Genomic DNA, 144179 nt, shown 5'->3' with positions numbered 1-144179 from the left:
TAGCCGAATATGTAGCTTTCGGACGGCACTGTCGAGTGTCACTTGAACAACTTGACAACTTGAAGAAAAGGGGAAGGACGTAAATAACAATAAAGGGAAAAAAATTGGTGGTGGCTCAGCTTGGTTAAGCCTGGATATCAGAAGCGAAAAGGTTCGGCGATGCCATGGCTTGGTTCCTTGGCGTAGTTGGCCCACTACACACACTTTCAAATGAATTGTCTGGGAAGCGAGGCTGATACTCACGAGTAGCATAGCCAAGCTCACTCACCCGAATGTCAAGGTCCCCTTTTTGTAAACGGTTAACTTCATCGTCACATCCAGTGTTCTTCTCAGCAGTAAAACGCGCCCGTCTTGCTGTGTCACTCATATGTCTCTTTTCTAACCGCTCGGCACGCTGTTCTTCACTTTCCTCGGCCCGCCGCCTCCTCTTGTTTTCATTCCGCCGTGCAGCAGTGGCTTCGGCCTGAGCAGCAGCACCCGGCGCCTCGTCTCCTGTCATTTTTTTTTTTTTCTTCTCTTTCCCGGCATACGGTGTCACGGTACCACGCCGACGGCTTGAAAACCTAGCGCAGTGCATCATTCTTCTTCTCCTGTGACGTAACGTGGTTTGCGCATGCGCAGCTGTGGCTTTTTCTAACGATGGAGCACACGCGAGACTCGGAGTTGACGAGCCTAGTGAAGACTTTCGCTTCAAAACAAAAAATCTAGCACTTGTACCGAACTGCACTAACTGTTAGGCACACTCTCGGCATGCCTGCAAGTACGAGAATGCGGGTCAAGGACCGGCAACGTTCATGCTCGCGCCTTAAGTCCCACAGCAAAAGAAAGCTATTAATGCGCAGTGTAAGTTGTGTAACACATGTAGTACTGAGTCTGCGTATATAGCACACACGCAGGTAGAACGCTGCGCCAGTGTCCTGTTTAAGCAGCGTCAAAAGTTAAGCAAACAGCACACGGAAAATCAATGATGTACGCATGAATCTGCATATTCGCATATACATATCAAAACGAAATTAGCGCACGCTCTCGAATTTAAACGGTCTCGAAGAATATATATCCGTGCGCCTATTAATCTGTCCTGAAATACCGTTGCCTGTTGTCAAGCTGAAGGTATCTCTGATCAGACAAGTTTTTATTTATTAAAAAACAAACCGCTAATATAGCGCATCTTTGGTATGTTAGAGAGAAGCATGAAGGCCAAGCAGGCTGTAACGGATGTCTTGTGTAATAGCCATTCTCAATGCCTGCGACGCGAACACGATGACTCCATACATCTTGCAGCGCCTATCCATTTGTCTTGCTCCTTTCTGCTGCCCCATTTCTCTCTGATGTCCCTCCCTCATTACCGTGCACCGCGGTTCTTTACGCCACAGAGGTTCTTACTAACATGTTTACCGCAAACCGTTGAAACATCCATTTCCACTGCGCTCAACGTAAATCCGAACTCTGCAACACAAAGAGGCAGTCCACAACGCCGCAAAGCATACGCTGCCTGTCGGTCGGTCGCATCGGAGACAGGAATCGGCGAAAACAACGATTAACTGAGCTGGTTCACCGTGAGGCCATCTCATTCATCCTTGCCGCGCGAATCCATTTGTTCTATTTTTTCTTCAAAGTACACACATCCTTGCATAACACGTCAAAATATCATGAGCAATCTATGAATCAAATAGCCACAACCTTAACTTCTTGGTCATCGCCCGCGCCCGTTGAGTGTGGGACCTCGGACCATCATCCGTACACTCACTCGTTTTACAAAGGCTGCGTTATACGTGGGCTGGCTGCCCGTTCCAAGAGGAACCGTGCCTTTGGAAGCATCGGCAACAGACTAGAAGAGCAGCACAGACGTTTCGTGGACGCAGAGGAGAAAGGCTGGAAGAGGGTAGGGCAGGGGGCATTGGTTTCTTCGGGGGTGTCGGACCCATCATGGTTCTCAGGCCCGCCTGACTGCTTCCTCTCATAGTGGCGTTGACCGCCAGCCGTGTATGCGGCGACGAACCGGCGCTGCGAAGGATTCGACGTCGTTTTCATGGACCACCACTGCAGCACGTCCGTGGGCCCGGCACGAAAAGACTATTACACACACGCGGTATGGACACCGCGAAGCCAGCGACGGCGAGCTCTTTTCTGCACCCCCCTTCGTGAACATTCGTCGCTCTCTCGGCGGCAGTACGCGAAACAAAACTTTACTTTCATGGATGCCGGTTCCGACCGAAACTGAACTGACCGGCTTGCTTATGCTCGTGCTCTTTAGACGCCGGATACGCCGCGGAAAGTTACTGGGAATCCTGTGAGCAGCTGAATAGACCGCTGAAGATTCATGTGGGTTTGGGTGTTATTTCGAATTGACTGTGAGCGCTGCGTGGTCGTCTTCCTGCATGGTTGTTTTGCGTGTGAAGCAAGCTTGAGCTGGTTTTCGGTTAACCCTGGTAGGCGCTGCCCGTAGCAAGACTGCTTCAGGATACTAGCAAATGCACAAAGGTCTCGCCGGTCGCGGTGGCCTAAACGCAAGACGCTCGTGTACTGTGCGATGGCAGTGCGCGCCAATGAATCCCAAGGAGTCTAAATCATACGGAGCCCTCCACTACGGCTCTCCTAGCAGCTTTATTTGCTTGCACTTTAGATCATACCATTTTATATGAAGCAATTTAGAAAAATCAAAGATAAACAGAAATAAAACACTTCGACCAAGCGGAAAAAAATAGAGCTGAAGGAAATGTGAGATACAACTCTAAGCTGGCACGCTATAATAAAATGCCTGAACAGGACAAGCTGTACCTGCTACATAATATTGAGAATGTTTAAAATGTTGGCAATGTGAGGGTTCGATATGACACACAAGCAGCCAACAATCAGCGATCCCAAGAAAAGCACTGTGGAAATTTATTTATTTCTGCTACTGACACGAATTTGTACTGTAATATTTTTAAGGTGAAATATAATTACATACAAAGTGGAAGAAAAACAAAACGCCGTTAGTGGGATCCTATCCCACGATCCCAGAATATCGTGTTCACAGTTCTTCTTATGTGCGACAGATGTTCAATGTTCTACTTTCTTGGGTATTAATGTCGCTTGTTACCGAACATTAAGGATGTTCTTTAGCGCCACCCTAACTCATAGCGGCTTTCGTAGTAACCCTGTCCTACCGCAAGTGTCATGTGGTGTCATGTGCACGTGATAGAGAGAGAGAGCGAGAGCTGCGTGATAGCCCTCTTGCGTACCATCTAGCCTCGACTGCAAGACCCGACACCGTCGTAGGCTATTAGGCATACAAACGTAAGAAAAGTAAGGGGTTCATCAGAATACATAAATGAAGGCCTCGCTGAATGCTGGCTTCTTTCATTTCAATACATATATTAGCGCACGTTCTTAAGCTCTAGAAACACGTGACGCAAAAAAAGTTATATGTGCCGTGCAGGAACAGCTGATGTTATAGTTTGGTTTGGTTTTGTGGGGTTTAACGTCCCAAAGCGACTCAGGCTATGAGAGACGCCGTAGTGGATGACTTCGGAAATTTCGACCACCTGGGGTTCTTCAACGTGCGCTGACATCGCTAAGCGCACCGGCACCTTGCTTTTCGCCTTCATCGAAAAGCGGCTGCCGAGGCCGGGATTTTATCCAGCGTCCTTGGGCACAGTAGTCGAGCGCCGTAACCACTGGACCACCCCGGCGGGGCGTTCATCGATTAGAACCAAGATTTCCAATAATCACGATGTGTTTAGAAAAAATTTTGTTAGAAATTAGACGTTCACATTAGACAGTCACATGAGCGGTGACAAATGACCAAAACAGAAAATGCACATGATCAACAACAAAGGAAAGTGGACATAAAATACATCCTTACGAACAAATGCATCACAAATCAGTATTTACATGCAGAATAAAATTTGGCACTTTGTCATGATGATATATACAATTTTGAATGGCAATGTACATGAAGGTATAGACAGTGTAGAATAATTTGCCAAATAAAATAGATATAAACATGTACAGCAATCGCATGCACAGTATGTATTGCACATGTGGGTTGCAATGTGGACAGCTGTGAGTGGACATATATATTTGCATTATATTGCAGGTACCAAGGTGTGTTAAAAGCCACTCAATACACGTCCATTCAACATGTTTGGATGCGCATGTGTGTTGCGATGTATGCAGAAGTGAGCTGACATAAATATTTACATTATATTACAGGTACCAAGGTGGGTTAAAAACCACCCGGACACGGAAACAAAAGGGCAAGACCATTGGCGAAGGAACTCCCGCTCTCCAAAGTAGAAAGGTTCATCAGCCAGAAAGTCGTATGTCCATGGTTCTTGTAAATTTACTACTGCTGCCATACATCGTCGCATTACTGTGAATCCCAGAAGGCTTTATTCGAGACACGGAATGTATACCACTTGCTTAGGATTACTGAGGTAATTTAGTGGTGGTGTTTAGATTATTATGTACGGGAACTCCATGTTATAGCAATTACTTCGGCCTTCTGCAGCAATTGTTTTTAGTCCGAATTGTTCCTTAATTAACGCTGCACCCATTTATCAATGGTTAGCGCGCTTGGCCACTAAGTCGAAGAACTCAGGCTTTGCTCCCTATCATGCACGCGCATTTTGATGGAGTAAAATTGTAAACTGGTTCATAAATTATACGAAAAGAAAGGCGCGGTATCTGTCACACACCACAATGAATACATGATCCGCGCCGTAACGAAAGGGAGTAAGGTGGGAGTGAAACATTATTTGACTGCGGATTTGACATGATTTTTTGCGGAGGTCTGCGGATTAATTTCGACCACCTGTGCACTGGCACGGCACAAACAAGGGGGAGGGGGGCCTTGTGGTAGAGCGCGCGCTGCAGCAAGAGAAAGACGCGCGCTGCAACAACGACCATCGTCCACCACCTAAGCGGTGGCGGGTGCAGTGACAGCCTACAACAGATAAAAATTAGGTGGCAGGCTAGCCCCACGCCGCAAGCGGCGGTGACCGACCTGTCCCAGCCCCATCAGGGGTGTCCGAGACAGCGGAGGTGGTTCAGCTACAGAGCCAATAGCTGACCCGTGCGTTTTCTTTTCCTTCTTCCTACAGCCACAACAATAACAACACAAACAAGGGGGAGGGTGAGGTGGTGAAGGGTGGCAGTTCCTGGCCCTACGGGGCTGGGGCTGGGACTGGTAGGTCACGGCCGCTTGCGGCAGGGGCTAGCCTGCCACCAAATTTGTTTTTGTTGTAGGCCGTCATTGCACCCACCATCGCTTCGATGGTGGACGACGGCTGTTGCTACATGCATCTTTCTCTACCTGTGCTTTTTCTTTCTTCTCTATTTTTTCTTATGTTCACACGAGTCAGCGGAATGAATGAATGAAAAAATTAGCTGTGGCTTAGCTCTGGTTAAGACTGAGTGATTGCGAAAGCAATACCTCCCTGGCTGCGCTTGGCTCTGCTGGTGGTTTGGCATGGCTTCGCCTTTTGTGCAACTAAAGGATTTACTCTGCACACAACATGGTTTATACTGTTTGTTCATTCCAATGAACATGCTTTGGTGGTCCGTAAAGTAGTGAGTCTTGGTCTGAACACTGGTAATTACAGTCGTCCAAATGTCTATACGTCACCAAGTCTAGACTGCTACCCCATTGGGTAGTACTCTTTGGTTGGAGAGGACATAGCTGAAGGTAGTACTTTTCGTTGAGAGCTCGTATGAATTCTGGGTTTCTCGTTGGGTCTTTGTTGTAGTCTCCGGTGCATACGTCTATCTTCTTTTAGCAAGCCGTTCTTCTCTCCGGTCCGGTGGCTCTTCTACACCGCGCTTTCTTCTGTGGTAATTATATCGCTCTGCACTACTCATACACGATTCTTCGGCCTTCAGAGAGACCATGAAACTACTCTCGCTCACTGAACTTGTAGAACGCCGCCGGGCTCGCCATTCTGCGGCATAGGCGCGTTGCTTAGCCAACCGCTCTTGCCTTTCTTGATCTGTCTCCTCGGCACGGCGCCGGCGTTTGCGCGCAGCACGTCGCTCCAGCGACGCCTTGTACAACTACTCAGACATGACTAAGCGGAGTGCGTCTGCGGCGCCCCGTTTATCCTCTCCTAGCGAGCGCCCTCATGCGGCGGGCCGAGGAGGCCGTCACGTGGTAGCCGCCGCGCCGAGCGAAGGAACGAGTACGGCCGAAGAGACGAGTTGGGGCTCCTGCTCTCCTCTGGTCGTGACGTCACGCTGTCACGTGGTCGTGCGCCGCAGCTGCGCCGGAGCTAAGGAACGACCTCCACCGACGGCAGAAAAGTGCTAGTAGTATTGCTTTCGCAATAAAACCTAATTTAGCGAAAGGGAATTCTCCCGGCTTAGGTTGGACCCTCAGTCCGGGGCCCCAGTGGCCTTTGCCGTCTTGCGCGCTCTGTCGATCAGTTTGAGCTGGTCATCAAGCGTCGAGCAGGACAGCGCAGCCTCCCACTGCTCCGATGTTGGTGTGGTGTTTATTGGTGCAAGGTGGCTCAGCTACAGAGCCAGTAGCAGCGCCGTGCATTTTCTTTTCCTTCTTCCCACAGTCGCAACAACAACACAAACAAACAAGTTTCATGCGTAAAAACGAATTTCCCATAATTAATTAACACTGTATTTTTACTGAATACTGTTAATTTTTTAAATAGGTTACATTTTCTTGTGACGGTATCCAAGCGCAATCTACCTGAAACCCCCCAGACTCCAGCGATGAAATACGAAACTTTCAACAATACCACGCGGCCGGCGGGAAGGAAGTTTTCCCACGGCGGCCAGTGCCGAATCGCGATACGTATTTGCCGGCTCTTCTCCGTACGACAAGAGCTCACGAATGGGGCTTTGACAGTTCTGAGCGGCACCAGCTCCCGGCCACTACACGCGGCCAAGAGCCTATATCCATTCATATTTTGTAGATGTACGTTAAGGGCCAACTAGCGTAACAATTTAAGTTTTCAAGACCGCCGCAACCAATGGATGCAACGAATTGTGGCGTGGAAGCTGAGAAATGAATGACAACCGCCCCATACTTTATGCGTGCCATTGTTTTTAGGCCAACCAGCTAAGCATTTGGGAGATATATAATACAATTCGGTAACTCAGCGGCTGAACGGAATTTGCAAACCTAATTTGAATATCCAATAGAGAAACCCAATTGGGAGATGATTTCCAATTGGAAGTTTGAGCACCATTTAGAAAATCCGATGGGAATTTCACACCCTATTGTAACCATTTGGAATGCCCAATTGTTATTTTCAGAACCATTTGTTTAATCCAATTGGACTACCCCATTGTAGAGCGATGTCCAATAGGCCTCACTGAATGTGCCCAATTGGATCCAAATGGAACCATTTGCAGATCCCATTTCGAGACAAGCATTCAAGACAAGTGTGATCATCTAGCTGTCTGTACATATTGAAACAGAATTTTGTCAGCGAGAAAATATGTCGTGGAAGCATACTCGTCCGTACGTACCTACATCGGACGTACGCCTCGTCTTTCATGCGGATATATAAAAACGGACGTAGTCCGTACCTCCGACGGACGAACGAATACGGATGTCTGAAAGCGGATGTCATACATATGTCCGACGTACGTCCGATTTCGATGAAGGACGTTCGGCTTTAGCTCGGACGTCCAACGGACGTTGGTGGTTGCTTGGAATGGAACTAGATGCAGTACAACAGCCATTAGCGGCGTTTAAAATTGGCTGACAGCAAAGAAAACGCACAGCATCTGTCACAGTTCTAGTCGATCAAAAACGGTCTCGCATTCAACGCCTAAGCACCGTGGCGGGGAAGGCTTCCGCCTTGAAGCACTTTATTGAGCCAAAGTTACCCCTGAATATTATTTTTTGCGCATGCACTTTCCCATGTCAGGATAATTGACAACTATAGGGGACCGAAAGAACGACGACAGTATGAGCCATTAAAGGCTTTCGCCTTAATACAGATTCATGCTCCGCCGTACACATCCGACGTCTTGAAATACAAAAGCTGCGGTTCTATGATGACTAACATAAACCGACGAGAGACAAGAAGATAACCTACACAGGTAAAATGCAGCCTTCAAACTCTGCGGTGAGCAGCATTACGCAAAAGCGGCTTTAAATATACAATGTACTACATTCCATTTTCTATTGAAATCAGCTGATGTGGAGGCTGGCTTATTCGTCGTTATGAAATTTTTCTTAGCCCCCTTGCAGTAGAAAACCTTCTGAAACATAATTTCGTTTTATTTAATTGCTTCACAAAGGCGCAGTATCTGTCACACGTGTTCTGTGGACACCTGAACGGCACCCTAGAGGGAGGAAGGAAGGTGGGAGTGGAAGTGGAAAAAGAGAAAGGGGAGCCACAGTGGAGGGCTGCGGAGTAATTTAGACCACGTGGAGATTCTTAACGAGCGCCGACATCGGGAGGGGAGGTGGTGAAGGGTGGCCGTTCCTGACCATACGGGGCTGGGACAGGTAGGTCAACGCCGCTGGCGGCGGGGGCTAGCCTGCCACTGAATATTTATTTGTTATAAGCCATCATTGCACCCGCCACCGCTTAGGTGGCGGACGACGGCCGTTGCGGCGCGCGTCGTTCTCTCCCTCTTCTTTTTCTTTCTTCTCTACTTTCTCTCTTTTGTTCCCACGAGGCCACGGAGGTGCCTCAGCTACAGAGCCAGTACAGGCCAGTGCATTTTCTTTTCCTTCATCCTACAGACACAACACCAGCAACGCCGACATCGCGCAGTACATGGACGCCTCTCCATGGTGGTGGTGACAAACTTCAATAAGGTGAGTCTTAGCTTAAAATCCTAGTGATAGGATTGCTCTTGGATGCGTTTCGTGGCCGGAATGTGATGCTTCCTGGCGACCTCAAAAGGCCAATCCACCAGCTGCCGTTGGGCACCCGGGTCAGAACTGGACAGCGCAGCCTCGCATCGCTTGAGGTCCGCGTGCTGCCATTCGGCTGGTGGAAAATGCTCAGAGCAAGAATAAAAAAGGTGAACAAAGTCCACTTTGGGAGCACCACAGAGGAAACATTCCGGCGTGAACAGTCCTGGTTAAACACGGGCTAAGTAGGTAGGGGCGAGGATTGGTTTGGTTTGGTTTGTGGGATTTAACGTCCCAAAGCAGCAGGGGAGAGGAAAATGCGGGATTGTAGCTGGCGGAACATTCCGGCGGGAACAGTCTGATTTATTTAGAGGAAGAGAAAGGCGCGGTAACTGTCTTGTTTTCCTCAGACACCGCAACCGCGCCGTAAGGGAAGGGAGGAAGATGGGAGTGAAAGTGGAAAGGGAGAAAGAGGAGCCGTAGTGGAGGGCTGCGGAGTAATTTCGACCACCTGGGGATCTTTATCGTGCGCTGATATCGCACAGCACACGGACGCCTCTTCGTTTCGCCTCCATTGAAACGCAGCCGCCGAGGTCGGGTTCGAACCCGGGTACTCCGGCACAGTAGTCGGGCGTCTTACCACTGCACCACCCCGGCGGGGCGGCGGGAACAGTCCTGGGTAGACAAGGAACAGTCCTGGGTAGACAAGGGCTAAGTAGAAAGGGGGGAGAAAGATGCGGGATTGTAGCTGGCGGCACGTCACCTGCTGCAATTTAGTGAGAGACTTGTGTTGGATAACGGTAGTGCATAGTGATTTCGTGGTAAGCGACCATACGATCTCGAGCGTCTCCCTAGGTGTCGGTGGCTTCTGCTTGGTTGACGAAACCTCAAGCTAAAGAATTAGCCGCCTCGTTACCTGGGTGGCCTGCATGGGCCGGAACCCAGAGAAGCTGAATAGGTCGGTTAGGGACGGGAGACCGGCTAAGAAGCCGGAACGTGGGTTCGGAGACACGGCCTTTGGCAAAGTTTCGGACCGCTGTCTTTGAATCAGTGAAAATGAGGGTCACAGATGTAGTAGCAATTGTTAAGGCTACTGCCGCCTCCTCCGCATCCGCGGAAGTGGAAGTGATGACAGTACCTGCCGTAAGAGGGGTGGAGGAGGTTGACGCTAGCGCCAAGGCAGAGGCGGAAGAAGAAGTGTAAGAGGCAGCATCTACGTAGACGGTCTCCGGCTGTGTGCCATAGTGTTTGCGTAGGGCTGCAGCCATAGCAGCACGATGAGCCGCCTCTCCATTTCGCCTCCCTTGAAACACAGCCGCCGGCGGTCGAGATCGAACCCGATTTCTCCGGCACAGTAGTCGGGCGTCTTACGACTGCACCCCCCCGGAGGTCGTTTATATTTTCGGTCACGTAACTGGCTGCCAAGTTACAAAATTGAAAAAAAAAAAACCTGCATTTAGGATTCAAAATAATACAACCAAGGAAGAAGCGAAGGCACTTTATTATATGCGCCCTCTAGGCATCACGATGCTTGTCAAGACGAAATTGCTGTCACATGACTCGAGCTCTTCATCTTGGCAAAACTCCACACCGGAAGTGCGTGTCAGTTGACAAAAGCGTTAAGTTTCTGTAATACTAGCCAAGCTTAAAGCGGAAGTGTGTCGTCGCTTCAGCATCGCCTGATTCCAGCCAATCACAGAGCGTTAAGAACTGAGCGCAAACTGAACGAAGTTTTGGAATACGGCCCCTGTAGGAGAGGGAGACAAATAACATTTATTTCCCCCGTCAAAAAGTTGGCGAGGATCCGAAGAGCAGCTTAGTCCCAGCAGTGTCCTTCCGCTCGGCCGTCGACCGGGATCTGCTGGATCTGAGCAGCGGCCAGGGCGAGACGAATGACTTCACATTGTCTTTTGTCGTCCTGTTTGAGTAGTAGTGCCTCCCAGGACTCATTCTCCTGTCAGGTTATCCAAATGTAGGGTAATTTCATATCATGTGGATCATATCCGCTATGTCCTCGCAACGTTTGCACCTGGAGCTGAAAATTTCCGGGTGCCACTTACTGTAAATGAGAGGTCAGGAATACTCCGGTCTGTAGCTTACGCCCCACAACCTCCTCTCTTTTGGTGAGTTGCTTGCACGCATTGCAAGTAATGATCTGCCTAATTTATACAATTTATAATATCTTGGTATGTATTAAGGTCCTCATCGAATTGTAAGGCCTCCTCACCGCGCTAGAGGTACGGGGTAGCGTGTGGTACATCACTGGGATCCCGGAAGTTAGCTAATCCTCGGACCAGTAAGTGCACTTTCTCGCTCCCCCTCAACCCCTGGTGCGCCGGTGTCCAAATGAGGGCGACCTGCTCTGGCGGTGGTGGGCCACTGGTCAACACTCTTGCTGCTATGGCCGAAATGTGGCCCACGTCAAAGTTTCTAATCGCTGACTTTGAGCTCATTAACAATCATTTTGACGTGTTGCTGGGTTAGAGCTAGCTTGCGCAATGGCCACCTCATCGGCCTCCATAGCGGTCGAGTTTCGGGAGCTGCAGCACACTACCGAGCCCTCATTGTCTCTAGCTGTTATCGAAACGCGCCCCATACCGTCCGCGTATTGTGCGGCATCTGTATATAAGACTTCATGTCTGCCCTAAACACGGCCTTGCAGCGCTGCTGCTCTATCACTCCTACGGCTATCGTAGTAGACGGGGTGCATGTTTTTGGGGAGTGGAAGTATCTAATTTGTTCCCAACCTAATTAGGAACCTTGCTGCACGTCTGGAGCATGCTCGCGGCTCGTGGCCCAGTTTCTCCAAAATGCTGCGACCACTACACTGCGCAACCGTCTGGTATTGTGAGCTCGTTGCAGCCTCAGTGAGCTCTTCGAGGGTATGGACACTCCTAGTCTCAAACTCTTGTTCGTCGATGTATTGAATGGTACACCTAGGGCCATTTTGATTCCTTTACGAACGAGAACGTCAAGTTTGTCTTTTCCTGCCTTGTGAAGCCGCAAGTACGCCGCCACATGGACTATCCTGCTGATAATGAAAGACTGGACTAGCCTAAGGAGGTTAGCTTCTTTTTTTATGCCCGCGTGTTTGTTTGCGATCTGCTTCAGGAGCCTACAAGTTTGACTGGTGTTAGCGTCTAGCTTCTTTATTGTTTCCGAGCTCCTGCTGTTCGTCTGAATTCGTAATACCAGAACGCTAATGCTTGCCATTGTTGGTAGAAAGTTCCCGTTGACCTTGAGTGTTATTTCCGGGTTAAAATGTCTGTCCTGCTTTATACGTCGATGATGGGGCGATCGCGTTGGCGCGAGATAGGGCGCTTTCGATTTCTAGGGCGAACATCCCAACTCGATTAGTCCTAATTATGTTTCTATAACATTGGTTGCTCGCTGCAGTGCCTGTTCAATTTCACCGCCAATGCCCCTGCACATCGACAGTGTCAGGTCACCTTCGTATAATGTATGGTTTAACACCGGGATTTCATCCAGTTTTACGAGGAGCCCAAGCATGGCGATATTAAACAGGGTCAGGGACAACACCGATTCCTGCGATGTGGCCTTGTTTCCCAGTCGAATACCTCAACTGTGTGTTCCCTCATACTGACGATTGCCGTTCTGTCATTGAGGAAGTCGCGTAATGGAAAAGCATGATCGGAGTTACACCGCATTTGGCCACATGCGATGACATGTTGCAGCTAGAAAAAAAAAAGAACAGATCTTATACAATTCAACAGTAGCCACCAAGGTGATAGTTGGTCTAGACGTGTCAAAAGCATTTGATAACGTGAAGCACTCGGCTATTCTGCAGAATCTCAGTGCGTTAGACCTAGGAGTTCGCACGTACAACCACATACGCGATTTACGCCCCTGTAAACGAGTTATAGAATGCCAGTGAACTTCTGATGCGTTCGATGGAACGCTGGTTGTATTCGAAGAGGGGCGCACGATGTACCGTGCGCAGAAGCAACTCTCAGGCACCGGTGGCTCAGAGAGGCACCCGTGTAGTGTGCAATGCCAGTGCACATTAAAGATTCCCAAAGGGTCAAAATCGCTCTGCAGCCCTCCACTGCGGCACCTATTTCTTTTTTTCCACTTTCACTCCCACCTTCCTTCCTTCCCATACCGTGTGTTTCAGGTGTTGACAGAACAAGTGTAACAAATGCTGTGTCTTTCGTTTCCTGTGAACCGATTATGGTTATACACGGTTATATACGCTGTGAGGATGCCTCTGGCTGGTTGTTGTTATTGTTGCGACTGTAGGAAGAAGGAAAAGAAAATGCACGGGCCCACCACTGGCTCTGTAGCTGAGCCACCTCCGCTGCCTCGCGCGGACACAAAAGAAAATAGAGAAGAAAAAGAAGAGGGAGAGAAAGACGCACTTTGCAACAGCCGTCGTTTACCGCCGAAGCAGTGGCGGGTGCAATGACGGCCTACCAGAGATAAAAATTTAGTGGCAGGCTAGCCCCCGCCGCAGGCGGCGTTCACCAACCCGTCCCGGCCCCATAGGACCAGGAACTGCCACCCTTCACCACCTCTGGCTGGTGGCCGGTGGCATCTGACATGGCCTGGTCGGTCGGCAGTCTCTGTGACGTCACAAGACACATTTATGGCCGGAGTGGCAGACGTTGCTGACGTGGGCTTCGCCATTGAGTTTGGAGGGTAATATCGGTATGCAGCCTTCCAGGACCCTTAGATGCCAAGTTAGTAAGGATCAGTTAAACATTAATAATAATAATAATAATAATAATAATAATAATAATAATAATAATAATAATAATAATAATAATAATAATAATAATAATAATAATAATAATAATAATAATGTCATTATTATTATTATCATTAATATTATTAATATTATTATTATTATTACTTTTGTACAGTGCTCTTGAAACTTTTACTCCCTTATAACGAACCTACTCCTCCTCCTGAGTTTCCCTTAAACATTTGGCCAATACATTTTATTCCTGCTTGGCGGCTCTCCTTCTAGAAATTAGAATAAAAAGTTAGCGCAGCTCATGGAATGTCACGCCATTGCTTAGTTGAACTATTATCGTCACGACAATTGAAGTGCTGCTTGGTAGACCTCGCGTGCATCGCTAGTGCATCAATGGCTGTTTTATATCAAGGCACGAATAAAGGGCGTTTAGCACGATAGTTTCTATATTCAGTTTAGATGATGATCTGAGCATTGAAGTTTAATGGAAGCCGATGACGTCCGCTATTTCATTTGGTTTAAGGAATGCATGCTCGGGGCGTAGCACCGTCCGTCGCATGCCCGCAGTGCGGTCAAACAGAAACTTTGAACCATACTTTGAATCTAGTTTTGCATGACTGTTGGGTAGCATGTACGTTCTGGCACCTAGTGACGGGAATATTTCATGCCAGAATGTAGTGGCAGGGTCGCCACAGGGACAGTTTCATGGAGCTCGTCATATGCATGTATGTACTTTGGAAGAGGATCGGGCCTGACTGTTTAGCGGGGACGCCCGCAGAAAGCCATGTTTCCAATGTTGTATAAGATTGTATAATAAGATGTATAATGTTGTATAAGTTGTATACGATATTGTCTCCTCAGGAACCTGTATGAAGGGCAAGAGGCCACAGTCAGAACTGGGCATGGTCTTACTGATTGGTTTCCGATTGAGAAAGGAGTGAGGTAAGGCTGCAAACTGTCACCCTGCCTATTTAACCTATATGCAGAGTTCATCATGAGGAAGACCGGTCTGGACGAGTCTTCAGCTGGAGTGAAGATTGCCGGAAAACATATCAACAACCTTAGATATGCGGATGATACCACTTTCAAGGCAGAAAGTGAAGTGGAACTCAAGAGACTTCTGATGCGCGTACAAGAAGAGAGTGAGAAGTTTGGGCTTACACTGAACATTAAAAAGACAAAGATCATGGCGTCTTGCCCTATCAAGTCCTGGAGCATCAAGGGACAAGAAGCGGAAGCTGTGACAGATTTTTCCTTCTTGGGCTCCAAGATTACCTCGGAAGGAGACTGCAGCCATGAATTTAGGAGACGCCTGCTTCTGGGAAAGAGAGCAATGGTTAGCCTTGACCGCCTAGTAAAGAGCAGAGACATTAGTCTGCCAACCAAGATCCGTATAACCCGTGCTATGGTCTTTCCAGTTGTGATGTATGGATGCGAGAGTTGGACTGTGAAAAAGGCTGACCGCCGAAGAATTGACGCGTTTGAATTGTGGTGCTGGCGAAGACTCTTGAGAGTTCCTTGGACTGCCAGAAGATCAAATCAGTCGATATTGTCAACCATAAACCCTGACTGCTCATTGGAGGGTCAAATTCGAAAGTTAAAGCTCAGCTACCTTGGTCATCTCATGAGAAGAGAGGAGTCGCTGGAGAAAGATTTGATGTTGGGAAAGGTTGAGGGTCGCCGGAGAAGGGGTAGGCAGCGAACGCGATGGTTATATGGCATCCTCGAGGCGCTGCAGATGAAGTTATGTGATGTTAGGAAGATAGTGAGAGCCCGGAAAGCGTGGCGTGACATGGTCCATAGGGTCACGAAGAGTCGGACAAGACTGAACGACTGAACTGAACTGATAAGATAAGAGCAATGCTCTACACACATTTAAAAGAAGAACTGGCAATACTGGGGGAGGAAGAATTCCTCCGACGATTTTCTACAAAATTTATCGTTGTGAACGGCAGAGTGACCGCGCCTATCCTTCCATACTAGGAACGTAGGCAAGTGCTTTGACTTGAGTGATGTCCCAATCCATAGAGTAAGAAGGCTACACTATTGTTACTGTTGCAAAGCCCCTGTATTAAATATATATTCGGTGTATGTACATGATGGAGTGCTTGTCAGACCACTAAGTGTCCCAGAAAAATTGTCTTGTAGATTGGTAGGGAAAATGAAATTATCCTAAAAGGTTCTGCAGCTTGTATTGCATTGTTTAAAATAGTGTTGGAACGTGTGTATATCGGGATGTATCCTCAGTTTTGGAGTTACAATAAACTTCTCTTAACTGCCCTGGAAAGATATCAGTATGATCACCCCGACACTCCCTGCCCGCCTATAAGGCTACGTGCAGAAAGATCCAGTTTGCAGTACATCACCACCCACTTCCTCGATGCACGCCGACCCTTCCTGATGTGGCGGTTCGCAAGAGACATCTTACCAATCAGACGGCGTGCCCGATCGTCTCTGCGACATCGCGGCATATTGAGCTGTGTCCCTTCTGCTTGGCTTGGCAGACAGCGGAGCACATCTTCCTGGACAGTTTCATTCCCGCAGCGCTCCTAGAGCGTCTGAGAGATATATTCGGCCTTCCCAGGATTCCATACCCTACCGTGCGCTACTTCAACCCGCTTCCAGAAGAAGGGCGCAAGCAGTTTGTGTTCCTACAGCCACAACAACATGATCACATTCTGTACTCTTGTCCGGCGCACTTTTCCCACTCTCCTGGCAAATAAACAGTCCGCAGCTGTAGGAGGCTGCTTTGGCCAGCTCGAAGCCGCATATTCAACAGTGGCTTACGACCCGGGCAGCGGAAGTCGACGCCAGGCGTGAGCTTGAGGCCACGACCAGTAGCCGGAAGGTCACCCACGGAACGGCGGCAATATAATTTTATTTTGGCCTTCACTAAATAAAGTTTTATTGCGAAAGCAATACTGCTCTAGGTTTCGAGCCTTCAGCGTAGCGCGGCCGGTGGCCACGTCTTACCCACGTGACGCTGTGACGTCACGCCCCACGTGACACTAGGGTGTGGGCTGGCAGGAGCTGCCAACTTGGGTCTCTCGTTTCACATGGGACGGTTATGTCAGAATCAGCCTGCTACGACTCTGGCATTCACGTTACCCCTAAGGCACGTTCATACGGCTTGGTTAAAGCGAGGCTTTATATATGGGCTGAGTAAGAAGAAAAAGAGGAGAAGAAGAACGCTCGGTCGACCCGCAGCTAATGCTTTCGCTCAATATTTGTGAGCTTGGTCCTTTACGGCAACTGTCGAAGACTGACACTTCGACAAGCGGTGCGAACAACAGCGGGCAAGACAAGCCGAGATCGTCATCGACATCTGCCATCTACCAAAATAAAGCACGTTCGTAATGATGATGATGATCATGATATTACATAGGCCGAAAGTGCACTGTGAAAAGCGGTAACTGAAATGCTCAATGATTGCCCCACTAATATGAGACCCCAGGTCCTTCGACACGCGCCTTCTCATGGTGTAATCAGTCCATGAACCCGGATCGCAGTCAAGCTTCCGCGAATCGACGTCTCGATTTCGTGTCTGTAGCATTTGATTAAGCACTTAGCTTGGTTTCGGCTGGCTGTCTTGGACTGTTCTATCACTCCGCCCCCACTGTTGAAGGCAAGTCAAAAACGTTCGGAGCCCTGCACGCCGCAAGCAGTTCCGTGTTCAAGGCCCCTAAAACTGTGCAAGCCCGCACAATGCACATGCAGTGCTGTATCCCAGTCGATGGAGCATATTCGTGGCTAAACTCATCGATTGGCGCGCTTTCTATGCGAGGTGTAGAATGAAACAAAGACGTCTAAAGACATCGCAACCTGCCCACAAACGAAGTTGGATCAATTGTGGAGGAATCGGCACTGCCATCATTGGTAGCGTGCACCGACAGAGCCGACAGATTAAAAAAAATGACGTAATCTTTAGATATGATGCATGTCGCCGACCAATGAAAATCTGGTGTTAAAACTGCAACGTAATGCGGCTTCCATGTTTTCTGCCACATATTTAAGACTTGTTGCTTTTACATCACAGGGGACCGAGATGGTGTAGATCATTGTGCGGTCGTCCTGGTCATATTCTCAGGCTATCTTGACAAATCAGCAGAAGCGTGGCCACTGGCGCTAATTATCGCCCGTATGCCTCCTTGTGTACTACGCTGTTGTGTTGAAGGTGTTCATTCCTATAATATTAATGAGCTCGCCGAAGGCATTAACTTCTCGACACATAGGACTTCCCCCGCCGTGGTAGCTGAGAGGTTAAGGCCCTCGACTGCTGCACCCAAGGACGTGAGGTCAAATCCCGTCCGCAGCAGCCGCTTTTCGATGGAGGTGAAAAGCTAAGGCACCCGTGTACTGCGCGATGTCGTTGCACGCTAAAGAAGCTCTGATGGCCGAAATTTCCGGATCCCTTCACTAAACCGCTCCGCACAGCACGAGTCGCTTTGGGACATTAAACGTGTTAAACCAAACAGGGGGCTTCCCCGCAGATGTTTTGACCGTATATACGGAAATTTCTCGCCATGTTCTGAGCATGAAGGGAGGTTGTTGCGTCTCTCACTACAACGTTACGCGGCACACTGTCTATTCATTTGAGATCACGAAACGGCAACTTTGGGGGGCTGAGCTTGGGGCGAACCGGTAAGTCATTTCATATGGGTATGAGGGCATTCACAGCGTCCTTTTACATACGCACATAAGCGAACTCTCCAAGTGTGACAATTAAAAAACTGCTGTAAACAAGACTGCTCAATCTAGTGATTTCGCACGTTGCAGAGTTGCACTCGGAGGCGCTGTGAGCCACACACACACACACACACACACACACACACACACACACACACACACACACACACACACACACACACACACACACACACACACACACACACACACACACACACACACACACACACACACACACACACACACACACACACACACACACACACACACACACACACACACACACACACACACACACACACACACACACACACACACACACACACACACACACACACACACACACACACACACACACACACACACACACACACACACACACACACACACACACACACACACACACACACACACACACACACACACACACACACACACACACACACACACACACACACACACACACACACACACACACACACACACACACACACACACACACACACACACACACACACACACACACACACACACACACACACACACACACACACACACACACACACACACACACACACACACACACACACACACACACACACACACACACACACACACACACACACACACACACACACACGCACACACACACACACACACACACACACACACACACACACACACACACACACACACACACACATATATATATATATATATATATATATATTTTTTTTTTGAGGGCCCTCAAAGCGACGCTGTCCGAGTTCTTTCTCCCTTGGAAAAGCCTGACGCCAAAGGCTCACCGCGATTGTATGCACCACTCTATCGTAATGCAACGAGGTCAGTCGGACATTTTATTGCTACTTTATAGAAATTTTATTTCAAACTCGAAGCAGAGGATTGTGAGCGACATTGAGCGCAGTCGAGAGAGCCCTTCGCGAAAACGCCCGTTTAAGGCGTTGCTTTAACCAAGTCGTACCGACGTACATGCCCGCACGTAAACTGTTACAAATAACTTTCGAGTATTGTGGGGCTTCCAGTATCTAGCATGAGCGAAATTATGACCGTATAATACTGTCTGATTTTATGGCATGCAAGCGTGCACACAGGCCTTCTATACTCTGCGAGCTCCGTCGTTCGTGGCTTTCTATGATGTGATATACCCTTAGCAGGCGCTCTATCAACTTGTGTTTCTCCGAATCGCACAAGCTTCCCTAGGAATCCGACATACTGCCACGTGCCGCATACTCGCTCACTAGTACGGCCGTTGAAACAGGACAGCGTATAAAGCTCTGCATGAAAAGCAGTTACTAAACAGCATGGCAAGCGAACGAAAACAAATTGCACACCGTTGCAGACGACGGCGCCGGTGATACCAATGCCCGCTTCCGCTGTCTGCGCGCGAGCCACTTACGTTTGCAAACGCAGAAGAACGTCAGCCAGTCAGTGGACTGACAAGCTTTCTTCCTTGTAAAAACTTGACTAAATGCGCTAAGGCCTTCGAAGCCAGCCACGCCTACGATGTGACGGAACTTGGAACTGAGGATTGAAGTGAAGTAGCGGTGTCGTCTGCCAGAGACCGAGGACAAACGACACTCAGCCAAGGGAACAAACAGGGTATACACTCGCTTGCTTCATTCCAATGATTAGAGGTAACATTAAGGAGAAGGAGGCAAAAACTTTATTTGATGAAAATTCTGTCAGACATTCCTAGGAGGTCCCCTTAGTCCAGGAGCCATCTGGCTGTTCCCTCTAGCTTGGCCCGCTCTAGCAGTCGCAGCTGATCCACGGGTTGCGTGGCCAGATGAACGGTCTCCCAGGAGGAGGTAGCGAAGTTGTTTATGGGATGTTGGCGGGATGTGAAGATTCCCATAGGTAATGGTAGAGATTGGGTGGAGTGGCGTTGCAAGTAGCAGTACAATGGGAAGACCATGGGGTGAAAGATGTAAGTAAATTGACGAGATGGGAACGAATGTGTCTGAAGTTGTCGCCAGTACGTGCTTGCGATGTGATTGAGCGCATGATGTGGAGGCGGGTACGTGACGCGGCAACTTCGGTAGTGGCGGACAATCATATTGTAGTCAAGATATTCGATGAAGGCATGCCTTAACGTTTGCTGCCATTTACTGTTGCCCTTTGCTGTTGCAAGAACAAAAATATCTGAAGAAATAATGAAGCAGAAAGAATACGATCATAAAGCTTTTTCCCGACGATGATCGATGATTTCAACCCGCCGTCTCTGCTCTCAATATCTTGGTAGCCGGTGAATTTCGGGAAGCGCTATTTCAGTCAGGAAACTGCAGTTAGCGTTACTTTCTCTTCAGGGCCCATATGTACCCGAAAGAAGCTCTACGACGAACTGCAAGACTCACTGCAGCGTACACAGAAATTACGCTGCTTACCCACTCGGGACGCCCGCGCCGCCGCCAGGGGCGCGCATGATACTCCGGAGATAGATGCGCATGGAGTCTAGTGTATTTGACTTATACATTGCTGAGCAAAAAAAGCACGGAGTCTGCAGAGTACATGACATATACGTTGCTGTACAAAAAGAAAAAGTTAGCTGGGGTTTAGCTTTAGTTAAATACGGTAGGTTGCGTAAGCAAAGTCGACGTAGCTTCTCCTTCTTCTTCTTCGCGGCGTGACTACCAACCGGGTTTACCCGACGGCTTGAAGAGGGGCCCCATCTGCGGTCGCTCTAAAGGTCAAACGTGGCTACCTGCCGGGTTTACGCGACGGGCTAAAACCTGACGTAGTATTGTTTACGCAATATAAAAAAAAAGGCAGTGTAGTAATCAAGCACATTTGAGGCCTGTATTAAGAAGAGCAATCTATACACAATCCTCGTAAGAAGAAAAGCCAACTATCCTGCCTACAGAGAGTAATTATAACGAAAGATGGGAACCCCAGAACACCAGTAAACAGTAAAATAAAGCAAATGCCCGTAATCGACTAAGTGCCAATTCTGCAGAAAAGTCCGGCTCCTCTGCTATATGTCATTGCCCCTCACTTACAATAAGAGCACTGACACTCCTCAGCACAAAAACACCTGTACCGCACTTTCTGCCTGCGTGCACCCCCGAATCTCACTTCCAGATTCACACAACGCCATCTCCTTCAGCACATCCGGTGACGAACGATTCCGCAGGTCCAGTGTAATGACAGACCTTTCTTTTTCCCAGAGGCCATAATCTACACATAATTGCTCGCCATCTCAACTCGACTGTCTCTGACCGAATCTCGTGGCACAGCAAAGCGCCGATTCCCGGACAAACAACGCTCGAGAGGACAACAAACTTTGCGCGGCCAAGGTCAGGGGTTTGTTCCTCGTTCCTGCACAGCGCGACCGGCTGTCCGCGCGCCGACGCACTGCTTGCTACCCGGGAGGGAGAGAGCGGCAACGACCATCTGAAACGTAACGTCAATAAACGCTCCACTCGGAAACCTCGTTGTGCCTGCAGAAACGCAATTCTCCGGAACATGCGGGTAGAATGCGTCTCCAGGAGTGGGCGGAGGAAAAGGGGAAGGAGGTAGTAATTTTGGGCCAGGGATGCCCCCAGAAAAAGCTCCAGGTGATGCCGTGACGTAGCCCCTCCGTCTATCCGTCTGTCTGCACGCATACTGGGTCGGGAAAACCCCCCATCTGGAGCAAGGGCAGCTCGTGAGAGTGCGGGGGGAGGGGGTCCTCCCAAATGGACGTTGCGCTCGAGAGTGACCGCGCCGTGGCAATGGACGCACTTAACTGGTCCGAGATGCTTGCGCGGAAGTTAGCCGGTTCGCCATCTTGTATACCTCCTAATTTGTACGCGGTCCGCCGATTTGATTAAATATTCTTCAGCTGCCCTCTGGATGGAGTGCAGAAAACAGGATGTGCTTAACTAACCTACGTAACGTGGTTCACGATATAACCGTCTACTGCTCTTTCCGAATCACTTCCCGAGCACATCTCGCCGGTTCTCGCTCAGTCATGGCACTCCCGCCTCGTCCGTTCCATCCTCGGGGCACTGTTTAATGGGCGAAGCAATAAACGAGCCTCGTGGGTGACTGACGCCATCCTGGCCGGCCGCATGGCTGGGTTATGTACCCCCTGCACAAGAGCTAAACGCTGCACGAAACTATTTCCTAGAGGTTAACCTAACTGGTTAGTAATTCAGACTGTTTTCTTTTGGCCCGCCTCGAATCTGAGCCGTATATTCCAGAAAACAAACACTACTTTACTGAAGCCGCCTATCCTGCGTCGCCACGGAAGGGAGGGAACTGCCTGTTTTCTTCTCGGTGCCTTTGCGCGAAAGGTGTATAAAATGTGTTTGTTTTGAAGTAAAAAAGGGAGGAAAGCAATAAAACACGGATTTATTGTACACCGTCGCTTCCGTGTTGTGTGCAAGGCAAGAGGATCGATTCTCCCCGCCTCCCCTGGTCATTCGCCCCTCACTTTTCTTGCAGAAAAAAAAAAAAATGCACCGGAGAAGTGTTTCGATATGCAGTGGGATTTGCTTTCTGCAGTAATCGGCGTGATGAAAACGAGGCAGGAAATTCTATATGCCTAAAATATTACCTAAAGGAAAAATAATTATGAGGATTTTTTTTTATGAAATAAGCGTGCCATTACTTGCTAGTACGACGTGCGTAATATCGTCATGTGTAAACATAAGTATCTTCTTCACATGCACTATATGCGGGAAAAAGCATGTTCATTCTCGAATGCAGCGGAACTATAACAGGTCAACACAACTATACAATATAGTTCATTAGGCGTGCGCGAAGGTGAACATGCTTTTATTTGCTTCTGTCACATGATCGCTGACGTACACGACGACACGACGCCTGACGTATAGTTTCCAACACTAGCAGCATCGATTAGAAATATGGGCAAGTAGGCGAACATTTGCAAAGCAACGCAGACTTTTCTCTTTTCATTTGTGCCTCGATCAGTCGGCGCTGTTTTCCGCCATTATGAATAAAACACACTTCTTTGTACGATGCAGGTTACGGCCATATCGCCTTCCCTTTTCCAAGCATTAAGGAGGAAACAAAGAACGACTGTCAACCTGGTTTGCTTTTTCAGATGTTCGCCAAGGCGCCTGCGAAGTCTTCGAGTAACGCCTTGAAGGAATAAGCATTAGCACCCTAAGTTGGGCAAATGCGAAGTATGTGTGAAAACAGTCTCGTTTTATTTCATTTAGGGTTTCATAGTCAGGTTTCAGGCAAAGATCTGCGCAATCGGGGACTGAGGGTGTATGCTGATAGCGCACTATACAATTCTGGTACCTCTTAACAAACTTTAAATGGGCAATGCGACAGCGGTGTACTTGAATCAATTGCGCATGCTTGAAAGGAAGTTGATGAAGACGCTAGCCACAACACGCAGAGCGAAAGGGCAGCAGCTGAACCTGTGAATTGATTGGCTGCAGCTATTACGTTTTTTTACCTGCCCCATTTCAAAGTCGGTAACAAAGGAAAACGGTAGTTAGTTATGAGATTCTGTGCTCGGATCCCACGACAAGTTCTTGGGTTCGAATCCACTGCGACGGTTTTTCTTTTTCTTTAAGTCGGCAGGGTCTTCGCACAGACACCTGCCAAATCTTTTCTGCTAGTCTAATAGCGCTTTCGAACTCAAAAATTATCGCCAGTGAGCGCTTTTGTACTTAAAATTATCGCCAGTGATTTTCTAACACACGCCGCGGCAAGATCAGCCAACACGTTAAACCACATCATCATCTCGGCAGTCGATTTCTTGACGTGCTGGACTGCCAGTATTTCACGTTGCTCCTCTGATGTCGTCTTCATCTCCTATTAGAGTGTTGCACTAAAGACCTTAATCAGGCCTCCTTTATACTGACCACAGTCTAAAGCACCCATTAAACACATAGTTAAGCATGGCAGGACGCGGCAAATCACATTTAAACGAAAGAAAACTTATCTAAACGAGTGCTAAATATTGCTTCTGTATGTACACACATCTGTTTAGTCAAGGTGTACCACGGATTGACTTTCTTCGTGCGAACCGTTAAGCCCCTGAGGAAAAAATTAAAGCTTAAATTTTTTTTCACAGCATTTTCTATAATCAAGCAGGCAGTGAGAGCCGAAACTGCCTGTCGAAGCCAACTTATGTCTCGGCTCGGCCCGACCACTCCAAGAAGGTGCACGAATACGACTGCAACACAAACAGTTTCGCCAAATCCTTCTTTTCACAAACCGTGAGATACTTGAACTTGTTGCGGAAAGACTGTGCTTCAGTACCTGACAATCGTATTTTTTTCACAACTGTGTTTGTGAGAATGAATTAGTGTCCTACTTTTTCGAACTTTCTGTTACTGTTTTGGTTTACTTTGTTAACCCTTGCTTATTGTTAATTATTGCTTTGTAGTGTCAAAATAGCACATAGTATTCGAAGTGTCTCCACTGAGATAATGCCTTCGAGGAGGCGCTGGCATTGTGTAAATAAATAAATAAATAAATAAATAAATAAATAAATAAATAAATAAATAAATAAATAAATAAATAAATAAATAAATAATCGTCAACCTTAAATTGCTAATGTGCAAAATAAAAGAGAAGAATTTACTTGCCCTATTCTATCGTCGCAGCAGAGTAGAAGGTTTCAAAGCCAGCAACGCATGCGCCTCCATTGCCTAAGTAACTTTTTCTTTCTCTGAAAGTTACGAGAAGAACAGAAACAGTAAAACTATACGCGAAACGGAACGCGGGAACATCTAGCCTGTTTTTGTTGACGGACCACAAGAAGGGCCAGATACAAGCTGCATGAAGTTCAGCGCGTAGGTTCCGAAAAAGAAAAAATGCCACCGTACTCAACACGATCGAGGCTGTCAGCGGCGCCGGCGTTGGTGACGACGTGGCGCCAGGGCCTCAGCGCCCGCTGCAACCATCACGTTCGACCAAGTCTTGATGGGATTGGTCAGTGATGGCGAGCGCAGCTGACGTGCCGTTCCGCAATTGCAGCTGTTGATGCTTAGAGTCTCTTTTATCGAGAAGAGCAGGGAGAGTGCCAAGAAAGCGCAGGCACTCAACATCAAGCACGGATACCTCGGGTGTACAAAACTGCGAATGAAAGCCCCTCTGCGGGGGAGGTTGTTACTGACAATCAGGATGGGCAAACAGACAGCTAGAGAAAAGTGTGCTCTGCTATTTTTCTGGTAACTACCAGAAAGGCTTCCCAGTTATCATTAGCCTTTTTCATTCTGTGGAGGAGAAATATTACAGCGTTCAGGGCGCTTGCCTGTCAAAGGCAGTGGTACAAGCAATGCACCGGGTTAATTGGAGAAATACGGGAGAGGCTTTCGCCCTGCAGTGGGTATAGTCAGGCTGATGATGATGATGATGATGATGATGACAAGCAATGTGAAAGGAAGCAGCAGGAAGACAACGTTGTATTTGATACCTTAGGTTTAATGCCCCGAGGCTGCATTTAGAATGATGAGAAAGGCCGTAGTGGAGGACTTTGAATTAATTTTGAGCGCCTGAGTTTCTTTGTCCTGCACTGATCTCGCGCAGCACTGTGGTATCTTCTCTCCTATAGGAAATCTGGCTGTAGCGGTTTGAATTCGATTCAGTGAACCCATTCGTCTCAGCAGAACGCATTAGCTCCTGCGCCACTATGGTAGGTCAACGTGACTCCACAAATATGGGGCAAGCTACTTAATTTCTTCGTTTGTTCTTTTGTGAACGCCTCCCAGCGTTATAGTCGCAGTGGGCCGCTGCTAAGCCATCCAATGAGGGCATCGCCGGATTCTTTGGGAGGAATACGTGCCATATCTTTTCGCTTCACTGCAATTATAGAACCTGGATAGCGGGAAACTGCAACGTAGGTGCTGTAACTTGTAGTCAGCGACCTTTCACAGCCTCTTCAGGCAGGAGCGTGTGGCCGTACATGAGTTCAGAGAGATCGCTATTCCCGCTTGTCATCTCATCCAACGATATATGCCCATCTGAAACGTGCCCGGAAAGGACATCCGTTAGAAAGGTGACCTCTTGAGCCGAGCTGTCACCGTCGGGAACTGAGTCGTCGTAATCTATACTGCTACCCGTTACACCACCAATCTATTTAATTTTACTTTTTTGGACCCGAAAACATGGAAGTTACCTCCCCCCCCCCCCCTCCCTGCCCTACACATAAACACTTTTCATCATAACTTCCGTCAGTATCGCCATGACCGCTCTTATCCAACACGTCCAGCAGCGTGCTCGGATAGAAGTGGAAGTCAAAATCCGGACATTTCCTGGGTGTCCCATTTTCCTCTCCTCGAGAAGCCTTGCCTATGGGACAAGCGCTAACAGCAGAAACATGGCCGCAAGCTCGCATGCATAGCCGACAGGCCAATCATGCCGCATGACGATGACATCGTTGAATTCGGGATTCGGCTTCCGCTGGCCATACCATGCCGCGGTTTCTTTGGCGCGACACCTTCGTCACCTTGCTAACTGAGGGGACAGGAGTCGCCCGCGCTGTCGTCGTGGCTAATCATGATTGTTTCATTGCCATTGGCTTGGGGCACGACCGCTGTTTCTTCTTTCGAAGGCTTCTTCGACAGTCTTCAATGAGGGGGGGTACTGGGAACTTGAGCGCCCCTGTGAGCTCCTAAGGCACCTAGCCATTCAAGCTGCGTTGGCGCTGCAACCGTTCAGAGGAATTTTGGAACATACGGTGATGTGTAACGCAAACGATATACCGCTAGCGGGAGGCGAAACAGCTGTAAAATAGCACTCGTACATCACGACGCAACTTTCTGCTCATTCTTGACATCTTAACTGCTGCATACTACTAAGGCTGTAGACTGCAATCAAGCAAAAGATCAAGCAGGTTTTCGGAAACGATACTCTACTATCGATCATGTCCATACCATCAACCAGGGGATAGAGAAATGATCGGAATATAACCAGCCCTTATACATAGCATTCATTGCTTACGAAAAAGCATTTTACTCAGTTGAAACTTCGGCGGTGATGCAGGCATTGCGAAATCAGGGGGTAGACGAGCCGTACGTGAAAGTACTGGAAGATATATATAGTGGCTGCACAGCAGCCATAGTTCTGTATAAAGAAAGTAATAAAATTCCCAAAAAGAAAAGCGTTAGGCAAGGAGACACGATCTCCCCAGTACTATTCAGAGCTTGCTTAGAGGAAGTATTCAGAGACTTGGAGTGGGAGCAGTTAGGGATAGGGGTAGATGGAGAATACCTCAGTAATCTGCGATTTGCTGATGACATTGCCTTGCTAAGCAACTCGAGGGATGAACTGCAAATAATGATTGATGACCTAGACAGGAAAAGTAGAAAGGTAGGCTTAAAAATCAATATGCAGAAGACTAAGGTAATGTTCAACAGCCTCGGGATGGAACAGCAGTTTACGTTAGGTAGCGAAGTACTGGAAGTAGTAGGCGAATATGTCTACTTAGGACAGGTAGTAACCGCAGATCCGGACCATGAAAAGGAAATAACAAGAAGAATAAGATTGGGATGGAGCGCATTTGGCAAGCACTCGCAGATTATGACTAGCAGCTTACCGGTATCGCTCAAGAGGAAAGTATACAACAGTTGCATCTTGCCTGTAACATGGAGGCTAACTAAGAGGGTTCTACTTAAGTTGAGGACAACTCAGAGGGCTATGGAACGAAAAATGGTAGGGGTAACATTAAGAGATAGGAAGCGTGCAGAGTGGGTCTAAGAAATAACTCAAGTTACTGACATTCTAGTGGAAATTAAGAAGAAGAAATGGGCATGGGTAGGACATGTAGTGCGAAGAGAGGATAACCGATGGTCGCTTAGGGTAACAAACTGGATTCCAAGGGAAGGAAAGCCTAGCAAGGGGCGGCAGAAAGTTAGATGGGCGGATGAGGTTAAGAAGTTCGCAGGGGTCAAGTGGATGCAGCTAACACAGAACTGGGTAAATTGGAGAAATATGGAAGAGGCCTTCGCCCTGCAGTGGGTATAGTTGATCTGATGATGATGATGACTACTAAGGCTCATTGTATTATGATATCCTCATTTCCCGTCTTCACTTAGAATCCCGGACGCCGGCGTGGCCGCTTTTCGGTAGAGGCGAAAAGAAAGGATTTCGTATCTGCTCCGCGACGTCGTCATCATCACCATCAGCCTGACTATACCCACTGCAGGGCGAAGACCTCTCCCACATTCCTTCAGTTAACCCGGTCCTGTGCTAGCTGCATCCACTTGACCCCTGCGAACTTCTTAACCTCACTCTTCTTAACTTAACGCGCCGTCAGCGCACTTTAAAAGAACCCCATGGCGCTAAATCTTTCCGGAGCCCTCCTCTATAGCGTTTCTCATGACCTAAGTCGCCTTGGGACGCAAATAAAATAAACTAAACCCTTCCTCACTCCCTTCCTCTTCCTGACATGTTCCATTTGCCTCAGTGGGCAGTACATAGAGCGACAGTTGCAGACAGGAAAACGCAACAAGTTAGGACTGGCGTTCAAACCCTGCTCATGCCACACATGCATATGCTATCCGGAAGCCTGTATATGTTCCTGCAACGTACGTCTCCACCATTTCCGACATTAAACCCCTGCCTTCCTGCCTCTCTCATCTTCTGACCTCATTCGCCCGCTTAAATGTAGCAGTAAACGTCCTCAGGCATGTGTAGGGACAAGCCACCCCAGACACTATGTCTCCAACGAGACACGCATCCGAGGTTCCCAACTGACATCGTGGAAGGGCCGAGTTACAAGCGCTCATGTGCTTTAGCCAGCCCCTGCCGCATTACATGTACCCTCGCCGCTCCTGACCGCACCGCGCCGCACACGCGGTCGTCCCCGTCTGGCGCGCCGCGCTACTCGATCCAGCGACACGTTAACCTCCAAGGCGCGGCCACGCCGAATCTCCTTTCCAGCCGCGACGCCCCGCGATGTCCTCCCGCGCAATTCGCGAGACTAAACTCCGTTATTTCCTTTTTTTTTTTTTTTCATCTCCGCGCAAACAGCCACTCCTGTAGACCAGTAATGCAAATGATCCCTCTGGTCCTCCCGCCTCAGAGGGTCTTCTGCTTCTCCTTCTCGGCGCTAAGCCGTCGTCGGGACGTTTAAGAGCCAAAAGAGAAACAAGGTGCCATCCTCTCCGCTGCTCCTGACCGTTGCGCCTCTTTTCATGATTTGTTCATTTATTTTTCGTATTATTTTCCCTCCGTGCGTCTGCGCCTGGTGTTGCAGTAAAAGCTTTTCAAGAGCGGTACGAAAGGCGGTAAAAGAAGTGCAGAAATGAAAGAAGAAAGAAGGTCCACGCCGCAGAAGACTTTCCTTCGCGGAACTAGTGCCGGCGACGCCAGCCGGAGAAAAAAGAAAAAAAAAAAAAAAAAAGACCTATGACTGTACAACTGAGGAAGAAAAAGAAGAAAATAAAAGCTGAAAATAAAACGGGGAGCTCCTGCGCTACGCGACGAAGGACGTGCTTGGGACCGTTTCCGCTACGCTCCGGTGGCTCTGTCGCTTCCAAGGCGTGATGATCGCACCGCGCCTCGCCCTATAACCGTGGTCATCAAATGGCCACGGCCGGTACGTTTCGGTATATCCGGCGGGCTGCTGCTCTTGTGGTGCAGAAAGCAGCAGCTATAAGGAACAGTCCAATAAAAGGGAAAGTCGGTACCCTTGTGTGCAGTTAGACCGTGTAGCGATGGAGAGATAGGAAATCGAAAATTATAGCCGCATCGCTGCGCGTGTTAGTGTCCATTAAAATGCAAATTTCGCGCGGTAGGAAGTTGGTGTCATGGGTTTCGGAGGTACAGAGAGCAGGCTAAATTTTTCTCTTCGTGTAAGCAGGATATTAAATGAGATGATCATGAAGTTGGCATGAAGGCACTCATATATATATAAAAAAAAAGCGACATTTTGCGCGTAATACTTAAAGCCGGCCGCGCAGCTCGCCTACTCGCGTTGTAGTTGCTCAATGCACGGGAAACGTTGTAAGCATAGCGCAACTTTGAAAGTCAAGGTCCGGTGATGTAAGTACGCTCGCTTCAAAGGGGAGTGGGCTTTTCTCTGTGACATAGGCATCTCTCCGCGCGGAAAGGAGCCAGTTTTAGTGTTGATAACCGTGCCTAAATCCTATTTACTGATATGCTCCTGTTAAAATGTACACACATAGTCCTGTCAATGGCGCATTTTTGGGAACCATGGCTGCATTCGTGTGCGTGCGTGCGTTCATGCGTTCGTGCGTGTGTGTGTGTGTGTGCGTGTGTGTGTATGTGTGCGTGTGTGTATGTGTGTGCGTGTGCGTGTGCGTGTGTGTGTGTGTGTGTGTGTGTGTGTGTGTGTGTGTGTGTGTGTGTGTGTGTGTGTGTGTGTGTGTGTGTGTGTGTGTGTGTGTGTGTGTGTGTGTGTGTGTGTGTGTGTGTGCGTGTGTGTGTGTGTGTGTGTGTGATTTGTTCCAATGTTGTTCAGTAAGATTTTTCCATCTCTTGTTCTCCTGCAGAATAATCAGCCTATAACGCTTCGACAAAGACAACTTTTGCTCTTAAATAGTTGAAAAATAGTTGGTTCACAGGAAGGGAAGGCGCAGTATCTGTCACACTTCTTTCTGTGGACGCCTGAACCGCGCCGTATGGGAAGGGAGGAAGGTGGGTGTGAAAGTGGAAAGAGAGAAAGAGGAGCCGTAGTGGAGGGCTACGCCAATTACGGTTTCTTGTGACGTTGAACTGGGCTAAATTTGTGAATGACAATAAAGCAGGTAGTCTGGAGATTTATTAATTCCCTTATCTCTCTTACACTTTGCCCTCTACACCAAATTAGTATTTCGTTTTCTCTAGTAACGGTAAATATAGCAGCCTAGCTCTAGCAAGATCCTCTTTGAAGCGTTATAATCGATCTCAACGCGCATACATGCTTCTGGAGAGGGCAAAACTGATAACAGAGGCCACATGTTATCGATTACTTTTGTACTATGTAGCAATCTTGGTTCACTGCTGTGCAGCTAAAGTGCGCCCTCTGCTGAGGAAAGTTGCATAAGTTTATCTTTTACAGCTCGACTTCAGCTTTTAGAAATTTTAATAAGTATGAACCTTTTCGGGTCGATTCCAACTGTTCCCTCTTTCCGATCAAAAGTGGTTCTGGCTTAACTCTGGACAGAGCCTTGCATCTACAGAGCTCTCACGCAAGACCACTTCATTCTCACATGCGTGTTTCGCTCCTCCCCTGCCCTCGTTCGCGGCGCGGCTCGGTTGCACGCTTATCCTGAATGTGGGGCATTTACCGCACCTTCCTCAGAACCAGCAGTCATCGCCGGGTTTTTTGGAGCAGCTGTAATGATAAGAACAAAGGAAATCGTGGACCGCATAGACGTGATATCGACGACTACAGCAACTATCGGAGTTTCATAATGAGCCCATAAATATCCACTAGAAGGCATTTCCTTGCGTTCCTCAGTATTAACATGCCCTACTTTTTGTTCACTGAACGAATGGCATGTAAATAAGGCGCAGGATGCTGATGTTACGCTTACATTGCGATATTTCTTCTCAAGGCCTGACGAATGTTGCAAAATAAGTCCTCGAAAATAGATATTTTTTTTTTTTTACCTATCCCCTCTTCCTGGCACAAAGGCAAATCGTTTGTTAGCGACACGTTTTAAGCGCGTTGTCAGAAATTCGGACTGCTCTAACAGCCCTGCATACCTACTTAACTCCCTTGGAAACGTTACCCGTACATGTTACTCTACATGATGGAAAAGGAATTTGGGGAAGACCTGAGCTTTGCATCTAAGGGTATGAAGGCTCCCATCTCGAGGCTCCCTTGCGATTCTTCATTTATGTACATACGCATTGCTACTCTCTTGGAACGTATGGGACATTTAATGGAACAGCGTGAAAAGATGCAGATCGAAACACGCACGAAAAACTCTTGTAAACGTACATACAAACTCGGGAATTTGGCAGAGTGCGTAATGAGACATGCCGTTAAGAAAACATAAGAGCTTTCGTGTGACGTAATTCAGTAGATGCATTACGCAAGGGCCAAGGGATACGCTCGCCAGGCAGAGGTAGCATCTTTTCCGAGACCTAATGAAGTTTTCAACATTTTTCGGGAAGCTGTAAAAATATATTACTACAGCTTGAGGATAAGTATCGAGTGTTCTTGCGCGCATCCCCTTTCGGGATGCTCGAAATGACTGCCGAAAACCCCGGGAAAGGCAGCTTGAAGCTGGCCGCAAGCCTTTCATTTCACTTATTACATTTATTATCTCCTTAAATGGCCCGCGGCATTACATAAGGGGAAACAGTTTAACGTGCTTATTATTCTTTAAATATGCTAAAGAAAAAGAAGGGAGACTAAAACGAAACACAAAAGGAAAGCTGGAAGTGTTTTCTCCAATGAAATTCCAGTGAGTTTGGACGTGTGAACAAGCCGGTTTTTTTACACGTGGGCATTATCAGGAGAAGACAGCAAGCCAAGGTCCTGATCTCGCCAGGTAAAGAAAAAACATAACTAGGGCAAACGCAAAACATTCCATGCGATAAACCAAAATCCCTTTTCCTATTGCTGCCTGAAAACTTCCTCGGGGAATTCATTCTGGTGAGCCTCTTGTTTTCAACGGAGACCATCGCCGTGGCGCCTGAAGTCGTTTCCTGCCATCGCACAGAGCAATTACTTAATCGCTATTTTTTGCACAGATTTCCAGCCCAATCACGAACTTCTCCCGCCGCGCCAAAAAATAACAAAAGAGGGAATAAAAGATGTTCGACGAGAAGCTGCTCACGTTAAGTGCTCTTCACGCGAGCGGAATATTCATCCGCCCAGTGAGTTATCTGCGATTTCCGGGGCCGCACAACTTCTTCCACGAGTATGCGCCTGAGGTACGGTGTCTCGTACGTGAGCGGTAATACGACAGGAGTGGCGACGAGAAGTTGGACCAGCATTAAGTCGGCAGACCCGCGCCGTCCGTCTGAAAGAGGGTGATTTAGATCGCGTCTTGATACAATACAGCGCCGAGAGTTCTTGCCCGAACACTTAATGTATTATTCTGTCGGCAGACGACCAGCTGCTGCTCAGTGCTGTCCCTTTGGGAGAATGGGCGAATCATTATAGTTGGAGGCTGCTAGCCGAGACTGTAAATGATGCATTCCAAGGCGGACGCTATACGCGCGAGTGATTTAAACGAAAAAGTATCGCTCAACTCCTTAGACGCGATTCACGAAAACTGTCTGGTCATTTTTTTTTCCTCGATACTGGAGTTTAAACACTAATAAGCGCGACCCTCATTAATAATACCGCCTGCGCGGGACGGGCTGGCAGTTTCTTTTGTAACGCACAGCGCGTCTTTGCCGAAAACGCACCCGTCTTCAGATTCAACTTGCGTATAACTGAAGAAATTCCGCGTCGCTTCCTTGCACTGGAGCCAGCGTACATCATTGCGCCGCGCATACTGATGCTCGCCGCCGTCTTACTCCTGAACTGAGGCCGCGCTATTGCTACCATCAGTGCTGCGTTGAGAGAAATAAAGAAAAAAAAAACGATTTTAGCGAGAAACAGTGGGAGAAACAAAACCGGTTCCTCAGAATGAAGGCTCACCCGGGGACAAGCATGGCCGCTATTAATACGTTATGTGAGCCCTTCGCGCTCAGGGAGCCCCTGAAAAAGTTACGAGTGGTGTCGGCAAACAGGAAAAAGAGTATAAATGAAAGATAAAAAGGAGAAGATCTGTGGGTAACGCCCAAAGAAAAGTCGTTTTAATTTCTGCAACTCCCCCTCCCCGGTTCGGTAGTCGAAGTGTGTATTGAAAGGAAATCGATGAAATTCTTGCGTTATCCCGTTTGCTCTTCACCTTTATATTTCTTTTCATCCATTTCTCCTCCTCCTTCTCTGAACAGCCAAGCTACTGACACGTGGTGCGATAGGCGGAGAAAAATCGAAACTAATTTTTCGCAGCCCTTTTTCTCTCGAATCGATTTCTTTTCTTTTTTTTTTTTTTTTTTTTGTCTCGCAACGGGTGTTATATTGGCACTCAGGGCCGAAAATGGCATTAATATTTGTCTGTTTCAACAAAAGCCTCTTCAGCAGTACGCTATAGCATAAAATTAATAGAAATGTTTTTGTATTGCCAGTAAAATTTATTTCTGTTGCTGCACAGATGTTGAGGCGCAGGTCTTTCTTTGCGAAACTGAATTATGAACACCGTCGCGGTAGCTCAGTGGTTTGGGCGCTCGACTGTTAAACCCAAGGACGCGGGATCGAATCCCGGCAGCGGCAGCCGTTTTTTGGTGGAGGCGAAAAGCGAGGCGCCCGTGTACTGTGCGATGTCAGTACGCGCTACAGAAACCCAGGTGGTCGAAATTTCCGGAGCCTTCCACTACGGCGTCTCCCATGCCTAAGCAGTTTTGGGATGTTAAATTCCACAAATGAAACCAAACCAAAATTTTGCAATCTGACTGCTGCTGCAGAAGCGTTGAGGCGTACATCTTCCAAGGTCAACCGCCGCGACAAAACATCTTTCTTTTTTTTTTTAATTCCTTACAAATATGCTGATGCCGTGAGCTTCGGAGGCCTAATGCTATACTTTCAGGATGCCAGAGTTTGGTTTATACCATATTCTCTTTATCTAATTTTATTGATATTCAATCAGGGAATGTGACTGGCCTCACCCGATAAAAGAAGTCAGAGGTGGGTGGCTGATGTAAGTAAGTAAGTAAGTGCTTTATTTTCCGTTTGCAAAATACAGTTGAGAACGGACAGGTTCGAGGAAAAAAGCTGCGGAAACAGCTTGACAGGTCCTAAAACCCGTTTGTTGGCAGCAGCAGCCGTGCGGAATGGCAATGCTTTCAATACAATAAAGCACAAGCATGAAGATAGAAACAAAATAACAAACAAAAAAGGTGAATCTGCAAAGCTACATAGGTTAGTATTAAAAAAAATACAGCAGCATCAAAATAATTTCAATCAGTCACAAAAGAAGTACAATTGGCAAGGAACATATATAGTGCTGATTTACGATGACGAACCCAATGGTTGGCAAAATACATACACACTCAATATTAGCGGCAAAAATAATTGTGTAGAGTCGATAATGAAACATGTAAAACATCAATATTTTCCGAAATTAGTGCATTGAGTAAGGCAGGTAGGGTGTAAGCAATCATTTGCTTACCGTAATTAGTTCGCCTGTGTGTTACACACCAGTATTCCGGACATCGCGTTTGGTAGTGAAGTAGATTTTGTTTAAGATTGACATCAATTCACGCACCATTTACTTTACGTCTATAACTTTAATTAGTTGTGTGTTTTATAGTCACTGACACAAATTAAAACTGCACCGGACTGACAGACCGGCTAGCGGCAGATTTTGAAAGGGCGAAGATGTGATGCCCTGAAAACACGCAATTGTAAGGTGAATTTAAAAAAAAAATAACACCAACCTAGCATAACTATGGGCAATCGAGGTAATTCTAGATAAACGGGTAATTCCGAATGGGGTGCGAGGGGCCTATGCATCAGCTCAGGACGCGGGAAGGATGCTGCCTCAATTTAATTGTAGCCCGTGTCGCGTAGCTCCCGGCCACCGGTGTAGAGTATAGAAAGCGTGGCATGGGCAGTTCTATATACAAAGGTAGCTAGTACTTGGAAGGAGTTTCTTTTCAAGAGGAGATAAACATTCCAAAACACAGAAAACGCGAATTTCCGCACGAGGTTCTGTTTCCTTGGAAATGTTGGGAAGTGTGCGTGGTACCCCGTAAGTGAATGTATATAAAGAATTAGGGCTTCAACATTAAACACAGCAGGCGTCATCATCCAGTGCTAAAAGGTAACATTATGGGCTGCAGAGATAAAAGAGAAAAAACACACACACACAAAATGCACCATGCACAATCTAAAGTACACTTCACTACCGTCCGCGCGCCTCTGCCCAAAGGCGGCTAGATGTCAGCTCGCTTGGACACATAATTAATGTAATTAACGCTTCCACTTGCGGCGCATCCTCGGGCAGTAGCGATCTTACGCGTCTATACTTAGTGGCCGCGTCCAGGCATTAGTCTTTCCGCCAGTCTCTCGGCTCGGCCTATAATGCAACGTCGGTATCGCCTGACATCTGGAAACGAAGTCTGGGCGCAAAAAAAAAAAAAAAAAAAAAAAAAAAGGCACGTTTTCTGGCCTCCACGTCTTTAAACAATTCCCCACCACTACACCACGTTTTGTCCCTCGAAGCACTGCAGTCTATATGCTATAGGCCCGCAACCACAAGAGACGAGCACATCAAACGTTATTATTATTATTATTATTATTATTATTATTATTATTATTATTATTATTATTATTATTATTATTATTATTATTATTATCATTATTATAGTAGTAGTAGTAGTAGTAGCAGTAGTATTTATTATGTAGTAATAATACAAGCATGATTGCTAAAACAATTTTGGCTATCGTTGAGCAGTTCGAATATCTGGTCTGCTTTTACCCTCCAACGCCCCTCCAAATCCGTTAAATGCCTCTTTGAGGTCTTTTTACCTCTAGTTATACCCAGACGACCAACTTGTCTTTTAAGAAGCTTTAAACGCATTCTAATCCCGTAAAATACTGACTCGATAGAAAGCTGGGGCCTTCCCCAAGAGACGACGGCCAACGTTTACACCGATAAAAACCAAGCACGCGCAGAGCGACGCAATTCCTGTATAATATTCCGCTCGTTTTGCCCTTTATCTGTGAAATACGGTTCGCTATTCCGGCTTTGGACGTTTTTCGTCTAACAGCTTCTATTCTTTCTTTTTTTTTTTTCTTTTCATTTTCAGCCCAGTCGTGTAAAGAATTCCCCATCGCCATGGTGCGCTGTTCAAATTTCAAAGCGCGATCCACGCGCATAGTGTATTTCAGTAGTCCCCTTCGCTTCGTCTCCCTTCTTACCTTCAGCACACGCCTATACACTCAGGCGAGATTTCGCTCTGCCGTTGGAAGCGTTTCCTTTTGACTGCGTCACATTTCGTTCTTGACTTCGAGAACATGGCAATATTGCAGGGCCTACACCGTCTCTATCTTCCACTTATGCACTGAACATAGTTTGTTCAACAAGATTGGAGCAGATTTACTAGCGGAAGAGCGTGGATGAAGCTCTAATGCGAGCTCCTCCTCCTAGATAATGAGATTCATTTCTTCGCGATTCTGAACATGATAAAGGGAGAACTTGCGACATTCGAGAAATGTGTTAAAGCGGAAATCTCTGATTCGAAACGAAACGCGACATCAGGAAGGGAAGGAAAAGAGAACAGAGAACGGTATACTCCCTTGCAACGTACGCGGATCAACGGCGTTGAGCACTCCGGCAGATGAACTACTGAAGTCTAGCTCACACCAGCGCTTGCTTTTCGTTCTTATTTTACCGAAAAGCAACGCGAATGCGTATTCAACTCCGAACTCCTGTGCTCTGGTAAGGCGAGAGCAGGGAATATTTATACAGCATATGTGGCTGTTTATATGCATACCTTCAAAGAAGAACCAGAGGCTTCAAAGCGCCATCCTCGATGTGTTGTTTGATCCCCTATGTCAAACAAGGTGAGCTCTATTTGATCCCCAACTTTGAAATTCGCACTTCGAATTCAGCGCAGTAAAAGTCATTTCTTTCCCGGACATGTTTTTTTTTTTATTTTTTTTTTTACACCGAAATTCTCGAGAAGCTTTTCGATCGTGAGTCAACGTTTCTATGTGTAGACAAATGGACTAGCGAAAAACAAAAAAACAAAAAAAGAAGCTACATCAGACCATCCATGCGATATTCACATACATTTACATGTCTGCAACGGAATTTTTATATCTTCGCTGGAAGTCTGGTGATTCGTACTCGTTACGCGGACGCGTTCCTTTTAACCTTCATCGAAAAGCGGCCGTCGGGGTCGGGATCGAACTCATATCCACTCAGCCACCGCGGCGGGCGTGATTAAGTACTTTCTACTACAGCGCTGATACAGGAGAAACACAGCGCGCATTAAAGAACCCCGGGTGGTCAAAATTACCGCACTCCTTCACAGCGGCGTCCTTCATAGCCTTTGGATGTCGACCATGTTAAACCGCATATACCATACCATACACCGTCAGGCCCCGCCGCGGTGACCCATGGTTAGGATGCCCGACTGCTGCTGTGTGTGTGTGTGTGTGTGTGTGTGTGTGTGTGTGTGTGTGTGTGTGTGTGTGTGTGTGTGTGTGTGTGTGTGTGTGTGTGTGTGTGTGTGTGTGTGTGTGTGTGTGTGTGTGTGTGTGTGTGTGTGTGTGTGTGTGTGTGTGTGTGTGTGTGTGTGTGTGTGTGTGTGTGTGTGTGTGTGTGTGTGTGTGTGTGTGTGTGTGTGTGTGTGTGTGTGTGTGTGTGTGTGTGTGTGTGTGTGTGTGTGTGTGTGTGTGTGTGTGTGTGTGTGTGTGTGTGTGTGTGTGTGTGTGTGTGTGTGTGTGTGTGTGTGTGTGTGTGTGTGTGTGTGTGTGTGTGTGTGTGTGTGTGTGTGTGTGTGTGTGTGTGTGTGTGTGTGTGTGTGTGTGTGTGTGTGTGTGTGTGTGTGTGTGTGTGTGTGTGTGTGTGTGTGTGTGTGTGTGTGTGTGTGTGTGTGTGTGTGTGTGTGTGTGTGTGTGTGTGTGTGTGTGTGTGTGTGTGTGTGTGTGTGTGTAAACAGGCGTGGTGCAGTTGGTTAAAGCGCTCGACTGGGGATCCAAGCAGTGGGGGTTTGATTTTCGGTTTAGATAGGATTCTGTTATCATTAATTTTTAGCTATCTTCCTCATTGTAGACAGGCTGATGACGTCACAATCTCGCGGTATTCTGCGGAATCTCGCGAAGAAGTGGACACTTCTCGTGGCCGGACCGGCAAGGTCATGGCCGCGAGTATGAGCCATTGAAGGCTTTTGCCTTGATAATCATTTCATGCTGCAGCTATCAGGACTAAATCGCAAAGAGGCTAAATACTCTACACGAGTGAGATTATAGTTTGTACCAAAAACATGCAAAAATAAGGCTGCCAACTATTATGCTAGAGTCTCCCAAATTTATTATACTAAAGTGAATAAAATTATTTTTAATGGAATCAAATTTTATTTATTATGCAGCTGAATTATTAAAAGAGTTCGAATCAATGTATTATAGCTAAGCAGTGTCATCTTTGTCATGTTTCCTGTGATATCTTGTAACAGTTTTTATGAAAGTAGTGTGATGTTTTTCTGCAAAATCACACGTTGACACTGCCTGACTTCAGTGGAGTGCGTCGGTGTTATCAAGCCTCCCTACGATAGGCTTTTTGTCGGCGCGCCCAGCATCTTTATGATGTTAAATAAACATTCTTATTATGATCATCGTGATTTAGTAATCGTCGAAGGGTTCGGGAACTAAAACGGAAGCAGCAGCCGTGGTGCCTCACTTTTTGACACAAGTGACGCAACTATATGTGTATAAGATAACAAGCACACGAATGCAAAGGACAGAAAGGATTCGAATAGGACATTGGCAAAGACACTCGGCCAAAACCTCCATAGCCGCAGGCTTCATAGTCGGTGCCATAGGAGACGAAGGAAACTGACGTGCATGACGAACGCATGCAACAACATATGGCTTTTGCGAAACAGACCGCGAACGCAGGTGTAATTGAATTAGTGCAGCAGGCTAGGCAGTCTCGACGTTGACAGACGGCAGGGAATGGAGTCCAGTTAGTCTTGGTGTTTTTTTCGTTCGTTTCTTACCACTAACCTTTAAAAATTTTTGGTTTTTAGACACCTCTTTTATGTTATTTCATTTTTTTTTTCTCATGGAACAGCAACCGTGAATTTTTTTCAGCTTGCATCACACAAACATCTAAAACTGCACTCAGAGGTGTGCATTCTATTCAAACATCATAGTTTGTCGTGCACAAAGCTCTTAGCCTTGCCTCTCCTAATTGAGCCAAGATGCTACCAGTTCAGAAGCGTTTGCCTTATTGTATCTGCGCCACCTGCAGACCACTTCTTTTGCAAAAAGATGATAGCATTGCATGGAAGCGAGTGTGACATTGCTGCGCCGTTATCTCTGTAGCGGCGAGCAAGATGTTCGATCCACTGTTATCTCTTGACGCCTTGTCATATCCTATGCATAAGACAGGCGGCACTATTACTCATTCAGCAGGTTCAGCCTTGCTGAAAATGCGATTACTTCTTGCGCACTATTCTACGGGCCGTGTCGATGCTCAACCTATAGCTACCTGTTCGAGTTGAACAAGCACAAGGAAAAGAGCGACATGTAAACGCGCCCTTTTGCGCGCCGTAACTATATATGCGAGGCGCAAAACCGTAGCATGCATGTTGATGGCATACGGGATGGCGTGTTTTCTTATTTTTCTTAGAATACAATGGTGGATATTGCTTCAAAGCTTGATTTTATATTAAAGGAAGCGCCCTCTTTGCCAATATTAAGGGGGAAAATGGAGTCGAGGGTTAGGGGGACGAACCCAAGATCCGTCTTTAAGCGCATGACGCTACAGCGCTAGTGGCTTCTATCCGTGGCCACCCTTCCGGATCGCCGTCCGCGTACATGTCCTTTGCTGCTCGCTTGATCACCCATCCCTTAATCTACACCAAGCCGTACGAATGTGCCTGCGGGGCCTAGGAATCAATCAATCAATCAATCAATCAATCAATCAATCAATCAATCAATCAATCAATCAATAAATCAATCAATAAATCAGTCAGTCAGTCAATCAGTCAATCAATCAATAAATAAATAAATAAATAAATAAATAAATTTTTATTTATTAGGAGTAGTGCGCCTTGCACAAATCTTAAGGATCCTGGAAGGTTCGTTTCCCATCTCACCCTTCCATCTCAACTTAGAAGCCCGAGAAGCGCCTGCCACATCACGTGTTCTCATGATCATGCAACCCGCCAACTAAAGAATATCGAGCCATGTCATCTACTAATTGCCACCTGCGATAGCCACGCCTGTAATTTGTCACTCACTAAACCGACAACGCCGACAAAGCGGGATATTTCGCAGAACGGAGCCCTTACGGTTATCACGTCATTAATTACGCCCATTACACCAACCACATACATATCTTTATAGCATGTTACGATCGTTTTGTTAGATAAGCGCTGACATTAAAATAGGCCGCTCAAGACATCTTTTGAAATGCGGAGGCATTGAATAGTCAGATACACATTAATGCATCGTAGGGTGGGGTAGATTGTTTAGTCTATGTAAGTGCACCTGGCCCAAAAATGTTTTTTGTTGCTTGTAGGTAACCCGCTCCAAAGTGTTTCTGCGGCTTTAATGTAGTCTTCAATGTCAGCGTACGTGAAAAGGACGGTACATGTTAGCCGCGAAAAGAAAACCTAATTAAATCCCTATACGGCAAGCATAAACAAGGTTGAAGTCCTCTTGATCTATGAAAAAAAAAAAAAAAAAAAAGAAACGGGATCAGGTTTGTGGGGTTTTACGTCACAAAGCGACTTGGGCTATGAGAGACGCTGTAGTGGAGCGCTCCGGAAATTTCGATCATCTGCGGTTCTTTAAAGTGCGCACTGACATCGCACAGCCCACGTGCCCCTTGCTTTTCGCCTCCATCGAAAAGCAGCCGCAGCGGGGTCTAGACCCCGCATCCGTGGGCACAACAGTCGCGCGCCCTAACCACTGCACCTAACTTCGTGTTATTAGCATTATTTTGTTGCCCGACTATGAAAGCACGCAGAATGAGACAGAGTCGCATACTGCGTTCTTACACAATAAGTATTAAGAACAGTTGACTGCACGCGCTGACACACACGCACAAGCGCGCGCGCGCACGCACACACACACACACACACACACACACACACACACACACACACACACACACACACACACACACACACACACACACACACACACACACACACACACACACACACACACACACACACACACACACACACACACACACACACACACACACACACACACACACACACACACACACACACACACACACACACACACACACACACACACACACACACACACACAGCGAGAGAGAGAGAGAGCCGGTACTGAGAGGTTTTAGTTTTGCGTATTGAGTTTATTGAGCGACTTCAAGCCGTGTACGAAGAGAGAAGTGATGATCCGGCCATTGATGAAACGTTTTACAACAGCACAGCAAATATTTGATCTACATTGCCACAGTCAGGCTTTTTAATGTGGCCAATACTTGTCAACGTCCTTCTGGCGTTGGTCTGATGTCATGTGTCGCACGGCCTCAACTTAAGACGTAGGAGATTTCGTTCCCATCGTTTTGTGTGGGAGTGTTCATCTGGTAAATTAAAAACAAAATTATCTAAAAAAATAATTTCCCACAAATGCAGGACTCAGCTTACCCTTAGACTAAATCTCGTGCTTATGAGGGATTCGGCGATGGGTGAATGCGTTCAGCGATTTTTTTATTTGTGCTGGTCTATAACGACACCCATTCTCGCTAGGCGCGGAACTTTGAAGACCAGTTCATCGGTCTTGTTTCTTTTCTTCAAGCTGCCACTGTCTAGATGTCGGCCCTAATTCGGGCTTAAGGCAGTTATCCGAAACGGCTCGGGAGACTCTAATATTTAGATACTAAAGCCAGCTCTTTTCTGTTCTGTCTCCGGCCCCATTGCGGAAGCAGTGGCGACCTTTATCCGACTTCGAGCGTCTCATTCACCCTTGCCGCCTGTTTCGAATCGACGACTCGCTGGCACTGATTTTTTTATCCTCCTCCCGGAATTCTCGATCTGCCGACAAGATCTCAAGCTTCCTTAATTGCGTCGATCCCCAAGTTCTTCGACTATACAGACTAGATACACGCATGAGTGCACAGACAATCCGGAATCGCTGTCTTTCGTACAGGACAGACACCTCACCATTCAGCGACAAAAGACCGGCATCCACAATCCCCCTGCTGCTCACCGCCTCCGTATCTATCAGCACCCATTGTGTCTGTCCTTCTCGGAATTGCAAAATACGCTCTGTCGAACGTTTTCTGATGAGGGTATACGTTTCACCAGTCCCTTCTGTTTCGCTTTATTTTGCTGTACATCCTGTAAATTATGCAACGCACTGCGGACATTGAAGGCCGAGCTTTCTCGCTAATTGAGTTCGAGCCAGTTTGGACTCGCCCGGTGAGTGACTCAGACAGGGGCGAGAAAAACCACAACTCTAACTTTTTTTATTGTGTCTTTTTCCTCGAGAGAAGGAAATTTAAATGATCTGGCCGACAAAAGGGCTTGCCGGCCATATACCGCAGTGCGGCCATAACAAGTTTGTCGACGCCTGGAAAAATCACAATGCTGTGGCTGGTAGCAGGCCGGTGCAGGTTACATAATGTCGCTGAAATTGTCGTCAGCGCCCCTGGCTTGAAATACTATTCTGCTATAAAAATCGATCGTCACACCTGAGTTCATATGTAAACGTCCTTCGGTTGCCCACTCACGTGTACACCTAATCGACGAAAATCTTCTAAGTCTGTATGGACGTACGACGCCAACAGCCTGGCGTACAAACTACCCCTAACGGAGCGCCCCTAGAGGTCCATGTGTTCTTCCACATATCTTCCTATTTATATCCCTGTATGACTAAGAGCCACTCTTTCCAAATAAACATATATTCAGCTACAGAATCGCCTCATATTCCCACCTCTTCCTTATCGTGTTCACTCAAGCTTATCTGGATAGCATATGTAACCTGCAGCCCCCTTTCTAATCAACTATATTTCTGCTTAGCTTTGTGGGATGATGTATACAAAGTAAGAAGAGCTGACGCCTAAGTTTAGTTACCTGGCAAGATGGCTAACTGTTTCATATAACATAATGTGAATTGATGGTAGCTATAATGACAGTAATTACTTCAAGTTATTGCAAAATATATAAATAATTAGGTAATGACCATAGTTGAGAACTATCAGCGCCGATATACGACGCGTGTGTCCGCGTCATGGACTCACAAGAAGTTGAGGCAAATCTATCTTCATCTGACGTCACAATGAATGTAGAGGTTTTGTGAATGCTGTTAAAGACATGAACGTAGTGACTTTCTTATGCATAAACGATTTTCAATTTGAAGTTGGTTCCGCGCTCGAATCGGATAGTTAAGACTCGACTGTCATAGAAAACAAATAGGGTGTGTTTTTGGAACTAAATAACAAAAACTACAGTCGTCCCGAGGGATTATCTGCGGATATATTGATTGGTGTGATACAATCTTACGACGTAAGAGAAAAATAATGGCTGCTTAAGCATCGCCGTAAGTGTATATGACGCAGGGCGCCTTTAATACCACGTTACCGTTGCGCAATGTTTTTTAATTCTTTATTTAAATAATTTCAATTTTAAAATTATCATTGCTCTAGCATTACTGCACATCCAAAACCCATGTTATTAAGTCCTACGCACAACTACTTCACTAGGTGCCACTATAACCCGCTCGGTACAAACTGCCGTTCGTCACCTATGCATTGCGCGCCCATCTCGCATGTAGAGGAGCCGCGTTCGAACCCAAATGGCTACGAATTTATTTCATTGACTTGCTTCTAATATATGAGATACTTCAAGTAAAGGAACCACCTCGCCAATTTTGGATTCATTTAGAGCCTTCCTCAATTGGTTATATAGTTTTAAGTGGGGTGTTTGAAATTCCCGCAATACCCTTTTGTCCTTAGTTTGGGGATATTAGTCTTCGGTGAGGGCTGAGACTAGATATCACGCCGTCACTACGCGCCATCAATACGATACGCTCACTTCAACGTATTATAATCTAAATCTCATTTTGTGTCCGTCACATCGCTTAATTTTGGCGTTTTTCCCGGATTTGGAGACCTGTGTTCTTTATACCTCAGGCTCAGTACGCGGTTGAAGATATTTTTTTTTTTAAGCGCGGAAACGAATACACAGATACAAGTCGCAAATTTTGAGTGCCAGCCAAATAAAATGTTCTTCCCTCTCCTCTGCCTCTGTTACTCTCGTTGCTTCCATTTTCACGTTGACAGCGAACCGGATGAACACGGCCACTTCGCTGAAGTTACTGTCAGGACGTAACCATCGGCATGAAGTTCGCACTGGAGCCACTGAGCGACGCGTTCTCTCTCTCTCTCTCTCTCTCTCTCTCTCTCTCTCTCTCTCTCTCTCTCTCTCTCTCTCTCTCTCTCTCTCTCTCTCTCTCTCTTTTTTTTTTTTTTAATGGCTCTGTGGTTCTTTTTGAACACTGTTTTCTTTTTCACATGCATCTTCCGCTTGACTTCCGCAACAGCGTGTTATTTACCTCTTTTCTTTCTTTTTCCATTGCGCGAGAGCCAGCCTGAGAAAATAACCAGCGTGCAGAGATTACAAGACGGTTACGGTAACACGGGGAGCTCATTAATAAACATGTTCCCTCGCCGCCCGGAATTCCTCGGCTTGCCAGAGCAGGAAGGTGGTGCGCGAGCGCCGAAGGGCACCGAGAGACACCCTCCCTCTCCTCTCCTGACAGCGCCTCGGACCATAAACGAGATTACGGCTCAGGTAAATAGAGAAAAGGCAAAAAGATCTGGTCGCACAAACAAGGAGGCAGGAAAAATTGAGTTGTTGCAAGAAGTAGCAAGAAGAAATCCGACGCTTGTAGAAAAGAGAGACGGATGAAGAATGGGAGGAGACGGCAGTGCACAGGAATGCGCGCAGTTCTCGACGCTGCAAAGAGAGGCGACGAGCGAGAAGACAGGACGACGACGCTTGATTCGAATTCTGATTTAAGAATTCCACGCTTCTGAATCTGCCTTCCTGTCTTTTTTCTCTCCCCCTTCCTCCTCTCACCTTACTGACTGCAAGCCTTTTCTCATTCGGCGAAGCCTCAAATGAAATCTGGCACAAATGTGCTCGACAAAAGGCAGGTACAGAAGCAAAGAAAGAGACAACCTGCGTCTGAGCTTCAGACTTGAATTCGCGTAACTTTTCTACTCTTGCTGAGAAGGCCGGATGTACAGCGTCTTGTTTCATTACGTTCCCTATCCTACTTTTTTCTTATCGATAATTTTTGCGCCGTTTACAGTGGCGTTTTTCGGTTTGGTTGTTTTCGGTTGCGCTTTTGTTTGTTATTTTTCTTGCTTTACTTCCCACCGGCGAAATAGTCTTGTATACAATGACCGCCGGAGCGCAAAGCACAATAGAGCACGTAAATAGGATCACATCCCGACACAGCGCTTCTTTTCCATTTTGCGTCCTTCCAGACGAATTTTTCATTGTTACCATCCTTTTCCTTTCTTTTTTTTTTATTTGTTCAATGGATCTGGCTCAGATTTCAATTCCCTCCCAGGCTACGATCTTTGGCTGCCGTACCTTTCGTCCCGAACCCACACTCTTTATCTTTCTCACTTATTCTCTACCTCCGGTTTCCTTGTTTTCTTATTTTCATCTCTGTGTAACCTTTCGAGGCTGAAAACGTTTCGCTCTTCGGGACGATAACTCAAGCCCTCGGAAACGGTCCCATTACTGCGGGCAGAGCGCATCGCCTCAAACTGCTCCCAGCGTCAAACCCGAAGCAACACAACAACCCACATGAGAGAGCCCGTCCCAAAACAACACAACCACTCTACACGATTGTTTTTTCCCCGTTATTTCGGCTTATTTATTTGTTCTTTCGCTTTTAAAGCCACCCCAGTCGCTTCATTTTTTCACGCACAACATGCGCAGCCACCAGACCGCCGCCACTGCCATCTCGGCACGGCACATCGACTCTTCGCTGTTGTTCGCGGTCGCTGCTGTTGTTGCTGCCGCTGCTGTACGCTTTTCCTGTCGTTGCTTCTTCGGCACCGAGACGATAAGTCAACCAGTCTCTACAATGTTCGTCGTGAATCGAACTGGGCCGCCCAAAAAGCGTACGCCCGAGAAGAAAGCAAGGCGCCCTTCGGAGTGTGCGCGCTCGCTCGTCTTGGGAAGGCGAGAGGCTGCGAGAGAGAGAGAGCGTGTGGAAGAAGTGCACGTACAGAAGGCCGAATGGGAGATACCTGAGCGTGGAGCGACGAAAAGAAAACACGACGAGCGACAGAAAGGAGGCAAGAAAGAAATAAAAGATAGACCTCGTATCGGTGAGGGAAAGGGTATCAGACAACAAAAAGCAACAGTGATCCAAGCACGGCAGACGCGTGCGAAACGCGCCGAAGTTTTGCTCTGTTTTCTCTGGCCAGCCGCAATTGCTACCTCGAGCCCCTCTCCCGCTGCTGCTGCAACGCGCACTAGCCGTTTTCCGCACTCTGTTTCTTTGTTTCAGGGTTCATTTTGGGATGAGGATATGTGTGCGTACGTCAAAGGGAGATGAGGGGAGACGGGGAAGAGAAGAAGGGTGGATGGCAGGGGAGGGGTGTAAAAAGGCAATATCAGACTTCTTCGATTCATCTTTCTTTTCTTTTTTTCTTTATTTCTTCGCGATCGGCGGCGGCGGGGCAAGCATTTTCTGCACCCTCCGTCGCGGGATGAGATGAGACAGGCTAGACTGCGCTTCTTCGGCAAGAAGTGTCGGCGTCTTCTGCCCCCCATACGGGCTCAGTTTCGATTGGGCCGTGCAGCGGTGGCGGTGCGATGAGAAAGGGAAAGCAAGATCGCCGCCTGAAGAAGGGGGGTGAAAGAGTGAGGTACAGGAGGTGAGGAGGGCGAGAGAGTGAGTGACGCGTTGAGCGAGCGAAAGGGCGATACCGGAGGAGAAAGAGAGGGTGCACAAAGAAGAGGATGAGGAGGAAGAGTCTGCGCAAGCGCAGTAGGTGGCGTGCCGGCGCGGAAGCGGGCAGAGGACACCTCTTAAAAACAGGTGGACCTCGGCGGATGCTGGTCAATCGACGCTCGCCCAGAGCGGAGCATAGTACGTCGCGTGTCAGCCGACCATAGGCCCGGCTTCTTCTTGCTCTTCTTCGTCGGAGGACTTGGGATAACCGGCGGATCGCCGAGATCGCGCCACAGCGGAAGAAAGGAAGGCGCGCGCGGGTGAAAGAAAGGACAGTTTATTCTAACCTCTATGGCTGAGCCGGTGGTCGACGAACCGCGCTGTTGACGTCGCTCAAGGCTCCTCGTTTTCTTTTTTGTTTTTGTTTTGTTTTGCCGTTTTCTGTCTCCGGCCGCTCCGACGTTCTCTTCAATCTCGGCGTGCTTGACTGAAGACAACTCTCCCTCCGCTCAAGACAACAACGCCGCGTGCTCTCGCCAGTATCGCAAGAGAAAGATGGTGAGTGCTCGTTCATTCTAGTTTAAAGCTGACAATAATTGTTCGCACATCTGCATGAACAATAAGAGAAACAGGAGCAATCGTAGCCTTCCGTGTGTTCAGCTTTTCAGTGCCTTTATCCTTGTTGGGACGAGCTGGCAGCCAAGACTTAAATATACGCAACGAAACCCGTGTGCAGCAAAAAAAAAAAAAAGAAAAAAAAAACCTATTCAAGGGTTTTTAAGTGTGCTGCAAAGTGCTAATGACGTCACCGTTTCACGCGTCACGATGACAGTCGTTGAGAAAGTCTCGTATTACGAGTGGACGCCTGAAAAAATCTGTATTGTGTGACAGGCACGTGCTGATATTATAATGTTCGAATCGACGCCGCTCAAACCCACGTGACGCTACGTGCTCGCAGAGCGTCACTATTGTCTTTTTTTTTTGCCCGTGCGTATGATTCACGTTAATCCTCCATTCACAGAAGAATATATAGCAAAATGGTGGAGCTTGTCACACTGTTTTATTTACGGCGCATTGAAAAAATAAAAGTTTTTCAACGTTTCTAACTTAGCCTTAGTACAACTGTTAGTCATATTGAATGAAATAAGAAGTAAAAGGCGATGCATGATATTCGCCGATTGCGTTAGAGTTGAACAAATGTGCATAACTAAAGTCTAGCTTTCGTTCAAACAAAACAAAACAAAACTCACAAAGAACAGCTGGCTTGCGTAATAAGCATCTATTTAAGAAAAGGAGAAAGGGCATTGGTAAAGGTGTAAGATTCAATCTGCACGCTCATGATTCTCGAGACCAGGAGGTGTTCAGCGAGGGCGTAGCGACTGCTTTTTGGAGGGAACCCTGCACACCCGAAACGAAGCAGAAAAGAATGCTCAGCAACCGAGAGGACCAACCGCGAGTGTGACGTCATAAATTTTGATCGAGGTCGATAATAAAAAGCGCGTGCACGCTTATGTCTTGACGCGTCTTTCGAAACACCTAGAAGAGAAAGTTGGAGGAACTGCGGAAAAAAAGAAAACAAGAAGCTACTGGCAAATGGCATCGAGCGCGAGTTCGCACTGCTCGCCTGCTTACTAAGCACTTGGCAGATAAATTGATAAATAAGCGAAAAATAGAGCACGAAGCGTTTTTAAATCTTTCCTTCTTAGTGCGTAAACTAAAGTAATTTTTCTTCAACAAATGCATGCAGTGTTTATGAGGTTCGCAGATCTGAAGTGCATCTTGTGTTGAGAACACTTGACTTCTGTTCGTTTTCGCGGGCTTGACCTCGACGGTGGATGGCAATATAGTGAACGTCCTCGCCAAGCGCCGAAGAGCTCTCATGCCTTCCGTTCGAATATTTTTTCTTTCCGCTTTAAACACCAATAACAGGAGCGGACGTCTGCCTGGGCACGTTCTCGAGAGCCTTGCATTGTCAGACGCACTTTTTTGCTCCTATTTAGGTTCCTTATTAGAGCGCCGACCGCTTTCGAAAACGGTTATATAAAGCTGCGGCGGCACGTCTGGCTGTTTTCCCACGGGAATTCAGCAGCGGCAAAACGCGAGTAGCTGTGTGAGCTGTCGTTTTTTTTTTTTTTTTCTTTGAGTGTGGGCAGGGCTTACCAGAAACGAATCTCCTTTCTACTGATAGGCTAAAGAAGAAAGCAGCGTTCATTACCTTTTTGCGCGTTGATTTGAAAGCGCTCATAACTTCCGGGATGCGATCGGCTTAAACGAGCCCGCATGTCGTTGCCGTGAGATGCGCATAGACAGCCGCATAATGGTCTTCAGTCAAGACATGCCAGTGGTTTAACCGCGTAACTTGCTTCTAGACTATTCTTAAAGAAGGTTGAAATTGCGTGCGCGTGCACTTGAGGGATGAAAAACGACTAAAGGATCCTTGTACTATTTGCACCGTTGTCGCGTTTGTTACAGACGCAAGATAATTTGATTTTCGTTCGATGTAGTCTTTACGTATCCCAAAACCCACCTGCGGTTCAACTTGCGCGCTGCCATTCGTCACAATATACCTGCTAAGTCTCATTGTTGCTTCTGAGCGCACCATCTCTATACAGGCTGCATTTTTGGGCTCACAAAAACCCGTATTATTTTATGCGAGACTAGAAAATCCTAAGAAGATAGTGAGAGACCGGAAAGCGTGGCGTGACATGGTCCATAGGGTCACGAAGAGTCGGACACGACTGAACGCCTGAACTGAACTGAGAAAATCCTTTTCTTGTACAGTGCATTCTGGTGCCGTCGGACCGTGAGAGTGATTTAGATTTGCTTATAGCAAGAGCCTCTGGGACCACCGTCAGTCATCTTACTACAACATTTGGTCACCGAATACAAATGCCACTGAAGCACTTTCTTATATACCAGTGTCAGAAAATATACACTTCAGAGAGGACCGCCTGTACTTCTTGCTTCACTGCGTAACTTTGGTGCGAGTGGAAAAGCCCATTCTCGCGTTTCATATTAGTGCATTGTGTAGCTGCTAAATGCACGCTCAAATATAATTTCATATTAACCTTCTAAATGCACACTGATCAATCAAAAAAGTTTGACGAACTGTTGTGTACAATGATACTCGCCGGCCTGCGCTCCAATAAAACACGGCGCGTTTCCGCTCTGAGAGCTTTTCAGTGGATGTTTGACCGCGTGTGTTGTGTGGTCCTTTGCGAATGTCCGGCTACACCATGCGTCAAGTCGTCGATCGTTTATTCATCATTTTAGGGGAGTATCTTAGTTAGTTAAACGAATGGTTACCGTCTTGGAAGCAAATCTCGCGCGGCAGTGTAAACATCGGAGCTAAAAAAAGTTTGAGAATCTTCATAACTGCAAATCCATCAATATTTGCTCTCCGTTTTATGAACGTACATGTTATTCTGTACACAATATCAACACGACATATACATACCAGCTTGCACTGACTAAGTTCAACATTGAAATTTGTCAAAATTATTGAGGTAAGAAAGAATACTATTTATGTAATGTAATCAGATAAAAAATAGTTTACGGCGTATAAGTCCTTTCTTGGTTAATAGGTGGTTCCTACTGACGGCTGCGCTTCTTAATACAGGTTCAGATTGTCCACGCTAGAGACCGGAGCAATTATGAAGGTAAGCGTTCGCTCTACGGATTGCAAACGCTGTGCAGAGAAATGCGGTCGATATATTAAAATAGTAATTAATAATAAGGGAGTAATTACTCATTAGCATCACTCTTCAGACAGCCACACACCAACAAACGAAAGCTCTACATCTTTGAGATAAATTTTGCGGTATAAAAAAAAGTTCCTCCTTGTCCGTGTTCCTAATCCCACCTCAAGACGAACTTTCCTTTGTAGCCGTACGACTGCGATTAGGTGGATGCCGCTAATTACTCCCTTATTGCAACCCTGCTCCGCCTTGGGAGGCATTCCTGAATATTTAATCAACACAGTTCCCACCTCAATTTGCTGCTCAGTTTGCTATCACCCTGCCATCTGCTAGCCGTTCCGGTTAGCTCAGTTGATAGAGAGGCTGCCTCGGGCAGGTGGTGATCCCGGGTTCGAACCCATACCAGGAAGAACGAATTTTTTTTCGAACACGAAATTTCTCGGAAAGTTGAATTGCTTTCTTTTGTAGCCGTATGGCTGAAATTACAAACTAACCAGACTCGTTCACTTTCCCTAAACATTGGAGCAAAGCTTAATCAGTCTAACAAACTAAGGTCGATCGCGCCCAGGCGGGTGCATCACCAAGATAAGCAAGCTAGAACACCTAAACGATTACACTTGCTTGACTTCTACGGGCACTATTTACTCCACCTCAATGCTTCTTTCACTGCAATGAAGGCTATGAGCACTAGACGAAGGATTCCCTAACTGGTTCATGGATGCATATGAAAATACGATACTCGTGAAAGCATCGTCTCGAGGTCGTAGCATCCACTCCAAGGCAAATACTATAGCGACATAAATTAGCTGCGGTCACATTATCAGCTTCGCTATGCAGACTCTATGTTTCGTTTCTTTGCAAAAGTAAGCAAAACTTGCCTACTGAGCTTACTGTAATACGCTGTGTCTCCAGATGATTCTGCAATTCTTTGTGTACTCCGAATCAATGTCAGGGATCTAACAATACAAGCAAACGACTGGCGTAAACAGCGACCAACCAGTAGACGTCGACGTGTTCGGAGGCGAGATTCTCATCTGAACTAGCGGAGGACTCCAGGTGCATCTCCAGCTGCAATATACTTGATAAAGTTGATGTCTATACTTCCACGGTTGCTTGCGCCATATAATGCTCCGCTGCCCCCTCCCCCTTCCCCCAGCAGCGTGTTAGCCAACATGTGCCGACAATGTCGCATACAGTAATCCGCAGTCTGCATCTGCTACTTTATGTCTTAGGAGCGTATCGCCGAGAATCCGGACAAGGGGGAGTAGTTTGGTGGAGGTTGGCGAAAGGGATCTCGGACCATATATAAGCGAGAGGTATTTCACGCTTGCACCACCTCGGTATATATGTTGTCGCGCTCTGTCTCAATTCTTCTTGTGTTTTTCACTGCTAGCGTTTATGAAAGAAAGCCGCGAGCATGGTCCTGACGTCAGCTGCCTGAATTTAGCGGAGAGGGTGAAATGGGGAAACAGGGAGCATTTTTGTTTCCCCTTTGCACGGCTGGTACGTGTCGCCATAAAGCGCCACGAAGTGCGCAATGCACGCCGTCCCGCTTCGAGTGCCTTTGTCGCGCAAGAGAAACGACAATGCTTTGCACAATCGAATGTCACTTTTTTTCGCCACACTTTCGCCATAAAGGGGAAGCGATAGGTGGCGCTCTAGGGGCGTTTTGCTCAGGTCGGCGCAATAAGGGCACTGCGATGAAGTGGCTGTCTTTGCCTCCTGGAATTTAGTCTCATAAGAATGGCAAGCTCATTTCAGGCCTATGGGAACGGACTTAGGTCTAGACGAGGCAAGGTTCACACTTTTTAAAAGACTCGTATCAAGGAAAACCGGTACGTTACGCTCGCTTGTCTAAGGGCGTAGCATATTTATGAAGACTCAGTGCACGTTAAAGAACCCCAGGTGGTCGAAATTTCCGGAGTCCTCCACTACGGCGTCTCTCATAGCCCAAGTCGCTTTGGGATGTTAAACCCCACAAACCAACCAAATCAACTTGATGATTGTTCGCAGCCTACGTGAGCTATGGATGTTATTCTTTTGCATTTAGTGACCACTGTAATAATGGCCTCGAAGTAATGTTTTGATGAAGGTATTGCGTGATGCTTTAATGATAAAAAAGTTGTAAGCACATATTTCTAGGAACTAGTGTGCCAAATGGTGAACTTTCTTATATGCAAGAATATAAATATTAGGCTGTAGAAGTGTAATTAATAGTAAAAATGTTTGTTGTTTGGTAGTTCATGCTTCACGAGCACTATCTTTTTTTCTTTTTCGGCGCGATGTTAGCTCATTGCAAAACCTTTTTTTGGTCGCACATACAAATGGCGCTAAGACGGCCGCACTGTTGAAGTGTTTGCTTTTACTGAAAAAAAAATGAAAAAAAAAAAGAGCCATACGCGCATGTATGAAAAATAACCCCGCCTTTCGCTTCTAAAAGAACGATCTGAAGCTGCTCATCGTTACTTCCTTTCACGCTCTATATTTATTTATTTGGTCAGGGCCTGTAACTAAATGCTCTTTGCGAACTTTAATGCAGGAGAACTAGAACGACTAGAGAGAGAGAGAGAGCGAAACTGAACATCCTTATAATATTATCTGAAAGGTATCCATAAAGCAACGAAAACTTCCTTCACAGTGAGCTTCCTATGTTATTCATTTTCTGTTCACATCCACGAGGGGCACCCAAAGAACACGACTAGTGCATTACTAACGTACAGAAAGGGGCCGCTGAAAACCAAACAAGGCGAGCGATAGGCGTGTAAGATGGTCAGCCCTGTGCTTCCAGAAGCTACTCTACAAGTTCAGTTCCGCCTCTTGTGCGCGTTCCACGCTGGCCTCCTCCCGCTGTTTAAACACCAACTCAGCCCACGTGGCCGGCCCGCCCTGTTCAAATGTGCTCCCGGGGTTGATGCCTACACTCTAGTGAGGTTGAAGGTTGCGCGGAAGCAGACGTTGAGATGCACAAGTAGGCGCGCGTGTACACTTAGAGTTCCTCTTAGAGGGTGTTTTTTTTTTTTTTTTTTTTTTTTCAGTATCTTACACATAGCTTTAAGCGCGGAGCAACGACAGACACTATTCTCTAGAAAAGTCGGTCTCCTGTGTTTAAGGCAGCTAGCCTCTCCTATCCAACTATAGTTTAGTAATATTTTCTTGACCTCTCCTCCTCTTCTCCCGAGGAAGTTGTTTAAAAAAAAGCCCAGTGTGGCCTAGATGCACGGTCTCCCTCAGGCGTGACGGCAGGTAGCAAAATGCTGCTAATCAAGGCTATCAAACCTGTGCGCAGTACGAGTAGTTGTGGCTAGTCAGGGTGCCCGGTGATTTTATTCAAACATCTGAGGACAACATTTTCTGGTGTTCAGTGACTCTGCGAAAGGTTAACACAGCCGTTATCCTGGACGCACATGATGCTGAACTCTCGTAAAGATTATAGATAGAGAATATTATAGCATTTTTCTTCTTGTTAATGATGCGTTAGACGTTGCTGCAGGTGGATCACCTTGTGGTTTTCGCCTACTCCTCATAAATAATTTATAACTGTTTTTTTTTCTCGTCTTCATCGGTTTCGGTTTCAACGGCCGACCAGTGGCTGTGACGTCAAAGTCCAGTATAGCTCATTCGAGAGATGAAAACAGCAATAAAGTTGCTGCTTTTTCACATGCTTTAATTCCTGCTCTTGCAACAAGTTGCTTTCAGCGTTTTTGTGAATTAAAACCGCAGAAGGACGATTATATCGCTGTTTTTTCATCCGCTATAGGCGGCCAAGGCTTGACTTTAAAGTCACAGTCATCGCTCGGCTGTAGAATTTTCATTATACATTATTTAGCTGTCGTATAGATAAATATCCCGTAGTGATTGGTGTACAGTAATGTAGTATACATAATTTAAAATAATATAACACGAAACCAAAATTTAGGTGCCTATACTCCTTTAATAAACGTAGTTGCTATTGGCTCTGGCGCCAGTACTGACATTGCAAATCAGTCGCATCAAGTGGAGGTGTGGCTTCAGCTACGAACTGTACACCTAAATAGCGCAAACATTTTGCCGGTGACGCTTCATAATGAACATTCAACGCCCGCAAACAATATGACTTAAAATTTCCACTATAATGCGGTGCCAGTGCCCGAACACGGATCCTTCCACATATGACCTCTAGCCTCTTGCACCGTAGTAATGAGGAAACTATCGTAATTTGCAGAACTAGTTAAGGAATACACCAGCACTATCAATGCGTTGTGTTGATCAAAAAAGGAATGAAGGCTGAGAGGTTTTCATTGAGAGCCCAAACAGAATTCGGTCGCCAATCACCAATGTCGTAGCCATCGACTACGATATCGCGGATCACGAGAGATAAATAGCCTCTCCACCTGCCACTCGAGATGAAGCGAGGAGAGAAGAAAAAACTCCATTACGCGAGCAAGCGAAGTGTACAGACATCGCCTTGCATTTCGTCCCGGTAGATCCCTGCAACGCTGCCAAAGCAGCCGTTGTGTATCTCGTCCAACCGGAATAGCGAGAGATGGCTCTGCATGCTTTATTTCAGTTGTCGGCATGCTTTAGTTTCTTTTTACATTTATTTTCTCTTTTTTTTAGCGCATAGTTCGCGTCATCGGTTTTAAAACTTCTTCGCGTAGCCAGAATTTGTTCGTACAGCGGACGAGGAGGAGCTCCACTTGTACTGCTGCGTTCATTTGGGACTACATTGATACGCCGGTGAGACCACGTGGCGGCGTCCGCCTCTCCAAGCTCCCAGAGTACTGCACCGAATTCGTGGCTCGGCGTGGGGGTCTCGACAGACATTTATGTCATGCGTTAACGAGAGCCGTTTTGACAGTCACATCGACGTTCCAATTTCTTCTTTCTACCAATTTTTTTCTCTCTCTCCATTTAGCTTAGGCCTGCAAGAACGTGCGCTGTGTACGAGAACGAGCAAGCCTGCGGACACGTGCGCGGCCGACTCGAACGATTTTCTTTAGCTCCGCCGGAACGGAATAGACGCCGGCTCTGCGCGCCGAGGCTGTCTGCTTGTCTAACAGGGCAGTCCACATCAAGAACAAGAAAATTAAAAAAAAAAAAAAGTAAATGTGAACTGGAAGCTGGGTATGGCCAACGGAATCAAACACATAAATTACGAAGAAAACCTGTTCCGTGACCGCGCCGCGCTTCGCCGTCTTATAACCTTGACGCAACTGATGTATCTAACAGGAGTCGGAAAGAAAGAAGTGGTTTGAGGATAATAAAAAGATCCGTGTGACGAAACGAAGTAGCAGCACAGAAATCGTAAGATCCGATCTCCACCAGGCTCGTCTCAATCCGCAACCTACATTCGCGGCTGAGCGGGTTGTACATTTATTCTCCAAGTTTTTTTTTTTTCTCTCTCTTTCTTTCGTTTTACATGACTCAGTGTCGGTTGTTCTCTCTCTCTTGGCGTAAAACCCGAAGGCAGTGTCAAGAATCAAAGCACGCACCGTGGCACACTCCTCAGCTCACCAAGGCGACGTCTTCTCTGCCGAATTCCGCTGTTTTTTCCAACAGCGAGAATATAAAGCGTTTTCTTTTCATTTTCTTCATTCCGAGACAGCGACGAAATGATGTTATGTATTCAGGGCACTGTACGTGACCCCAGAAGCTGCCTTGAACACCGTCTCGTGCTTTTTCACTGCTACAGAGCGCGAGTTATGCTCAGACCTGTCAGTGTATGGCGCCTTCGAAGTTACAGTGAAAAGAAAGCAAGTAATGATCTTTATCTCGTTCGTATGAATTAGCAAGTCGAGCGCTCTTTAATAATAATCGTACCGTGCTGGTTCGCAAGCAAGATTCTGGCCGAGGACTTGTGGTTTGCTTCATAATTATGTAATTGTACAGTCGTTACAGCGGCTCATTTTGCACGGCCTCACACTCGAAGAATGAGCAGATATCGCTCATAATTTACTGGTACAGTACGAGGGCTAAATCTTCCCAAATTCAAGGCGATCTGACGCGAAATTGGCCAGTAAGATTCGAAAGAATCTTTCTTTCTTTAGTTTGGTCGTAGCCCGGATTGCACAAGTGAGAATTTCCCCGAGGTGTCCCGCAAAATTCTTCAAAGTACTCAATGAATAATAATTTGCTTTGATAATGGCATAATTGAGGCACCAGGTTCTCTCTTTCACAACTCAATCGGATAACGTCAAAGTAAAGCGGATCGGTGAAGTAACTTCAACAACTATGAGGCATTTATTCTTTCGATAGATACTGTCCCTTTCCTGATCTCCGGCCGTCTTGAGAATATCGCACTGCCTTACACGCTGTCTTATAACGTAGTTTATTTCCCTTTACCCAGTGTTAAAATGTATGCGTCCCTTTCTTACCCCCCCCCCCCATCTCTCCTGGCCATCTGATATTTTTTTCTTCCCACCTTTTTTTTCTCATTCCCCCCCCCCCTTTTTTTTTTTCGCTAAGAGCTCAGGCGTGATTTAGGTGCGCGGCTAATGAACCGCCTCTTAACTAAGTTCACCGGCATAAAAGCGCAGCTTCGAACACGCTGAAAGCTTGAAGGAAAAAGAAAAGCGTGGAGTGGGTGAGCCCCTCCAAACTACTCAAGAGTGCGGAGCCAATCCTAATGAGGAACATAAATATCGAAAAAGGAAACAGTAGGACGAAGAATCGATGCTCTCTGGTTCCACGCTCTTGTCCGACGCTGTCCTTCAGCCTGGCTGATACACCCTTGCCACCACCACCACTACTACCATCTACCGAGCCTCAGAATGAAAAAAGAAACTCAGAGAGGAAAGCACATCGGCTATGCCATACCGAAGACAAACTAAAATAGCGAAGGAGTTGCGAGAAGAGGTTGGAGGAACGGGGAGAGGGTTTGTTGGACGATCAATTTCCTAGGCAGGAACAGCCGCCCATACACGGTGTACACACACATCCTAAACCGGCACGCACTCCAAGCTCGCTCACCGTATCACACGTGAATCGAATTCGGGCCCCTCGCTGGCAAAAAAAGAGAGAGAGAGAGAAAAAAAAACGGAAGCAGAAAAGAGGACGTAAAGTAGTCTCTCCAAATTAACCTCGGCCTCCGCTGATGTGAGCGGCGAACGGGCATCTCTTCCCGGAGGCAGACAGTTCTGGCTCCAAAGTACACGAAAAATAGAAAGAGGACAAATACAGGCGGCTGCGAAAAGAAAGAAGCGCGGTAAAAAAAAAAAAAAAAAGAAAGAAAGAAAGGCGGATGAAATTAGACAAGCCACGCGAGCTGTCCTGCATTCACGGTCCGCCTGAGCGAAGCCTTAAAGGAGGTCGACAGTTTGACCCGCGCCAGTGCCATAGACGGGGCAGCATTGGAACTTTTCTGCCACTGTAAACATCGGAGTTTGGGCTGCTGGGGAAAGGAGGAACGGGGGTTGGCGAAAGGGGGGGGGGGGGGGGAGGAAAAAGGAGCAGGGATGTGAAAGAGCGGGCGAGTCGAAACTAATGTCCTTGATTCGCTGCTCTCTGCATTGCATTGGGTTTGGGAGCTCATGTTTTCCCTTGTTTCGTCCGCGACCACATCGATGCACCCACTTTCATGGCTCGTGTGGCACTGGTTTTATACCGTCGTAAAGACAACGCGAAGAGCGACTACGAATAAATGTTAGAGAGCAATTGAAAGCACTAGGTCACGTTCACTCCTTTACCTTTGAAAACCTCATTCGTTCAAATGCAACGGAGGAATTCGATGCCCAAGCGATGAAAGTATTATACGAGCACCGCGCCATTCAGGGATAACCGATAGCATTTTGAGGCGCGCTAGTTTAAGCGGCACTAATTAACGAACGCGTAAACAAGGCACAGATCGGCCCGTTGCCTAGTCGCAAGTAATGTTTCTTTGATGGAAACAAGTGAAGTTCAATACTCGGAAGGACAGAATCGTAAGTTTGAGGGAAGTGAAATAAAGCGGTTTTTAACAGTCTTACACGATGGTCGCTATAGCTACGTTAACTGTGATAATATATACGGAAAACGCGCCTTGGAAAGCCTGGCAACCCGTTGCCATATTTGTCGCACGGCTGTCAGGCAGTGCTGAAACTATTCGTGGCGGAATTTAATTTCACCGCCATCTCTCCACACGCAGCCTGCAAGCGATATGTGCAGCCTGATTTTCTGTAGCCGGTTAATCACAAGCGTATATAAGCTCCAGATGTAAAGAAAAATAAGAAACCACTCTTTGCCGACGTCGCTCTCTGTCAACATTTATTTACTGGTGTGCATAATAATATCATTCGTTCAAATAATGTTACGCGTTTAAATTAAATCTCAACTACATGTAACCTGAGAGCAAACAATGATCACTATTTTATCATCCGCGTACCGTATTAGAATACTAATGAGCTACGAATTATTCGAAGGATCTACGTTCTGTTGCAGAAGTCTGGACTTCCATTAGTGCACAGCTCCGCGCACTTCAGGAAATTAGACGCGCGGTCAGAGCTGCCGTCGGCTGTACGTTCACTGAGCGAAATACACATATTCACTAATTTGGAAGTGTGCGCATGGCTTTGCACTGGGAGCGAAAAGAATTGATAAAGCGGAAAGAATGAATCTCAAAAGTACCTTGCCCGGTTTAAGGACCTTTTTAGGTCTCCGAAAAAAAAAAAAACAACTACGGTATAAAGCAGACAGCAGAAGAGACAAAGTAAAGAAAAAAATGAAATAAGACGTATTTGAAACAAAGAATTGATAAAGAAATGATTCAATCTCATCCCTTGTATGTCGCAACTGTTCAAACCTTACAGCTCGTTGACCTGGCTCCGCGTACAAGTACTGCAGCCTGCCAATCATTGACTGCCCTCGTTCGCCTTCTTGTTCCCTTCTTGTCCGGCTTATAATGAAACTCTCAGGGCACTTTTCTGGCTTATGCTCCCTTTTCAGGCCGCTTCCCTTTCTTTTCTGCGCTTTTCCTTCCAGTCCCGATGTTCGGCGTCGACGGCAAGACATTTTTCATTGTGTTCTGCGGGGTACGCGGGAACAGTACCAACAGGTCTCCAAAAGCAGCCTGAGAGGAAAGTAGCAAAATCCAATGAGTGAGCGTCAAGACTAAACAGCAGAGAATGTGCTTCCTGTCTCCTCCTATTTACGGGATTGATTAGGCGCTCACCACTTGCACTGATAGCTTGCAATGGTGACGATTATTCCGCGAGCGACAGGTACATCAGAGACATGTTCTCATTTTTGCAGTAGGGTTCTGTATGAGGTCAGCTTTTCAGCGACAAATGACGTGAACGTCGCACTATGTTGGATGAGTCTCTGCCATAATTGGGGCACCCTTACCTTTATAACTTTTTAAACTAACTTTCGCTTTTCTGACGTACCGATTTAGAGCCGGATGCCATGTCACGGCATCAAATGTGATATTTTTTTTTTTCTTGGCGTGATGTTAAGTTTTCGGTAAGGACAACTATCACTCGAGAGCCCACGTCTTAAATCGACACACAGCCGGGGTTCATTTACTAAGCAGATAATGTTTTAAAGATAGTTTCCAGTCCTGCTCTTTCTTCGCGTGGTATATGTTCACATCCGTCTTTGCTTTACATCAGTGATGCTACGGTGGTTCTAGCTTTGGCCCCTATGTTATGCGGGGGTTATAACCCCAGTGCCACCGGGGCCTCAGCGATCTGCAATGAGTACGAACTTCGTAACTGCATACCGTGCAATGCCAATGCAGATTAAACAACCCCAGGTGGTCTAAATTATCCAGAACCCATAATTATACCCCACATAACCCGAGTCGATTTGAGACTTCAAACCCCCTAAAACGCAGCCAAAGCCAAAATGTCTTGGATCCTATCTCGTGCAGGCCAAGCAATATCAGCCGCAGCGCTGTTTTTCCAAGCTTTCATCGCGCCATCAAAATCAAATGATCATCTTGAGCTTTGTCAGCATCAGCGTGCTGTTTCCGGCGCGTTTGATTCAAACATATTTGAAATAAAATTATTGGTCGTAGATATTTATTACTGGCCGCGGCCCTATCCCAGGCAAACGCGCCCGCAGAACTAAGCTCTTCGATCATCGCGCGAACGAGCTCCGCTTGTGAAGCCCGCGTGAATAGCAGCTGCCGTACGGAGGCACAAACGCGGAAGAGACATCTGTGGACGAGGGATGATTTGTCTCCGCATCCGACGGAAAATCCACATACACGCCAATCTGCCCGCACGGGGCTCGCGGGCACATCCGAAAGGCGTCTCTTTCGCTGCCGCCGGTGTTTCGGCTTTTCCGTTCCATTTCTACCACGCCCGCATTTCGACGTCGGACAACAATAGCAACACCAAAACATCGAGTAGCCACGCGCTGCCTCACATCGACCGTCCAGGAAGGAATTCGAGGCACCGCAATTTCCCGTTCCGCGCTATCCCTCAAATCGGCCCGCACACCTTCTATTTGGCCACGTCGGGACGAATCACGTATTTTTTTTCTCTCTCTTCCCCTATCCTGGAGCTCACCCGGTCTGCGTTCCTGTCATCGCGCCGGGGCCAGGAGGCTGGCTGTGTTTTTGTCTTATCATCAGTGATCTTTCATTCACTTTTCTCCTCTTGATTTTATATCTGTCGCCCCCACAACCAGTCCCTGCGCTAGGATCGGATTCTGGCACTGAGATTACCTTCGCCTGCTGCGGCTCAACAAACAGTGGATGAATGTCCAGCACTGTCCGGCGGTCGGGACAAAACATTAAAAAAAAAGACATATATATCGCTGCTGCAGGTTAGACCGCTGCCGTCTCTCAAAGTTTGTCTCATCGAACGATGTGTTCAGCAGCATAAATATGTGTTTCCTTAGCACAGGCCCGACCACCAGTCTTCGGTTACCCATGCAATGCACAAATAGCAATGCGAGACAAATAACATAAACAACAAGGTAACAAGGACCACACTCCAGTAGTAAGTATACATCAGCTCGTTTCGAAGGATTCAGCGGGAGATTCAAGCTCGGACTTTTCCTACCCTTTTTTTCCCCTTCTGTGCAAGCAGCGTCGTTGACTCAAAGCGAAGCCGCGCGCACACACACGAGTTGAAAACGGCGGTGGATTCTCTATCGAATTACGGGGGCTCTGGCTCCTTTGTCCGCTCCTTTGTTTTCCACTCCCTCCCTTCGTCCTCTTCTTTGCCTCCTTATTTCCCCTTTCTCCGCCTCAATTCTCTCCGCGGCCTTTAGTGCCGGGCCTCTTTGGCCAGGCTTTTCCCTCTTTCGACGCAAATGAACAGTTTGGGGGCTTTCGCGACTGTTTCCTGCCCGGCCTGTTTCGAACGGGAGGAGATTTGCCAAGCTCGCGAATGGGGAGCGTTTCGCTCTGGGGCTGTAGTTGGTTTCGCCCCCCCAAAATAAGAAATGACGCCGCTCTTTCCCCACCCTTTACACCACCCCATTTGGTTTCGAAGAAGCTTTATGCGGCAACCGAAAGTGCACTTGCCTGCCTCGGTGCAGGGAAAACTTCGAATGTTTTTTTTTATTCTTACGATCTTATGTATATATTTCCCCCTTTTCCTGTTTATCTGTAGGCTGTGTTGATCTGTTGTTTCTACCGGGAGGGTAGCATTTCCCGCTTCTGTAGCGACCCTTTAAGGTTACCTATATATTTCCTATACGATCGCATTTCCTTCTTTCTTTGCGCATCAGTTGGTCGTATAGAGAAGGGCGCAGTAATGCTAGTCTGTAGAAGACCGGTCGATATGCGCCCTTTAAGTAAATTGCGGTACGAGATAGCCATCAGCGGAGGCACGGGCGAAAGGGTGCTGCGTTTTCCGTAGAAGCCAGAGATAGGGGGGATGCCTAAGTGGTCGGTGTTCTAAGCAGTTGCTTGGCGACCCCATGCTGTGCACATAAAGGTGCAAGGGCGCTGTAGTGCAGCGCGCGCGTGTGTATTGGCTTATTAACATACTAAGACTTTTTTTTTTTTGGCAGGCTGAAATTAGTCTACGAAACACAAACCTCTTCGCGATCGGGAGTATCATCTCGTGTTCACGTGATTGTTATTCTTATTTCCCATGTAACCGTTCGAATCTCGACAATCTTTCTTCGTAAAGCGTAGGCGGGGCTAAAACAGAGTACCAAGTGACGCAGTATGCAGGGATGACGAGGACAATGAGACGAACGTTGTTTAGACCTGTGTGCCTATGGTACAATAAAAATAGGGTTCCTTTTAAGGTTCGCCTCAAGAATAGACGCGAAACGCGTTTATTACCGCCTTTTTATTCCACGAATCCTTTTATATTTATGAAGTGGTTTTTTTGGGGGAAAGCAAGACGCAGTATCTGACTTCTCACTGAACACCTACACTTTATACAAGTGTACAGACTCCAACTACAGACTCCAACTTGACTAGAAAATGGATGATAAATGGGAAGCGAAATGGTATGACGTCATTCTGAACGGTGCACGAAGTACGGTTGCGTCATCATTCTGATACGAACTGACGTGCGTATTTTCTCCGGCGTCATTTTTCTCAATTTTGGTTACGGCGAAGGCGATTGCTTTTCTTCCGAACGAGCTGCATACGCTTCGCGTAGTATAATACCAAAACTGGAAGGTATAAAATCACAGATGCAAGGACTCCCATATCTAAGTGTTTTACGTGACAAGCGTCTGATACTTATTTTAACAGGCTTGCAAAGAGTGCCTAAATGTTCGTCCTCCTGATCGAGACCCATCGATAGCGCGATTGATACTGACGTCATTGGACTGCAAGCTAAAAAAAAAAAGCACAGTTCTATTAACGACACACCGCAATAAAGTGACAGCATGATAGCGGCAAGCCTGAGCGAGCCTTCTTAGAGTGCATGACGCATTAGCGAGCCATGTCGACCGTGCACCGCTACTCGCTCGCTACTTTTTCTCAGCACATTGCCGAACTTCCTGGCATTTTGCAAAGGGCATTTAGGGAGAGCCTCTGCGCGAGACAGACGAAGACAAGAGAGGAACACAGGACTTGTCTTCGTCTGTCTTGCGCTAGGCCTCGCTGTAAATCATGACGTACCAACTGGTCCAGAACTCCACTTTGCTCAAGTGCTTCGCATTGTCACGCCTCGCTGCGAAGGCGACGTTCAGCGTGTGAGAGTGCTCGAGTGTCGATGGCATCCGCATGGTTGCTCGTGCAGCGACTGTCATGCATATGTACTTTCATGCGGTGACCGAGTATGTTTTCACGAGTTCCTTCGGTACACTGCACAAAGAAACTACTAGGCAGAATTCGTTCGGGCTACCAAGCGGCACTACTGGTTGCCAGGGAAGTCGAGCATGCTTTGCCCGCTACATTGCAGCTCGGGATCGTGCCAGCTAGACCAATCGATATTTACCCTCTCTTAAACTTCATTGTTGTTGTTGGCAGAATAAAGCACGGCATTGACCTCTTCGTCGTCACTGAGTAAAGCGGATCAAATATGAAATGATTATCTGGATTCTTGATGGAGCCGCTTTCATCGTTGTCCCCGCGGCTGCCTTAAAAAAAGAATGGATGTCCTCCCTATAGTCGGATGCAGACCTGTCTATACATGTCATTTTTTGGCGTTGCTTGTCTATCTGCGCTCGGACGGTATTTACGTGCGCGTCGCAGATTTGTGAGGTCACGTGACCAGGCCGTGTTGCCGAGATTCCTACACAGTGGCGTCATTGTCCAGCTCTGCGTTTATGAACTTGAAACCGAAAGCTGCTCACATACGTATTGTGGCAATGAATTATCCAATAGGAATATATGCACCTTCCAACGTGTATCATTCTTCCTGGGATAACAAGGGAGACTTGAAACAAAGAACTTGCCATCAACAAATTTTGTGTTTCCACTCCTTCAATAGTTTTTACTCTGATGGTGGCTACGTTAGAGCCCACCGATACTCTTCCCTTTGTGTGTGTGTGTGTGTGGGGGGGGGGGGGGGGGGGTGCTATGAGGACTCGATATGGCTTTTTACCGTGGGTTCATCTTTTGTTGGTGCCGAAATCAAACGCGGAACAAGAAATATAGAAAAGACCAAATGGATAGAGACTTTAGTGCAAGGCGGTAAGCAACACAGAAGAGGCAAAAGGAGCTTGAACCTAAGCAAAGGGTGTCAAAAGGGAAATTCGTCTTTGGTTCAGTCCTGTAAATAGGCGCAGGAAGTTTGTTATGACGTTATGGCGTTCCAGATGCGGATACTAAGAACCTTACAGTTCTGGCTGAATTTGGTCTCTTTTTTTTTTTTTTTACCTCATTTTCTTACGCATTCTTGTTGCATTTACACCTAGATACGAACAACAACAAAAATAGTAATAGTGGCAGCAGGAGCGAACTGCTGCGGAGATCTAAATTTAAGCAGCCATCAAAGGGGCGCACAAATAAACGGCCACTTCGTAGAGCACTCGGTGTGGGAGCACAGAGAATAAAGAAAAGAGAGCTAAAGGGTGACACAAAAAGGGAGGAAAAATGGCGCGTCGTCATTGGTGAAAGCTCAACTTTACTTCAACATTTGCGCAGCTTCTCTGCCATTCCTTCCTTTTCATCCTTTCTCCCGGATTTTGTCGTGCCTCTCGCACAACTCGTCCTATATGGGTATACTTTCTTCGCTCAGTCGATTTCGCGGCGACTACGGAGCTGCGACAACCGAGTGGCGTATTAGGAAAAAAAAAAGAAAAAAATATCGATACGGATTTATAAATATAAAAACTACGGAGCGAAAAAAAAAAAAGAAAACGTCTTTTGAGAGGCAGATTGAAAAATAAATAAGGAAGCACGGGGAAGCAGTGAAGCGTCAAACAGTGCCGCATGAATCCTCAACATCTCTCTGCGCGATGGAGGAAGAGAGAGAGACGAAGAGACTGTAGTGAATGGAGGTATTGAAAGAAAGGAACAGATCCCTTTTCCATCTTCGAGCCTCGCTTTGGAAAACGCTTGCGTGCAATTTTTTTTTTTTTTTGCTCTTATCTGAAAACGAGAGCAGCAGCACGAGAACGATAACAAAAGGAGAAAAAAAAAAAAGGAAACAAAGGGAGTAAGCGCGCCCAAAAAATGAGGCTGTATGCGACGAAACGAAATTAGAAGGCAGAAAGATTAGCCGGCGAGAAGCGCACCAAAGTGCGGGAGTGGGCTGATGGTGGCAGCAACAGAGGGAGCTGCAGCGCCGAGGCATCGCAGGATCAAAATAATCTCCGCCGCCCGGTCGCCCGTTGGTTGAGAGAGGGGTCGAAGTAAGGTACCGAAAGGTGGCGGGGGAGAGGTATTGAAAGGGCACCGGGAGGATCTCGGAGGTATAGGGGGTATATGCATGCGGGAGCACATAATACCGCTGACGTTCGCAAGCTTCGGCGACGCCATATGGGGCATCGGCGTGGAAGAAGTGGAGCCTTCCTTTGCCGTCCGGAAGGCTTCGCTTCGCGCTTAATTAATCCGCCCCCGAGGAGCAGAGGGAGCGAGAGGTGGTCCAGGAGCCGGCGGCTAGTCTCTTCCTTCCCCATTGTCCCGACGCGGCATGCCGGACCTGCTGCTGGTGCTATCAGTGTTAAAGCGCAGTCTCGCCCCACTTCTCACGCGTCCCTTCGGCCCCCTCTTTGGTCTGCTTCGTGAATCCAAATCACTTTCTGGCCTGCACTGTCTTTTCCTTCTCATCGACTTCGCTTTCTTGAGTTCGGAATTGCTTGTCACACAGAGCACAGCGGCCACTCTCTATCTGTTGTAGGGGATGGCCCAGCGCATTTTTTTTCAACACGTTAAATTTCAATTTCCGTTCTTCGCTCTCCAACATCTCCCTTTTCTTCTTCGCTTCTTTTCCATCCTCGCCGTTCTTCGAGCCCGAGCCCGAAGTTTTCGCTCTGTAAGTGTTCAATTACTTCCATCGCACTTTCCGTGACACTGCATTGTACTGGTGAGACCGAAACTAACGATTAAATTTTGTACATCGTGCTCTTTTTCTTGTTTTATACACGTTTCAGATAATTGCTCTCGTTTTTTGCGTGTAAATGTCAGGAGATATGACCTTTGTTTTTTTTTTTCATTCTTTTTTCATTCATTCTTTTCATTCTTTCATTTTCTTAAGTTAATCTCTGTTAATTTTCTCACTCTCTTCTTAACGTGCGGGGGTTGTGAAACATTTACAATAGATAATGTATAAGGTGATCATAGAGCGTAAATAGCAGTCGCGCCACTTGTAAACGCCAACACGGCTGCGTAACGTTTCGCGTAACTGGGCTTAGTATGAGGTGGCATGATTGCAGACTCGTTTGCTTCGAGTTATTCCTAACGCAAACTTGTCACGTTCGGATGGCAGTATTCTTGAAATGTCCGCTTCGGTCCAAGCAGGCACCCGCCATATAGCAGGGTGTCTGCTGTATGGTGGGTGCCCACTCATCTCTACTGTTTGGCCATACCGGCTGAAGCTGACCGTGTCGTGGCATCATTAATTTGCAGGGCAAAGGAGAACACTACAAAGCTCATGTCGTAGATACTTCTGATTTATATTTCAGTCGTTCGAAAGCAGCTGGGGGCTACGTTTGACCTAACCGTTGAGGGAGCTTCTACGCAACTAATGTGATTACAAACTGGGGCAGTGGCGCTTGTAAAGTGAGTGAATGCCGCCTGAAAGAAACGAGCCCTCGTCCTTACTCTGACGTCATGCTATTTATTGCTGACTAAGGCGGATGTATACATACAGCAGCTGGAGAATATGCCGCTGATACTGATGATGATAGTAAAATACCACTTATAACAAAGCCTGCTTGTTGTTTTTAACCGAGAAAGTGTGCCAGATATAAAAAGGCACATTTGGACAGGCGGAGTAAATGGAAACTTCCAGATGATGTAAGGCCACATCCAAAACAAGCTTTCGATTATGCACGTAGTCTGACAATGGGCAACAAAGTTTGATGAACAGGTACATTATTATTATTATTGTTATTGTTATTGTTATTATTATTATTATTATTATTATTATCATCATTATAAATATTATAAATATTATTCAACATCGGGAGGAAAATAACAACTAGTAGCAGCTCAGTGCCATATTTCTAAAGAATGCGCCAGCTTTAGTAAGGACTAGACCACATGAGTGTGCAGTTTTCCGCTTGTAAGACACTAATCCCCGCTACTCCGATAAGAGTGAATCATGCGTGAACTATAGCTTCTATATAGCCTCGGAGGCTTATAAACATCCGCCAATATTGGGTGTCATCGGGGCTTGTGCACAAGTGTCATGTTTGTCGCACGGCAGCTTTCACGCAAACTCGCGCTCCACCTGTTTGTCGACGCTACAAGGTACAAGTTTTCGCCCCACATAGGTTGCATATGCTAATACCTGCACCGGTTTCGGCTCCCGGCGGGCATTCTCTTGCCCTCCGCCATCAAGCGGCACGCTTCACCTCGATTTGCATGTTCCCCCTCTCTTATTCTTCTTCTCCTCTTCACTCGCGCTTCGTTACACGCCGATTTCGATGTTTACACAGTGCTGCCTTTATTGCCATCGGTCTAGCTTCCTTTCGAGCACGCGAGCCTGAAAAACAAAACACAAAGCACAAAACTGCATTTTGCGACGAGGTTTTCTCAACTTCCACTGTAACCCTAACTTAAGTTTTTTCCCAAGCCGCTCGTGACGGGATGTTTTTTCGCAACGACACGCACATCCTTTGTTCCTTCGCTTTTTATTCCCTAGAAAGTAGAGGCGAGAAACCAATATGCCCGGCCGACCGGCTCTCTATAACAAGCCCATCTATCTCATAGTGTGCGGACGCCGGGGTTACCTTTCCATAAAATTGCGTCTCCAAGCACTCATACTTCCACGTCGTTGCTGCGTTTACCTTCTTCCTCTCTTTCTTCATCCCGACAAAAGTGTAGCTACACGCGAACTTGGATACAATATCGAGGGGCCGGCGCCACGGTCTTTTGGCTCTCGCTCGCGCTCTTAGGCAACAACAACCACCCGGCGATCAATTTCGCTGGCGCCTTGCCTGTCCCTGCAAGCCTGGCGGTCACTGCGCCCTTATATCCTGCGTATTGTTTGTGTGTGTGCTTTTTGCGCGTACGTCTTTTGTACGCAGACAAAAACGACGGGCGATTGACCGGAAATTGTCATTTTTCACCGACTCCATCAATTGGCTCGCCTCTAACGCTTTGCCTTTAATCGAATTATTGAACGAAAAACGGTAGAAACAAAAAAAAAAAGAAAAAACGAGAGATGATATATATTGTACCGTTCAACTTCCTTTTCATATAAAGTGCATCGCTGGCATATCTTTGAGATAATTTCCCGGATGACTAGCGGGCGCAGTGCGAAACGAAAATTTATACAATAATGTTCTGCTTCTGTCTTTGAGGCGATTGTTTTGTCCGCGCACTTGTTTCAGCAAAGTAACGGCCCCAAAGCGGTACATTGAGTACCCCTGATACCGCGGAGCTTCGATGCTTCGCTTTTGTCACGTATCTCGCCTCGCATCTCCGCTATATGGGCACCCGATTGTCAGTGTGCACAAAGTGATCCTCGCTATCCTGTCCATACATTCCGTCACCGTTTGTGTACTGTATTACGCGTGCGGATACACTTTTCTGCTTTCAGTATAGTCAATAAAAGCTTTTAGCACGAGCTTTGACAGAGGCCCGTGCAGGTTTCTTCGGCGCTCTGATAGACCGTTAGCTTTTACTTACATTTAAGAGTGTGGTTCGATCAATTTTATCTTCTGTTTTCGTTATTGCGTTTACTTTTGCGTTAAATCAGCAGATTAACTAGCCTGTACACTACATATATAGTCGTGGACAACTTTCTGCGGCTCTGTGCCAGGAGCAAGACAAGAAAGAGAAGTAGATTGGGCTTTTCTATCCTTGCTACTCGACCTGTGCGGGTTGGTTGTTAGTAAGAAATCGGAAGGTGGGACGTTTTTGAGAGGCGTGGTGGGGAGTCGTTTGCCCACTCCCAACGACGCGAACACATAGACCCGTCTCCTTTACATTCCCGCCAAATATATGGTGCAGTGCCACAGAAAGTGTTCTCTAAATACGTTTGTGCACACTTATTTAAGGCCTGTGCTGGCCAGATTATTTCGAGAAGCACTTATTCCCAGAGCTGCAACACCAGTTCTAAGTTCAATGTTTTTCTGCACGTCTTTGAGACGATCCCTACATGCTCAGCGGTAAGAGCGCTCGACTGTGGAACCCAAAAATGCGGTTTCGACCCCTGCAGCAGCCGCTTTCCGCGATGAAAAGCAAGGCGGAAGGGTACTGTGCGATGTCGCTGCACGTTAAAAAGCAGCTGCATCACTTTTCGAGAATTTTGCGATATATAAGGATTCAAATCTACATAGGCTGTAGGTAATGCATGCAAATTATTTTTGCGCTAGCATTCAAACTAATGGCGTATTCGGCGATTAAACCTCGAGCTTCTCCTAGCAGCATTGAAGTTCTACGGAAAAGCTCGGTCATGACGCCACGAACGGTACTAGTTCTGATGCTCGTTGCCTTCGCCCACGTCCTGCTGCGCCTTTTCTGACGGTGCTAATGAACATTTTTAGGGCTTTGTTTTCGGCAGCCTTGTTTTTGCTTCTTCAAACCAAGTGTGCCTATGCAGAAAACGTACCGGTACCGTCAATGACTTCATCATGCATCCCCCCACCCGTCGCTGTGCAGTACGGTGAAGCCTGATAGCCATCGCGGTTTAAATCGCTAATTGCGCCATTGTTTCAAATGCTGGCACTAAGATATTTTGCACGCTTCAACTGCAAGCTATAATCATTCAACCACTGAAAACTGATGAAAATCTAAAACCGGCGCAGCTTTCCTTTAAAGAACCGCAGAAATTTCCTGAACCCTCAAATAGGGCATTTCTCAAAGCCTCAGGCCCTTTGGGACCGACGTTAAACGTCATAAACCAAACCAACCACAATAACCTATATCCACTATATGCATCTTTCAAGGCAATTCTCTTTGCCAACCCAAGCGCTTCATTTTGCAAAATATTAGCCCTGCAAAGGCTTTTCCCCCTTTAAGAAACACATACCACCGGCTATGGAAAGAAAACACAGCATACGCTTGACTTATACTAGAGCGATTATCTTTCAGAGCAGCGAGGCGGGATGCCGTGTGCGCCTCAGTACTGTTCCGCGGTTTCTTTAAGGAGCAGCCAGCTACGAGCAACCGATTAAACACTGCTAAAACGCTGCAGTTACTGAGAGTCTTTGAGCGTTAGTTGCAATGATCCGATTGCTGATAAGCCGGCGACAGCTTCATAACATATGACAGAATATATAAAACGCGGAATATTGTGTAGGTGTTTGTAAGCTTTGCCGGCGGCGGAGGGTGCACGCACATCGTATCAAGTGCGGAAATTAACTAGAGCATGAGAATAACTTAGAAAAAAACGAGTTAGTGCAATATAGAAGGTGCGTAGTGAACCTGTGATATCTTTTTTTCTTCTTTTTTTTTTTTTTTTTTTTTGCCTGGTGTTCCTGACAGGCTTCTTATCGAGTACAGCCCCAGTTCGGCCTCGCGTGGCAAGCGAAGCGCATTCTGAACACTTGAGGTGTGCTATTAAGTTGCTGTTACTATTTATTACTCTATTACTATATACTTATTTTGGGGAGCAAAATATATTAAAAGTGTGCTTGTTGCATTACACAAAGCCGTTGTTCAGGGGCGAACCGTTCCTTAGCTAGACCTTTGCACTCTGGATCGCGCTTAAAATTTTATTCGGTCAGCATTTATATTACGTTCTCGCTTTTACTGCTTTTTCCTATTTATTATTCGGTGTTCTTGGCATTGAAAGAAAAACAAGAAATAGGACAAACTCGGGAAGCCGCTGCACCGAAGTTATTATTTGAAGGCACATATAGCTTTGCTTATCGTTTTGTCGTCGAGCGCAAAACAGCCGCGAAGAAAATGTCGAAGAAAAAAAAATAAAACGAAGGATCGTATAGTGTATTTTGGAAAGTAACAGCAACCACTTTCCCACGCATAGACGTTCGCTTACGTTCTCTTTTGCCTTCAACCCCGCGGCGCTGCCTTCTGGCTATTTATCATCCCGAAAACGGTCCGTCGGGGGCCAACCCGCGCGACACCCCCGTGGCCCCTCAACAAGTAAAAACTAATTTATTTTTCCGGCCGCCGTCACAGTTATAGGAAGAGGAGACTGAGCGCTGTGTATACGCTTGGCGTAAGAGGGCGTTTTCCGGAACTAAAGGGGAAGGCCGTTTTACGTTTATGGCTTCCTCTTTATGCCCGCTTCCTGTTCCTTCCTTTTCCTCTCTGCCCTTTTTATTTTGGTCGTCAGCGAAGCGGAATATACAGTTTAAAGGATGAGAGACCAAGAAAGCGTAGAAGGAAGGAAGGAAGCCATTCTGGCTCGTTTTTATTTGTAATGCCTTTTTCTTTCCTTGCTGGCTCGTTTATCGTTTTCAAGGTTCTTTTATTTTTTTTTTTTTCTTTCTCGACGGGAGCAGTTCGTTGTCCCATTCGACCAAGGGCTGGTGCTGCCGCTTGTGCGTATACGGGACGCTGCAGGATTTGTTCTCCAGCGTCCAAACAATTTTTTTTTTCTTCCGCGCCAAGGAACAGGCCGGGCATTGTCGTCGGCGCCGGGCGACCGGCTCTCCGGAAAAGGAGTGTTCCCGTACGTAGACGCTCACGCGCGTCTACAGTTCTTGAACGCGCCACTCGCCGTTGGCCGAAATGCCCCCGCGGGAGCAGCTGGTCGGTCGGGATGCGGGAAGAGTTAGCCGGACTCACTCTATTTTTTTTTTCTTTTCTTTTCACTCTGAGAACGCGCGAAAGTGTACTGGTTGTTGGATAGAAGTCGTAGTCTACAGGCTTTTTCCGCTACACAAGCAGTGTGCCGTGTTCAGCGTCATCAGAAGCTTTACGGTGCACGCTTTGGTAGCCATAGTGTACGAATTGCCCGCGTCAGTGAGCGGTGTCTTCGGATATCCGGCAGTGTCTTCCGAATTCCGCGGCGCAGTCGAAGAAGCTGATGTTTGCAGCTTCAGCTATAGGTTGAGATGACGCGTTCGGTGACAAGTCTTAAATCTAAGCTACAGAGTACAAAAGACGCGAGACAGTAGCGAGCACAATGAAAGTTAGAAACGAGAGCAAAACAGTAGGGCCATTTCTTTTTTTTTTTTTTTTTTACCTACACCGGCTACAACAGTGTAACAAAACCAATACTTTTAATGCTGTTGTTCTACAGATATGCAGCTGGGGTAGGTTAAAAAAAAAAATGACCGTAGTATGAGGAGTCGTGCATGAGTTATGTGTGGCTAAGCTTTAGACAAGCCTATTAAACATTTTACACTTTGCCTTAAAATAGTACAAGAAACAGCTGCCGGAGCTGGCCTAAAGTTTAAACTGTTAGCTGTCGCGTGTGCAAGCTGGTATAGTAGACGCTAAGGTAAACTTTCTGGAGGGAAGATAACAAACATTTCTCTATGTCCGATAGGGGAGGCGTCCTTGCAATTTTTTCACAGAATAGCGTGCCTCATTTACCTATGCCTGCAATGGATATGGCTCGCTCATTGAAAGGAATTTGGACCTCTTTATCAGAGGTTGGAAGGAGGCCATTTTTCCATCGAGTATATACATATTATAAAGTACAGTTAGATGTGTGTTCCTATTTTTCGTCGAATTTTATTTGACGCTGTTGTTGCGGGTACTTGATTGCTTCTTCTTATGTTTTTCGTTTACGTAAAGGTGTAAAGTTTATCCGGACGCGGACACCTGTAAATTTGCATAATTATCCGCCCTTTCATTGCCACTTTGAATTTACTGTAGTGCTATAGCACAAGACCTTGATTCTATGGTCTAGAGATTTCGTGGTCTTCCATAAAAGCAGACAGTTTGGTTTTAAGGCGAAAACGTTTCTTGCTTCATGACTGCTTCACCAGAGTGTGTCGGCAGAGTGTCGCGACAGAAACTGTCATCAGAGCTCGTTCGCATGAAGTGACACATAAAAAAGAAAACAAAAATGTGTCCATGCCAGGGATCGAACCACTATCTTGCCGTGTTCCAGCCGAGAGCACTAATCACAAACTCTACGCCGATTTTCTTCTTCTTAATTACATGGGAAAACTTTCGAGAAGGAGAGTGTCAAATTTCTAGAAGGCACACACACAAGCGTCGACATGCGGTAGACAGCTGGGCGGCTCCTCCAGGGCAGAATATACTCCCTGCACCAAAGTGCACTGCTCTCGCCACACTGACTGATGATCGCGGAGATTCAGCATGGTGGTCCATCATACGGGTCAATAGTCCCATTAACATAAATAAATCTTAAGGAACATCAGTTTTCTGAGCATGTAAAAACCGATTACTCTACGGTGTGATTTCGATGTACTTCTAATTAAGCGTTTGCTGTATTATGTTCCAGAAGAACATAGCATCCGTGCACTGAATAAAAGAATGTTCAATGGTCTCTGGAATGTTAGACAGGCGGCAGTTCACCGGACATGGCGCAAACACCTCCTTTGAGGGAAGCCACGCCTTAAACGTAGCTTTGATGCGTTAAATTTAAAAAATAATTTTTTTAGGGGGGCACATGCGCTTAACACGCGTTAAAACGCTAGTGTCAAGAAATCCCTGATAAACATGCAGATACAAAGATGATATACGCAACGAAGGCTCCGTAAGGACCTTGGTTATTATCTTTCTAGATAGGCTATAAGGGTAACCTAAAGAAAAGCGTGCAGTTGGGAAATTGAAGGTGTCGCAACCTCCTTAAGGAATCCCTATAGCGCTACACACTCCAGTCCAGCCGGTGCGAATAGATAAGGCAAATGAGCACTAAAACGCGTAATAATTAAGCAGACCTAGTAAAAAGGATGGTTTCCAATTTGTAAAAGAAAAAGAAAAGACGCGAAATAAGTTGATGCACGAACAATCAAACAAAGCCTATTCCTCTATAGGAAGAAAGAGGTCACGACGCATGGGCTCACACTGAGAGGTTGCGAATATTCTACGTATTACCCTATCCTCCTTTCTCAGATCCAAAGCAGCTCATGTATCTCTGTCGCAAACCTTCCAGCTATATGTCAATCGCAAGCAGTATACTTCTCTTCATCCTTTTAACGTGTCTATAATTGATCTTGTCTAGCATAAGGACGCTGGAGAGCGTTGAAGGGACTAAACGAATGAAAGCTATAAAAATAGGAGCAAACATTTAAAAATGAATAAAAAGTAATAAAAACGCATAAAAGGTAAAGAAATGACACGTGAATGCTTTCGCATTGCTGTACTAAGCAGACTTAAGTGCACCCATAGAATATTTTTTTTTTGTTGTCCATATTCTCAGTTACGTAACGTTTATATAACTGAAGTCGTAAGCCTAATAAACGCTTCCCAATTAACCTGGAACTGGCTTTGTTTCTTTACCCTTCGTCACCTTTTCACGACTCAAGCAGATTGAATAATATGCTGACTGGTTTAAATTGAGCATTTCCTTCACTTCCTCTAATTAGTGCTAAAATTTCTAACAACTCCCTCACCACTTCTGGCATTCTTAATGGCTTCCGGCTGCCGGGGGAATAATGCCCGAAACTGACACTCCAAAATAGGTTGTGTAAAAGCCATGCTACACAGCAGCACTCTTGAGCTCCGCTTTAACGTCTCTAAAGCACGCCACAGAAGACTCTCTAATGCAGTGAACGCAAAACAATACACTCACGGTTTCATTTCGCGCACACTCGGTCATATATTCTTAGTTACCTACTTACTGGCAGCTGAACATCGCCATAAACTAATTAGCGCAGTACCACCATATACAAGGAAACCTCAGATTACGAGTCTGGAAGCTCGGAGGCTATAATAAATGTATACGTACACGTCACTACAACTAGACAAACTTAACCGCGAAAAGACTCCCTTGCACCAGGGTTTTCAGCCTTGTGCGTAGTGTAGCAGCTCCGAACGAATTGCAGCGCTGTACGTGGGAGAGACCCAAGAGCGGCCAAACAGAGGAAGAGGGGCCTCTTCCTTCCGGTTTCTCGTCACGGCGCGGTGTCCTCTCGACACGCGCGCTGCGGGCACAATGATAGACGCCCCCTTACTCCGGTCCCGCATCAAAAACACACTCGCGCGCACAGACGACGCGAGCGATCTCTATCGAAGGATCGCTCAGACAGACGTACAGACACGCGGCCAGGGCGCCGCATGGTTCGCTCGCTCTTTCCGATTGTCTGCGGATGGCACGCGCCCGCCCTTCGTCGGCGCAGTTCCGCAAAGTGGACCGGCAATCGGCGATCCTTGCGTGGTATAGAAAGAAGGCAGGATGGGAAGCTGCGCCATTCAGTCTTACGATGGAGACGACGACAACGCGAAGAGGCCATTGTAGTCCCTGGAGGATACGGACAAGGAGGCGAGCGAAAGAGTACTGGAGGTGCGAGGGCAAAAAGAAGCCGGACAAGATGAGCGTGGCAAAGAAGACGTATATATGGCTTATAAGAAACCTCGGATGCCGTCCTTGGTGAGATGGTGTCAGTCGATATAGAAGACCGGGAGAAAGAGAGAGATGAGCAGCTCTGGTGAGAGTACGCTTCCGATGTGGCGACCGGGGACGAGGCAGGACGAGCCGGTTGTTTTTCTTCCAGCTAGGCGTCTTTCGCGTATGTAGACCCGGTAGCAACACACTAACACGCATGCATACTGTATAGGCTGCTTCAATGCGCTGATGAGTACGCAGGCTTTGGCCAAATGGGTTATTCGATCGAAATCACCTGATTATCAACACTATAGGAGCATTGTATGAATGATTGCTCGTGTGTCATGGTTTGATCAGTCTTTCTTACTGCTCACGCGGGCCACTCAGAATCGTGAAGTGTCTTGCAGTGTCTAGTTGTAGGGGTAAGGCCACGCAGAAATTATCGATCGTGTCTGGCCAACCTGCTGCAGAGATCCCTTATACGATCTGTATCGCGGTAACGGAAGCGAAATGTTTGGCACTGCCAAAGGATGAGGTCGCTCGGTCTGAGGTTTGGCAGAGATGGTTTGACTCTAAACGGATTGGCAGACTCGGGGAAGTGTTCAGTGTGTGTTGCCAACATAGATCGAACTCGAGCTACGAAGTTTCTTGGAAAGCTGTCTAGCTTTCCTTTGTAGCCGTATGGCTGTGCTTGGGTGGATGTGGCACTATGGCCTGATAGCCACTGAAAGATGATTTCATGGCTCTCTTCTATTTCCTGGCGGTACAGATGTTGTGGCTCTGCTACAAGCTGCTCATGGTCTCCATGACAAGCCCATTATAGGGAGTTTTGCTCATTAGAGGTAGTCCTACGCGATATTAGTCGGTCAATTTTGGCCTGTTCAGCAGGAAAGACCACTGCGCAAGTAGATATAAAATGCTAGAGTACAGTCGGCTTCCATTTTCTCGCTGCAATGGCAGCAGCGCACAACATAAACACTGCAGCGTAAAAATAGGTTGCAAAATTTAGAATATCCAACCTTCTCATTCTTTTCGAGATACCCTTTCAAATCTCGCAACATTAACTACGCCTGGTTTTCAGTGCACAGGCCACAAGAGCTCTGTGCACTATAGTTTTGCACTGCATGACTTGCACAACGTGCACAAAACTGCGTCTCTTTGTTTGAGTCTTATCCATTATAATGTTTACAATGTTCTTAAAGTTCTCAGAACGCATATGACAGCGTGCGTAGACACCAGTTTTCTGGACACGAGATTTCGTTTCTTGTTCTCTTTTTTTCCGAAGCAACATTGACTTGGAACATTCCAAGGCCCTTCCTTGCAATAGTGATCCCACTGAGGCTCGTGCCGGCCACCAACATTAGACGAACAGAAGAATGAATGGAAAAAGGTTGCTCCTTCAAAGATAAATACTTGGAGCTAGCCAGACAGGCAAGATTCAATATTTAAACAAGCTTCAAAAAAAAAAAAAAAAAAGAAAGGTGGCAACAGTCGAACGCACGCGCTTCTGACGAGGATGAACAAACCTAAATGTCCATTTTTAATTATCTCTTCCGATCGTGACATGCGCCTATTCAGATAAAGCGGAAAGAAAGCGGCTCATTCTTGACTACCACGCGCTGATTTGCAAGTCCTTTATTATGGCGAATAATCGGAGCTTCGAGCTCAATAAGAATTGTTTGGCGGCGCTAACACTTGCGAGATAATGTGCACACGCGTGATACGTGTCGTAGATAAGTTGGCTATAGTATTTACTTCGCTGTGACTCGAAATCTTACGAGCTACACGGTTTTCAATTGTTTTATTGTTTTAAATTGTTTCAATTGACGAGAACAAAAGGAATGACATGCATGGGAGAAGGGTGAGAGGGGAAACATTTTGTTTTTAGAAATAACACTGACAATTGTTGTCTCAACGTATAATGAGCACTTTCTCACTGAGGCTCTTATTACCAGGTTCACATATCAGACTTGCTGTTGCATAAGTAGGGGCTCTGGTTCTCCGAACGCGAACCCAAGCGCAATTTTTCTTCCGACGGCTCTCGAAGCTCACGTAGCTTATCTCAGCCTCTCAAATTTGCATATTACCTCCACTCTATTGCGTTAATTTCAAATTTCTGTCTACAGTCTTTCAATTTTCGTAGGGAGGAATTGGAAGGCATCAAAAGATAAATAAGAGAACAAAGTTACTGTATCTTCATCCTCGAAATAACAGCCAACTGCGCGGCGCCCCTATCGAGTAGCGAAAATAAGCCGAAATTTGTTCTTTGTCTTCTCTTCTCTCACTCTCATAATGTTATCTTTGCGTTCTGTGCGAGCGGAGTTCTCCGAGTAATTCAAATTTCTCAGCGCCTCGTCCCCGTCGTCGAGCGGTGGGAACATAAATTGGATGAAGCGGAGCGAGGCGTGAACGGAAAACGAAGAGCACCTTACAGTGGAGAGCGTACGCGTTCGTTCGAGCGAAGAGTTTGTCTTACCGGAAGAGAATTTCCAGCATCCCCCTCCCCCTTTCTGTATCCGGTGCAGCGGGCAATTCCTTCGACTCCAGTTATAAGGTGGCCGTTCGTGGCGTGCCCTAGCGGCGGCGAGAATTATAAAGCGAAACACACGCGGCATTTTCCCAAAGCGAGGACAATAGCGAAACCGAAAAGAAAAACAGAGCTCACTGGAGACAAATCCTCACCTACCGTACAATAGGTTCGTTTGCTCCGGTGAGCAGAAAGTTAAATATTAGGCCTGAGGTACAGAACGAAAGAAAAATCGTTACGCCGAGAAAGCAGTTTTGCGTATACTTCGCCTATATCTAGTGAAACACACAATTCACCATTTGAGACTCAAGCGCCGGCCGGCTCCCTCGAAATGTTTCGCCGAACCGCGCTAAACTCTCAGTTAAAACGAGCCGAAAGAAGTCGGTGGACCAAACGAAAAAAAAAAAAGAGGGGGGGGGGGGGGGTGTAAGAACGAAGGGAAAGAGATTGAGGGGGGGGGGGGGGGGAGGTTAAAGTTATCGCGAGGAAGCAAATTGTGTACTGGAGTTTAGTTCTGGTCGGTTTTATTTTACTGCCTCGAAGCCACGCACTCTGTCTTACGAACACACGCGCGCATGCACAGTGGGACTTAGCAGAGTAAAAAAAAAGAAAAAAAAGAACAAAGAGAGAATGTATTTGCCTAAGGCGGCGGCAGCGCGCTAACAGTTTTGCCGGCTGTCCGCTTTCTCAGGTTGCCCCGACGTTCCAGCCGAAATGGGAGCGTCATTTGTACGACATTGCGTCGTCCCCTTTTCCCTCTCGGTCCCTTGTCCTTGTTCCGCTGCTTTTCCCTTTCTTTCCTTTCGCCTGCTCCCCCTCCTTTCCCCACCCCCCTTTCTTCGCGCAGTGCAGGACTCCAATTCGCACGTTCGTTTATGCCGTCGTCATTCTTCATTTGTTTTTCTCTTCGCCGTATTGAAACGTGTTCGCAAATTGAAGCTTTATTCGGGACGCTCGCACGAGCCGCCTTTCTGACAATCGTCGCGCTCTTTTTCTCCTTCCCTTCGCAGGCGATCCCCCGGAGAGTGGCGTGCACTGTCGCACTCGTTTTGGCAGCGGCTGTGGCAGCGTGCCTCATCCCCAGGGCCGAGAGCAGTGAGTGTTTTCTCCCATCTCTCTTGTTACCATGGTGTTTTCTTATTTTGTTTACTCACTTCACGTTATTCAATATGCTCAGAATGGGGACAATCTAAGGCGCGACGGTCGAGGTAAAAGGAGAGGAGTGAGAGAAACTTTGAGCCGCAGATGGTTAAAAGTGAGCGGGCACGTGCGACCTTTAACCATGCGAAGTACACGAGAAAATGAAAGCATAATGCGTCAGCAATAGTTAATGGGACTATGAGTAAAAATTATGAGTAAAAGCGGCTTACGTAGAAAGGTGTATGAATATTTTAGGGAGAGAGCGAACCTGCAGTCAACGAATGATTAACGGAGAGAAGGAATAACGAGACCTACGTGGTGCTCAATATGAGTGAACAGTGTGTCTACTGCATAGCTACATGAACGCCTTAGGCAATCGAAACGTAGATTGCGGGGAGTGATTGCGTGCTGGGTTGAGTTGGTGAGGAAGTGAGTGCATGGTTGAGTTGGTGAGGGATTGAATGCATGGCTAATCAGTGAGAGAGTGCGATTGAGTGAGGGCTTTCAATAAGCGGGATTTCAGTGAGGAAAGCCGGTCAAAATTGCTTATTGATGTCCTCGTATTTTTCGTATTCGCATAAAAACTTCAATCATAATGCTAACTGTTACAATGAACTACAAAATTTCTTCGGTTTTAAAAGTTGAAGAACAGTCATAGGTTAGCGTGAATACGTGTGTATGAAGCTGAAGGAACTGAGTATTTTACGTGCATTGAACTTTGTTGCCTCGCTTTCTGAAGGACAAACTTCATTCGGCGGGAAAATTTAACGAAGGGATAAGTGACTTCGGTTACGTTGATGTCGACATCTCTGTTTGCGTATAGAAGCATCAGCTCGACCATGCGATCATTAGAAATAGTTGAGCGCAAGTAGTTTTATAGTATTCTTATGCTTGAAAATGTTCTCTCAGCGCTGGCTGTGGTCCCCGGAATGTGACTAGAGTTTGGGGCAGTATGCATACTTTTTTAATAGAGCCTGCAGTCGCAGTGAGAGGCGGCATCTGATTTCATGCTGGGGTGCCAGCTTGCTGCTTTGTTCTCCCACTTTGTCCACCCTAGTCGTAGTTCTCCCAGAGCAGCTTTCACATCCACGTTCTGCATTAGAATGGTCAGGAGATTTTCTGCTCCTTTGTCTGCACTAGTAGTTTCGCTGATAGCATAAAATAACAGAAACGTCCTTGAAGATGAACACATGCAGTTCTCCGGAAATATTGCCAATCATTTTACGATTAAACGCTCCCATTATCCTGCTCTCAGACACCAGCTCGTCTGTTCGTGATTTCTACATCGTTATTATTTATTTTGTGTCAATTCCTGTACTTGTGCAAACATTTTTGAGAATGAAGCAGTCGCATTCTTGCGGTAATTTCCGATCACCTGCTGGACCATATCTATATCGACAAGTCAGCGCTCGTGTCAATGTTTCATGGTCTACAGATTCTTTGACTGAGGCAGAGCCACCAGCAAGGCATGCTGCGCTGTCTGCAGGCTCAGAGTGAATGCCAGTGACAAGAGTCGCAACAGTAGACTATTTGTCTGAACCGGACATTCGCCATTACCATTTAATTTTATCTCCTAGCACTGCGATCACTGGTTCAAACAGATTAACAATTGAAAGAACTGCTTTTCCACCCAGCGAGTTTCACATAACCTCACAAGTCGCTGCTTTATGGACACATAGGACACATCAAACTTATCTTTTTTTTTTTTTTTTTTAATGTGTGATCGGTAAGGAGATTAGCGGATAAGTTCGGCGTTGCCTTCGGCGTTAAAAAAAAATAAAGTTTCCGATATGTGTGATAAGGCACACCGCAGAGAGAATGAACTACGCTGAGGGTTTCACTGACGCAATGTATGTGCAGTGCGGGATATCTCTCGAGAACGGCAGCTCTCACAACATTCGTTTCACCAGCCATCGAGATGGCTCCATCATTACCTTGGCCACGAAGATGACGCACGTGTTAATTCCAGGATCAAGCAAAAATTTTACAAAGGTGTCAGCTAAGGCCCCGTCATTTGGTTCTGAAATGAAACATCACCTAGAAACACTTCTTCGACGTAGTTGAAATCGGTTTGGTTTTGTGGGGTTTAACGTCCCAAAGTGACTCAGGCTATGAGAGACGTCGTAGTGGAGGACTCCGGAAATTTCGACCGCCTACGTTTCTTTAACGTGCACTGACATCGCACAGCACACGGGCGCCTTGCTTTTCGCCTCCAGTGAAAAGCGGCCGCCGAGGCCGGGATTCGACCCCCGTCCTTGGGAACAGTAGTCGAGCGCCATAACCACTGCCAGAAAGGAGGCTATGCGACTGCGCCATTTTTTTTTTTCTGACATGGTATTTATCTCGGCGGGGTATAGTTGAAATCCTTGTTTTGGTACCTTGCACATACGGTATAAGCTGTTTGATTCCAAACAATATACGTCGCTTTGCCAGCAAGTAAGGAGAAAAAGCCTTCAACGTTTACTTTTGCACCTATAGGATTCATTTGATAATTTCACCGCACAATTATGTAATTTATCATTGTACATCTGGACTTGAATGTCAGATATTATCATAGAATACGCTGCCACAGCGCGATGTCGCGACGAGCCCGTTCTATAGCCCGCTCGCCATCAAAGTGCCCCTGAAACTTCGAACTTGGATGGGTCTCCTTGCGTTTGTTACTCCAGGAGCATGGGCGTTGCTACGATACGCAACCCGAGTAGGCAATTTTCGCGCCGAAATCTCTTTTCGGGCGTCCAAGAGACATTGTAGACGAAATCTAGAATCATTTCCGGAGTGAGTGGTTGATGGTTCGCGATGCGTTCCGGTAGAAAAATTTTCAAGGCTGCAGCCTTCTTCCCTGGCAGCGCCCATGTGACTAAGTAACCCACTTTAACATACAGGTTCTTCATGTTTAGCCTTGCAAATTACCATAGGTTCGTAACTTCTGGATATATGATCGTTTTTGTTTTTTGCATTTAATGGAAAGTAATCCTGGAGACAGCGTAGAAGCGATGATGTGCCTTGTGTATACACTCTGGGAGGAGAACAGTGTGGAAGGGGCAATCAGGACCATGCGTGTTAAATAAAGTTCTACAAAATGACAGCCGCCGGAACACTTTTATCAAGAATTGGAGCCGGAAGTTGCTGTGATGATCAATCGATGCGAGCTTTTCTCGAAAGGGATGCGCAAAGATTTAGCTATAAATCTATTTGCCCAAGTGAACAAGTACAGTCACCGTATTCAAATGAATTACACTGTATTCTACAGCATGACGTTCACATTACGACACGTTTGCATCAAAGCTTCGAAGCGTGATTTCGCGCATCGAGTTATCCTCGCGGGGAAACCCCGCAATATCGGTTTAGGCGGCGAAACCTGCTCCCGTTGTAAATACAAAAAAAAAAAAAAGAAAAAAAAAACGCTCGCTACTTTTCGAATGCGAGCTGAAAACATGAGTATTATTTTTTAATTTTTCTTCCTATGCTTCCCTACTTAAGGCATGCTCGCTCTCTGGCTGCGTTGCATTCCTAAAGATAGAAAATTTATGCACGCGTTTGCACCATATAGTCTCGCTGAGACGTTCAATTTTCTCGTTCTGAAAGAAAAAAAAAAGGAAGGCAATTCTTTTAGCGAGCCCGCAATAAGAAAGCGGCGAATGTTAATGCAACGATTTAAAACGTGCTCTCTGGGACCCGGGTCCTCAATTTAATTGCTCATTTTCCTTTTTTTTTTTCTTAAGCCTGGTCTGGCTCGACGCCGCTGTCATTGCTATGCGTAATGCATCGCTCTCTCTTGCGTGGAAATTAAAAGTTTATGAAGCACTTTCAGAATGGCGAAATGAGAGTAACAACCTCTTGGTTGCAATAATTTTATTTCGCCTCCATTAATCACCTACCACGTTGGATCCCCCCCCCCCCCTCAATTCTTTAACTGCTTTTAGCGAATATTTATGCTACTCCTTTATTTTTATTTCAGTCGTTCGCGCTAAGTGCTGGTGTACCGCTGGTAAGGTAATTGGTGATGTGGTATTAAGGAAAGCATCGACATGTCATACCTCTGTTGTACGTGAGAATTGAAGTGGCGCCAGAAATTCTTGCTCAGAAGCAATGCGGATCTGTTGGGATTAATTAATAAGACACGCGTGGGTAGTTAAGGCTATCAATCACTCCGCCTTTGTCACCGGCACTGCAGACGCGAATGCCCCTTACTATTCCCTAACTTTTTCCGCACTGGTATAAAATCATAGAAACGGAATCGGTCTTTTAAAGTAAAATAAATGCACGCAATGCAAATGCAGCTGTAGCTCTTGCCATTACGAGCGCACAATGCAACAGATTAGTTAACTATGTGCTTTGACTACGTTACGAATGGGCAGTAATGACGAGCCTAGTTTGCAGGATACTTCGCTATGTCTCCTTAGCGGCAAATCTTGTGGGCCTAACAGTGGCGCATATATCCAAATCGGTGGTGCGGAGTGATATTTTCAGTGACTTCAGGGGGCTCTTCAGAAATGTGGAGGATCTTCAACATTTTCAAACAAAGTGAACACAATGGAGCCTAAAACATAAAGGGCCGTGCTTTAAATATGGGCTTCAGGTGAAAGTATAGTAGCAGCAACCAACGATACAATTCACTCAGAGCGTGTGCGTTCAGAACGCTCCTCACTAACCATAACAGCCAGGCCATTGTAAAAGCCTTGAATGCAGAAAGTAAACCTATACGGGCAACAAGAGAGACGCGCAAAGTTTCTCCAATCTGGCAGATCTCGAAGTACTTTCGATCCAGGGGTATATAGCAGTGATCACAGGAAGAGCATTAGCAATGCTCTTAGAGAAAGAGTTCCCGAAGAAAGAGTTCCAGAGTTCACTTTTTTTTTCTCTCTCTGCTGGGCCCAGCTACCCTGTGGCAGTTCTTAAGCCAGCCCGTATGAAAGGAAAGATTTACTGCCCGGAGCCACGCACTCTCGAAGCCCGTGTAATAACACCAACGGGGTGCGCTTGATGACAGTCAAGAATGGTTTTCCCAGCTCACGGCTCCAGTTTCTCTTTTGCGAGGTGGGCCTTTCGAGTAAATGGCAACGTTGGATGCCTGCTGCGCAAGATGGGAAAAGACAACGCAGTCACCACCGAAGAACTGGATGCCGGAGAAAGGAAAGCTTTTCGCTTCAAAGGACGGACGAACTTCGCGTCGTGTACTTATTTGCTTTTTATGTTTTAGGCAGTCGAGCCTATTTATCCTAGTCCCTCTCTGTGAAAGGAATGGTTTCCCGTGTTACTATAGCAACTGTATAGCATAAGACGATGATGGAACGAGCGGTCAAAATTCAAACTCACTGGCAGCTTTCAACTGTCTCGCTTTCCGGGAACGCCAGCGACCGACTTTTCAGACGACCAGGCAGCTTTCAACTGTCTGACATTATCCGGGGAAGGCCGGCGACCGATTTTAGCCAAAGTCTCGAATAGACCACGCAAATGACTGCGTGGTAGACGATTCAACAAGGGGGAGCAGGCGGAGAAGCCCTTCAAATAAAGCGCCAGTCTGACTCCATTTCTTTCAATCTTTTCGAGGAGGCAGCTATTTCGCGACGACAGAAAAGGAGGAAGAGATAAGAAAAGGGAAGCAGCGAAAGGGGAGGAAAGAAGACGCATAACATCGATCAATTCTGAAGTTGCATATGTTGTTTCACGTTCTCCCTATCCACTCCCCAACCCGCACACACACGCATGAGGCAAGCTCGACATTCTTTGCGGCAAAATTGAACACCCCATGTATCACATTGCACTCCCACACGTATGCAGCTTCGAGCACACCGCAAGGCGCACACACGTCGCGCGAAGGCGCAAGACATGCACGCTTCTATCCGACGCGATGTCGTGCTGTCGATAAGAAAAAAAAAAAAAAAAAACACAGAAACAGAATCAAACTGTCAAGTAACAAGACCAGCGAGAATATCGAACTAGAGGGCAGCGAAGACTTGGAAGCTCCGCTCCCGCGATCGAAACACGAAGCAGCGACCGAAAATTCTTGTCGACTTGGCGTTCTTGCCGGCTATTATGATCTGGCAGACATCGGCATTCCCAGCGCATCGACATTTCCCCCTCCCCCCTCTTTTCTTCTTTCTCCAAGCAATGCGAGGAGCAAAGGCGGCGCAGCGCGACCTTGAAGCAAGCTTCAAGGAAGTCGACCTAAAATCCAGCATTTATCGGTCTCACAAGTAAAAAGAAAAGTAGAGCGAGAAAACAGTACCGTGAAAGTAAGAATGAAGGAGAGGCTTCTGCCGCGCTTCGCTTCCTAGTGGCGGGGCAAATCGCATGATCTCGTTCAAGGCCTGCGCAGCCAGTTTTCCAACGAAAACTGATCGTGCTCCGCAGTTTCGAACGGTGCCAGCGAGTGTGTACTCGCCACGCGCGTAACGCAGCAAGCCATGAACTGCCCGCCCGTTTTCCCCAACTTGCCCGTCTACTGGCACCGGCGTGCCTGGACTCTTTCGAAGAGCTCATGCGCGCCTTTCTCTCATCCTGCTTTTTATATTTTATTTTGCTCCCGGTTTCTCTACGCGTTTGCCTGCGTGACAAGACTGGCGCCCGGACTGTAGAAGAGATGTCTCTACTTCTTTATCCGCTGGTCCTGAAGCTTGCACAGGTCACCACCGATGACTTCCAGATTGCCCCTGCTATTGCTCGATTCGCGCCCCGCATGGAAAGAAGATAGGTGCCGGTTTCTAATTATAGAATGGCTCTATGCAGACCGCCGCTACGCTACGTGGCGTTGTGTGGCGCTTATGTATACTGGCCCCACTGCCACGTGGCATCGCGCACTGCCTAATCCTGCAAACTGTTCACGTGCGTGGATCCTGGTTTGTAAGTGAACGAATCGTTTAAGCACGTTCGTCGCCTGATATCAAGTGCATAGCGATCCATCCCGCTTGGGACGACTCTTTTAAACTCATTCCCACGGGCGCGAACTGACCGCTAGAGGAACTACGCACCTATAGTTTGGTTTACTGGCCCAGTTTTTGCGTAGCAGCTTAAGTTTACGTTAAAGTTCAATGTGGAGGCTGATATCAAGGACTCCGCTCTTAAACAGAATCCAGTTAGGTTCTAGACGTTGTCATAAGGAAAAACTTGCGCACGGGATTGTTGGCAATTTTTGTCTGATGACTGCATGCTGAAGCTGTATAGTCCGTCACAAACACGATAGGTAGCCCTGAAAGACGTTCGCCGCCAAGTTCTCTTCTTTTCAGCTTTTTTTTTTTTTTTTCTCAGGTTTCCTTTCTTATCAGTCGAATAACTTTTCATGTTTTCGCCTTTAGCCCTGGAACGTTTTTTTTTCTTTTTTTTTAAATAATAAACCGTCAGTTCGTAATGTGCTCACCACCGGTGGGAACGACTTTCAATGTTATCATTCCTGTTTGTGACGGACTATGTAGCACCAGCAGTCATCAGTCAGTGGCGAGGACGCATCGCAACCCGTGCGTAGCCACCTACCAGTTTGCAAGGAAATTTGAACATTAATGTCTTTACTATGTCCATTCTAAGAAGCTCAAGATTTAAAGCGCGCTATACGTGCTTGTGAAACGGTTCACTTGTCAAGTAGTTTTCAATGCGTACCACTCTGCAGTCTACTTATATTTCGGTTGAGGCAGTTAATACTTCCAGACCGCAGCTAAGACTTCGGTGCGGCTTTCGTGGAATATACTTTCCCAACAACTGCTTATCGTGGCATCTTCTGGCTTTCACCTGAATTATAAAGCTAAGCAAATTAAGGTTTACTTCAGTATAGCTGTATCCGACAAGTTTTACAGATGCCCCGTAAAGAAAATCTCTTATCACTCATCCTGTTCGCCTTTCTGCGTACCTGCGAAGGCATGATAATATGCGTCGTTCGTCTCGCCCGGGTAATTAAACAGGTCAATGAACCGTCCTAATCAAGACTCTTAACTCGCACCCACTAACAGGCTTTTCTGCGTGACCATCGGGTTTCATCAAGGCCAGAAAAAAGCGCCAAGAAGGATGCAAGGAGAAAAACGGGCGCGTAATCACTGTGGGCGGCATCGCAGTCATAGTATCCGTGGCTAACCAGCCGGACAGCCGACCAGTGGAGTTAGGTGGGGCAGGAGGGGAGAGGGGGGAGTCGGCCCTTCCTAGTCTTCATCGCGATAAGTGTCAGAACCGAGGATCCGCTCAGTTCCGGGCCATATCCCTAACTGCCGGAGACAGAAGGCCGAAGCAGAGAGGGACCGGTCCATCGGGAGCACGCGGCCACCGCAGCATCCGAGTGTCGTCCTCCGCATCTCACGATGACTACGACGACGCTCGTCCCCTCTAATTGCGCACGGCACGTGATTACTCCGCCAGCTCGCTCTCGAAGCGAGGCGTGCTACGCAGTTCCGAGCCAGAAGAGCGCACGGACGGAGGAACGCGCGAGAGCTGCTCTTTGCCCATCATGGCGCCCCTAGATCTCATTAGCGGTCGCGCGCGGCGGTTCCAGTAATGAGCCTCCGTCTCTCGACTTGGAGAGGAGGAACGGGGCCGACTTGTTATATAGCGATGCTGAGACGACGACGCTCGGTCGCTTCTGCTGGCCGTGCGCCGTTTTGCAGTTTGCTCACGTTTTGCGTGCAGTGCAGCATAGCACAACAAGAGCAACCAAGGCACGGCACAGGCCTGAGCCCACTGCGCGATGCCACGCAGGTTCAAAATTATCCTCGCTTGATCAGCGGTCTCTGCGCTCGTCATCCACTAAACCAGACCGTTTGATGATTTTTAATAAACGGCCATTTATTTCTGGCTAAGCTTCCTTAATGCTGGGCTGATTTAAAGCTAGACAAGCAATACGACGGTCGCTTAGGGGGGCTGTTTTGAGATGTAGCTTGTACGTAACGTCAATGACTGCATGACGGTTGACCGCATACAGTGAAATTCAAAAGCCCGAGTCAAAGTAGACATTGCCGATAAGTGGATTAGATTAGAGTGCAGGCTTTCACCGTTGTCCTTGTCAACTAGCGTGGCGACCGATATGGCCGATGTGTGTACGAGCCATGGGGGTGGCTGAGGTACCATCTGCACGCAACTTCGGGTCCTCATTCATCTTTCGGATCCTCGAGGCGGCTCAATTTTTGATGACTCACATCGCCGGATGGCTGGCCTCGTGCACAGAGCGCTGCAGGCTAGAGCGCCGCACTCCATCTTCTCTCCGCCATCTGCAAGACGGATTTGGCACCCATCACATGATGTATGGAAGGAAAGAAGAAGCAAAGGAAGAAGAAAAAGTAGCGAGTATCTGCCATCAATCGAATTATCCCTTGCGGGCCGCATCGGTGGTCGATAAAGCGATTAATGAGTTAAATATGTAAGCCAAGAGGGGAACGATGCTTGGCTTCTGCATTAGTGGATTCCGCCTCTCGATCTCAGACTCGCAGGTAAGGATAAGAGGGATGGAAAAAGAAACTTTGTCTCGATTCGACTAAAATATAAGGGTGCTTGAGAAACCGGTCGCCGCTGGCATAACTGGCGGATTTCAAGCAGGCAGAGTGCATCTCCAACCGTCTGTATATGCCATGAAACTTTTAGCCCATGGCTATATAAAGGGAACTACCGTATATACCGAAAAATCTCCAGGATTACGTAAATTATCTGGGGAGGCTTTCAGCGAACCCTTCACTGTTTTATTCAGGCATATTCAGTTGAACGAATTGGTATTAGTGGTATGTTTGGAGCTCAGTCATATTCTTTCCATCAGTTTTTCTACCAGGGCCGCCTCGATCCTCGCCCTTTAACGGCGGGTAAGATCCTTGGTCCGTGGCCACGGCAGTCGAGCGCCTCTAAGGCATACAGGGCACTGTTTAGTTTGCTAACAGCCACCGGCTTATGTGACAAACTCTGACTGTGCTCCAAGTCCCTTTTCTCTTCCCCTCTTTAATCCCCTTATCCCTTTTCCCCAGTGTAGGATAGCCAACCGGAGGTCTTTCTGGTTAACATCTATGCCTTCCCTCCTCATCCCTACCTGTATATATACCAGGGAATCTACCTTTAAAGGTTGTGCATATCCTCAGGAGCAGTTTACGTCAGAGACTTGCGTGCACTTGAGCACAGAAGTCCTGTCGTACACTGAATTCGGCGTCGAATGAAGCGCTTATTTGTGCGAAAAATTGAAGTCCATTTCTATGCAAAATAACTTTGCACAGTTGTTTGGTTCTCACAGAAAAAGAATAACAGGTTTTCACAGAATTATTTTGGTAATATGTACATTAAATATCGTTTTCTCCTTGTTCATAGATGAGTTTATTGGTTGGAAAGGCAAGGTCGAGTGGATCGGACTGGGTCGGTCGGAAAGACGAATACCTGATCCGCTGCTACGCGTTGGAGAAGGGGAGGGGAAGAAGGATGGGATGGGGGACGATGTGGTAAGAAGACATATTAAAATATATGCAGGCACGGTAACTTGTATCGCAATCACGAGTCCTGGCCCATGTCGCTGAAATAGCGGGAAAGCGCCCGCATTAAGCACAGAGCTTTCCAACTCTCCAGCCATGCACGTAGCAGCAAGTATTCCCCGGAGTGGCCTGCGGTTTAAGAACTTCAAGAAAGCGCACGAAGTTAACCTTTCGCGCGTATAATGCACTGGGCAAACCACAAGCACGTGCTCCAGTCTCAGCGCCACAAGTGGAAAATTTAATTAGACAGGTGAACTCTCCGTAATGCAAGGAGGAGGAGGAAGATGAATAGGAAAGGCAGGGAGGTTAACCAGTAAAAGCAACCGGTTTGCTACCCTGCACTGGGGGAAGGGATGAGTCGATATAAAAGTTGTGAGAGAGGGATAGTTGAAGTTAATACAGTCACATAACAGACACATAACATAACATAGCCGGAATACAAAGTTTTTGACAAAAGTTTAATAGCCCAAAGGCCCACACGGTGTGAGCCACACCGTGTGGGCTGGTAATGCTTTCCCAGTGTTCCGAATCTCTTCAGGGTATGAAGATTTTTTTACCTACCCTCCCCCCCCCCTCCTTGGCTGTAATCTTCTCACTTATGTTTATTATTTTGCACATATACATATACCTGAATGCAGCAGCGTCAAAACGCAGTCTATGCAGCATTCATCCATATGGGCGCGGAAAACCACGTGGAACAGAAAGTGTCCCCGCCGGACTCATCTTTTTCAGGTGGATGTGTTGAGTGTCTGGCTGGACTTAAAATCTCTCCATCGCTGTCTTCTCCAACTCTGAAAGAAGACAAGTTGTGTCCGGTGTTCCCGCTCGTTGTTTCGCTTTTGCAAAAGCGGTGATATGGCGGAGCTGCTGAAGGCATTTTGCCAACCGCGTGGCGCTGTCGCCTACCAAACCGTTGCAGTGGCCAATCGAACGAGGCTGTGTTCAAGTGCCACTGATATCGTGGACAGCATAAGAAATTTCAGTCGCCAGTCGAATCCTGAAAGGAAGCATAGCTTATCTAACCCTTCGTGAGAACGCCGATGGCGTCGACCACGAGTGAAGAGTGGTGAAATTCTTTTCTCATTCCTTTGCTTTTTTTATTTTTTGTTTGTCTGCGTGAGCTCGACTGTTGTGATCAGATACGTGAGCGATTTCACAAGATAACGGTGCTTGCCGCGACGAGGTACGGACATTCTCTCAGCAGTCGTTGCGTACTTTTGGATAAATGTTCCGCATTCTCAAAATGATTCCTTTTCCGAGCGTTCACAGAAGGGGCAGAAATCGTTTCTTTCTTCCTGCCTAGAATGCCCCTTTCTCCTCCCTCCCTATACTGATGTTGCAGGTGCATTTTTATGCAACGTTTTCTTTTTTCTTTTTAGATCCATTGCGAATTCTTAGATGTGTATCACATTTTCGTGCGTGTGGGTTTGCGTCATTAATGTTTTCTTTTTTTTTGCGCTTTTCCGCCAGCGTTTCCGAAGTTACGCCCTTGCTCTATGGCGAGAGTATGGTCACATCACACATGTGGTACATATGTGGCCTGATTTACCTCTTCTTAACGTTTGTAACTAACGTACTAATGTACTTTGAATAATTTATCGTCATTTTACATGCTGATAGATATGCAAATGATCTCGGATGCTTCTGAGGGGGATACGCTCAGAGCACTGGAAGGTTGGAATCATAAGTTATTAATTGAAACGTGCTGCTCTCGTTTTACCGAAAAGTCGCCGCCGTACTTGAGGTTGAGAGGGAGCGTTCAAGGTGCAATCAAAATCCTGCCTTGGAAAACATTTGAGTGGCGCCGACTCCCCCATGGCGGCGGGCACCTGAGCAGACCTGATACGCCTTTCCGTAGCTAGATGGCGCTAGTGCAAACTCCATGTCTAGAGTCGAAAAACATGCCGCAAAATGATGGACGCCTTGCGTAGAGTGTGTATGATATATGTAGTTTTGCTTAATTGATAAGGCGGTTTTTGACAGTGCGATCGCTTGACGTATTGATTAGTGAGTAGCGAACTGGTGACGCCCGCGTAGTGTAGACGAATAATCTCGCGGTGTGTCGCTGAGTTTGAACACGTGTGGTAGTACATATGGCTTGTACTATAGTTCGGCATCGTCGTCTGACATTGTACCAGATGCGTGCAATAGTGTAATGACTTGGCTTGAGGAAGTGTCTTCACCTGGTGGTGGGGCTCGACTACCAGTCAGACTTCGTAAAATAGGTGCCGAAGATTCTGGCGCAAAATAATGTACAGTATGCTGAAGGCTAGACGGTTGAAGCGGAGTAGGTGTGCCGAACTAGGAGCATTACAATTGGGCCAATGAATGCGGCCGCTTTCGTGTATAATCTTAAAGTAAAGCTTAATCGTCCTCCTAATTTTTCTTTTGTTGTTGTTGCCATTGTTGTATACTTACGCTGTTGTGGGCTTATTCTTGTTCTCAATATGAATATGCTTTCGTTTCAATCAAAGAAATGATTATGTTGTTTAATATAAATATATATATACGCCATCAGAGCGAAACATCGGATACCTTGTTTGAGAGCACATATCAGTAGCAAAGAATCGGCGCAGCAGGACGTATGTTCAAATCCAGACGAACGCATAATGAGCGCATGGCGGAACTATCCAAGATAAAAGACGCGCAAACACTACAACCTTGGTTTCCTCTTTCGCGCTCTATGACACAGCTTGTTATGTCGCTGAAGCGGCATTTTTCCTTTCGAATATCACAGATCGGCCAATCTAACAGCTCCGAATGTTTCTTCTCACTTTATTTTCGGTGGTTTTAAAGCATCTCTACTCTAATGAGGCTGAACCCAATGTCCCCATCCACTTTCAGTAGTCAAAAACATAACCGAGTAATGCAGCAATAAAAAAATTCTGAGCCATGTTTCCTCTCCCCTAACGTGTGCTGTTCCTTTTTTTCTGTCTCGTTCCATGCAGGGGCTCTGACAATCAGGAAGCGAGCTGCCTTTTACATCGCCAACGACACTGGTAAGTGGACTCCTTTGCCTCTTCTCCTTTTTCTTTGCTCACGCATAAATGTGATATCGCACGACAGAAAAATGAGACGAAAGGCAAAAAATTATTCCTACGTCCGCGTTGAACAAGAAATTAATGCCTAACAGGACAATAGAAAAGGAAGAGAAAAAAAGCGCATGCACCTAAACCCCTGTTCTCATGGGAAAAAAAGTCCGTGTACTTCGGCCACGTAAGTTACCCGCCCGTAAACTATCCTCACACTGATGTAAAGCCACCGTCTCGGAAGCGGTGTCAGCCGTGCTTTAAGCATTAGCCGAGATGCCGCCACAATTTTGGAAGTGAAAGTAGGCTTTTAAGCAGCATTCTTTTCAAATGTGGCTGAAGTCGGGCGCAACATTTTTCACTTATATATTCGCACTCGCCTCGATATAGTGCACGCCTCTGCCTGTCGCTGTATGGCTGAGACGGCGGGATTTGTAATACTCGCATTCCTGATTCTCGTTTTCGGGTGCTTGTTCTGGTCGACAACAGCTCCTTATAATTATTCATAAGTGGCTGACTTCTGTTTTGCTCCCTATTTTCGCTTTCGGTGTGTTATTATCGTTTATGTGCTGTGGGTAACAGATCTCGATCATTGCTCGCATAGCGTTCAGCGCGATTGCACTAGAGCTCTTAGCAAGAGCAGACGCTTTATCATACCAGGAAGCAACACGCTGCAGGACGTCTTGCACCGGTTTCACAGAATTTTCAGGTGTCTGAACACCTCGCGCCCCTTGTATAATTTTCGCATACGGAAGTTAATGCGATCTCTAATTCTTTTTGTATACCGTGTTAGCTTCGAAAAAGAAATAAATAAAAGTAGGAGGTCGACAACCGCTGACTACAATAGTGAAATACGATTGTACAAAACCCAGGGAGACGGGCATTGGTTCTTAATTTTCTGCTTGATAGACGATAAGTACGCAGCAACAACACAACTTAGGGGCTTCTTTGAACATAGTTGCGGACAACACTAACAGTATTTGAGAAAAGGGAATACTTAAAGATTATGTACTACAATTTATTTATTGTGGTTTTTCTGGTTCAACAAGGAATTCCTTTAAGAAATTACACTGGAAGTTTAATATCGAAGAATATAAAGAAAAATAAGACCTGCTGTTTCTTCAAATTATTTGCTGTTCAAAATACTTCGTCGAGACGTTTCTTTTTCTAATCAATAAACCCGTCGTAAGAAAAATTATAGTAACCTTCTTTTATTCCTCTCTTGATTTAGTAAATATATTTTATAGACTAGGACGGCATACACAATCTAAACTCGCCAATATGAAACACTAGGCTGGAAGTAACGGACGAAAAGCGATCGAAATAGCTTCATATAGGTGATGTTCCAGAGCGTCTGGTGGACGGCGTAAAACAAAAGACGCGTCTCAGAAGGCAAGAGCCAGTCGCGAGGCAGTCGTAAGGCGGTCCCTCCTTGGCTCGTTAAGGGCGTGACCATAAGGAAATGGCGCTGCACAGGGCCTTATTACCGGAAGGGAAGTGCAGAACACTTATTGGTTCATTTCTGACTCTTTTTGCTTTCCTGCTCCATACTTCTCTAAGTGTGTGTGTGTATATGTATAACACTATGACTTCGCGCGAAGCGCGTACTATCGAATGGAGCGCAAACGATGAGAGAAAGCAAAAAATAAATAAAATAACTATGACCAGCGAAGAAAGGAAAGAAAAAGAAAAAAGCACATACATACGGAAGAACAAAGCGGGGAACAGTCTCTGGGGACAGCAGCGACATCTTTCGCGAGCGCTGACGAGTGCAAGTCACGAATGCAAGCGCTGAAGGCAATGGTGCTTATTACTTGTTTTACTCTTTTTGGTGCTGTCATATCAGCGTTCTGCGATGAAGTGCGGAGAATAAAGCGAGCGTGCGAAAGACACCTGATTAAGTTACCTGAGCAGCGTCGAACAGGAATAAAAGCTGACGCAGAGAAGCATGCCCGCAAGACATGCGGATGACGCGTGTTTCTTCTCCCCTATACAGTTGATTTTCTTTCTTTTCCCCTATATAGCAGACTTTTCTTTTCCCTTATACAGTAGATTTTTCCTTTAGCCGCAGATATTGTGGGGATATTCAACTATTACGTTACAACACGCTTTTTTTTATTATTCAGCGCTATCAGTGCAACCTGAGTATCAAATGTTTGGGAGTTGGCGAACCGGGGAAGAAGTTTCGGGAGCTAGTGACGAAAATCCTAATCCCTTTATTTTATTTTGTACCAATCTGTAGAAATGAGGCAGTAATGATCACCAGTTTTCTGTAATTACGAAATGCCAAGGCAACCTCACGTAAATCAAGCAAAACAGCCGCGAAATATGGGATTGTGGGCTCTCTATAGGACGCTGCCTTTCTAATTGTCGACACCCCCTGCTGCGGCACAGACTGCTGAACCCAACGATACGGGACCGATTCCCGACCGCGGCGGCCGCTTTCCTATGGAGGCGAAAAACAAGGCGCTCGTGCACTGTACGATGTCAGTGCCCGTTAAAGAATCCCGGGTGGTCAAAGTTTCCGGAGCCTTTCACTACAGCGTCCCTCATAGCCAGCTGAGTCGCTTTGAGATGTTACGCCCAGTAAACCAAACCAAAATAATTGTCTACACTCATTTTACTGCTTTTTCTTTGCATGACGGGCACGAAGAGTTTTCCGGAAAAAAAAAATGTTCGTGTTGATGTAGGCGTAAACGAAAGGTGATGTCCCTTTCTGGTATATCAGATACAAATTACACGCCATCATATGTATCCGAGCATTGAACTCTGTGCGCTTAAGGACCAGTGCGGGTGCACTATTTCCAGAGCTCCCGCCGCCTACCAGACATCGGTGTAAAACTCTTCACAAAAACATAAATCTGAGCTTCGTGTATTTACCATTCTCACCAAACGTTCGCCATGGTTCTTCTCCTTGCTCTAAAATGAGAAAAAATGCGCGAGAGAGAGAGAGAGAGAGAGATAGATAGATAGATAGATAGAGAGAGAGAGAGATAGAGAGAGAGAGAAAAAGAGAGAGAGAGAGAGAGAGAGAGAGAGAGAGAGAGAGAGAGAGAGAGAGAGAGAGAGAGAGAGAGAGAGAGACATCGCACACTACGTCTTTGTCGCGGCGCGCACCACAGAATAAGCGGAATTCCAATGTTTAACGCGCGCGCACAATTTTTTTTTCTAATAGATGAATGCAAGATGAAAAGAAAAAAAAAAGATTGTTGAATTAAGATAAGACGACAATAAAATAAAGGGGCAGAAAGGAAGTTCAACTTCTTGCGGCAGTGTACGAAAGAGCGAAAGTAACGAATAATGCATGTTTGTAAGACTGGTTCCTTTTTATTTTTTAGTTAGGGTTTCTGCAGAAACTGGTTGCCATACACGAAGTGCTGCACCGAATACTTGCCAGGAGAGTAGCGCTGCTATTTGGTTGCGGAATGCGTCAGCGTTTTCCGCTAGTCACACTAAAATAAAAAGAGCGAATGAGAGTAAATGGCGAAATAAAGAAATAAGAGGGAAGATTTCAATGAGGCAGTGACAGGTATGGGCGATGTCTGAAATATTAGGCACCTGTGCTCTAAACTAAATTCTTCTTCGTTTACTGGTGTGGCGTGTTTTTCTGTACGCGCACGTAGTTTTAGGAAGCTGTCGATATAGCCGTACCGCATATAACTCGTTTTATTTTGCATTATTTTTTGATATACAAATACGGCTGCACTGACTCCAAACACGAAAGTGTGTAAGGAACCTGCATGTAACTAAGTGCGGGTATAATTGTGACAAACGCGCGTTCAGCAGTGTATGAGCCCTCCTTGACATTCCTAAACCGCTGACACAGCCGGACGCGTCCCAAATGTCTCGTGGATTGCTGCCTGCTCTCACTCATCCTTACTCTCTGTCTGCACTATTGATCTTCATAGATAGCCCATCCAGCTTCGTCAGCGCAAGTCTCCACGTTTTCTTAACCGGGCCTCCTCCACACCTCGCAGAACAGAGATACGGGGAAGAGGGGACAATCAATGCCGTGGACAAATGTCTGCACCAGCTATTCGCTGTCTGGAGGTTTTGTTCTGAGGCGGCCACGTTGTCGTGCAAGGCAATTTAAAACAAACATTGCGTCCTTAGAGCAACCATTCGCAGCGCCGTCCCCAGTGTCGTAAACACCCTCGCTGTCAGCTCCCCCTCCCCATGGACTGACGCATAACGGACCCATGGTGTAAGTGGCTCGCGTTCAAACCAGATCGTTCGCTCATGAATTGCATATATGGAGGGACATCCGCCTTCTTAGGCCCTATAGATCGATTTTGCCTAGAATTTCGCTGGAGAAGGTTTCAAACGATAAACAAAACGCCCAGCGCACACCGCAAGCTCGGAGATAGCTGTTGGACGGCAGAGGAAGGAAAGCTTTCCCTGCCAAACCAAGGGGAACTGCGATGCGCCTAGCTTAACCGGGTTAAAATAACAATAGAATACATCTCGAAGCCTTTTTTTTTTTCTCTCTCTCTTTCGTTCGCTTCACTACTAAATCTTCGCTTGAGAAGCGCGGACATCCCATGAGCTGACCACTCAAAGGCGGAGGCTGGCAGCACTTAAAAAAATGCACCCTGGGAAAAGAAAGAAAAAAAAAAAAAATTGGTGGGACAGTAGCCCATGCTTCAGGAATAAGAGAAAGGCGAAAAAAAAAAAAAAAAAAAACTCTATGGCACGCGAACTTGAGTTTGAGCGAAGACGAGAGACTCCAACTTTCAAGTCCTTCCCACCAAGGCCTTTTGCTTCTTTTCTACCCATTTTGCTAGCAGTCGGGAATACATTTTCGAAGATTTCACCTTTTTGTATTTTGTTACTGGTGTGCCAACCATCGTGCACCTCGCCCAATGTTGAGGAGCTGTACAGCGAGATACATCGAAACGTGCCACGAAAGCTAATGAGGGTTTTTCTTCGGGCTTTCGTTTCTTGCTTCTGGCAAGAAAAATGTGATATCAGAAGGTTGCCAGATACCGTGTGGCGGGCGGCGCAGTGATCGGAAATTGCCTTCCTTCCGACCTTCCTCCCTCTCTCTCTCTCTCCCTCTCTCTCTCTCTCTCTCTCTCTCTTTCATTTCTTTCGCGAGCGTCTCGCTCAAGAAGTGATATCCATAGTAAGCACCCGGAGATTGCACCAGGATTGCTTTACAGAGTCCAGTTTCCGGCACTTGCCCCACGTGCTTGCCGAATTGAAGATTGAAGAGTTCAGTTCGAATTTGCACCACTTGTCGTAAGCAGTATGGCGAAGACGTAGCGTGTGATCGAAGTTGATCAAGCGATCGTGCTGAATTAGATAACACTTACGACCGATAATTAGAACAACAGGCTTCATAAAATTGATCAAATTATGCAATCGTACGTATAAGTGAATGTCTCATAAAAAATCATATTGCTTTCCAAAGGAAGCCAGTTTAAATCTGCTCGTTTTATTTAACGCTGTGGTTTCCCATGCGTGTTCGAAAAAAAAGAACGCAAAGTCGGACAGCGTCCCGAATCACCCATGCCATCAGAGTAAGTTACACTGTTAAACAATTGTATGGTTTTTGCATAAATTAGTAGTGACCACTAGTTGATTGTCTTTAATAGTGCTTACACTGTGAAAGCATTAACAGCTTTCCAAGTGATTATAGCCGCAGCCATCTACTATCATGCTGGAAGAATCCTTTCATAAAAAAGTGAATTTGAATCATTTGAACTTATTGAAATAGTCTTATCAATCAACGATCTGATGCCTGGTGTGACTATAAGCAGCTGCGCATGTTCGAGTACACTATTCAATTAGGCGCCGAGCGGTGCATTTTGGGGAAGTGCAGCCGCCGAAAAAAAGCTGTACAGGTGCCGGAAAAGCTTTACAGGCGCCTAAGAATGTCTGCACACTATCCTTTAAAAGCATACACTAGCGCAGTCAGAAGATATATGTGAAGGCGAAGTTATAAGACATACAGGCGCCCATAATAAGTGTGCCGGCATACACGGGCAGACAGCTTGAGAGAAAGCGCACTGGTGCAACTGCGCAATAATTCTTGACACATTACAAATTCAGAATAGCGACATTTATTTACGCGACCTTGTAAGCATCGCTGTCACATGCGTACGCACAACGTGAGATCGAATTTTTGTTCATTTCACTTCTGCCACCGGCTGAAGTCCCTCATTTGCCGAAGTCTATCATCAATTATTCATTATCTTTCGCGTACTCACACTGCCAGAACTGCTGCCAAATCGCCTTCCCTCTTGCTAATCGGCCTACAAGAGTGCGGGCTGCCAAATGGCAACTAAGTATGAATTGTCCCGCACACAAAGTCCCTAATCGACCGACAGAATGTCGGGGATGTGGCTCCAAAATCCCGAGGCGCCAATATGCAAGTTGCGCAACTATCGTTGGCAGCGGATATCTACATCCATTATACTTCGTATTTCCGAAAACAAGTTTTTAAATTCGATGAAAAAAAAAAAAAAAAGGAAACAATTTGTAGCAGTGGATCTGGAGGCGTGGGACATTTAATATTTTTATGGCCCATGCAGAGGAATTAGCGGCTTATTGTAGCGCTCGAATCGCTTTAAAAATTTGCCATTCGCATTGCTTCTCTGCTCTTTGATTCACTTGACGGGCTATATTGAACCGCAAAATAATTAGAAACTGAAGCGATTTTCTCCAATTATCTCCGTCTTTACGCAGAGAGGATGGAGGGACTTAATGTCTGGCATTACCCGCGCATGTCATAAGCTTTTTCCGTTACTTCGCCAAAGTTTAATGTGATATTATCTAACGTTAGCGAACTTCGAAAAGTACGTACCAGAATTCATTGGTTCCGAATGGGCATCAAATTCAGTAGATAATGGCTTCTAGCCTCGTTTCGAACTTGTATAACCCTTAATGCCTTGAAGCGTATTTCCAATCTGCGGGATGTGCGCGCTTTCGGTTTGTTGTACAAATTTTGTATAGTTCCGTCATTAGCACCGGTACTACGTGCGATCGGCAGCCCACCTCCACCTACCTTCATTACACTGTGACTCCTGATGGAAATGCGTCTAACCAAAATTTCTTCCATTACAGTAATTGTTAGGAGCCAGTAATGCCAGTAACAGGAAGCAGGGAGAACCGGCTAATGACCTAGCCGGTCGAAACAACTCTGCGGGCTGAACCAGTTGCTCTACAATCTAGTGTACTATATTGACGGACATTCACGCATTCGGGTAACCGCAGCTCCGCTATGTTTTATAATAGGCACATCGTTACGAGATGCCGGGGCTGATTCTTCGTCTCCAGCAAAGTACGCGTCGGGATGACAAAAATAGGATGCCTGTAGTTCGCCTGTTTGACCGGGCGATGTTAAGCTCGATCCGAAAGATTATATGCAGTTGGGAAACGTCGAAAAGAAAGAAAACATCAAAGCACGAAAAAGGTGCCAAGAACTTGAAGAGAGGCGCTAGTTTGCAGACGTGTCGTCTAACGAGGCATCGAAATAGATGCACGGTGTTACGAAACGCAAAGAACGGATGCCTAGCGACTTACGAAACAGCGGAAAGGGCGCGTGAGACAATGCCGGTGTGAGTAGATTCGTAGCGCAACAACTGCCTAATCGTATAAGGTTGAAATCTGCCACAGGGTATTGTCGTGCGTGCAGAAAACGTGGGCTGTCTTGCGAATGGCGAAGATCAGTTCGAAGAGCCGCATATATGCCTTAACAAGGAGATCCCAGCAAATTTTATTACGCGAGGCGGAGCTCGCCTTTTAGATCGCTTCGTCGACGAACAGAGCAGCTTCCTATAGGCGCCTGTGGGGCTGCTTAATGTCTATAATTTTCGGCGCTAATACCCCTTTTTCCGCGTTGTCAGTGCCACGCTCGGAGTGATCAGCGGGTAAAATATTGGGATTCGCGCCCTCTCCCTTCTTTCTTTTATCATCCCTTTCTCTTTCGTTGAAATTGAAACTAAAAGGAAAAACAACAAAATAGCAAAACCCAAGTTCGCGCACCACTGGAGCACAAATAGGATTGAAAATATCGACCGCTAACTTCAAGCTCAGTGGGCGGCTCTCGTGTCATTCGATCACTGCATGCGCGGGCATGCTCTGTACGCAAAGACAAATGCACCAGAGCCTGTAAGCTCGACAGAATTGCGTGGTTTGTGGGAAATAATGGACTACTTCTCTGGACGGGTTGTTGGAAAACGAATCAGGCTGAGCTTGGGTGACGAGGAAACTGCACAATTACGTAAATTGGAAAGCGGGATGGATGTTGAGAACTGGCGGCTTGAGTGGATAATGACGAGTTTGCGTACGCATGGACGTAGACTTCAGACACCAGCGAATATTTTTTTCTCTTGTGAAATTGGTGAAGGCGCTGAAGCAGCAGGGTTTCATTGAGATTTTATGTATATCACGTCTCTCAAAACTGCTAGAAGGTTTTTTTTTTTTTTTTTTTTTTTTTAATATGTCTAGTCTTCTATTTATAAACAGCGTGCGAATAGGGGATCTGGCTTGTTTCCTTACGCTGTAAAATTCCGTACGCAATTTTTTCCCTTTCCTCGTGCCCGCATATTCATAGCTTAGATTTCTTGTTGAAATCGTTTAGTATTTAAACGTACAAGAATCTCACTGTCGCAAGTGGGACGAGGGTGGTAAACGTGGTTTTAACAATTTCCGATAATGAAAACACGTTACGTCGAAGCATTGAGCGTCGTCGTCATCATCCACTCTGGTGGCAGCTTCGAGAAAGATAAATGCAAAATAGAAGAAAAAATAACGCGCCGATAAAAGGACCCGAACCCACGAGCTCCAAATATCGTGTCCGGTGCTCTTACCAACTGAGCTACACCGACGGTTGTCCAACTTTGTATTTTTTTTTTGGTATTAATGTGATTAATTATATCAATGGTAATGGTTTTATGGAGCCAAGCGGCTTACACGCAACGCTCCCCACTCAGCTCCCTATACGTTTGTGTCCTTCCGTCTTCGTATCTGTTCTCACAATCTGCTGTTCCGATGAAAATGTCGACACAGCGACTGCATTATTTATACGACGACAGCGGTGCGGATCTCCTAAATTTAGTCTTTTTTTTTTTTCATTTTTTTTTGCACGCCCTTACATTTCTTCCATCGATCAACTTCTACCACTCCTTGCCCAGTTTCTCTTTCCTCCTGCCGAAAGGACAGACGTGACCGAGAACGTGCTCCATGTGTCCATCTGACGTCGCTCCCTTCTGATATGCACATCCTGAAGCGCCTAAATTGAAGCCCCGGGAACATTGCTGACGTCATCACATTCTTCCTTCTTGTTCGTCTCTGTCTAATACCCGTGCCTCGAATACGGAAATGGCGACCGAAGCGGCGGGAAATTAAAACGGAATCGAGCGGAGGGGACGCCCAAAAGGCGTGTCGATTGCTGGGACTTGCTCACTGCGTTTTTACTTTTTATTTATTTTGCTTTGTTTTCGCATAAGCAGGTTTGGTTAGAGACAAGAGAATGCGGGGCCCAACTGCATGATGGTCGTTTATTTATTTTTCGTTTTTTTTTTTCGGTTCGAGCTTTTCGCAGCTGGACTTCGTGTGGAATGGTTAATGATTTAGCATGACAAAATATTTGAGAGCGGATGTTTTAGCGTGGCAAGAGGCGCTCCGGAATGTGTGCTGCCAGCGCTCCTATTAATGCATCGGCTGACGCTTGGATTTGTGCCCTTCTTACGAAGAGGCTCGGCTGCTGAAAAATTATTATTCCAAGAGTCGGCTTTTAAGCGCGGTCTGTAATTCGAGCGTTCCTCTCACTGAAAGAAACAGAAAGAATGAGGGAAAAAGTTGTGTTTGTGGTTTAGCTAGATGAAAGCCGGTGGTATAAGCCAGACTTTATTATTATATGCGTGCTTTACTTTTCTTAAGACAGCGTTATACCCAACACGACGATACTGCTTGCGCCGCCACCGGTGCATCATTTAGGACATCTGAGGCATCTAATTTGCGCGCTGGGTATCTTGGTCTTAATATCCGGCTCAATCATTTAGTTGATTTATTTTCAAAGATTTATGTAGATATCGCCTAACTGTTGCGCGCGTCTTATAAATAACGCCTTTTGATGTCGGTTGTAAAAGTAGCATACCCATGGAGGAAGGAAACAACATAGGAGAGGCCCTTGCCATTTCCAATGCATTGGAGAAAGTGTGGCGGAAGTGATGTCAAAATTTAGGGTTAGCCAAGTCGGGCCATTAGCAACGGCGACGCTGTTGCTATGAAAACTCGGGCCACTATCAACAGCGTTGCTAAGGGCCTTAGGTACGTGAGCGTCGCGGAGAAAGAGAATGCGGAGGGTTAAGGAGAGACGTTGCAGCGTCCGGTCGCGGCGCGGCCGCGCCGGCTTCAAAAAAATGACGTCAGGGCCTCTCCTAAGTTCTTTCCTTCCTCCATGAGCATACCGAATGTTTTAGCGCAGACGATATACGCAGTGAGAGTGATGGAAGTCTTCACAGCAGCTTTTCGCTATTAACTTTAATTATACTAAACATGCTTACTTTGTCCTAAAAAGAGTGTTGTGAGGAAGAAAATCAGATGGGTAAATTTGATTGGCGACTTTTCGAGCCGAATGCGAATGACAGGACGCCAACCTGAACAATGTATCACAATATCGCCGCTGCTTTACGCCTAGGCGATGAAGTCAGTATGGGATGACAGGACGAGAAAATGGGGAAATATATGGATTATGATGACGGGGCTTTTCTTCGTCCCTATAATCCAAGATTATTGCCCTTGTCTTGGTAATAACTTGACAGCCACGATTCCCTGCTTATTGTGCTTCATTCAGGCATAAAACTAGAGCATGACGATGGTCGTCCTGGCATTGGGAACCCAATCACGTCGTGTCGACGCACACTTCGCCAATAAAAAAAAAAAAAAAAAATGCCAGTGGCCGCGGGCGACCACCACTTGATGAGGTCAGTCGCTAATAGCACAATTGGTTCCTGATTTGCGATAGTAAAAGCATCGCTCAGTAGCGTCAGCGCTTCTTGGCAGGTAGACACGCGCGATCAAATAAATGAGCATTATAATTGTGCTTTCATTGAGCTAATTAGCGCGCGTGCGAGGTAGACTGAGCAGAATATTTTAATCTCACGCGAGCAATTAGTAAACGTCACGTTACCCGCATTAACTGCAAAACTAGCCATTACTGTTATCGTTTCATCCCTTCAATCCTCCGAGGAGCATCATTTTTTTCTGCAGGTTTTGTAGAATGCCCCGGTGAAAGGTAGTCGAAATTCTTTTCATGTTGGCAAATACATCTAATGTTTGAAATTTATATATTTAGGCGGACACTAATGAGAGCCCGTTTCGTTGTGGCAGGTCATTGAAAATTTCTCTAATTCCACTTTGTGCAGCGTTGCATGACTTGTACATTGGGCGCTCTCATGAAGGGTTTCTTTGTTCAGCTACTCAATTTCTCCAAGTAACCCTTTTCAATGCACTTGCAACAAGTGCGGGATCATGCTCCCTAGACACGCAGTTTGCGTATATTTCTCGTTTAATCACATTTCTATACACGGTCAATACTTCGTCCTCCCTAGATCACTGCTGCGTGCACTGTCGAGATGAGATCCACTTTACACAAATACACCTGCATTGCGTTATAGTAGTGACTAAATTTATATACGATTTCGTTTCGAAGTATGCCGAGGGATGTTTTAGACGCATGGCATTGAACTATTATTCGAAGCCGTAACGCATACATTTAACCGATACTGAAGCGCCTACCAAGACAGCGTCTCAAGGTTGGCTACTAATACAAATAAAGCGACGATGTACTCCAAGAGATGTCTCGCGCTTGTTCTGCTGCATGCAGATGATCAGTTTCGTATTTTCATACCCCTGCTGCTGTTTTTTTATCATGACTGACGCGACTAACCTAACTGCCGGCTCGCAGAAAAACAAACAGCCGCGAGTAGGGAGTAAGATAAGACTTTCTGCCTCGAGTGTATTTGTTTTACCTCTCCTGATTGTCTTATCCTGCGCAGCATCGCCGTGTTGACATAGTTACAAACTGAGGAACGAGGTATCGATAGCAAATGTGTCAGAACCCAGACACAACCACGTAGAACCCAAGAAAACTGGGAAAATTAAGAGGACGGTGGCTTTATCTTCAGTATAATAAAATTTATTCGGTCATTTCACAATGTTTCGAATGCGATCAACGAAGGAAGTTTTGCTACTGTGTTTTAGGAAAGAAGGCACATTTACTGAAAAAATAAGAGTAAGGAAAGAGAAAGAGTAGAAAAAACTATCTAGAGCGAAGCATTTTCTGAACCATTCTTTAGTAACACCACAGGAGTTCTTCTCTTACCACTCAGACCGTACCTCGGGTTATACTGTGCCCCTCGAGGCTTTTCAGCGCGCAATCTAATTCAGTTTCCTTTCTCCTCAACCAAGAAGTAAAGATAGGTATGGTGTTCGCTTTCAGTACACGCCTGGCCCGCACTTTGCGAATATATTTGCTTAAACGTGCCACTTTTTTGCTTTTCTGCACATGTTGGGAAATCAGGTGACAAAAGTACCAATCCTCGCGGTTGCGAATCATCGTTGCTATACGGTGAGCACGGTCGTGTAAGTGACAACTAAACTGTGGCTGAAATATCACAACCATAATAACACCAACCGAATGCGCCCCTGATATTTACCTCGCCCGACTCCCGCCTCTCTTCAGAATTTTTTATCTACAGGCTGGCATATCACGGCGCATAGTCTCCGAGCCGAAAGAAAAGTGAAATGAAGCGAAACTTGGAAGCAGGGGAGTATGCGCAGGCCTGCCAGTTTCACAGGGCGGAAAGTAACTGTGCAAAGATAACAGGGCTTGTTCGCAGCGTCTCTAAAGCATAGTTATTCATGAGATTTTTTTTTTTCCCTCTCGCTTTCCTTGGTCCGGGACCGCTCGTCTAGGTAGCGATATAGAATTTCTCTCCAGGCCTAGTTTCTCTGTTCATGTCAGGATAGAAATTTGACGGACCTCTTCTTTATTTTTTTCTTGTACGCCGTACTCTGCGGTTTTCTACAGCGGCAGACACTTTACGTTTCGTGATGCTGCCCTCCTGTGCACTGCGCACGCTTGATAACACGGCGCTGGAGATTTCGCAGGAGAACAAATCCACTTCTTTTGAAAGTTGAAGCTCGAGCAGCAGCACCGGGTGGAACGAGAAGATGTACAATGGTGCAATACATACGCATGCAAATCTATGCGAGATGGCAGTTTTTTTTTTTACGTTTGTTGAATACTGCGCCACTGAATTACCTGGAGTGTTCTCAACATTTCGCGCAAGGAGTGGTTGTGTCGCTAATTCCGCCACCGACAGAATAATCTCGAATAATCTCCCGGATCTTCAAGCTCTTGCTGGCATTGCTCAAATTGGAGAGAAAATGGTGTTAACATTTCTCGCTTCTGCTTTGCTCTCGTAAATGTCAGGCTGCGTAGCGAAACGAAAGAGGCTTTGGAACAATATCTCGCCAAATAAATTTCATTCCTCCTGCTCGAACGAACAGTGTGTGAAAAATTTTAAGGGAACAACTACGAACGATAGATACTCGAGATTAAAAAAAAAAAAAGCACCAAAGAGCCTGCTACACACATGTAACACAGTTGGTTTTGCCACTATACACATAGGGCGTGCAAAGAAACACACCACCTGGAACAAAGGCGACTTATTTTACAGTTAGTAAACAGTTCTAGGGGAAGAACAATGTTATCGGCTTTTGTCACATTTTATTACAGTCCTACACGTATAACGATTACAAATTTATATTCGTGACGCATCGTAAAACTTTAGTTTTTTCTGCGAAAAATGGCAAGGTGAACGCGCGCCGGTGAACTCAATGACATAATTTATCAGAAATTCGTAACATTTCAAACTAGGAAAGCGCATGCACCGCAGACAACCCGTAAACGGGCCTGCCAGAAAGACGGCAGTTGAAAAGCGACGGTAATTAGCGACTCTAATCAACGACGCAGACATCATCACATTCGTAGAAGCAAAGCAATGCGAGCTTCAGAATCTAGGGAACCTTCGATGAAGTGCCTTATACACCCTATACAAACGTTGTGGTGAGTTACGCCTCATGGACGGAAGATCAGGAGTAAAACGAGAGAAGCCCGTTCAGCCACTTCGCCTATTCCATGCAAGCACGTATTACCACTACAGCGCTCGACCCCCATAAGCACCCAAACCACCTTCTTTCTTCCTTCTTGTACTCAGTATCTCGGAGGAAACGCACATTGGCATTCAACACCCGGAACACCGCAACGGGTTCTCTACGGTGGCTCCCTTTGAGCGGTTCCTATAAGCCACCCTCCACGTAGAGCCGCTCGGTAACCGTGCGAGGAAGAAGGGAGATACATATCAGATGAAAAGGGCGGGTTTGTATCGGGATCAAGGTTTTCCCCTTTAAGTCTGCGTTGATCGTGGCCAGCTTAGAGAATGCTTCCGAGGCCACGCCACGCATTATTCTATGCAAAGTGCGCGAAACAGAGTGCGAGCGCAGGAGAGATGGCGCGCTCGCGTGAACAAAAAAGTGTGCCACGAACAACGAGAGCCACGCGACAGCTTTGTGCTATGAGTTTATGCAAAAACGATACCTTCGACGTCCGCTGATGTCGCGGGTTCCGGCAGTCGTGGCTGCCACTGCGCGATAACCCGGGTACATTAATGAGAGCGTTCAGCGATTACCAAGTGCGATAACTCCTCTGCTAGGCGCATACGCTGGCCGTTACCTCTATGGCACTCAAAAAGAATAGGGTGACGCCGGGGACACGCATTTCAGCGCAAACCATGCGTGAACGGTTCGGCAAGTTCACCATTGTGACCTGCAAGCTAATGCATACGTCGGAGTTAGTTTTTTTTTATTCTAATCTATTTTTGCTCGTTGTTTAATGATCCGATATATGCGGCATTAAAGAACCCATTAGGTCAACGTTGCCTACCGATTGAGCAATTACTTGGTAGCCTCACACAGAACAACAAGATTTATCGGCGGTTTCACAGAAATCGTATGTGCCACCTGAGAAACACGCATTCATTAACTGCAACGAAGAGCTTTGTATTAGCAAAAAAAAATATCATGGAACTGCATGTGAACAGTGTGGCTCAATGTGTCTGTCTTCATTTGCTTTCTTGGGTACTTGCTGTCTTTCTTACACGTGTCAGGCTTTCCCTGCATATTGTCTAACCCTCGATGTCGGCTCTGTCTTTCTTTTCCTGTGGTGTCAAGGCTTCGTGCATTGTCAGTCGCAACGTATTCTCGCGTAGCCAGCATCGGCGAGCTCTGTGTTATTCCTCCACGCTTGGCTCGCGCACAAACATGCTAGGCTGGTGTACTAATCCCGCTCTCCGACCAAAGCTTGTGGTCGCCGGACGCACCGAAGCAGCTTTGCGCCGCTGGGTGCAGCACGGATTCTGGCTCGCTTCTCCGCGTGCTGCTGGATGGGGCGGCGCTGTGGCTCTACGTGACGTCCTCACTCGCTGAAGGCTTCGCCGGGACGCTTTATGCATCGCAGCGTCCGAGCAGCAACACTGTCACCACGTGAACGCTCTTGTCGTCCTGATATCTGTGTGGTTACAGGCGGCAACGACGACTCCGCCGGTGATAGCAGTACTACCGCGGCAGCGGCTGACTCGGCATCCACCACTCCGAAAAGCGATAACCAGGAAACCACTACGAGTGCCCCTTCTCTGGACGTTGGCGCGTCTTCTGATGCCGGCGGTGCTTCTTCTGATGCCGGCGGTGCTTCTTCGGATGCCGGCGGTGCTTCTTCGGATGCCGGCGGTGCTTCTTCGGATGCCGGCGGTGCTTCTTCGGATGCCGGCGGTGCTTCTTCTGACGCCGGCGGTGCTTCTTCTTCTGACGCCGGCGGTGCTTCTTCTGACGCCGGCGGTGCTTCTTCTGACGCCGGCGGTGCATCGTCCGACGCCGGCGGTGCATCGTCCGACGCCGGCGGTGCATCGTCCGACGCCGGCGGTGCATCGTCCGACGCCGGCGGTGCATCGCCCGACGCCGGCGGTGCATCGTCCGACGCCGGCGGTGCATCTTCTGACGCCGGCGGTGCATCTTCTGACGCCGGCGGGGCATCTTCTGACGCCGGCGGTGCATCTTCTGACGCCGGCGGTGCATCTTCTGATGCCGGCGGTGCATCTTCTGACGCCGGCGGTGCATCTTCTGACGCCGGCGGTGCATCTTCTGACGCCGGCGGTGCATCTTCTGACGCCGGCGGTGCATCTTCTGACGCCGGCGGTGCATCTTCTGACGCCGGCGGTGCATCTTCTGACGCTGGCGGTGCACCATCTGACGCTGGCGGTGCATCATCTGACGCCGGCGGTGCAACGTCCACTACCACAGCACCGACGACGACCGCCGGACACACCGATGAAGGTGGCGATGACAAGGATAAGTACTTCTTCCACGCCGAGCCCCCTGTACTTGTCACCGGCGTAGAAATAAATGTTGAAGATAATGAGGCCATTCCGAGGAAGCCGGACGAAGCCAAAAGCGATGACCCGTCTGAAGCCACGAAGACAACTCCCAAGCCCAGTGACGATGGGCAGGGAGACCACGCGGCCACCACGGAGGCTCCCTCTACGACATCGACAACGACAGAATCAAGTCACAGTGACGGAGTGTATGATATACCTCAAGCTGACGCTCCCAGTTTCGGCGACCACGAGTCCACTACTCAGGCTCCTACTACGACCACGGCAGGCCACGGAGACGCGGACGCTGATGCCTCCGGTGGCAGCGGCCTCTACAGCGGCTTTGGTGGTAGCACTGAAAGCCCGGAGGCCAAGACAGGCAACATCGAACGCGAAGAGATGACCACCACCACCGCAGAGCCACCGCATGGTGACGGGGACGAGGGAGACCATCCGGGAGACACAACCCCTCCCCCACCCGAGGGTCACGACGGCGACAACGGTGAGGCTACGACGACACCATCGCCTCACGACGACACAACTCCAGAAGACCACGGCGACGGTAACGGAGAAGATCACGGTGGAGAGAGCCCGACGACCGAGTCCTCCGCCGGTGGAGGCCACGATGACGGGGGCCACGATGACGGGGGCCACGATGACGGGGGCCACGATGACGGAGGTCATGACGATGGGGGATTCGGCGGTGGTTCTGGTGGCGATGGTGGCCCCGATGATGGTGGATTCGGTGGCGACGGAGGCCATGGTGGGGATGACCACGGCGATGGAGGCCATGGTGGTGATGACCACGGTGATGGAGGTCATGACACTGAAGGCGCGGGATCAGGCGGGCACCACCACCACGATTTTGGTGGCAGAGTGCCCCCGTCTATTGAGGAGCTCATCGCCCAGCTGAGTCCGGACACGAGAAGGCAATACGAAATGGATCACGGGAAGGCTGCCGACAACAAATGACCTTGATGGAAGAACATTAGTGTTGGCAAGCGTAAGCCTCGGGCCTCGCGTAGATGGGCTGGGCTGCAACAAGCCTCGATGTGTGCGTAAAATGAAAGAAGTATTTCCTGTCAGTTACTTCATTTTTGTAAAACCATTGTACGTTACGGCAGCTACAAGTTTAGGTTATACGAATAGGTATGAAATGTTCTACTGTACTTCTAACGTGCGATTGCCCAACGTCATGTATTCCTTTTTAAAACAAAATACCTTGCAATAAGCAGGTTTACACTTAAACGGTTACTAAACTTAGTCAACTTCTGCACTTAGTCAGCTATAAGACGTTTATGCCAACAGCATGAGCCACATAGCTAAATATCCAGTTATATGAGAGAGAGAGAGATATATATTTTAATGGCAACAGGAGATGTCTGCCTGGGCCAGTTATATGGTTCTCTGTCAACGTTGTTCGGATACTGAATAAGCGAACTTCAACGCAGATCGAGTATTGATAGCATTGAATTCAAACACGATGTATGCATTATGTTGTTTGTTGAGTTTTTGTTTTGACGGTATTTTGTAACTATTTAAAGAATAAATAAGTTGATTGCCACAACGAAAATTTGGTTATTTTATGACTAGAATCCTTCATGAAACAACTATGAAATGTGAGAATGTTCATGCTTCTTCTCATTGAAAAAGTTTGTGGAATGCTTAACTGGCAAAAATTTCTTACAGTGGCAGACTATCTGGAGAAATACACTTCATGCTTCCGACTGGGAAGGTTCATGAAACGTTAAGGTTTTCTTAAGTTGAGCAGCTATAAGCAATCTGGTGTTTAATTTCCGCTTACAAAGTGACGAGGCATCATAGAAAATAAGAGGTATCGCCTTTTGTCACTGAGTTGTTGATGTCATTGCAAGGCCATCTGCTCGTGCCGTGTACAGTATGGTGCAGCGAAACTTGAAAATGCTCCAACCTTCACATTTTTTTTTTTTTGCCGAAACCCGACGTTTCGGAGCCCCCTCGGCTGCTTTTACATGGGTGCATGACGCGGAGCATGGTGCAGCTATAAGTAAAGGAACGGAGAGGCGAGGGGGTGGAGGGGGGAGGGGGATTGTGAAAGAAATGAGAAGGAAGGGGGTAAAACATGTGACTCATCATTGGGTTTCCCCCCCTCTTTCTTCTTCCTTTCACACACATCTCACCTCCTCCCCCTCGTCTTCACCGCTCCCCCCCCCCCCCCCTTCTTTACTTATAGCTGCACCAAGCCCCGCGTCATGCACCCTTGAAGGAGCCTAGCCGGCTTCGAAACGTCGGGTTTCTGTAAAATAAAAAGGGATGGTTGCAGAATTTTCAAGTTTCACTTAGTTATCAACCCAACCAGACAGGATAATCTGTCGAAATGTTTAGCTTTCACAGTATAGTTCATATGAGACTAATACGTTGCCCTGACGCGGAAGTTACAAAAACCAATGATATGCCTGTATGGTCATGACATGAATTTAAGAAACTCCGATTACTAGTTGCGTAGTTTTTCTTCCCCGTTTCCTCCATGCTACTGTTCTCTTTTACTGTTCCTGTGAACGAGCAACGCGCCCTCCTTTGAGCCGCCTACTTTCCTTTTCCAACTGCCCTCTCTCGGCGAGAGTGCGAACCCTCCCAACCTCCCTCCTGCTTTTGCAAACACTGTCTCCAAAGCTTGAAGGTAAGCACCCCGGCCCTACACTCATTCGTCTCTACTAACTGTGTAATGCCACGCGTGAAGGATTACGCCGTCGGCCGTAGTAACCCCTCAAGGATGGGTGTTTAATTTGCAGCAAAGCAAGTGTAATGATGGCGTTGCGCAGTTTAGTCTACAGGTGACCGGGCGTTATGGGTAAACCCATTGCCGGGCGAAGATCATGTAAACGTCAGCGAATATTCAAGTAACATTGTTTATTGAATGCCTCGCAAGTAAGCGGATCCGTGGCTGAATTGCGCAAGTTACTTGAATACCATTCCAGTGTCTGTCAAGCGTACATTCCATTTGTGAGTCTGCTGTTCTCTGGCACTAGCAAGGAAATATAGTATGATAATCCGAGTGGTTTGGGCACGAACATACTATAAGCTGAGTGGGCACAAGTGCACAAGAGTAGAGGATTTAAGGCCAAGTTGATCTGCAGCAAAGCAAGTGTATTGATAGCGTTGCGCAGTTTAGTCTACAGGTGACCGGGCGTTATGGGTAAACCCATTGCCGGGCGAAGATCATGTAAACGTCAGCGAATATTCAAGTAACATTGTTTATTGAATGCCTCGCAAGTAAGCGGATCCGTGGCTGAATTGCGCAAGTTACTTGAATACCATTCCAGTGTCTGTCAAGCGTACATTCCATTTGTGAGTCTGCTGTTCTCTGGCACTAGCAAGGAAATATAGTATGATAATCCGAGTGGTTTGGGCACGAACATACTATAAGCTGAGTGGGCACAAGTGCACAAGAGTAGAGGATTTAAGGCCAAGTTGATCTGCAGCAAAGCAAGTGTATTGATAGCGTTGCGCAGTTTAGTCTACAGGTGACCGAGCGTTATGGGTAAACCCATTGCCGGGCGAAGATCATGTAAACGTCAGCGAATATTCAAGTAACATTGTTTATTGAATGCCTCGCAAGTAAGCGGATCCGTGGCTGAATTGCGCAAGTTACTTGAATACCATTCCAGTGTCTGTCAAGCGTACATTCCATTTGTGAGTCTGCTGTTCTCTGGCACTAGCAAGGAAATATAGTATGATAATCCGAGTGGTTTGGGCACGAACATACTATAAGCTGAGTGGGCACAAGTGCACAAGAGTAGAGGATTTAAGGCCAAGTTGATCTGCAGCAAAGCAAGTGTATTGATAGCGTTGCGCAGTTTAGTCTACAGGTGACCGGGCGTTATGGGTAAACCCATTGCCGGGCGAAGATCATGTAAACGTCAGCGAATATTCAAGTAACATTGTTTATTGAATGCCTTGCAAGTAAGCGGCTCTGTGGCTGAATTGCGGAAGTTACTTGAATACCATTCCAGTGTCTGTCAAGCGTACATTCCATTTGTGAGTCTGCTGTTCTCTGGCACTAGCAAGGAAATATAGTATGATAATCCGAGTGGTTTGGGCACGAACATACTATAAGCTGAGTGGGCACAAGTGCACAAGAGTAGAGGATTTAAGGCCAAGTTGATCTGCAGCAAAGCAAGTGTATTGATAGCGTTGCGCAGTTTAGTCTACAGGTGACCGGGCGTTATGGGTAAACCCATTGCCGGGCGAAGATCATGTAAACGTCAGCGAATATTCAAGTAACATTGTTTATTGAATGCCTTGCAAGTAAGCGGCTCTGTGGCTGAATTGCGGAAGTTACTTGAATACCATTCCAGTGTCTGTCAGCCGCACATTCCATTTGCGAGTCTGCTGTTCTCTGGCACTAGCAAATAAATATAGCATGATAATCAGAGTGCTTTGGGCGCGAAGGTACTATGTGCTGAGTGGGCACAAGTGCACAAGATTAGAGGATTTAAGGCCAAATTACTCGCTGCAGTGTATGCAATTCCCGAGTGAATTAAGCAAGTACACTGACTACAGTATATTGGATGACGTCTAGAATATGTGCTCGCATTTAAGGTTTCATGCAAAAATAAAATCTGACATTTTTCTCTTCAGTTTGAGCGCCGACTCCACTTGCAAACCTCCAACGTGCAAAAAAAAAATGATACGAAAAGGCACTTCAGAACTTAAAGCACCAAATTTGCACAACGGAGAATGCCTTTTAGTTGACAAAAAGAACATCGATGTAGCCCCTTTCTAACATAATTCAGCCGAGCAAGGCGAAAAAAAAGAAAACGCCTGACTTTTTTTTTTTTTTTCGTAGCACAAATGTTAGCATGACAGCAGCTCTCGTTCTCAGTTTCAATTTGCTTTTTGTTTTTGTTTCTTGCTGAAATTCAAGCCTTTGCCACGGTTCTAAAACATGTAGCCTCATATTTTACCTCCTACTTCATTTCGTTGCTCTGTTTCTCAGTTCAGAAAACCGGCTCTTCGCGAGAGCACGAATCTACTGGACCGGTGTCGCGACCACATAACTCGAGAGCCTGCTCACTGCCTGCGCTCTGCAAATATGTGTACCAGAGCATATGCGACACCTTTCTTGCTGTCTGTTTAAGAGCTGTCACCAAGTCGCGTACTATGTTCCCCCCCCCCCCCCCAAAAAAAAAAAAAAGAATAAAAAAAAAAGCATGGGCAAGTCAGACGCTCCGACGTCACCCCTTTTCTCATATGGCCTGAGCTTGTGTACCTTATATATGCTCAATCCTGCGGATGAAAACGCGCAGCCGAGATGCTTGTTGTTGTTCTCAAGCTGCTTTTTCTAGACAAGATGAGGCTTCTAGTCCCACCAAAATAACTAAAAATGAAGAAATGAAAGGGCATTTTTCCTTTTTCATGCACATAGAAACACGCCATTGGAGCTGCTCCTGGCGCTGTGGGCTTATCCGCATGCCACTGAAGCTCGAGGGTGAAACGCAGGCAATCTTTGCATCGCAGATGAGGCGGGTCGAGAAATGCGAGAATGCTGCCGAAGATAAACGTGCGGAGAATATCCTCTCTTTTTCTGTCTTTACTTCAAAGCGCGCCTTTTTTTGTAGTTTCAAAACTGAATTCACCTTTCTCTGGCGCCTTATTCAGCAATTTTCTTTTCGAGACCGCCTTTGTTATCTGACGAGAAACAGACAAAAGAAAAGACAATTGAATTCTGCCCTCTCCAAGGCTCCGCACGACAATGGCTGCTGTGGTGCGCGATGCCATCATCAGGCGAAGACGGTTGGGGTTAAGTTAAGCTACGTCAAGATGAATAACACAAAAACAAACAAAAGAAAACAAATGCAAATGGGTCGGGGGGGGGGGGGGGGGGGCGAAAAGACTACCGGGAAAGTTATTCTGTGACAAGCTGAACGAGACAAAAGTTAGGAAAACCTTAACTGAGCGATAGCCGTCACGGCGTCTTGCGAGAAGCTATCCATTATGTATGCACCGTTGCGAGGACACCAAGTTAACTTCTTGAGTAATGTTTTCTTCTTTGGAGTTGTAATCCTTTCCAGCCCTATATCTTAGCTGCTTTCTGCTTTCCTTAAGCGTTATTTGTTGCAATTCCGGGGAATAGCTGCGGTGACACGACGGAGAATTTTCTTAAACTAAAAGCCTTGATGGAGAAAGCGCGCCCAGTCGAGAGCACACTGCTGCGATAACCAGACGTCTCTCGCAACTAGGGCCCTGCCGACGCTCTTCGAAGGAGAGGGGGGGGGGGGGGGGGGGGGAGTTTGGAAAAACTAAAAGAGCAAAAATTAAAGCGAATGCACTGGCTTGTATGCAGTGTCCCCCAAACCTATAATAAAGGGAATAGTAACTCGAATTTTGACAATCTCGACGTCGTTCAGGAGGCAGTCTTCCATATTAAAATGGTGCTGGAAGTTTGCGTTTAGCATGAAAAATACATTGAATAACTAACTGAAGTAAAAAGAGGTTTATTTTTTTTTTTTCTATGCAGTCAATTCCAAATACATGATATATAGATTTAAGTATGAAATGGACACCGAGAGAATTTTTGTACGTGACCTTGTATCAGGATAACATCTCCTGCATTTTGAGTTTGCGGGCAAGATAAAAGGGTTGCATGATAAAGTTAGATATGTCGTCTGCTCAAACTATGTTTTTCGTTTCTTTTTAAGCTTAGTCAGATGCCGTTAAGCGATGAACGGATCACGCGGTGGCAGTCACCGCACTTGGTGTTTCGCGTGCCTGATCGCTTAATCTTCATTTGCCCAACCGTTATTTCTTGTTTGGGAGAGCCATTAATTCGCTGCGCTGCTGGCCGGAGTGCGCCTCCAAACAAGCCTGATTATTTTCAGAGCAGTCGTCGTCCTATGCCTGCCTTCGCCCCCTGAATAAGATAAAAGTACGCTTAACGAAGATGCATTTGCCCCCACGCGATCACTTAGTTACCCGTTGCTCTCGGGGAACCTCAGCCAAGACAGCATCCCCTGCTTGCGAAGTTGCCGAGACTCACCCATTCAAGAGATTCACGTTAGTGCAATGTCCACATCTAGTTTATGCTGATGTTAACCATTTATTCTGGTCCTTAAGCAGAGAAAAAAAGGTCACACTCACAGTGTTCATGTTCCAGCCCGGATAATCAGCTCAGTTACGCCCCAGCCTTGAAATTTTGCTTAGTAGTGCAAGCCGCGCGCTTTTTTTTTTATTTTGCGCATAGAAAGTTGATAGGACACAACAGGAGCCCCTGCAATATAGCGCGCGAGCTGCTACCTGAATACAAGTTTTTGGATGCATAAGATCCTTTCTGAGTTGGAGGAATGTTGACAATCATACCTTACGTATTTCATTTCATTTCATTTATTGTACCCTCAGGCTTTCGCATTACAGAGAGGGTTGGAGTAATAAAACAAAACAAAATCATGTACAAGAGGAAGCGTGACACAAAACGATTCTATTGAATATAGCTCAAAACGAAATAAAAAAAAAAACAGGAATATAGTATACGTGAGTCAACGAAAAGCAACCAAACAAAAACAATGGTGCGATTCGCAGTTTTGTAGTTCCGCTCGAAATTATAATCGTCAGCGCTGGCTCTATATAGAGACCTGGTTGCTGTGATTTTGCGGGTTTGGTAGAGCGTATATGCGTCAACCAAGCTTTACCGTTTGCCCAGCAATCAGCTCAATCCCAGTACAAAACATTAAGTATAGGCATTGTAAGAGCCCTTAGAAGTCTTTCAGCCTCTCTTCACGTACTTTAAGAGCCGTATAAAACAAAGCCTCCAAGGTTTTGTGCTATTGAAACAGTCGTACGAAGGTTTTGTGCCCTTAAAAATGTATGTCTCGCTTGCCGTGGGCCTTTTTATTGCTACGTGTTCTCACCCTAACGGTCCACTTTGGAGCCCACAATGAATGAGTTGAGAAATTTGTCTGTAAAAGGGTCCAAAAGATCGTGGTAATCCCGGTAAAAGCACGGGCGTTCGTTCTGAAGCCACATAGTGCACGTAATGCATTAGAATGAGCAAAATGAAAAGAACAACGGAAGCGGAATACAGCATCACAGTCAACCAATCATAATACATTACTACCTTATGGAGCCGCTGACAAGATTTATGACCAGCCTTTACAACGAAAGTCTTGCAGTGTTGCCCATCCTATTGGGGAGCTCGCTTTGCTTCTGTTAAGGCAGAGGAAAAATTTCCAAGCCGCAACGTTTTGTCTGAATTATGTGCGAGAGTTCCGCTTGTTAAAGGAGCACGCTGTCCTAATACCGGCCCTTACCGGCCCTATGTGCGGTGCAAACAAAATATGAAATAAAACTGCGAAAAAATTCTCCTCTTTTTAACCCAACTGATTACACCCTTGTCATCAACAAGTGGTGGCATACCTTCCTTTTATATCCTCCCCCTCCTTTTTTTCCGAGTATTTCTGAACAACTCGCAACTATACGAGCGGTCATCAGAATTATTTTGAAACATACATCCATTATCATAAGACCTCTTTCGTTATGGTAGAAATCTTTAGAAAAGGAAAGCGGTATCTTGACGGACAAATATATTACCACGGTGTTTCGGACTGGTAACCAAACACTTTGCTTTCACTCTACGACTGAAAAAAAGAACATGAAAGAGCGACTGCGCACTGTTGTTCGCAGACGTCGCGGCTTTTAATTTCACGCACCCTTATCCAGTGCACGAGTCGGGAAGAAAAGCGGCGAAAAATTCTTGTATCATCCAGGGTCTATCCCACAGTTCCTGCTTTCTAAATACAGCTTTCGGGAGACCCAGATATGCTAAGCATTTCAAGCGCTCTTTGCGATACCGAATAGACAGCCAGTTCTTTCGTACCGCGTTTGTTTTGGGGGATCGATCGGTATGTACATTTTTCTGCGTTGAACCACCTTAATTTCAATGTCTCCGTCCGTCCTCTACTCCCACCTTGTTCCTTTTCTCCCATCATTTCCCTCTGATCGACCACACCAGTTTGCAACGTCGACGGCGTGCTGTACCGGAGCGGCGACCCCATCCCGACCGAAGACCCGTGCGAAACCTGCAAGTGCCGTCCACCTGGCTTCGCCTGTACGCTGCGCGAGTGTGATGTGAAGCCCCACTGCAAGGCCGTCCGCCGAGAGGGCCAATGTTGTCCGGAGTACCACTGCGGTGAGTTTTATTTTCCCCCATCCACTCGCTAACAGGCTGTGTTGTTTCTCCTGGACGACAGGCATCGAACACTCCTGGCTATCTGTCTTGTTTGTTTGCTTTTAGTTTTTAGGGGCATGCACACCAACACCCACACGCGCAAAAACAAAAACAACTTAATGCCAAACAAACAGAGCGAGTCGAGGAAACATCCTCTTTTCGCAGGAAAAGCGTTCAATAAACTTTCGCGCCTTTCTTAATATTTTGTTTTTGTACCGTGCAGTGCCGCCGTGTATTCATAGCCGTTTATCTCTCTTGTTTTTGTGCCGTTGACAGAACCTTCGCGCATTATCCGAAAAAGGCGCGAACTATATATATTTGTGAGGCTGTTTACTGCTTTTTGTGCAAATTTATGGCGCACGTAGTTCGGCTCGTGTATTTCGCTTTGGAGCGCGCCGCTCGTTGCAGGAAATAAAAAACGGTTATCAATAGGTTTCACTGCCAGCTGCTTCTGTCAGTTCATTCTCGTCCCTAACTAAAGAAGACAGCAATCTAAAGCTTTTCAAGAAAAATAGAACAAACTACAGATACAAGCTCCAAATGCTGTGTGGAACTACGGCAGATTCAGCGGCTCTCCACAGGGGCCTGTGTATTATATCTAGGCACTCTTCGTCTCTTTCGCGTTCTATTCTTTGCTATTTCAAGCTTCTCTACTGGATAACCTCAATAATGCTCCTCATTCCACGCTTGTACGATATCTAATCTCGAACCTGCAGCACTAGAAGGGATCGTTGAAGCTAGATTGATATATATTTCCTCTTTCTTTATAAGCATTCTCTGGAAGCGGTAAATGTCGTGCAAGACAACGGCCATTCGTGCTGTCTGCAGCAAAGCCCTGAGTAGCTTTTAATTGAAACCCTCGATGATCGCACCTCTCTTGTACTTCGTGCAGGTTGCGAGCAGGAGGGTAAGCTCTACAAGGACGGCGAGGTGGTTCCGAGCCCACAAAGTCCGTGCTACGTTTGCTACTGCCAGGGCAGCTCCATCAGCTGCTCCTTGGTTGCCTGCCAGTTTCGAGGAGACTGCGAGCCGCGATACGTGGACGGCGAGTGCTGCCCGCGTTACGACCACTGCCCACCTCTTGGTAAGTGCGCCGTTTTCTCACGATATTTCTGATGCATCCAGTGCTATACTAGCGAGAGATGGAGAAAAATTGGCTGATGAAAGCGACGACGAATTACAACAACAACAAAAAAAAGGATGTGCAGTGAACCTTCCAAGAGTATTCATGTTAGTCACTCGAACAAATGCCTCGTGGGTTGTATCATTATGTCCTCGTGATATCATACCTCCGCATGATGTGTACATGGCAGCGCTGATCAGGAGCCTCATAAGTACATTTCAGAAGCTATATTGACTGGCAGCAATCGTCCATCGTGCCATCCAAGCAGCTTTTCTAGTATACACTTACTAGTCTGCAATCTCAATGTAAAGAAACGGCAGCCTCCCTATCTTAAGTGTGCATAGTTTAAAGTCGTTCTAGCCTCCACTTTTAAACTGCTGTGGCTACCCGTGTATTCTGTTTCTTCCCTAAAGGGCTGAAGCCTTTCTTATGCCTTATCGGTGACCAACGGGCCGACACTTCGTTTTACTTCCTTTCCTTGTTTGTTCGGTTACTTCGTTGTGCATTTTTCTAACGCCCCTATGCCCATCGCTATATAAGTTTTGCTTGCTTGCTCCTGCAACATCAGAAAATAGTATTTCGCCTAATATACTGGCTTGCATGCTTTGGAAACATGATATCCAATAATGAACAGCCGTCTGTCCCTCTTTCAATTAGTGAAGCTTCTCATATCCTCAGGAGCCCCGTACTGTGCAGTTCAAACTGTTTAAACTGCACCGTGCCCCTCGTGGCATAGCATTCACCGCCATTTAAGCTGAAAAGCAAAAAAATTAATAAACAATTCCTACCAAAGTTCGAATGAAAACAAACCGGAGTCTGTCATCAGCGCTTCATTTCTGCTTTCTTTAATTGTTTTGCAGAGGACGTACAGTTTCATTCCTTTTTTTTTTTGTACGCAAACTTGCCATAAGGCATATTATATAAACTCATGTAAATTGTTTTCCGTGAGGAACCGGAGCAGGCTCTCGCTCTTAGCGTTGTCGGTGAGCCATTTATAAAAGTCCTTTTCATATTTACTTTTTTTTTAACACTTGCAGAGGACCCGTTGACTACAACAACCGTCCGGGTGCCATGGTCCCCCTTCACGAGTCCACGCACGACGGGAAAATTCTTCGCTACCCGGTTCCCACCAACCACTATCCCTGGCTCTGGACTGTCCACTCACATACCAGGAAAGGCCACGGACGACGGGGCGCTGATTACGAGAACCGCTTTCCCAACCGCCACAGAGCCGACCCGTACTACCGAGCGGTTCTCACCGGAGCAGACGGCGTTCCCCAGCTCGCTGTATGACGATCTGTCCTCGCCGCAGCCCGTCCCAGACGTTACCAACCCCGTGAAGAGGTACACCACGAATTTGCCTCCCCCGGAGGAAGCGGAAGCCGCAGGTGCAGCGACTGGTACACACGGCACCGATACCGCCAAGCCACATGACGTTGCTGTGCAGAGTCAGGATGTCGAAGACAAGCTCAAGTCAACGGCAGGCAAGGACGCGGCCACAACCAGCGACGAAGGTGCCCATACTGTGACTCGCCATGTCATTCCCGCAACTGTTATACCAGGTGCTGTCGTCCCTGTCGTTCCAGCTCTTGCTGTTCCAGCGACTGGACCGGTGGTGATCGCAAGTGTGCCACTTCACCCCGCACTCAGTACTGTTGGGCTCGGAACCGAGCACCCAGCCACCGGGCCTGCCTTCCACACAACCGGAAGTGCTGATACAGTGCCAGTCACGTCTACTCTAGGAGTAGGTGGAGTTACGACAGTAGGAGGCGTGCCTGCGGGAACTGAACAATCCACAGTCTTACCAAGTGTGCAAGTTAACCAAGGCACTGCTGCAGACACCGGTGCATCGTTCGGGGTCGACACGCATGCTGTGTCAGGCAGCGGCCCAGGAACTGTTGCAACAGGACTGGATACTGGGTCCGCTCCAGCGGCCACGGGAGCATCTGAGCCATCTACGGGGCCTGCCACAGAGGCCAAGGGTACTTCAATGACAGCAGCAGCTGAAAATGGTGGCGCGACCACAGCTACTCAAGTTGACACCACCGGAGCGGCTGGCACTCACGCTGAAGAAGCACCAGAACACACAAAAACCCCATCCGGCGTCCAGAATGACGGTGAAGTTCCAGCCACGGTGACAGGTGGCGGCCAGATTGGCGGCGGCGATGCTACGGCAGCAGGAGTTACCATTGCTGCTCAGACAATCGGCACAGAAGCATCCACTCATGCTGCGGGAAGTGACGCCACCCCTGAACAGCCAAGTGGTGCTGCTGGCAGTGATTCTTCACCTTCGATGATAGCTGGGGATTCTACAGTTGCAACATCGTCTGATTCCGCTCTTCCGACGGCATCCGCTGATTCCACCCTTGCAACGGCTTCTGGCGATTCTTCGACACCTGGTAATGCTTCGCCCGTGGCCGGCGCTGATGATTTAGCCACCACAACAGCGGCCGGAGACTCCTCCCCTGCTACAACAGCCAGTGACTCTGCCGCTACCGCAACATCTGGTGACTCTGCCTCTACCGCAACATCTGGTGACTCTGCCTCTACCACTACAGCCAGTGACTCTGCCTCTACCGCAACCGGCGGTGACTCTGCCTCTACCGCTACCGGCGGTGACTCTGCCTCTACCGCTACCGGCGGTGATTCTGCCTCTACCGCTACCGGCGGTGACTCTGCCTCTACCGTATCAACCGGCGGTGACTCTGCCTCTACCGTATCAACCGGTGGTGACTCAGCCTCTACCGTATCAACCGGCGGTGACTCAGCCTCTACCGTATCAACTGGTGACTCTGCCTCTACCGTATCAACCGGTGACTCTGCCTCTACCGTATCAACTGGTGACTCTGCCTCTACCGTATCAACCGGTGACTCTGCCTCTACCGCAGCAACCAGTGACTCTGCCCCAGTAGCTATGACAGGAGATATTGCCCCTGTTCCCACAACAGGCGATTCTGCCTCCATAACAGCACCCAGTGATTCTACGTCCACGACCACCTCTAATGATGCTTCCTCTGGTGAAGCTACCCCCGCAACAACCTCTGGTGATGCTGACGCAGCCCCCGCGACTGTCTCTGGCGATGCTACCCACGCTACCGGTTCTGGTGATGCTTCCCCCGCCACCGCTGATGCTACTCTCTCAACCACCTCTAGCGAAGGTGCCCCCGCAACCACCTCTGGTGAAGGTGCCCCCGCAACCACCTCTGGTGAAGGTGCCTCCGCAACCGCCTCTGGCGAAGGTGCCTCCGCAACCGCCTCTGGCGAAGGTGCCTTCGCAACCGCCTCTGGCGAAGGTTCTTCCGCAATCACCTCTGATGACGCTGCGCTGGCAACAGTCGGTGAATCCACCCCTTCCACCGAAGGAGGCAGCGCGGCTGCCGACCACACTAGTGTGTCTGATGTAACCACGGGAAGTCTGCATACTGACGGGCACAGCGAACCGGCTGCAGAAGCTACGTCGGCAACTAATGAAGGTACAGGCGGTGAAACGACTACCTCGTCACCGTCAGGCTCGACTGTTGCAAGTGAAGTAATTGCAACTGCTACAGATGGACCTAAAGACAGCACGGGCGTTGACGCAGCTAAAAATGACGCAGCTGCAAATGGTGCTGCCGACAGTTCTGGTACAGAAGGCGGTCCTTCGCCATTTGAAGGGCGAGGCTCCAATCAGGACACGGAAACTCCTTTTGGACAGGGTGAAACAGCATCAACTCTGAGTGCTTCGCCTCCTTCAACTCCACCTCCTGGCCTTTCTACCGTTGTCACCGAAGCAGCTCCTTCAGCAGAAAAGGCTATCGAACAAGATAATGCCAGTGAACTAAGCGCGGAGAAGCCGGCAGAAGAACCCATTGACAAGACTGATACGGCTGGACTTCCAGTACCTGAAGTCGGGTCGGCAGCCACGGCTGCTGCTGAAGCTACTCCACCAGCTCCAACAGAAGGCGCGGCTTCTGTGGTCAGCGAGCCAAGCACGCCAGCTCCAGCAACGGAAGAACACCCACTGGGTGATGAACCTCACCATGACGAATCTGCAGGTGAAAGTGCTGAAGCTCCAAAGAAGGAAGATGGACCAGTTCAAGATTCTGCCTCCGCGGCGCCCACCACCGAACAGCCCCAAACTGGCGCTTCAGCACAACCCGAAGGCAAACCTGAAGAGAACGAAGCTGTACCAGCGAAAGATAGCAACGAATTCGACACTTCGAAGCCAAATGACAAACCAAATGATGTCGCCGACTCAAACGCCACGCCAGAGCAAGGTCCAGCAACCGACGCTCTTGGAGCCAGTAGTGGAGCCAATGGCGCAGCAGCCGCGCCGCCAATGAGTATGGAACCCACGTCAGAAAATGTTGAACGCGAAGAACACCCAGAGGGAGAACCGGAAGCTACAACTCCTTCTCACGAGACGACAACAGAAGCTCCGCATCACGACGAGGAAGATGACACCGGCAGGACTCCCGTTAGCGAGACGCCTATTGTTCCTGAAGAGGCACACACTGTTTCTCCAGATAGCGAAGGGGAAAAGCCTGAAGCTTCCACCGAGGCTCCACAAAACGATGAGGCCCCGCATGATGATGCTGCTCCTGGGGACGGCGGTTTTCCGCATGACGACGGAGCCGCTGCGGGTCCCAGCCCTCCAGCCGGCGGCGCCGGTGGTGACTTGCCACCTGTCGCTGCTGAAGGTGGCGCCGCAGGTAGTGGCGGAAATGGAGGGGGCGCTCATGACCACGGCCACGAGCACAAACCACACGTCCACCACGATTACGGAGGAAGGGTTCCGCCTACACTTGAACAGCTGCTGGCACAGCTCAGTCCCGACACCAGGCGGCAGTACGAACTGGATCACGGAATTACACCCTCATCACCCTCAAACGGAGGCGGTGACGGCGGCTATGGTGGTGGAGATGGCGCCGGTGCTGGGGGTGCCACTCCCGGAGGCCCGGGACACGAGCAGCCACCGCCCTCGGAAGGTCCCGCAGTTGACGCTGATGCTTCCGGTTCCGATAGTGACGTCCTAGGCGCCCGGCCGCCGAAGACCGACACTGACGGCGGCTCTGAGCACACTGACGGTGATCACGCTACTCCTGCAACGCCCTCCGAAGGCGCACAGCCAGAGACTACCACACCGGCTGCTGATGGCGCAGGAGCAGGACACGGTGATGATGGCACTTCAGCTTCCGGAGATGGTTCCCAAGGGGGCGCCGACGACGACAGCAAGACAAACGAAGTCACAGAAGCTCCGAAGGCCACCGAGTTTCCTACGCGGTATACAACTCAAGCTCCGGCCCCCGACGCTGATGACCACCACGGCGAGGAGCCTTCGGCAGCTCCGGGAGGTGATTCCGATGGTCACAAGGAAGATGAGCCTTGCGGGTCAGACTCTACGGCTAAGTCTGAAGACTCCACCGCATCGAAGACTCATGACCCAATTGTAGAGCTGGTGAAGAGTGGCATTCCCGATTTGCATCTGGACGGGAAGGAGCCCCATAGGGACAGGAGGCGCTCTGGACGGGCTCGCCACTAGTACGACTTCGGTGATAATGCCCAGAGTTCTTCGATACTCCCGGTTGTGAAACATCTCGTGCGGTTACAATGAGCAACTGCGACTAATTTTCACGCTGCTACCGCGGGACAAAGATAGGGCCATTTATAATACTACGTCTGAGTAAATTCCCGTAATAGCTCCATTGTGAGAGCAATTTCGGACCACGGAGTTAGCAATAACTGTGTCTCGCACCCGCTGATACGCGCAAAGTATATATGATGCATTTACAAGTCAGCGTTGCTTACACTATAGCATTTGTGCGGGCAGTTTTACAGCACTTAAGAGTGCGACCAACTCAGTTACATGCTAGTGACATGGCTTTCAGCGGAAAGTTCATGTTTGGCAAGGGAGTTTCACAGCTGGGAAGATCCGACAGCTCCGGCTTACACCTCACCGCTGCAGGGACTGTGATGCACACATCATCGGCGCCCTGAGTGTCGTCCATCCATGTACATATACGCTGGGGGGTGCAGGTCACATGCTAGGGAAAGCCGAGGCGCGGTAAGGCGCCCTGGCAGTGGTGGCAGCTATTATTCTGCATCGCAGAAAGATGACACGTCAGCAGAACCTGGAATTCTAGTAAATGGAGTGGGGTAGGGGGTAGGGGGGGAATCATTTTTTCTACAGAAACGCGACAACTGAGACGCAGTTCACTCAGCAAAAACAAAATGAATGCGTCATTGAGAGTTAACCACGTGTTGACGCTGTAAACACAAAGCTAACTTTGGAGGGACACGCACTAAACTAATAAACAGTGACAATGGAGGGCTGGAAATTTGCAGTGTCGTCTCCGACGCGTGCGTCTCCTCCAATGCGCTCGAATGGTCGACGCTTCGACTTCGATCGTTCACAGAACGAGGGTATCTGGAAGCGAAAAATTTCCGGCCGTGCTAAACTTGAGCCGAATCTACAGTGAACTATAGTACTACGGCAAGCAGCCCTGCTGGAATCAGCCACGTTTACCGTATTGATCGCGTACGTTTGATCGTAATGAGAGAGAGCAAAGTGTGCCCGCGCATCCCATACTTAAAAGCTGGATGCCGCTACAGCAGCGTGCAAAGGAGCCGAGTGAGCATGCCTTAAAGCCAAGTGCAATTGACGACATATATCAGCGCGGAAGAAGCACGGGGCTCAGCTCAATGCGACGAAGCCGGCTCGACGTCTTTCTGCGGTGTTTCGCTTCGGGGCACAGTCGGGGATCTGGAAGCATCCTGTGTCTACACTCTTCATCTGTTATTATTTTTCTTTATTATTATTATTATTATTATTATTGTTTTACGCGCTTCATTCATCCACTGTTCAGCGAGGCTGGTTATGTATTATTGGTGCACTCTTGCCAATAAACACCTTTCCGAACAGTTTTGTTAAAAAAGATATATGTTCTGTCTGTTCATTGTCTCCCGCTTTATTTCGCGTTACGTCGCCAGAGCACTGGAACAGCAACACAACATATGGTGTACAGAATACTGCCTCAGTGGAGAACTTCTACTAGGAAATATATGAAACGCTGCTGTGTCCATTGCTGATAGCTCATCCAAGACACGGTGTTTCGACAAGCTCGAATGGAACGATCCTCAAGGCTACACTTTTTCAGCTTAATAGAGTACAGAGGTACTATCTTGGGGTAACAGGCTCGCGATGCGCGCGTAGCCAGGGCTGTATGGTGCTAATGCTATGATATAGCGTATAATAACGCGTACAAACGGGCAACATTGCTTCTATTTTCTTCAGCTAATGTAAATTTTCAAACTAGTTGGCGATCCATGGCGAAAGTATACTGCAGAGCAACAACGAAAAAGAGGAAAGACTTAGAAATAAACCACCCAAGCACGTGTCGTTTCGTTTCAGCTTTCGTTTTTTTTTTTTTTTTTTACTTATTACTAAACCTCTTCAGTCGTAGCATGATGATGACGAGGTTTGACAACCTGTAACACGGTGGATGAAAGGCGAAAAAAAAAAGAAAAACATCTAGAATAATTTGCAACGTAACAAAGGACCATGCCGAATTTGACATCACCCCCTACACGAGCAAACCTGCTTCTGGTATTTAATTGATCTGTGAAACAGATAACTAAATCTAAACTAGAGTAATTAACTTTGTCGCTCGCTGTCCTGAAGCATAGTGGAAAGAAAAGGTCAACACTGCTTTCTTTGACATTCCATTGTTTCAATGCCTGATTTAATATACAATTCGATAAAACATATCAAACGTATACTGCACTGCTCATTATAAACAGTATAATAAACGTCCCGCTACTATACCCTGTGGGTTCAGAGTACATAGAAGTTGGTCAGCACTCCCTTTCGTCTTTATTCAGCATTTTAGAGCAAAGCTCTCAGGCACCTGTACCTGAATTGAGCGGCGTCACCTTAAGCGGTGGGCAGCTCTCACAGTTGGCACTGGCCAAACTGGCGCAATACTCCGCTTTGCCGCGCTTGCCTTTGCAGAAAAAAGCGCAACGCTCGAAGCGAAGCAGCGTCGCTTTAAGTATTACGTAACGCGGGACTTCGTTGCGGACAGTGCTTGAAGCTTTGCGGACATTTTGCTTTTGCTTTATAGTGCGGGGTACTTCGCGATCTCCCCGTTAAAAAAGGGTGCCGCTAATGTCACCACCATCACCCAGGTCTCCCGCCATGGCCATCCGGAACACAGACGTCTCGTATAGTCTGGTGAATGATAGCGTTCTGATCATGAGGGCCTCCTTAATGCTGTCGTGTCCTTCACTGAAATGCAAAGCTTAAGTGCACCCTCAATATGGCCGGGACCTCGGTGGCCATGCTATTGAAGATGGCGAGTACCAATTTGTGGCACAAAATTTTGCTCGGCCTCAGCCATGCGGAACATTGAGGTCTCGAGCAGTTTGGTGAACGGCGTTGTATACAGATCCCCGAAGAAGCCCCTATAAATTGCAGACCACCAGTACTACTGCTGCGCTCACAGAGATCGCAACACAGAGGCCGGACTAGTCTTCTACCTGCTTCAGGGTCTGTCTGCAGTACCTACTGAAAGGTTTGTGTGGTACACGCTGAAAAGTTAGCGCGGAAACACCTGGACAAGCCAAGAAAAACAAGGATGAGCGCTAACTCTTAACTAATGTTTACTCAAGAGACATGCTCGAATAATAGGAAAAACCAACCAAAACAACACAAGGCTCACATCATAAACATCGCGTGTTACCCTGTGTATCCTCATGAGTTGGTCAACGACCGAAATTCCCTATCAGGAAAGTGGACGGAAGTTTGGCTGGCACAATTAAAAACGTCATGCCATGGTAAACCATTATATTACACTTTTGTATTCTGCGGAGATAATACAGGACCTTATTATCTTATTTCCGAAATTTGACCACCCTAAACACACGCTTTATTTTGAAATAAATGACTGAAGTTGAGACAGTGAAGCTCATCCGACCTATACAGCAGTCGCCGTGTTGAAGTGCTTGGTGACGTCACAGGCTGACACCGCGCCGTCTGCTGTTGTGCCGGCTCCGATAAGCTGCCGATGCTCTGCACTGCATTCGCGCTTGTTCGGAAACTAACATGACTCTCAATGACCGTACCTATACCATGTTACTGAAACCTTAACGTAGACTGCAGTGAAGCGTGATTTATTAATTGCACCGACACCCGCATTTGGCGCGCCCGCCGCCATCGTTCAATGGCAGCACTGCCCCCACCGTATAGTGAACACTGCCTCGCCGGCCGCACTTTCCGCCAGCCGTCCGCGCCAGCAACACGGCGGATCCCTTGGTCAGTGTCAGAAGAGCACGCTAACATTTTTTTTCGTAGTAATAATAGGCCCAGAAATCTGAATTTCGAAAGTGAAGGCTTCTCGAAAAATGCTCACGTATACGGTAGGAGTTTTTGTTGAGCCGCACAGCAGCTTCCTCCGGCGCGGTGTCCGTGTTCTTGTATGCTAGCTCCGCACCTAAGGCGTCGCCCCTAATATAATAATTTTTACAACAACAGGATTGAGAGTAAGGAAATTTCATGATCGAGTAGTCCATTTGCTATCACGCCTCGCTTATCAATTAAAAAGTACCATTCGCGTAGCTTCGAGCAATCTAGACCTAGCTACGACTATGGAAAAGCAGACTTGCAGAGCAGCGTCGCCCGCTGCGCTTGCGGGTGGCATCGTTGCTGTAAGTTCCTAGCATCCTGTGCTGTAAGCCTCATGAACTTATCGTCTACTTTCATGATGCGCCTGGGGCCAAAGTTGGGCCTGACAACGAGCAGCGAAAACGATACTGTTAGCGACATGGCTGCTGTTAGGTCAGTCACATCGGCTTACCTCTGCTTCGCAGAAACGGGATTGACGCTGCTCGTGCACAGAACACGCAGCAGACGACTTGGCGTCGGTTTATGTCACGGCTGCGCCGGTTGCCAAATAAGTAAGGTGTTCATGAAGAAACGAAAATACTCATTTTAAAAATTTCTGCAGCTCCGATGGAGCTGAAACTTCGAGGTTTAGTTCCTCGGCACATTAGGAATAAGATGCAGTAAACAGCTTAAATTGCAAAATTGGTGTCACGGCCCCTCTTATTGCATGAATTTTCTTTTTTTGCCAAAAAATTTAGTGTGCTCTATTCATGGTGCAGGTGCCTGTGTCAACCTTTGTTTTGAGAAAAACGATGCGGTTGCAATAATTTTTCGAAATATTGTCGTGTATCATATACGATATACACCAAGCAGTCAGGGATAGATTTACGAAACTATAGAATTGCTCATAAATGGTTCTAATTGAATGAGATTTACATAATTGATTGCCAAATGGCAATTCCATGGCAGAAACCTTCTTTTAGAGTTCCAGACAGACCGGATCTAAAGAATTTATGACTGTAGCACATGGAGCCCATCACCAACTGTGGTAATTCCTGTAAATCTTTCTCAACGGAAGATCTTCCCCATGTTTTTCTTCCTCCTACTAACAATGTTGTCTTTTTCTTTGGCAGTCATTGCACTCTATAGTAATCTCTAGCAGACTTTCACTGTGACTACCACCGGATTTGGAATGAGCACAGAAGCCAATATTTAGGTCTGCCATACAAAGTAATGCCACTACTTTGACTAGAATCGGTAGCTAATAAGGAAGGGGAAGTAATCCGAACGTGAAAAAGTATGTAAAATAATTTGAATGCAGTGAATTTATTTCCTGCTCATGAAAATATGAAACACCATAAAGGGACAAAAATTACCCCTAGCAGCACTGTTTATCATATCTGACACGCGTGTAAATACCCTTATCACAATGTAGCCCAAAGAATTATTGCGCAGATGATGTTGTAACCAGACAAAATAAATCCGAATCACATCCTAATAATTTTATTGAAGTGCTATTTCCAGTCAGAATGAAGAAAATGTTCCCTCCACTCATCGAATGTGTGCCAGAAATAAGATATGCTACAGTCTTGCATATTTGCAGTTAAAATAACCAAGTGATTCATTCCGAAAATTGAGTTACTGCACACATAAGTACATACTGTGGTTCTAAATAATAAAAATTTATTTTCTTGCTGTTCAGCGCGAGTTGATCCCAATTCCTGAATATGATTGTTGTTTCGTCGAAGAGCGGTTTGCATTGCATCTTATTTTTCTTTTCATTCGTGCTATACGCGCGGCAATATTTAGGGAAGTTATCAGGAGAATCTTCCTCTAACGATCTCCAATGTTCACCTAATACATGGAGGAAGGAGACAACTTAGGAGAGGCCCTTGCCATTCCCAATACATAGGAGAAAGTGTGGTGGAAGTGACGTCCAAATTTAGGGTTAGCGAAGTCAGGCCATTAGCAACAGCGACGCGGTTGCTATGAAAACTCGGGCCACTAGCAACAGCGTTGCTAAGGGACCTAGGTACGTGAGCGTCGCGGATAAAAAAAATGCGGACAGTAAAGGAGGAGGAGGAGGGACGTTGCAGCATTCGGTCGCGGCGCGGCCGCGTCGGCTTCAAAAAAATGACGTCAGGGCCTCTCCTAAGTTCTTTCCTTCCTCCATAACCCAATATTTCAATGACGCATCGTCTGGTTTTACTGATGTACAACGATCCACAGGATAACTTAGCTTAAATTAGCTTATTGCACTCATTTTTTCGTCCTTTTATTCTGCCACCATCTTTCTTCCAGCTCTGCACCTGCGAACAAATTGCTGCCAACGTTTGAGGGGCAGAAAACACCACCGTCATGTTGTAACGCCGTGCAACATTATTTAGTCCATATGCCAATCTATGCACGTATGGTATAACGGCAACACTTCGACGTTCTGTTTCCCGGAGTTTAAGTCGCGACACTGCTTTGATTCGTCTCGCCAGCCTCCAACAAGCATCCACAATCACATGTTGAGGCTACCCCCTCCCATTCAGCCTTTCCAGCTGGTACGTAACACTTTCATTGATTGCATGTAGGCAGGACTTGGAGATGGCGGCTTTAAGACTGGAAGTGACTATACTATTCCTTATAATTTTGGAATGTTTTTGTTTTTGTCTGGCACTTACGAAGAGGTTGGTGAATTGCGGGCAGCCAAGTTGGACACCGGCTTGGTGGCAGTGGCTGTCTACTTCTCGCCTAAAATGCGTACCAGAGACTCCGTACACGTCATGCGCCAAACATTCACCACACATAGATTTACGCCAATGTCAGCAATAGGCGACTTAAATATACACAAAAAAATAAATAAGAATTCCATACAATTTAGGAGCAAATAATCCCGTTCCCCGTCTTCGTAACTCCTCCCACTGCTCAGAAAACCTGGCGAAACGGTTTTAGAGAGACTCTCTGTTTTATAACCAGCCATTGGAGAAGCAAATAGAGCCTATCTTCCTCCATTTTAATCCTTTTTACAGGACTGGGAAAAAAGTGCAGCTTGATCGGTGAGCGTGCTTGGAAAATAAGGTGTTATCTCTAATGTACACACCCAAATGACTCACTGAATCTGTAAAGAGCAGACAGAGCTCAAATGTCGCATTACAGAGCATGGTAATCATCGGTTGAGATGTTTTATCCTGATAGCATGAAAATAAAAAATGCTAGGACAGAAACAAAAAGCTGCTAATGCGGTATATAGAAGTGGTTCCAACCCCTGTTTGACACGGGCGCCAAACAGTCATGTTAAAGTGTCTTACTTATCTGCGTGAAATGACTGGGGAGAAACCATACATCCCTAGATATATAATAACAATATTCCTTACTTCAAATTACGGCCTCGCATCAGGTAGTGTGTATTGATACGGTGGGCGTAAGCGAAAGGCAGCAACGTGTGTTCACTCCGATATGTTTCCTCAGGCTCAAGCTTCGCTGTCACTGGACCCTGGTGGTAGCTGAAAAGATGACGCCCGTTAGCCAGTCACTAATCAACTGGTCTCACATACGAAGTATACGTAGTAAAACTTTGAATGCGGTATTGAAGTTCATGGAAGTAAAAGAGTGACATGAGATCTGCCGTGCTTTCGGAAACTGAATAAGTGCTCAGATGACGGCAGTGTGTTTGTTGTGAGAAAGAAGCAAAAGCTTCGAGATTTTATTAATAGGTGATAGTACACAAGCTGAAATAAAGGCTTAAGGTACAAAGGTGTGGACGCAGCACATGAATGCCAGCGGCCAGATGTAGCACCATCCACGTACACACCTCCGAGTCGTGCCTGTGATCGTAGCGTCTTTTAAAGGACGAGAGCTGAAAGCGTACCTCCAAAACACCCCGCCGCTGTGGTGCAGTGGTTAAGATGCCCGACTACTGTGCCGGAGTACTCGGATTTTATCTCGAACGCCGGCGGCTTCGTTTCGTTGGAGGCGAAACGAAGAAGCGTCCGTGTGCTGTGCGATGTCAGTGCAAGTTAAAGATCCTCAGGTGGTCGAAATTACTCCGGAGCCCTCCATTACTAGAAGTCATTCTTCGTAAAATATACAAGCGTGCCCTTCAACATCTCCAACGAGCACCTACTTGGCCTGGCGATGGTGAGCACCTTTATTGAACTGCGAGAGGCACACTTGATGAACCAATACACAAGACTGTCTAAAACACTGTCGGGTCGCAGTCTCCTTGTCTGAATACACATCCACACCTCAATACACTCGGAAGAGCGCGTACATATCCCAACAAAGTAGAAATGCCTTGCCCGTACGCCTTTTTCCGGCCAACATCCGCCGGGGTGGTGCAGTGGTAAGACGCCGGACTACTGTGCCGGAGTACCCGGGTTCGAACCCGGCCTCGGCGGCTGCGTTTCGATGGAGGCGAAACGGAGTGGCGTCCGTGTGCTGTACGATGTCAGTGCACGTTAAAGAACCCCAGGTGGTCGAAATTTCCGGAGTCCTCCACTACGGCGTCTCTCATAGCCTTAGTCGCTTTGGGACGTTAAACCCCACAAACCAACCAACCAACCGACACGAGAGGACCAGAGTGGCAGATGTCTAGCGCAGGCGGAAGCCTTAGCTCGCCACTGCGGACACAAACACTGAGTCTTCTACGTAGACGCCTCCGGCCTGTAACATGGGGATTGGTACACGGCCGCGGTCGTCCACGTAAAACACAGTAATAAACGGACTCACTTTCCGTGCACACAATGTAACACACGCGGAAGAGGTTGCCATCGCGCTAGCCGCCGCAGATCAGGACTCACGGGTCATCATGACCGATTCGAGGGGTGCTTGCCGCAATATCGAGCAGAGGTACATATCGTAATTTGCCAGCAAAATTTTACAAAACGGCGAATATCTCGGTGCTCCCGCGCATCGAACGATTATCTGGACTCCGGTTCACACTGGCCTTGAGAGAAACGGAACGGCCGATGCCGCCTCCCGGCCCCGCCGGGGTGATGCAGTGTTAAGACGCCGGACTACTGTGCCGGAATTCCCGGGTTCGAACCTGACCACGGCTGCGTTTCGATGAAGGCGAAACGAAGTGGCGTCCGTGTGCTGTGCGATGTCAGCACACGTTAAAGATCCCCAGGTGGTCAAAATTACTCCGTAGCCTTCCACTACGGCTCCCCTTTCTCTCTTTCCACTTTCACTCCCACCTCCCTCCCTTCCCTTACGGCGCGGTTGAGGTGTCCGCAGAAAACAAGTGAGGCAGTTACCGCGCCTTTCTCTTCCTATAAATCAATCAATCAATCAATCAGGCAGCGGAGGTGGCTCAGCTACAGAGCCAGTAGCAGGCCCATGCATTTTCTTTTCCTTCTTCCTTCAGTCGCAATAACAACAACATGCCCAGTACACTGACGCCTCTCCATTTCGTCTTCATCGAACCGCTGCCGCTGGTTCAAAAGTGTGCTGTCATTAACGACGCACTCTATAGTGGCCGCTATCTCGACGCAGCGCGGACACGCCGGAGGAGCACTATTCTTTCTTCTATCGTGGTACCCCGACGGGATGGCGCAGTGGTTACGGCGTTCGATTGCTGTTCCCAGGGACGCGGGATCGAATCCCGGCCTCGGCGGCAGCTTTTCGATGAAGGTGAAAAGCAAGGCGCCCGTGTGCTGCGCGATGTCAGTGCACGTTAAAGAACCCCAGGCGGTCGAAATTTTCGGAGTTCTCCACCACGGCGTCTCTCATACCCTGAGTTGCTTTGGGACGTTAAACACCATAAACCAAACAAACCAAACCATCTATCGTGGCCTTGAATGTGACGTGTATGGATAATTAGGTTCCTATGGTTGAATTTGCGAATTAAAAATGGGAGCGTGCCGCCGATTCGACGTTCCACCGAAGAGCGGTAAATCAGTGTTTTAAATCTACTCACACGTTACACACCCCTTAATAATGCTTAAGCATTAAGGGATATGTTTTCAAAGTCATGTCATCGGGCGTTTGTCGGCAGGATTACGTTCGAACGAAAGTAGTGATAAGAAGACGAACAATCGCATTAGATAGGGAATGAAAAAACCTCGCTGGGGATACATTTGTCGCATGAATAGTAATTAGTTCAGTAATTAGTGTCAATTACGTCAATCAGGCGTCGTGCGTGTTGTGTCACCAGAAGTTTGTCGGCAGGATTGCGTTTGAACAAAACGAGTGTTAAGAAAATGATTGGTTGCTATAGATAAAGGATGAAAATTTTCACAAGGGAAAATACTTGGCGCGCGCAGAGTAATTAGTTTATTGATTATAACCAATTAAGTCAATCAGACGACCGGTGTGTTTTCAAGGCCATGACACCAGGAGTTTGTCGGCAGGTTTACGGTCGAACGAAACGAGTTATAAGAAAACGAAGGGTTGCACTCGATAATAATAAATAATTGGTTCACAGGAAAGGAAAGGCGCAGTATCTGTCACACTTGCTTCTGTGGACACCTGAGGTACGCCGTAAGGGAAGGGAGGAAAGTGGAAGTAAAAGTGTAAAGAAAGAAAGGGGAACCATAGTGGAGGGCTACGGAGTAATTTCGACCTCCTGGGGATCTTTCACGTGCGCTGACACCGCACAGCACACGGGCGCCTGTTCGTTTCGCCTCCGTCGAAACGAAGAGGCGTCCGTGTGCTGTGCGATGTTGCACTAGAAGAGGATGAAAAATCTCGCTGGTGAAAAATTTGGTGCATGCGGAGTAATTAAGTAGGGCCAATTCAGTCAATCAGAGGTCGATATAGCCAAGGGGGTAATGTCGAAGTCTAGGGGAGTTACGTCGTACCCAATGATGACCCAACTCCCATGGGATGCTACATCATAGTCTGACGTCACAAACCGGAAGCCTCTTCTTTTTCCGTGTCTCTTATTTCTTCCACACAGTACCAACGTTACTAGAACAAACTCAGTTTCACAGCTCCCCATACTACAGTGAACTAGAATATTCTAGTTCACTGTACCCATACCGCCCAGCGGAGGAGTGTGTCCCAGGTGGCGGTCACGAGAACTAGCGGCGCTGCAGTCAACTCTTGCTTACTTTTGCTCCTTGCCGGCGCGTCGTCTGCTACACTCGGCGCGAACGCATGGAGCAGCCAGCACACACGCAGCTTTTTCGTGGTGCCGTTACGCTGTACGTGGCTGCAGTATAATTATAACTACATTTACGGCAGTTTTGGCTTCGAAGCGACGCATTACCTTGGAGAAAGCGTTTGTGTTATGAGAAATTCACTTGTTAATACTGTGAAACAAGTGTGAGCGCCGTCGGCTTGCACACAAGCACTGTTTCTTGCTTTACTCCCTGGCCTGTGTTTTGTAATATGTTCTTTCAGGGCATAGATCCTGTCACGCAAACAAATTAGTCAAATTTTCAGTGCATAGGAGCACTCTAACCTTAGAAGGTAACGCAGTGGGTGTCACGTTTACTACAGCGTTGCGCAGATTGCCCCCATTACATGCAGAAATCTGCTAGCCTAGACAGCCTGTTCATGCAGTGCATGAAGTCTGGCTACTCGCGTCAAACGGTATAGTGAACACAGATTACGAATAAACGGCCTCCGTCGTCACCTAATCAGAAGCGCTTTTCTTAACGCCTCACTTTCGAGGTATTGCATTGAACATTCAGAACAGCGTGTTGTCGGGCTAGTTGGTTCTGCATAGTATATAACCTGTGTCCTGTCTAAGTTATTGCGCATTTCTCTTATATACTATGCATTGAACATAGCTCCGGATCGGCACTCTCGCACTCCCGTATCTAGCACTTCAAATAATAATAATAATAATAATAATAATAATAATAATAATAATAATAATAATAATAATAATAATAATAATAATAATAATAATAATAATAATAATAATAATAATAATAATAATAATAATCCTTTGTCGCCTAAAACAACGTCATATGTGAAGAGTAGTTTAATGAGTTAACTAAAAGAGGAATCTATGAGAATGGGCGTATGCACTGCGAAAGGAAATGACTGAACAAGCGCATGAGTCTATTAAAAAAATTTATATTTCGAGTAATCAAGTTACGTCCTTGAGAGATTCCCCTCCCCCCATTACACACACACAGAAAAGAAACACGATGCAATTTTACTGCTTGTAGGGAAAGTTAAGGTAATTTCAAACTAGCATAGGACTACAGGCTTAAAACACGATAGTCAAGGTATCTACAGCGCCGGAAAGTACGTTAGAAGTTAATTTTATGAACCTAAGGTATTTATTAGCGCAACAAAAAAAAAGAGCAAACATGCAATATTGTCAACAACACTAATGTCGAATGCTAAAGAAATGCAGCAAACATCCAGAACTTGACTTCATCAACATAGACAAACATTGAAAGGATACGAACAATTCAGAGGAGACCAATATACTTTGGGGGAGTATTTGAGTGGGCAGCAGAATCCTTTTTTTTTTTGTGTGTCTAGTGGCAAATGAACGTTAGCGTTCCTAATTTCCCCTGACAATGTTTTTTTTTTTTGTTTTTTTTTGCGTGTGATTTTGTATTGCTTCAACAGCAAAAATCGTATTTGGAATAAATGCACTTCAATGCGTGAATTAAGGAGCTCATATGCTCGGTTGGTAGCATATCTTGAGCTCATTCAGAAGCTTATATGCTTTTGGGCTTGCCCGCCTCACAAAAATGCAGTTACGAAGCCGTTATACATATCTTATATACCTCAGTCCAGGCAGGAGCTTGACATACCAGCCACTGCAAGTCTGGAAGGCCTAGCTTGTAGATGCCGATCTAGATCCTCTTCTGGGCTTTATAGATGCTTAGCTTTTAACAACGAGAAACAGCTTGAAGAACCGGGATTCTTTATGACGATGTTCAAGTTCAAGACAACTTTATTGCCGTCGATGCAGAGGCCCGTCCGCTCCCTCAGTGATGATCAACCTCAGTCATCTTTTTTCTTTCTTTTCGCGTCCTTGTCTCGAAGCAGCCCGCGCAGCACGAGGCTGCATGCTGCACGTGTGTGCGCAAGCAGAAGAAGACGGTGATTTAGGGCCGACGTACTGCAATTTAGAGGTCCTGATCAACCCACGGAGGCGCGAAGAGGTCCCGATCAACCTACGGAGGCGCGACCCACTCAAGGCAGCGTTTCATGGAGCCCGAACACAGGCCAGGTTTGCTCTTTGCGCTTTCCTTTACCTAAAATGAGAACTCGCAGCTTCTAATGCAGATGCGTCCGTGAGTGGCCGCGAGGCAGATCAACAAGCGTTCGGAATGGCATTACTGAAAGGACAGAGTGGTCATGTGAATATGTTGAGGCGAAGCAGGAAATGATGTAACCTAAAAGGTTACGGACGATAACGGTCGATCGCCCCACGTCGGCCGTCAGTGTTTTGTACAGTGTGCCGCGTGCCACGTGCGTGCGTCGTAAACTGTGACATGGACACAGAGCTATTGCGGAGGTCCGCCCGATGTGCCGAGTGCTCAGGGACCTAAGACATCTGCGGGTGAGCCTCAAGCATACCACTGTATATTGTGACATAGTGTATATATTTCATTTTATTTTTACCTGCCCTGTCCCTTCTCCCTATCGCTCACCTCTGATTTCCTCTACCCCTTCCTCGTTATCCCTTTATTTCCGCCGCCCCAGTTCAGGTGCTTCAGATATCAGATAGCAGATACCGGGGCTGGCAAACATCTTTTCCTTCCTTTTGTATATGTAATAAAATAACCACTACAACAACTTGACAGCCAGCGCACGAGATGGCTTATATGAGACCACTTGCATTATAGGGGATTTACCTACGGTTCATCAGCCTGTATGCGATTGCCAACACGAATTAGAACAAATGGCGGGAAGGCAGCCTGAATTGGCTGACCTATGTTTCTACAAGAGGCGTCACCCTGCTCTAGGCCCATGCGAGAACAAGTTCTCTTATGGACAAGTTAGTCAGGGCACTGAGGCTTGCGTCCCTCTCGTTAAGTTTTAGACCCCATTTTTTGTTTCCGTCGAAAAGTAATATTTTCCCGCCCAAATAGCATATTATGACTTTACTGGCACTGATAAATAGGCATCAAGGAGGATGAGGCAGGCTATAATACTGAGACATTGGAACACTCATTACGGTACCGAAACATTTTCGATCTAGCGATGGGTAAAATAACCTCCATGCCTTTCGTTTCGGAAACCGTACGGCGGAGGAAGCCGTTCATTAATACGTTCGTCCACAAATAGTTCATGCTGTGTACTCTATTCGCCATGGCACGCTCGCGCTCATCATATCTTTGCTTACCTGCCTGCTTTTCTTCTCCGTCCATGAGCTTCGCCGGTTTTGTCGTGGCACTGGTCCCTAGCTCGAGCAGTAAATTTTGTGGATGCCGGGAAAAGAGGGGCTTCGAGCCCTACAAGAACACGCCGTTTGTAAAAGCGACGCCGACGTATCGACATGACCGCGGAAGTTGCAGGCTCGCCGGACTGCTCTGACCACGGCGGCGGGAAACACTTATCGCCTTTTGCTGCTGACGTCACTTGCGCTACATAGTGTTATGCCCGGAGATTCGGGCGAAAACCCGGCACCACGGTGCGCTGTGACGGGAGAAAGCGAAAATTACATGCAGCTTGAACGCTGATTGGCCTGTACTCTAACATTTTATAACCATGTTTAGACAAAATTTTCAGGGCTCTTTAATGGCTCGTTCACACTTGAGCGTTCGGCGGCGCGAGCGAGCGAAATCCGCTGCCGCCAACATTCTCCTTCGTTCACTTCTGAGCCAACACACCGCCACGGTTGCCGCGTCGACTGCGAACTCCCGTTAACCCTAAACTGACCGCTCGAATGTAGCTAAGTACGCCACCAAAAGCAAACAGCTATGGTAAGTGCCGAAGGGAAAGCACGTTATCATTCAATTCTTCACAACTCATGGCACATATGAACCACGCACTGTACCAACAAGAGCTTCAACATGCTATTTGCAGGCTTAGTAAACAAATTGGGTATACCTGCCGCTCACACCAAGGACAGCGTCAACCTTATTCCAAATGTCATCCTTCAGCACTGCTTTTGTGTTCGGAGTCTTGTCCTAACACACACGATATAGCTTCACAGCGTCGATAAGCATTTCGGCTGTGGACGTCACTTATTGCGAGCCGATGGTCAATTGCGAGTACGCTGTCGCCATGTTGGCCCCTGAGGTATGCTACCGGTCGACTTCGCGGGCCGCGCCGACTCAACTTCTTCGCCTTCCTATTGGCTGTATGAAATCGGCGGAAATTATCGGGCGGCAAGGTTCGTTCCCGGGCCGAATTGCCTTTCCGCCGAAATTCCTGACTAATTCTCTGCCGCGGTAGCGGATTTCGTTCGCTCTCGCCGCTTATTGCGTAAGCAATACTGGGCCAGGTTTCGTGCCGTCGCGTATCCCCGGCGGATGCCGTGCTTGACCTTGAGCCGCAGCTGCGTCGTCACGAACCGCGCCGTAAGGGAAGGGAAGAACGGGGGAGTGCTCACGCACGTTCACACACAGTTTTCAAGTGTCCGCTCTTCGTGCATACTCACCGCTCACTACCGTCCTCACGCACTTCGCACTCCTGGCGTTCCCCAGATCGCACTCTCTCACCGCATGCGATGCGAGCAAGGTCCGAAGTTGCATGCGCGCGTCCAAATCCAGGCACGTGCGCCAAAGCGGTGGTCGGGACACACCACTCAGGGTTCAAGGGGCGGACGGCCGCCGCCCAGGGTAAGGAAATGCGCATTAATAAAAGGACTATCGTTAACAGGTGTGAAAGTGGATACAGAGAAATAGGAGTTCGCGTAGGGGTAAATCAGTTGCTATGCAGTCTTACAAGGAGAAGCATCCGCGATGCTCCGAAGCCTGAAAACGGCAACGGGCTCAAGAGACTGCTGAAACACGTGAACAACGGCTAGCAAAACAGCGAGCGCAAGTCGCTTCTAGACGAGCGCGTCGTGCACACACGTCTGGTGATAATCCTGCATGGAGTATTCACAATGCCTTGGACAGTGATGACTCGGCATCAACAACAGGACGAGAGGAATCACAGAGTAGCCAAGAACGGTGGAATGCAACCGGGCGACAACGACGTGCTCAGGAGGCTGCTGAAGAACGACAGAAAAGGCGTGAGAAAGAGCAAGTTCGTGATGCTGCCAGACAGGCAAAACGGTCTTAAGAGCGTAAAAGACAACGTGCAGAAGAGACCGAGGAGATAAATGCATCGGCGACTACAATAAAGACCCGACGAGAGACATTTGCTTTCATCCAGGCTGTAAACACAAACTGTCTCCTACAGTTGAGTCATTTACAACCTAAGAATACAACGCAGTGGGGAAGCAGTTTGGACCTTGTGATGTACAGGGCATGCAGCCGAAGATGGATACGTGGTCAGTCGAGTCGAGACCAAGTCTCACTTCTTTACTGACCACCGATGTGTTTTCATCGGTGTTAATAAAGCGAAAGACGAACACTAGTCATTCATTGTGTATCGTATCGTTAATCGTTGCTAAATGCGTCAAGCTACACCCGCCGCTACACTACATGCCGAACCTTAAGCGCAACCATTGCAGTATTGCTACAATGGTTGCAGTCTTACAAGAATTCTGTATTTTTCTTCTGTCCGCACGAGGCAGCGGAGGTGGCTCAGCTACAGAGTCAGTAGCAGGCCCGTGCATTTTCTTTTCCTTCTTCCTTCAGTCGCAACAACAACAACTCTGTCTAGTGATTCATATACAACCCACGTGCGCTTAGCCGGCTGCTGCAGATATTAGACCTCTATCGGGCTGAACGCAGGATAGGAAGTCGATTTCCGATTTTACGCCCTTGTCCTTGCAGAGCTTATCCTATAGAACATACACGTGCACAAAAGAAACACGCACATACCTGCACATGTGTAGCGCCTCCTGTTTCTGAGCAGCACATGCAGTATTGCATTCTGCAGTAAACAGATTAGCGCGGCAACTAGAAGAGGGTTCGAAACGAGGGCAATAGTAAAGGGCGTGCTGTGTACGTCTTTTATTATTTATCATCTTCCAGTTGTCGGACTAAATTCTTCCCAACACAGGGCACACATTTCAGAATTTTCGGAAAGTAACGGGCCCGGTATATAGGCGCACACTTGGTCCTTTAGCTCGCGGTTTAACCTAAAGTCCACTGACTGACTGTACCACGGAGAGGGGCCTTCAGATTTGAATGGAACTAATTTTACATGCAGATATGATGGCTAGAGCACAGACATGCGCACGCTTATAAAAGGAAAGGGATAACCGAGTGATTCGCTTCCTATTCTTTCCGTTATCGTCATCGACGCAGTGGCAACTTTTCCCACCACGCCGCTCCTATTAATCAATGTAAACCCTGTCTCGACGCATGGAACTATAAGAAGAAAAAAGAAAGCAATAGAAATACAAAAATCGCACCATTACTGAAGCCGCTATTTTCCACTGCAACCTAAGTCAACGCTTTCAACTCTCGAGCGCGCCGCTGAAACGCTTGCAGCCACCGGCAACACTTGCTGAAGCCTGGTTCGACTGCAGCGCCACTCGTCGCGCCACTGCGGAGTTTTTAAGCTGAAACTGGTCCTTGTAACTTTTTTGGCAGCATGGTACAGTAACACAATGCCGGTCCGGGAACAATGTAATAAAGGCCGGCCAACTAGCTACTTGCACCAGTGTGAAGCAGCATTCTTTTATGCGGTTTCTGAATAGTTATGAACCCTATAGAAATTCACCGGAGAATGAAGACCCAGTATGGAGAATTATGTTTGTCATAGAATGAAGTGTTTGAAGCGGCATGGAAGTCCGCAAAGGCTGGGAAATCTGTAGTTGATGCTCGTTGTCCGGGCCAGACACATCGCTCTGTGACCCCAGAGATCATTGCAGTCAATTGAGACCACCATGGTGGAAAACCGACGAGTGACACTGGAAGAGACTATAGCAGTTGCAAACATTAGTCACGGTTCAACATACCAGGAAGTGCATGATATGCCATAATTTCAAAATTGTCTGTAAGATGGGTTCTGCGGCAGCTAACACCCAAGATGAAACAACGACGTGTGGATATGTGTGTCAACCACTTCTGTAGGCCGGTGAAGATGGTGGTAATA

At 47.1% G+C, this 144179-nt stretch overlaps 1 protein-coding gene across 2 annotated transcripts; it reads left to right on the top strand.

Moving 5' to 3' along the window:
• The first annotated feature begins 47953 nt into the window (after positions 1 to 47953).
• On the top strand, positions 47954 to 126893 carry LOC146196642 (uncharacterized). 2 transcript variants are annotated; one of them, XM_084598406.1, is made up of 6 exons: positions 47954 to 48357; positions 80402 to 80486; positions 93901 to 93951; positions 119410 to 119586; positions 120518 to 120709; positions 121786 to 126893. In XM_084598406.1, exons 1-6 carry the CDS (start codon positions 48355 to 48357, stop codon positions 126267 to 126269), a joined length of 4992 nt encoding a protein of 1663 aa, XP_084454532.1. In that variant the 5' UTR covers positions 47954 to 48354; the 3' UTR covers positions 126270 to 126893. The 2 variants fall into 2 exon arrangements, with proteins under 2 accessions (XP_084454532.1, XP_084454533.1); XM_084598407.1 differs by lacking the exons at positions 119410 to 119586; positions 120518 to 120709; positions 121786 to 126893 and adding an exon at positions 109579 to 111996.
• Positions 126894 to 144179: the final 17286 nt, after the last annotated feature.

This window comes from Amblyomma maculatum, chromosome 3 (genome assembly GCF_055883805.1).
Source record: "Amblyomma maculatum isolate TAMU_Amacu chromosome 3, ASM5588380v1, whole genome shotgun sequence".
Classification (NCBI taxonomy): domain Eukaryota; kingdom Metazoa; phylum Arthropoda; class Arachnida; order Ixodida; family Ixodidae; genus Amblyomma; species Amblyomma maculatum.
This window is presented reverse-complemented; position numbering and strand designations above follow the sequence as displayed.

Bases quoted from the DNA above. Each gene is read 5' to 3' on its own strand.
- LOC146196642 (XM_084598406.1), top strand. The intron at 80,487-93,900 runs GTGAGTGTTTTC...CGTTCCATGCAG, and splicing joins CATCCCCAGGGCCGAGAGCA to GGGCTCTGACAATCAGGAAG. The intron at 93,952-119,409 runs GTAAGTGGACTC...CGACCACACCAG, and splicing joins TTACATCGCCAACGACACTG to TTTGCAACGTCGACGGCGTG.